We start from the raw sequence: 129,504 nt of genomic DNA, 5'->3' as shown, positions 1-129,504 counted from the left end.
GCAGGCAACAGGTGGAATAAAGTTTCTAACAAACCAGGATTCCAAGAAACCTCCACTGAGCACTTAACCTCATATTTTAAGGCAAGAGTCCCACAGTGACTGCAAATAAACTCTGAGGACTTCATATCAATTTCCCAGGGCTTTTCCAGCATATGCAGGGAACTGTGGCCAGCATGTCTCACACGTTCAGTCCCCAGCATCTCCAGATGGTCTGTGCTCTGAAACTCTGTTCACAGGCACTGTAATGGCCATAGGAGAGAGTGGAAATTTTGGCTATTTGCATTTAACACCTTGTCTCCACAAAGTAAGACACCCAAAAAGGGGAGGAAAAAAGGCCACACAAACCCTTCTAAGAGAGCATTCATATACACTTGCCTGCCATCGGTCATAGGTACAAGACACAGTGTTTCACTGCTGCCATGGTACTTGTAACTGGCATCACTGTCTTACCTTGTGATGTCTAAAAGCTGCGTATTCCTAAGCACAGGTAATTTCTTGAGTAGTTCTCCTTAATTCAGAGAGTTCATTGCTTTTTATTCAAGACTTTTCCTGGAACTAACTATTGATAATTTTACAGTTTAATTTCAGCTGGACTTAGAAACTACAAAGGCATGCTCAGAAATTGCAGACAACAGACTTGGAAGACAGACAAGTCTAAGGCAGAGCACTTCTCTGCCTCAAAACAAAATGAGATCAGCTGCAGACAAATAATGAGATGTTGAATCAATTAACAAGAACAAAAGATGTTTTTGAAGTCAGACAACATCAGATAATAAAAATCAAGGGGGTATTTTACTATAAAAATCTTTACTGGGCTTTTAGAATCCTCCTTCTCCTCGTCTATGGCCTAAGCAAAATACCTGGCACTTGGGATTTCTGCCCAGAGCTGGCTCCACTCAAATTCTGAAATGTGGATAACCAGGAACTGTTGGGCAAGTTTGCTCCCTAGAAAACATCTGCTTTCTGGAGTAAAGGAATGTCACTAATATAGCTGTGCCTTGCAGGCAAACATACCCTCTTTATGCAAGGGCTGAGCAGTTACTGTTTCAGAAGGAATTGCCTAAGGAGATTCCATGATTGCGGCTGCAACTTTTACTTCTGGGCAAACTTGGGGTTCATTCCACGTGTGCCATAACCATAGGGTGCGTTTGCACACGGGTAGACCATGCAAAACCTGTTTCTTACACAGGCCAGAAATGACTTGAGAATCCAGGTTAACTCTAAGCAAAACTGTAGCACCTCATTAAGGGTCCTTCTCTTCACCGTGGCCAGCTGGTTTCAGCTGCACTTACAGGTCCTGGGTCACGTTCTCCAGGGCTGCACTTGCCTTGCACCAAATGCTTTGAAAGCTTCTGCCACAAAGTGCACATTTCCCCAAGTGTGAAGGTTGGGAACTGTAACGTTGAATTTCAACATCAAAATTTCCCAGTGATCCTTTCTTATACCTGACCCACGTTGGAACTGCAGCTTGGAGACAAGCACAGGCTCACACAGAATGTGCTGGAGTTCAAGAGGTGGCTGAAGCCCCTCTGGCAGTGCTGACTAACCCACCACATGTACCATCCCCACACAGCAACTTGGCAAATTCCTTTTTAGCACTCCAAAAGCGAGGACAGATGTAGTTCCAACAGCAAGAAGCAAACTCCTGCCTTGAGACAGGTATTGTCCTTGTCTGCTCAAAACCTTCACTTCCTTCTCTGCATTGCCATTCAGTAAGGAAAAGGGAAATGAATGCTCAGCTGCAGAAGTGTCAAAAGCAGCACCCAGAGGCACACAAAAGGGGTGGATGACTGCAAGCAGTGATTTAGAATTGCCAGACTTGGCCACAGAACTAAGAACTAGAACCAGCAGGACTGAGACTACAGGGAAAGCAGGGAAATAAATTTTTGGGAAGTTTATATATACAGCCAGAAGCCAAGAAAGAGAAAACCATTCAAAGGTGGGGGGGGAAAGGAGCTCTCAGCCTAGGAACCAGTGGGAACAGGGAAATAATTGTGCTGAACCACCTCTGTGTTCAGCTACAACTCCTCGAGCACCTGCAGATACACAGGAGCTGCACACACAGCAGCTTAGAAATATTTCTGCATCGAGGATAATGTACACCCAGTGTACTTTTGTGTCCCACTCCCAAGCAGTAAGGAGTAAAATAACCCCTTCTGTCTTCAATTAATTCCTTATTTTTCTAGAATATTAAAGTCACGGCAAAGTACAAGAAGATGTGTCATGGGATTTTCACTTGCCAAAACCCAATAATAGATGAGTAAGTCTTGGAATTCAAAAGCAAACCTTTTTATTTGTGGATCCCACCTATGGTAATGAGCTAGAGCCTGCTCTTGGCAGTGCACTGAGTTGGGAGTTCACCTGAATGCTACCCTCCCTACAACTAGTAAGTAATGCTTGCAGCAGCTCAGGAAACTGCATAGGGGATCATACAATTTATAGCATAAGCTATTCCAACTGGATGCATACGCTGGCCTTTGATCCAAATTTTCTGTGCTGTCAAAAGAAGGTATAATCAAAGAACCTGCTAAGGGATCTGATTTTGCCTGAGTCTTTGGGCTTAGAATGTCAATTCGCCAATGGTGTGACAGTTTTGCTTAATTTCAGAATGATTAGGATCGCTGGAAAAAAACTGAAGTACACAAAACAAACTAAAAAGCAAAGGCATTCCTAAGTCTTGATCATCATAAAAGTCTGGCACCATTTTTTTTTAGATAAATGTGGGATTATGTTTCGCGGTTCTGAATAGAATACGCTGGAAACTTAATTTTGACATACAGTTTGTCTTTGCAAGCTAAAATAATATAGCCACTAAAAAGTCATCTTTGTTAATAAACGATAGACCGAAGAAGAGAATAGCAGTTCAAACAATGGTTTTGTGAAAGGCTGAAATACCTGAAGGCTCACCTTGGAGGAGATAAGTATCTATGGAATACCCAGGGTACTATAGATGCTTTAGGATCAAAATACACCCGCAGAGATCACTTGTGGAACACACAGGCTGTCTTGCTTGGATGGTCTGCCAAGAGCTTGCCCTCCCTGCAGAGATGCATAACCAGTGAATTTACTGGATCTATGATATTCAGATCTCAAAACACATTAGCTCTCTAACTTAAATAATTTAATTCCCTGTGCTTGCTTAATGCCGTCAGATAGTCCAGGCTCTTACACACAGAGCTTTTTTTTTTTTTTTTTTTTTTTTTTTTCCAGAGAATGAACTGTATTCTGGGCTGCACCAGAAGCAATGTGGGCAGCAGGTCGAGGGAGTAGATTTTCCCCCTCTACTCCACTTTTATGAAATCTCACCTGGAGTGCTGCATCCATCCCTGGTACCCCCAGCATAAGAAGGACATGGACCTGTAGTTCAGAGTCCAGAGAAGGCCACAAAGCTGATCAAAGGGCTTGAGAGTCTCTGCTGTGAAGACAGACCAAGAGAGTTTGGATTGTTCAGCCTGGAGAAGAGAGGGCTCCAGAGAGACCTTAGAGCCCTCCCAGTACACAGTGGTGCTACTCAAGAGAGCTGGAGAGGGACTTCTCACAAGTGATAGCAAGCAGTGATAGCATGAGGGGAATGGCTTTAAACTGAATGAGATCAGGTTTAGATTAGATATTAGGAAGAAATTATTTACTGTGAGGGTGGCGAGACACTGAACAGGACAAGGATCAAAACTAAACAAAAACAAAACTTCTGAACTGCAAGAGGGTAGATATAGATTGGATATAAGGAATAAAATCTTTATGATGAGGGACAAGTTTAAATGTTTCTCGGGATGATGAGAAAGCAGTAGCTTCAGAAGCTTTGTTTTGGGGAAAAAAAACATCAGCAGTATTAACTCCGCACCAGCAGAGGGAAACACAGCCTCAAGAAAACTAATTCGCCCTCCTGGGAGATTCTTCTCACCCATCACATCCACTGAAATTGACTGACTTAGCCAGGGATAAATTAGACCCGTTGCGATGCAGTAGGATATGCCATCTTGTTTCCTGTATTTACTATGTACACCAACAGAAATAAGTAAAAGAGATCTCTGCTTTAAGATGCATCTGTTAATGTGATTCAAACATCTTGGGCTTGATTTTTTCCAATGTTTGTGTTTCCTACTCTCCGTTAAGTTAACGGGTCCAATGCGCAATTGGCAAAATAAGATCCAAGTCCAGCACAGTTAGAAGTGACTTACAGATGTTGGAATTCACCTCTTTCACCTTGGAAGATGTCATTGGTAGGTGTCTGTGACAAAACCACGTCTGGAAACAGACACGATTGGCAGCTCTTCCGACACGCCAGTGAGAAAAACCAACCCTGCTGGCCCACACCCTCTCCATGCAAAAGACAAGTGCAGAGATGGGGTAGGTTTTATCAGAAGTTCAGTGACAGTGGAGCATTGCTGCCCTGAGGAGGTATATCCAAAACTCTGGGAGGGTTTCCAAAACCAATGGGGAAGATAGGAATTGTAGGAAAAGCTTCCAAAAGTAGGATTGCATATGAGCATGAATTTCACCTCTCTGAGAGCATTTCACCATTCTGGGCTCACAACAGTTGCTTCCAAATCCTTCCAAACTAGCTGGCTTCTCATCCTCACTGTTCCAGCTCCTAAGGGTTACATCTGTTAAAGGACACTTCCAAAAATATGCAATTACAAGATGCTGAACTCCTCCAGGGAACCAAAGCAACACATTATGACCTGCTTGCCAACTCTACACAAACAAAACAATGCACCACAGTGTTCTGCTCCAAAGGACACTGAATGCAGTGACAGTAAACACCAATCATGTGGGCTAAAGGAAAGAGATGGAAATTTAATCAAAAGTTGATGGCTATGACTATTAATTTTGCAAGACTTGGATGCCCTAAAACCATGTTTGTAAATGGGTCTGCACAGTGTCCTCAATGCTAAATTCCTGCGGTTGCATCCTTGCTTTTGCTGCTGGCATCTTCAGCTGCACATAGCTGACTGGGGGCTCCCTTTGTGACAAAGAAAACTGCACCTCACCCTGGGCAGGTGGGTGCCTGCTGCCCTTCCTGTCAGTGCACAGGTGCTCAAGAACAAACATTTCCACCTGCAAATATGGTGTGACTCTGGCAGTAATTCCCTAGAGCAAGGTGCAAAACAGGATGCATGCAAAGAACAGTGGCCAGCCAACAGAAAGAATCTTGGTGGTTTTTTATCTCTTTCCATCCAATGGGCTCTACAGCACAATGGACAGCTGTCACTGCACCACTGATGAGTTACAGCTCGTAGCTACTGATGCTCTTTAGCTACTCCTTAGCTCATAGCTACTGATGCTCTTTTCCTGTGTGCTGTCACCTTTGTCATCTGCTTTGGTGATTTGCCTGCCAGAGTAGGCTCATCTTTGGTACAGTAGTAACACATGCTCAATGCCAGCTTCATCTCAGTGAGTAACTAAACTTCTAAGGAAACACAGCTAACTCAGATGGTGTAAAAACCACGAGGGGCTCCAGACAAGTGATCCAAAACAGCCTTGCACAAAGGGTCATTAATCAAAGCCCACGATACCGAGCAGAAAAATGTAAATTCTGTGTCCCAACCCCATCCCTTCAGGTAAGGTAACAGATACAAATATCTTAAAAACCATGGCCAGTCTCAAGACCATAATTTGGTTGCAGAAGAGAAACTTGCAACAGTTAAAAACTGTCGACCTTGGAAATTAAAGCAAAAAAAGCCCCCTACCAAATCACAATGCAAAAGGATATTTCAGTAGAGGAACGGGAGGAACAGGAATAGAGTTTAGATAGGAAAGCATCATTAGGAACTCCTCTTACCCTTTTGCTTCTACACCAAACAGTGACCTGCATCTAACCAAGGCTGTACTCTCTTAACATCTCCCACCCAAAGTGACTCCATGTGACAACTGATGGTATCAGAACCAGCAGCGTTACAACAGAAAGTTACACACACACACCCCTAACTAAATCTGGAAATTTAGATACTGAAAACACTTCCTTTCCTTCCCTCTACTGGGCCTCCTCTCCTATTTCAGGGGTTGCTTGTTCCAGAGTGAAGTCTCATAACTGGGCTGCAATTCTTCATTTCCATTCACTGCTCACCAATTCAGCTGTTTTCAAAACACGAGCTGTTACTAAGACTGGGCTAAGAGGAGAGATCCCCAATCCAAGCCACAGATGTATTCAGGCTGCAGAGAGTACTTTGAATGATTTTGAGTATTCCTTCCCTCAGAGCCTTACCTTGCATACAGGACCACAGAAAGCTGCAGAGAAGAGTCTTACAGGGAAAATGAGGCAGATATTCTTCCCTGTAGTACAGCTCTGTCCACAAGCATGGAAAGGAACTGCGGAGAAAACTGTGGAGATTTTTTTTTTATTTTTTCAAATGCCCAATTTCTCCACCCTGCCTTATGCCCACAGAAATGTGACTTCTGGTCCACTAGTGACATCACAGCTGTAAGGGATACTGTCCCTTCCTTCCCTGCTTCCTGTTTCATACTGTTAGAGACGATTGTTGGTAGTCCTAAGCTGCTGAACATGGATGGTTATCAGGAATGCTAGAGAGCAGCATCCCAATCTTTTCCCCATGGAAGAACATCACTATATCCCTATCTTTTTCTCCTGAATCTTGGGGGCTGTATGGAAGAAGCAGCAGGTTCTTCCCTGAAGACAGCTCTGGCAGCTGCTATATGTGCTCTCTAGGAAGGAAAACGAGGAGAACTAGAAGGAAGACTTTTGCCTTCATTAGAAATCTTCAGAAGTGTCATTATAAAAAATACAAATAATTTTTTTAATTAAAATGCTGGGAAAAATATGGAAGTGTACTCCATCTCTGACAGAAACTCTACTTAATGCATTTAACATGATTTTGGAGCCCAGTCCTACTTACCCAACTCCCTTCCACCAACTGGGATAGCAGATCCAGAGCAGATCAGGGCAAACATTCAGGAGCCAAGGAGCCTGCCTGCATCTCAACACCAGGTACACGCAAAGCACAGAAGAGCACAGCAGCAGTGACCCAGTGATCACTGATCTCTCTGACTGGCCCGTGTCTAGGCTGAAGTGCCCAAGCCAGGAAGCAGTGTAGGGGTGAGCTTATCAGCCTGTGCTTATCAGCCTGGCCTGTGCACCACCAGCTAAACTAAGGGGCTCAGTGCAGGGGAAAGAAGCACAGTGGCAGCTCTCTCCCACATTTCACTTTTGAGACTCCTGAGGTGACCTGTGCGTTGTAATGCACGCTCTCCTTTCTCAACATAACCATCACAGCAGGGCAGCCTCCAAAGCACTGCGTCTGGAAAAATACTGAAGTGATGACAACATGGGATGAGAGAGTCACAGAGATGATGATGCGATGTCTGATTTCAAACCTAGATTTTGCAGACCACCTAGAGGTAAATGCACAGTGATAAACCAAGTTGTCTAGACAGGGAAAGAATGGATTGGAGAAGCAACCAAGGTGATAAGGCAAAATAAAAAGAAAAATTACCCAGAAAAATAAAATAATACCGTGGTCAAGACATAGCTATCTGTTTACATCATGCACAACTGGGAATGCAGGCCAGACAAGTTACAGAGGTTTTCCAGATCTAATGCTAAACAAAATTACCACCTCTCTCCAAGTCTGGCCTCAATACAAATATACCCCACCCCAAGATCTCATCACACTAAGCAAAGCAGAGTTTTACAAGTACTCCATTTCTGTAGCTGGCATAACAGCACAATTCCAATTAATGGGAAAGGCAGACGTGCAAAAGGAACTGTTTATACCCAGATCATCACAGCACAGATCAGTATTATCACTACAGAACTATTATTACTCTGTTTTCACTATACCGTAAAAGTAATGTCAAAATACTGTACCATGAATATCCCATTACTATTTAATTGTTGATACCCAGTATTTAAATTCAAAGGAACGTAAGAAAAGACAAAGGAAAGCCAAACTTTACATGACACCAACAGATTCTTGACCACAGCTCTTCAATTTGAGCTTTTAAGTGAGGATTATGAAGAGATGGATGGCAGGACCAATCCTTCTCAACAAAGATAGATAGATGAGAGCAAAAGCCAGGAACAGTCTCCTTAGTATTGCAGTTTGCTCACTCTCACTCACTACTAAGACATTACACAGTGATAAACTTCTTTTAATTTTATATTACTTCCAACACATTTAGGGCTGTGAAATACCAAAAAGAAATGTGTAGTAACAGAACTTCTCACTCTGAAAAAATGAAAGCACGCTTTTAGAGTAATACAAAGAATGGTTATCTGTGATAGACACTGAGTTAGAAATATTCTTAGGCTACCATATATGTGCGTGTGTGCTTGGGACAAGGACAAGAGCATGTGGGGTCAGTTAAGAGCAGAAAAAAGACCAGGGGAAAAAAAAAAAAAAGGGGAAAAAAAAAACAACTATGAAGGCAGGAGGAGCAAACTTGAGGCAGCAGAACAGAGAACACTGAACACCTACAAAAAAAATCAGAGAACTGAAATACAGACAGGGTCTGGAAGCAGCTTAGCAAGATGGGCTATATAAAAGTAAGAAGGAATATTGAAAGTTCTCAGCTGTTCTACTTTTTAAACATGAAATATTAAGGCAGAAAAGCACTTAAGGAAGCATCAGCATATGCATCAGCACACGAACAGGGACTGAACCACAAGAGTTGAAATGGCCACTACTGGGGCAGGGGGGCAGCCATTCCACCTGCTCACAGAGGTGCCAAAGGAACAGTGTGACACAGATTTGCAAAAAAGCCAATCATAAACTGCAGCTACTGGAGCAAAGGCATAGCTGCAGACAGGCTACCAGCCACATTCCTAGGTTACATTCACATGTAAATTATTAGAACAAGCACACAGAAAACAGGAATTCAAATTTACATGAAATGAATATCCATGAAACGAACAGGAAGACTGTCAAGGATAAGAGGTGTTTATTGATAATCTATCAACTCAGCATCTTGCTTCCCTTTTTCGCTTCACTTCTGTAAATGTTGTACAAATTTCAAGTAGACATATTATGGAAATGCCATCAGCATGTGTCTAACTCTTTACAGTGCTTCACTAACAAAAAACCGAGAGCCATGTGCAAGATCTATAACCCCTGGTTTTAAAGATCAGCTGTCTTCAGAAACAATAGATAGTATGAACATACATGCCCATGTCTGTAACAAGTCCTGCCACTATGGCTTCAAAAATCCAAAGGCACATTATCTCTGGTAGGTTAACGAAGCTGCTTCTCTTTTTCTCTAGCCATCACCAAAGTGACCATGAAGTATAGCATGATCTGTATGGTGACTTCACTTTTAAAACTCAGGAGACTTGTTTCCCCAGAGACTTAGGTGAACTCATAACATGACTGATAAGGCCAAAGGCCTGATGCCAAAGTTTCTAAGGTATTTGGGAAGATTATTCATGTCAATATAAAGCATTTAGAACTCTTAGGAATTAAATTCCTGGAGGGAAAAATAAAAGGTTAGCAAAATGAAGAATATCCAATAGGTTATATTCTGCTCGCTTAGCTGCAGCTTTGATACAATATCAACAGATTTCTGCAGTTAACCAGCCCTTCAAGAAAGGAGAGATGGTGCAAAACGTACCAAAAAGAATTTCACACTCTCATGAATTACAATTCAACTCTTTTATTGAATTCTTCAAGTTAGGACAGGGATCATGACTGTTAACGCCACATGCGGACATCATTCCATTGCACATCCCTGCTGAGCCATCCTTTCTTCCCTTCATTGTGAAGGAGGCATTATCAAAAGGCTAAGTGTTCCCACGAGAAGAAAGACCTCCTGCTGCTGTAGAAAAAACCTAAAGAAATAAATCATTGAAGAAGTTAGTCTTTGCTCCAAAATATGAACATCACAAATGCAAGCAGATATCATTAAAAAAATCTCCATATCCAGCACCTATCTGGCTTCCCTGATAGCTGCATCACAGACATACCAAGGACTAAGCCACGGGTACCAAACTCCTCTTCTGACCTTGGAAAAGGCCCTTCCAGGTCAAGGAGTGAGATGCAGTGAAGGTGGTCTTCTGAAGGTAAAATCTAGCTCCTGTTACCTTTCCAGTGGGTAGAGTTCCATCTCTGCACCCGGTGATCCAGCATCTTTCACACGCATTAGATTCCTGTGGAAATATTTCATGTGGAGGAAAAACTGTGTAAAAGTTTAGCAAAGTCAAACTGGATACTTTTCCTGCCTAGTTCTCCCACTGATAAAGCTTCAGTATTTGCCAGCCAGCAAAGAACCATTTCCATTTGGGCACAGACAAGCATTCCTACATCACATTACAACTGCACTACTCCTCCCATACAATGCTGTAAAGGTTGGTGGGCAGGGTAACCGCAACATTTGTGTTGCTTCTGTCACCTTGTGTTTGTTAGATGCATGGGAAAACATATGCACAAGCACATCAAATTTCCTCCTAAAACTCACAAAATTAAAGTCTCAGGCTTAATGCACAATACCACTGAACAGAAAGAATCCAGACAATAAAGACTACCAGGCAGTGCTTTGCACAGTAATAGCAAGGAGGCGAAACTGCACACACCCTCTTGGACAAGCCACACTTCTTGTAAATTAAATATTTAGAGATATGAAGTATGTACAGCTACACAGTCAGTGCGACATTCCCATTCCTCATCATGGTATAACTGAAACATTCATCTGGACTCCTGGCCTGCCACTACATTGGTATGACAGAACCAAAAGGGTAACTGTGCATACAGCAACTCCTTAGTCTTCTTTGTCTGCTTCAGAGCACCCTCCCGTTCAGTACATGTAACACCATGGACAGTTTTCACTTCTCCAGTTCCTCTCTCCCCAGAACGTAACTATCTTACGACACAGATAAATTAAGCATCAAGAAAGCTCAGCAACGTCACTGCTTCCAGGAAATCTGCATAGAAGAAATGCATGACTGGCCAAAGAGGTAGCAACAACTGGGTTACTCACTTATGTAATATGGATCTTCCCTCCCTCTCTAATGGCAAATGCTAATGTGTACAAGAGGGATTATCCTAATAAATTCTGGAAATTAGCACGTACGCCTAGACATTTATAAATGCCATAAATTTATTACTATTTATTTCTGTATATTACAACAATGAATGAGGTTCACATTGGACATTAGGAGGAAGTTGTTCACAGAAGGGTTGTCAAGCACTGGAACCAGGGAGGTGGTGGAGTCATCATCCCTGGAGGTGTTTAAGAAAAGACTGGATGTGGCACTCAGTGCCACTGTCTACCTGACAGGATGGTGTTTGTTCAGAGGCTGGGACCTGATGGTCTCAGAGGTCTGTTCCAACCTAACTGATACTGTGATTCTGTGAAACTAGTTTCCTGCTATTAGAACACTTTACTGGAAAAAAAATTCCAGTGACCTCTAATAAAACATTTATTTTTCATTCCTGTATTAAAAACCTCAATTATATTGTAAGTTGTCTAAGACAAAAATGTTTCTCTTAGCCATTCTGCTTCCTGTAGAAATGGGTAACAGTATTATATATTTAACTGCCCAAATACACTTCCCTCCTTCCAAACAAGCAAAAATTATCTATTGCCCTAAGAAAGAATACTGTGCATAGCTGCATACAGCAACCTGCCTCCAAATAAAAAGGCAGACACACAGAAATTCACATAAATCTTTCATAAGCCCTTCATGCATGGACTTGGCAGAGCTTAATGCACTGACATATTGCTATGCAGACTCTGTATATTCTAGTAACACCTGTACTGTTCTAAAGGGAACAAAGGAGGGATGCAGAAATACCTTGAAAATGCCTTGCATGGGTGCAATGTGAATGTTAACTTTTTTATCAGCCTAATCCATCACCTACTGTTCAGTCAGCATGAGGAACCTATCCATTCCCTCCTTTCACAAATATCATCCCTTGCCCGCCTGTGGAAGTCTACGACAAGAATGGAAAATAATCTCAAAGCTGCAGAAAACAAGATGCTTTTGTATGTCACACCTAAAAAAAAACCCCACCAAAATCAAAACTCTTCTGTACTGACAGCCACATGGAGAACCACAGAGGATCTGAAAGTGCTCTAAATGCCTTACTGTTTATAACAGGAAATAAAATAAATGAATAAAAAAATAAATAAATTTCTTTCCTGACCGGTTGACTAAGTCACCTTGGTCTCTGCTCATTAAAAAAGCTCACATACATTTATATGCCTCCATCTCCTACTGTGCTGAGAAGCAGCAGTTACAAGCTGGGGCAAACAAGCCCATGTCCAGGGCCAGAGGAACACCCCTCTTCCCAAATGTTAGTGTCACAAACTCAGTGCAGTAACACCTTTAATCCACATGACCACCCATTCAAGCAGGCAGGTGCTACAGTTAGTTTGTGCATCAATGGAACTTTCAGCTCTTCTCCCCAAGATCCAGTTCCCAAAGGCCAGTATACCTAGCTTATATTATACACGGAAAGTCGGTGAGATTCTTCCTAAGAGCAACAGCTGGGAATGCTCAAGATCAGCAAAAGCTGTTTTCCTGCCTCATTTCTATCTCTGATGATAGACTGACGCAGGCTCCAGACTCCTTTGCCTCTAACATCAGGAATTATTTCTCTTCATCACATCTCCAGCCTGACTGGATTTAAAACCTTTTCTCTATGAGCTTCGTCTCACATACAGACTTTGTTCATTATTGTATTTAACAAGATTCTAATCAATTCTCTATCCAAAATATCTTCCACTTTGCACATGCAAAGTTTCATTCGTTTCACTCCGTAAAAATTCAGTTCTGGGATTTCCAGCCTGTGGTGCACAGAATACTTTCAAAGGCTGTATGATAACTAAGAAGCTAATGAGAAAAGCACACCAGTTGTCCATGGTCCTAAGTGGTAACTGATGTGCACTGGAGACTATTCACTTGCCTGGATATCAAAATTCAGATCCAGCTTAGTTCCATATGTAAGTTTTGTTCCTGATTTTAGTGTGACTACCCCAGGTAACAAGAAAAAAACATAATTTGGAACTTATCAACTAATAACTTAGCTGTAAACAAAGTAGAAACATTTATGAAAATACAAAAGCTACTGCTGTATTCTGCATACTAGTATATATTCTGACACAATTCCTTTTTCCCAATCCACTCGGGCATGTCTCCCCGTATTTTCAACTGATCCGGATTCAAACTTCTCCTGTGTCAGGCAGTTTGTCAGAGCTTCTAGTGCTGCTCTCTCCTCTTATTTTCTTTTCAGAAGGAGCAGTCATCCTACTAGAGCCAGAATTTTAATCCCTAGTAGCAGAATTACTTAGTGTGGAGGTTTTGTTACGGTGGAACATCCTGAACTGCAACAATAACTATTTATGGGGTCTACATCAGTGGTCTCCAAAGTGGAGCCCACGTTCCCCAGGGAGCTTTGCAAGACAATCTGTAAGACTGAAGGGTGAAAATAGGGGTTTTTCCACCATTAATAAATACAGCTAAGGAAATTAAAAAATACTGTTCATTTAATTTTTATCTGATCCTTTTTTAACTTCTTGGGTTTATGGAAGTTTTACAATGTATGTAGTAATACCCATATGTAACTTGTAAAAATTATTCACTGGGGTGCATGCTCAAAATGTTTTTCCTGATAGGAATGTGAAAAGAAGTTTTAGAACCATTCAGAAATTAAGAGGTGGCTGAAACTACCAGCTCTTAACCACTAACTCAGAAACATTACATAATTTGTATTACCCACTTCAAAAAACAGTTTTAACTGCTGGTGAGTCAAACCTTTTTTTGCTACCTTGAGATTTAGGAAATCTCCATAAATAACAGTTCTTCATTATAATGGCATTTCTAAGGCATATATATAGATATATATATAAAAATACATATACATATAGATAGACAGATATATAGATATAAATGTTGCTCTTAAGTAGCAAAAAAAGCAGTTGGGCTCAACCTATAAAGTTGATCACTGGCTGACAGTAAGGATGTTTTTTACCTTCATAAAATAAAACTCCATATGATTTAAGAATCTTCCTCATGTATTCCATGGTTTTTAAACTAGGTTTCAATAAACATTTCACCAATGACACAAATATGATCAGTCTTCTTTGGAGCAGAGAATGACTGGGCTAGATAAATTCCTTCCAGCCTTATTTTCCAGTACTCTAAATATTTGTCAATTTTGGCAAAATTTAATATTTTAAGACAAGTACTGTGCCTTATAAAGGCAGAGGAGAAACTGGAATGTTGAATCAAAGATGAAAACTAGGACATCAGGTAACCAAACACCAACTGAGAGAGATCAATGTGCCTCTTGTATTACAGTCTTTCAGCGGTCAGAATTCTGTAAATCAGACTCACCATTCAAAGGGACAGCTCAGGGACTCTGCCTCTCTTCTCCATTCCCCTTACTCCAGTTAGTATTTTGCAAGTCATTTCTCCCAGTACTGGAGGTTTCTCAGGTCCCAGTCATGAGTGTCTTCTGCTGCTGCTGCTGCCACCTACCAGTTTTATTATTCTGTTGCAGCAGAAGGGCATATAGAAGAAGTTCTTGTTCAGCATGCACATAATCATCATCCCTTGTCTAAGAATTCATGGCCTATTCAAGTTCTCCATTTCCCCATACACTAGGCAAAGCACTGGGCACAACCAAGATCAATAACAAGGCTTTGAAAGCCATTCCATAAAGAGGAAGGAGCATGATCTGTAAAACCACCTTTCAAGCTACATTAAATATTAAAACTTTAACTATTGCAGAATGCAGTAAATTTTGGTCAACTCTCCCCACCAAAGATCAATTGCAGGCTCTGCAAAGAACTAGTACTGTATTTCTTTCAAGAAAATCTTCACATAACATGTATCTAAAATCAGGTTAGAGATGTAAAACTGTAATCCAACATGAATTAATTAATAAATCTGAGGAAAAGAAATTCTTATTTTTAGACATTATTACAAACCCCAAAAAGACACCCAACCACATGCCTGAAAGTGTTACACCCGTGTCCTATAGCAGCTGATGCACAAAAATATACACAAATAAAGGAATAGGCCTGCCCAATGCTGAGACGCAAGAAGTGGGTGTGTCTGAAAGGAAAAAGCATTGGAAACATAAGTTTAACAGGTTTGTAAAATTACCTTTCAAGTAAAATTAAAGACACAAATTATACACTCAATTATACCAGTCAAATCGGATATCACTCCACTGACTTCTACAGAGTGATTCCAGGTTTATCTCAGTGTAATTGAGAGCAAAATTTGGCTCTAAAATTATTCCCTCCCACCTTAATTTGAAGCTGCAATTTATTATATTGCTGGTAAGTTTGCTTTCTTTCAGGAAAATATAAACTGAGACTATGAAAAATAGACTATTTTATGATGGTATAGAGGAGTAATTAATGTACACAGAAAAATAATCCGAAACAAGTGCTAATTCTTTACAGATGTCATGGGAAATATAATACCGCATGAGGAAAACTTGGAAGCCTGTTTGTAGGCTAATATTCTTCAACTTGGAATGGTATTCCAATTGCCTGGTATTTTACCTATGAGTAAAATACAAGAGCCTCCCCCTTAAATTAAGTAAAATAATATTTAGTACCCAGTACTTTTAGACTGTTTGAGACTAAGGGAGAGTTACCAGAGAAGGACAAAACATACAATTGCTTTGATATAGCAGAAAGGGCAAGATAAAACATGTCACCCCATCCTCCACAAACAGAAATCATCAGCTCAACAGTCTTTTTCTGCAGCACACATATTCATCCATCTGTCCTCTTTACAGGATCCCGCTCTATTGAATTTTAATAGAATTAACATTCTTATCATTCCTATCAACTACTTACTTCTGCAGTTATATTTTATGTTCACTTAGCAAATGGAAAGCAACGTATCCTTCAAAAATCTAAGCTAAAATAGCGCACTTGAAGACAAGCTATCTAGAACTGATAAAGAGGAAGCAGAATTAACATATTACAAAACTAAACTTCATACAGTTTCATCAGGAATTCATTTTTGTCTCACCTGAGTAAAGCAAAGCACAATGACAGTTTTCTTAAAAGTCAACAAGTATAAGGAGGGGAAATAAGGAAGTAAAGCAGGTTTTTCTCTAAATCCGGTTAAAGAAATCATTCAACATGTATCACCCAAATGAACTGATGGGAAGAAAGGAAGGCAGACAAGTTAGCAAACTTATGAAGGTTAGAGTAAGAGCAGAAAAGTGTCAATTTACCTGACAACAGGTCGGTTTTGGATGTCACCAAACTGCTGCGTTTACCATTATACCCGCTTGCATTACTGGGGGGAAAAGTTTAGGAAGGAACATTCGCAAGGATTTTTCATAAGTTCTCACTCTTGCCATCGGAAAGGGGAGAAGGGGTTTTCTCTGGATTGTTTGACTTTTTTGGCTCCTGAAAAGTTTTGCAAAGAACAGTAACAAAGTGTGAACTGTTAGAACACATTTCTGTAAAAAAAGGGAGAATAAGTCACCCAAAAGTGTGCAACAACAAATCCCACCCGAAATCTGCGTAGCTAATTTGTGTCATTGTTTTAAACAAATAAACAAAACAAAAGCTTTTCAACTCAAATTAGAAACATGAGAGGCTTGGAGACTTCCAACAGCAGATCCACCATCAGAATGCTCCAAAAGTCACCCTCAAAGGTTAAGAAAGATTTAAAGAAATAAAACAAAGGAAAAGGCAGCAAACACCTAGTTATAAATCCTGCAGTGTTCAGTTTAAAACAATTCCTAGAACAGTGAAAAAATTAAAAATTAAAAAAGACAGTAGCAACAGAAGTTACCTGTCCGAGCACCTACTATTCCATAGAGAGAACAGGAGTGGGTCGTGTGTCTCACACCAGCCATAAAGCCCATAAACCTTCTCAAAAAGAGTGAGCCATGAGAAAGATACTGTACAATCTGTTTGCAAAGTCTCTCTAAGCCCTTATGGTCCCTTTATGCATTTAACTGACAGATTTTTGCAGTGGGGGAACTTAGCAAGCGTCACTGGTTTCATTTGTTGGATTTTGTAGTCCAGTGTAACATCTGAAGATGTATCTCCTTTGCGTCTGACATACCCAGATGTTCCAGAGGTTATTTCCTGAGTAAATATCACACGGCAAATATAGCACAGGAAGTGGGAGAAAAGGCTTCAAGATTGGCCATCAGCTCAGAACAAAAAATGTAACAGTCAATGTAAACATCAAGCATTGACACTGTTTTACAGATAAGGTGTTGTAACATTACAAGAAAGATTTTATAAAACACGTTAAAGCAATTAATACAAGGATTAAAATACAATCCATACATTGACAGCAAGACATCAATTACAAACGCAGTAAGCTGAACAGAAGAAAATCTGCAGTGTTACAAAGAACAAAATTTCATCAGATGTAGTTTAAGAAACTTATTCTTGCAAACAAGAGTTTCTAACTGGCTCTTTCAAACATTAAAATATACAAAAATAGTTGTATCGCCACTAATGCAACCCACCACTATGTTGACCATTTTTTCAGCACATGCTTCCAAACCCACACATAGAGGTAGTGTTAGTGCAACTGCATGGAAGTTTAGCATGTGATTTTCAGTACGTGGAACTGAAGAAAGTAAAGTGTATGAAGCTGACATCTGTGGAGTTCCCCTTCAATGTCTGGTTACCATGGGCTACCTTTGCTGGTGTTCCTTGCATCCCCAGGCCATTCCTTGCATATCACTGTTTGAGGACCAATGGGTAAGTAGGGAGTAAATACATGAGACAAGTGTGCCCATCTGTACAAATGAACCCTCAAGCAAGGTTTTCACGCAGCATCGACATCCAGTGTCCAAACACATGTATATGATATTTCAAATCCTGTCTCCCTCTGTGACCACTATGCACAGACTTATCTCCAAACCAGTAATGGAAGCACCAACCAGAGGAGCAACTTATCAGAAGGAAGTTGAACTGCAAATCTCTCAACCCACCTGCTCTTTTAAAAAAAAATCTTATGTTTACTTCACGCATTTTACAACTGTGAGGTGTAACCTAGACATTCTGAAAGGATGCTAGAAATGCAAGGTTGCTGTGAGCTACAAGATACTATGGGAACTCAAAAAAACAATCCAGAATATTCACTTAACAGCTCTTTCCTCTAAAAGATGTTTCCTGTGATAGAAACACAAAGGCCCCAGTATACCAACTAGCACATGTTTACTCCCTGCTGTTATTCCAAATGTGTATGTCAGAGCTAGAAAGGGAAGGATTGATCCTATCAGCCTCTCAAGGAGTGCAGTCACCTACCAGTAAAAAGGAAGAGACAAAAAAAGAAAAAACAAAAATAAACAAAAAAAGAGAGCCACCCTCCACCCCAAATTCCCCTTGGATAAACAAGCAAGGGAAGTAGAGCTGTTGGAAGAGACAGTTTACTGCTCAGTGACTAGAGAATTAGGTTACTTTCATGTTCTGGTGTTCTGCAGCTCTTCACTGAAGTTGAAAACCTTTATATTCTTCAGGTATAACCTGTGCACTTGAAGGCTCAGTAAAAAGGATTTGAAAATACCTTTACTGCTGAAGATTCTTTTTTTTTTTTTTGCTGGACCAGCTGGTCCACCCTCCTGCTTAACACCAACAGTCAACCTTTCACTTGATTTTAATAATAATATTTAATTCTACAAAAAAAAAAAAAAAAAAAGCCATTTTATTACATTCCTTTTAAAATAAAAAAACCAAACTGTACAAAGAAGCATGATCAAACCTCCATAAAGTAGGTTAATACTGTTCTGTTTATTGCCTCTTGAAGACTCTCTGCATAGTGTCCGTGAGTTGTGTTTAAGGTCCAAGTGAAGGTAAAACAGCAGAGCAGCAGAGAGGTGAGGAAGGGCCACAGAGGTGGGCAGTGCAGAACCTCAGAGGGTACATGGGACATGCTCCATTAAAGTATCCAGAAAACAGCAGCATTGCACACACACAACCCCCCTCCAAACAAACCTATTTTCACAAGAAGATTTTTCAATTGTAAACGTTCTACTTTTTGTTTTTAAAAAAGAGGCTTATCTTTATATATATATTTATATATATATATATATAGTTCCAGGGCTTTATGAACCCCAAGAATAAGAGGGGAATGAAAAGGGAGAAGGAGAAGGAAAAGGAGGAGGAAGACAGGGACTGAAAAATGGACTCGGTATCTGTTTTGGTTATCTGTTTTCCAAACCAGCTCAAGGCTAATGAGAAAATGCACAGCCAGAAGGATTAAGGAAAATCAGGAAGTCTGGAAAAAAATTAGGAGCTAAACAGCCAACACCCTTAAAAAGTAAAGCAAAACAATTATGCACACACAAACACACACGAGCGTGTGCACTCACACCACACACATATAAGGATCCAGGATCAATCCCTTAATTGTTTGTGGACCTAGGTTGGAATTTTTTTTTTCTTTTTTTAAACTCTGGCTGAGCTATCTTTTTTTTAAATTATTTTTTTTTTTTTTTCCTTTTTTTTTTTTTTTTTTTCCTTTTTCAAATCTGCCACATGTTTTCCAAAGCTAAGAACTGAATATTTCTCCCCAGTTATATTCTTTGGATTTATGCCAACATCTTTTTTTACGTTCAGTGGGGAAAAAGTAAGCCTGGTAAGTATTGTATGAACTGCAGCTTTATTCTAAAGTTCCTCTGGATGACTAATCACTTTTAACCAGCTCTTCCCTCCTCCACACCTTACCACATTCCTCCCTCCAAAAAAAAAAAAAAAAAAAAAAAAAGGCAAAAAATAAAAACAAACAGACAACCCCCCCACCAATGTACAGGCTATAATTCAGTGTTTTCTTAACAAACAGTCTGCGGTGTTTTCACTTTGGCCACTTTTAAAGATGCAGGCATAGAGAAGGGAGTGTTGGACTAGCATGTATTAAAGAAAAAGGAACATTAACATTGCAGATCTCTCTCAGAAAGACTAAAACACTAACAAATACAAGTCGATGCACGTTTGCTTTAAACTAGTGTAATTCTTTTTCACATTAGATTAAACATCATTTTGTATACCAAACATTACAGCGCTGTTTATCTCCTCCAACCAAGCAAAAAATAGTTAAAAACGTGCCACTTCTGCCCACAAATATGGTATGACCAATTGCCCTATATACCCTCCAACACAGGAGCTGAAATGAGAAAAACAGAAATATCCTCCCTTAAAAACTTCATAAAGAAATTTAGACACAAAGCTGCCACTTAATACCAAGATGGTACAATTTACAGATTTTTACAGAAAGTTCAGATTAAGTCAACTGACACTTCACTCAGCCTCATCATTTGAAAGGCTGTATCCTGCAAGGTCAGAAAGTGATGACTTTAAAAGGATCCTGAACTTACAGTTCCCATCTATAAGAGCAGGAACAGTATGTGTCCAGGAATTTTGAAATACTAGGTATTTAACACCTTCAACTCACATAAAGAATTTGAGGCACTCAGCAATTTACAGGATCAAGCCTTACAGAGGTAGAAGAGACTTAACTGGTGCAGTTAAGTCTTCACAGAAGTTTCTAGAGAGCTGCCAGACAACTTTCTGAAAATCTTCAAGTGTGAATCATGCTCCCGTGCTTGCCTGTGAAGACACATGAACTGTAATACATCTGGGGACCAAAGCAGCATCCAAATAAAATTGCCGCTTGGTTACGAACTGAGCATCTTCACTGTAAAACTGATGAAGAATTAAGCCAATTTAACGTTCCGCAAATGAGTAAGGACAGCAATCACAGCACGCGTGCCTTTTACTTTTGCTCTCGACTGACACACCCACCCCCCCTTTCCTCATTCCTCTGAGCGTCTCTGATAAACAGCATTGCAAGTTGGTTTAAAAAAAAAAAATTTACAAGAGAGAGTTCTGTTGGTCACCTATTTACACGTGGCATCACTCCACAAGGAGCTTGATCTCATTGGCTAATAGCTGGTTCATGTTGAAGAGAGCCCCCGGGAGCTTGGTGAGCAACTCTCTCTCCGTGGTCTCAGGGTCGCTGTCGACAGAGCTGGAGCTAGCACTCATGTTGTCGACAGCGGCCCCAGCTGGAGGGCCCAGCTCTGGCTCGCTAGTCTCGCTGGCCGTGGACACCACGGAGAGCAAGGACATGCGCCGCGTCAAGCGGCCGGGGGCCAGCAGGGAAGCGGCATAGTCCGCTATGATACCAGCTACGTCTAAATTACAAGCCTTGTCAAAGGCAATGAAACCTACATTTGCATTGGCCTCGCAGACGTAGAATGAGCCGTCGTCCTTCATCAGCAGGTCAATGCCGCACACATCCATCCCCAGGATGTTTGACACTTGGACTGCCAACTGCTTGCCTTGTTCGCTCAGCGAGCACATCATTCCTACGCCACCTGCAAAAAGTGAAAAGAACTTGCTGGCTGCACTCAGGTCACAGGTGACTTCTCAACCGGGTGGTGCTTTTCGGTTGGGAAGCTCCTAAGTGAGCCTGCAAGCACTCTGCTGATGACTCAGAAAGTGACCTCCTTTCCATGATGACTACTAATGAACATGATGCCATACCAGGATTCCGAAAGATTCTGACCTGCCTTTGGCAGGTCAAGATTATGACTTGTTTAAAAACAGCTAAGCAATGACTTTTTAGTCAAGAAAAACTACACATTTTTTATGACCTCGGGATATCAAAAAAAGAACTAACAAACCAGTCTTGTTCCTTCTAAGGTAGAGGCTTTCCTTATATGTTTGTAAGTGATCACAAGAAATATTTTAGCAGAATTAAACCTAGAGCTCTTGGTAAGACTACAGCTCTAACTGTAGATAAAATTGAGGGGAACGAGGATTAACATTAACAGATTATCATCTGTTCACATCCCGCTCAACTTGCTATTGCAGGTTACTGTCCCTAAAGCAAGAATTAGGGAACATTTGTGTCTGAACCTCAGCTGGTCAGGTGCACAGTCCACCACCTAAGTATTAACTGGCTCAAGTTTCATCCATCACAATACTTAAGATATAAAAATAACCCAAGCAATAGTAAACAACAAAAAAAACGCATTTAGCAGAAAAATCTTTCAGGCTATATTTCTTCTGCATGAAGTAGTAACTAAAATGTCTTGTGCATTTTGACTAACCAAAACTGTACTACTCATGAACACATTTTATCCCATCCATGCTCAGGCTCAGTACAGTTTCAGCCAGGCACCCTCAAGCGTCCCTCCTCCTTTCACTCTCAGAAACCCCCACAGCTATGCAGAATCTCAGTTCTGAATATGCTACAATCCTACAAGCAGTAATCTCCTCTTTCTCCCAGATATGGTCCTCCCTGGGGGAGCTCCCCCCTCTTTGGGGGAAGAGATAGCAGGGAGGAACCTGACTGACCTAAGGCAGCACAGAAGATTCACAGTGCAATCCAACTGTTTATTGCCTTCAACAGTTTCCTCACTTAGCATTTTCTTCTACTCTTTTGCCAACTGACTGACTCCTCCACCTTCCCTAAGTGCTGCTTTTTGTCTCCCTTCATATTCTGCTCCTCTCAACAGGATGAAACAAATGATAACATGGGATTAGCATCAAACTGCCATTACCACATCAGTTGCTCCATTTGTGTTCTAGAACCTTCCCCTGCTTGTCAGCATCCCATCTACCAAACACTTTGAGCAAAGATCGTCTCTCCTTCTGTGTTTGCTCAACATGCTTCTTACTTAATCCTTATTCTCGTGTTTCCCCCTTAAACCTCCAGCAGTAAGCACAATTAACACAAAATAACACCCGCAGCTTATTTCAGTCAGCTTTGTGATTTTTCAACTGGGTTGAAATATTCTGATCAAAACGATGAGCAATGCTTTTCCTACCAAGTGAGCAGTTACTCTGCATCCTCCCATCTGTCGAGCAGCGGAGCATGGTGCCCACCACACGGCCTCCCACTACGATGACGCGCACATCCTTGCCATGGGACTCCTTAACATATTTTTGAAATAAGTAAGGGGCATCGTGACGGATCAAATGGCTTAGGTCTGCCAAATGGTGCTTGTCTCGTGCCAGGAACACAGCTTTACCTGTTTGGAGGAAAGAACATCGGGATGTTGAAAGCAGCTACCCATCTGAGCTGCATCAATGATTCAGCACATGAAAGTAAAACCTCTGACCAGCACACTGCCCATTCTCAGAGGCCCCATCTATAGCTTATATCCATTTACAAATTCTTCCATGGACAACAGTGCTCCACTGATCCAGTGCTTTTAAGTGTTCAAGTACTGACAGAGTTGAGGAGACGAGAGTTTAAAAAAAGAAAGAAACAGGAAAAAGAGAAAAGCTTTAGATAAAGGAGGTGGTCTTGGAGTTTCAACTTCTTTTGGTACAAGTCCTTAGTGAGAGAAAAAATAAGGAAGAAATACTTCAAGAGCAGTTGACATGTAATTAATAACAACTCTGTTCATTCAAGAGGACAGGGCCCACAGTCTACGGCTTTGACACACAGGAACCAACGACATGAAGCTGTTAAACACTGGGCACCTAAGAACTCTGAAGTCTCTAGCGTGCCACTGCACTGCACCCACTTCTCTGTGAGGAAGTTCCTAAGAGCTGCTCTTCCCAGTACTTAAAAGGGCTCACAACTCCAGAATGGGGTTTCCAGTGGAACAACTACATTCAGAGGAAAATATTCCACTCCACAATATCCAAGATAATTTAGCAGAAGATTCCACAAGACATAAAATGAATGGACTATCCTACAACTGAAAAAATCCCCTCCTGACAAATCACTGGTTTTTCTGCAAGCAAACATCTCTAGGATTTGAATCTTTTAACCTAAGTAATGTCATTCTCTTTCATTTTTAAAACACACCAAAGACTTCTTTGTTCTATTCCAGTTGTATTCATACTGGTTAAAGTCATCCCTGAAACAGATTCTACTACTTTCTATCCAATTTCCAGTCTCACAAGACTGCATCCCTTTCTATCTTTATCTACATTTCCCAACTTCTTTTCCCCTTTCTTAAGGGCTCTATGTCATATGAGATTTATGTTTTGCAATAAGGCTGTACACTTTCACTTCTAGAAGAACTGCCATTCAATTCTGTTATGGTGTTAACGGAGTACAAATATAAATTGATAAACTGCCCTCCTTAAGTAAGGGGACAGAAATGCAGCAGTAGGAGAACTATAATAAATAATGCGTAAAGAATTCCACCAAGTGTTCCTATGCCCAACTAGAGCAGCCTCTGTTTAGATAGGATTTAAGGTCTCCATAACACAGAACACCACTTGAGGAACATGGAATTTCTCATTACAGAGACATGAGAATGTAAGCTCAAAATTCACAAGTAAAAAACTTCCACGTCCTTTGTCCCACTCCAAACTTCATCTCTTCTATAGGCAATTAATAAACCTACTGTATTCCTGAAATGGAATAGGAAGAATCATGCCCTGGAGAGGAACTCCTTAGTTCTTGCGAATTATGCAGCATCATGACATCTTGGTAAAACCAGGATTGGCCCACTTGCTGCAGCAGCAAACTGTGCAGAAAACTGGCCTAGAAGAATAGAACTTTTATTCATCAGCCAGTACCCATGACCATGTTAGCCTATTTATTTAATAATTTGCAAATGGCTGCTCTTCAAATAATTTGAAAAAGTATCCCCAACTCTCTTAATGTGAAAAGATATGTACTTTGCAAAAATTTGCATTAAAATGCCTGGAATTTAAAGTGCTCTGAAGCAAAACTTGTAAACAGATTAACAGGAATCCTGGCTAAAAAAGGGAGAATAAAATCAAAAGCTGAAACTCTAAAATTACTTAGCAGATCTTCACAAGAGGCAGGGTTAAGTCAAATCCACTGTCTCAGATATTCCACAGCTGTCAAATTCACCTTGCTGCAACATCACACCCCACCTTGTCTTTAGAGCTCCACCCACACTTTAAAAGCACACTAACAGGTATTGCTGCCAACAGCAGAAGGCCTGATCTTCCTCAGCCCCCGTGTTTTGCTCTCTTCCATTACATCAACACAAGCATTTGTGCAAATAAGGGCTAAGTCACATAAGGAATTCATCTGAGTAAAAACAACCTATCTAGATCCACTCAACATCAGTTCCTGAATCCATTTACTACATGGCTAGAGAAGCACTCATGCCAGCAGAAGAGAAGCATCAGAGCAGCAGAGAGTGAGAGCAAACTGACAGACAGAAAGAAAGAAGGAACAGTGTCCTCTAGTTATGATTTTGTTTGAAGAAACTCCTGGTTTTGTGCTTTAACTTCATTTTTAGTCTCTTTATAGATCTAGTATTTATTAAATTTGCTTTAAAGTATATTAAAAACAAAGCAACTTCCTGAGCAAATAACCTCTGAAATTGATTTAAATATGGTTTCCTTTAGTAACCACTATCTGTATCAAGTTGATGTTTGTTTTATATTCAACACTTAAAACAAAAGACTAATAACAGAGCAATTTAATCTGAAACTGTGGTAATACCATCGACACTGTCAGAAGGATTTTTCTGAAAAACAAGAGATCCAGTTTTACAAACAATAAATAAGATTTTATTTAAATCAGAATCCTAATTATAGACAAAGTTGAGTAGGAAAAAAGTCACTGAATGAACTCAGATTTCATTTCCTAGGCCTGTTTAAAAACATCCCTAAAATCCATGTAGGCTCCTTTCAACTTCACAAAGGCCACACCTCCCATTATCCCAGTTCAAAGCTTTCCTTATGGAAGTCACCAATGCACCATAATTTTGAATGCTTTCCCCCTGCCTTTGCGAGACTGGGTTCTACTAAAACTGTTTCCCAGTGCAGCAGTCTATTCAACATAGATCATTCAAGGGTGCATTGGAAAGAAGTCCAACACCTAACAGATCTTCTTAAATATCATTTCCTTGATGAGACAAAATCTTGGAATGCTGCTCAGAATACTCCTTGCCCTCACCCCTGACCTTACACCCACCTCGATGACCCCGTGTGTTCTTCACCACCATAGGGAACTCCAGCACTTCCGCCTCATCAATCATTTTGGAAAAATTCTCATGACCACCTGGCAAAAAGAAAACCGACAACATTATGTGCCACCAGTCTGCTGTGGCCAAATTTGGGATGCAATTGCCATACATTTCTCCCACCCTTACAGCTTAGATAATGCAGAAAAAAATAACAGTTAGGAGGACCTTGGTCATGGAGCATGATCAGACTTTGAAGGCATTTGTGGCATGTGGGATACTAAGACCTACTTCCTTTGGAATTGAAGACACAAGTCTCTTGATCACTATCCCAAAAGGCTCAATCTGATCTTCCAAATCCCAATTCTACCATCTTGTTCCAGTTTATCCCTTTTACTTTATCAACTCACATCTTTTCAGAAGTCTAACAGGAAAATAGCAGACACATAACAGTAGTAACAGCTCCATCCAAACTACTAACCAGGAGAGCAAAAGAACACCATGACAGGGCATAATCCACAGTGCAGCAACAATTCAGACCTTGTCAGTCCACCTCCCCCCTTCTGAAGGCTTAAGTCTCCTGTATCTCCTTCTCCCTATATCCTGAAGTAGTAGTTCAACCTTTGAATCTCATTGCATCTGCAAGGACTTTAGAGAGTAGCTTTTAATGGCCATTCACACAATTATGGTTGATACTTCCAGGTTACTTGAGTTCAATTTAAAGAAGGCTGACCACAGCACAAGAAATACAGAAAAGTCAGCAGACAAAGGGACAAACCCCCTCTAACAAATTGTGCAGTAAAGTGCAGAAGTCAAGCCAAGACACAAAGTCACAAAGCCAGCAGCAGCCACCACGAGCCTGCCACAGAGTTTAATGCATGTCATGGAGTAACATGTCATGCAGCACACCCTGCTTTACTTGGCAAAGTCAGCTCCCACTGAGAACTTGATATTTGCGGTTTAAAAAAGCAAAAAGAAAAAAAGAAAAGAAAGTCATGTTTCTGTCAGATTCCAGAGGCAGGCACTAACAGAAGTGGGAGGGTGTTATGATCAAACAGGTATGTTCTGCAATTATTAAGCATCATTCATGGTGTCCCCTTCCCCCCCTCAAAAATTAAAAACTCATTCCTTTCTCAACAAGTTAGAGCAACCACATTTATCAAAACAGGGGAAGTTTCCTCTCAAATGTGTTTTCATGGTAATTGATAGGAATAGTAATTTGTAGTAACTGATAGAAAGCCATGGTTTTGTCATTTTTTTTTCTCATTTTGTCAAGTTCCCACTACAAAAGCCCATTGACGCAATCACACAAAGAGGAGGAAAGCACTGGTATTCCCAGAAGGGACAGAAGGTTGAAAGGCATCTGCAGTTCTTTAATAGATTGTAATTAAAAGCAGAAATAGCATCAGGGTAGCTCAGACAAATGGTTCCCCCAATCTAGCACTCTGTCAGGAACCAGAGATACCAGAGATTCCAGAGGCAATAATAAAAAATTATTAACTGTTTGGTGGGAAATAAAGCTCCAACTATTGTTAAAAGGTGAACACAAGGGCTCATGCTCTTTGCTACTTTTGTCCTTTCACAAAAACTAACGTATTTGCAGACACTTTTATTCATTTTAATCCACTTTCAAGTTGTACCAATGTCTTGTTTTCTGTAGTACTTATGACATTTAGTACCCCAAGTTCTTGTCTGTTGTTTTGGACAATTGGAAAAGAACAGAAAGTATTACAGCACTAACAGCCAAAGTCAGTTGCTTGGAAAGCTGGGGTACAGATCAAGTACTCTTTTCAAAGTATCAAAAGCTAATCAACAAAGAAAAAACCAGAATATGGGTGTCTCAACTTTTACCTCCTTTTTGGTTACTCAACACTTAGCTGTGGACCTGGCTTCATGCTACTTAAATTTCTACGGCTTTCCAAAACTTACATGATTTGCACTGCAAAAGTTAAGTTGTCTAAGCAACTATGCTACCCTTTTGATCCAACAGCCTTACCATATGAAAAAGTGTCTGGAAGAGGCACACCATGGCCAGCAAGTTCTTGAAATGTCCAGAACTTGTTGACACAGTTGAGGATGGCTTGAGGACGATTCATCAACCGACAGCCCATCTTCTCTAGGTGGCGAAGGACTGTGATGTCGCTGTCACTCTGGACCCAAGGTGTTGGCACTCGCACAACCACCACTTGTGGATAAGCAGTAATGAGCTCCCCTTTCACCCGAAGACCTACAGGAGGAAGAGAGAAAAACATCCCAGTCTTAAGTCATAAGGTCTCCAGGAGAAGGTAAACAAGCACAGAAATGCTGCACTATCTGTGATCACAGAGATACCAGACTCCAACAGTGTTAAAACAGCAGAACTCTCCCAAGCACGCGTCTTGTCAGCTGTGTTGTTTCATTCACGTCACTCTCAACTCACTTAAAACCAGGACCAAGCAAAAACCAGTCTGAATTAGGGCACAGTCCTGGGCTCCTTCCCAGGGTGAAGGACATTTGTTTATAGGTTGACACTCCATCCTTTCTATGGGTGTAAGCCACACACTACACTTACATCAGCTGTATCAACAGCTCAGGAGGTTCCTGCCTCCCATAGCTGGTTCTTGCCTACAAGATGCAGTTGAAACCTTCCCCAAGCCCAGGTGAATTGATCCCTCTGTTTGTGGCACCACATTACACAAAATATTGCCGAAGTAACAGAGACTAGATACAAGCCTTAAAAATACACAAAAATCCTGCAGTATTTTTAACAGATCAAATCTGATTTATATTAAATGAAGTACTCAAAAATAACTTTATCATCTAACAGGGAAGCACCCTGTGACAAAGGGAGGAACGAGAAGGAAAGCCAGCTTTGCCACCAAGATCAATGTATTACTTAATCATGACCTATAGTTTTACAGGCTAATTCTCTGAAAAAGAAACACTGAAAGACAGGCTGCAGGAATAGGAATACAACAGGATTGGACAGGAAGGCATCAAACTCAATGGAGACAGTCTGGCATCCGAGGACGGGAAAAGACAAACAAGGTTTGATATTCACATTATTTGTCTTATGTTCAGAGCAAAACTTTATGACTTTAGCAAAAAATACTCAGCTCACACAGCTGTTAAGGTTAAAAAGAAAAACCAAACAAACAAAAAAAGTGAGCTGAGAGATCATAGTGCATGCGCATCTGCATCTTGTGCCTACCAAAGGCCACCTGTAACTAATGTGATCTAACCAAATTTTATTACCCAATTACTGTATTCCAAAGACGCTATGTTACAAACACAGACTTGTATCTACCCTACATGAATGCACCAATTGCCAGACTATGTATTTCAAGGTGCATTAGGATTAATTGGGAGGAATTGGGAGGGAAAGGGGGGGGGAGGTTCCCCCTCTCTGGACTTCCCTTTTTTCTTTTCTTCTCTCAGCCATGATGTATCTTAGAGCTTGCATTAAATATAACGAAGCAACCACCTAACTCCCAAAATGGAAGTTGAAATGTGCTGCCCAGTCCTCAGGAGAACACAGAGCCACACTCTGGAAAGGCCAAAACAGAGCCACATCCAATACCAATCCCTTTTTCCAATCCCCACAGCCATAATTGCACAGAGATGAGCAAACATAAGCAGACGGGTGCTCTGGCTGCTCACCTCATTAGCACCAAGCACTGCCGCATTGCAGCTGACATGACTCGCGTGTTTAAGCAAGCAGGCTTCAGACACACACCCCCCCCCCCCCCCCATTTTAGAGAGGCATCTCAAGCAAGATTAAAAACAAGACATTGCTACAAACCTAAGCAGACTGTCAACATCACAAAAGGGACTACCACCTCCTTTAGCCAGAAAAGGAGTACAGATTCAGCAAGCAAAATATTTTTTTACTTATTAGTCAGATTCTGCCTTACACATGTATTTTTCCATTTAGGTGCATGCCTAATTACACCCACTTTTTGCCAATGTAATTGCATGCACGTCTTGATCCACATGCAAGCTGTGCAACAATCATTCTAAAAAGGATTGCATTTTCTACACAGCCCCAGAATTGCCACCGTTATCTGTGTTGTGAACCAAAACACCAGTTTTCCAATTCATAATCTCTCAGTCTATTTTGTTGTTTTGCTTAAAAGTCACGCCACACGCTGAAGTTTTGCACCATGGAGTCTGAAAAAGAAAAACAGCAGTTTGAGGAGATGTGTTTGTCTCACCTGGAATTCTCCTGAAGACCTGTCTTAGGCCTGACTGTCAGACTGGTGTACATTTAGCCAGGCCACTATCCCCCCTGAAGAGACTTTGGAAGTACAATGATGTTATCAACAGAACAGTCTGAGCTTTTGTTTCAGATTCAGTCATATTCTCTGGTCTGGATACTGCTCTCCCCAGAACAAAATTTCTCTCCCCTTACAGAAAGCAGTTTACAAACAAAAAGAGCAGCTACTCAATGAAATGTATAATTAGAATCACTACTACTGACATGCACCATAAAAATTAGCTGCAGTCTCCCAGCAACACAGTGCTGCAAACAGAAGCAGCTTTATTACAGTAAAAAAGAGAGGCAGATTCTGCCATTTTGAAAAAAGCATGCACTCAGCATTCCATCTAAGACCCATCAGTTAACAATCAGGTTGATGGCCATTATTGCCAAGTAGGCTGATACAATAATATTTATTCACTATGATGTGCTGAAAGCCGTAACACAGATGATATTAATGCATACGGGTAATTTTTTTCCAAAGAACCGATGCAAAAATGCAAAGAGGAATAAGGGAAAAAAAGACTACAGAGATGTTATTCAGTGGTTAGGAGGTAATTTTTTTTTTTTTTTTTTTTTTTTAGATCATAGACTGTCCTAAGTTGAAAGGGACCCACAAGGCTCGTCACGTCCAACTCCTAGCACTGCACAGAACACTCCCAATAACAACACCATGTACCCAAGACCATTGTCCAAACCCTTATGAATTCTGTCAGGCTTGGTGCTGTCACCACCTCCCTGGGAAGCCTGCTCCAGTGCCCAACCACCCTCTGGGTGAAGAACCTTTTCCTGATGTCCAGCCTAAACCTGCCCTGACGCAGCTTCAGGCCACTCCCTCGAGTCCTGTCACTGATCACCACAGAGAAGAGATCAGTCCCTGCACCTTTGCTTCCCCTTACAAGGAAGCTACAGACCACTCAAGGTCTTCCCTCAGCCTCCTCCTCTCCAGGCTGAAAAAATCAAGTGACCTTTTTCACAGTGCGGCACACAAAACCGCACACAGCTGAGATGAACCCTCTTTTCTTTGCACTTATAGAGCCATCCTGATCCCAAAAGAGTAATAGCAGGTTGCACTCACTGCTGCCTGTGGACAGTGAACTGACCTCACAAACACACAGAAGGCAGACGCTAAGATCATACCGAAATGCCTTGAAAAATTAACATATCAATCCATTTGCTGACATTTTTAGTGGATGCCCATTACATTGCAGACACAGCAAAGAGACAGCTATACGGTCCTTTGAAGTACCAATACTATAAGCAAGGAGAGATTTCAAGCTTATGAATTATCAATACTATGAATTTCCTCATCATATAACAAGCATTTTACCAGTGCCCAAGGAACAATTTTTTAGGTCATCATAAAATATTTGGGTATTCTTTGGTTCTGTGATGTAAAGACTCCTAAGTTTGAGTATCACACAATAAAAACAGATGTAAACCCTGCTCTTGGAGAAGACCTATTCTTTCACTCAGTTCCAGCTGTCTTTGTTCTTCCACTGCAAGGCAAATTCTCCAAAATGGAACATTGTACATCTATAATATTATACACCAATCATTACAGTATTCAGACAAAGTACAAAAGGAATTTTTGCAATGTGAACTGCAATAAAAAAACTTCACCAGATACACCATATCCCTCGAAGTCAGAGCCTCAAGTTTCTCTCAAAAACACCTCAAAGTAGCACATGATAGAACTGAGTGGGTAAATGCATGATTATTCATCAGTTAGCCCAACCAGTCCTCCTGCTTTTCACTCCCAAAGAACAACAGGCAAGCTTAAAATGCAAAGCAGCTGGTCTCTGCTAAAACAGGTTATTTTGACCCAAAAGGTAGAAGCCATCACATGAACCTGTGAAAACCACAGAAAACAGAGCATTAAACTGTACTAAAGACAGAAGAAAGAGGCAGAGATGACCAGTGGTGTTACCTGTGAGATCAGAAGCTCTGTAACTACACCCTTATAAAGCTTCTGAGACACTAACCTTCAGCAGGGCAGAGCCTATTTGCATAGTAAGATACTCAGGATGACAGCTGTCTCTCAGAAACCTGATTTAGTACAATTTTAGGGTGGACAAAGGTACTTTGGAAAAAAAAAAAAAAAACCACAGTGATGGTATTATGGATGGCTAAGAAGGATCAGGATTTCAAGCAACTGTGTGTGGCTTCTGGACATTTTGATTCACATCCAAGGAGTTATTTTAAACTGCTTACATTTTTGAAACTCACTATATGCCATTTGCAACCTACACAAACTCCTTCCAATCTCTACAAGAATCATTCACCAGCAGATTAGTAACTACTGCAAAGCAATATCTCATGTCCAGTTTGCATGTTACAAACAACTGTACTTTTAGCTGAAACAATGCAAATGTTTTCACAGAAAGAATGTCGTTTCAGAAGGTAAGTCTAAAAACTCAAAGACTGCAAGGACATCAAAAATAATTTATATATCTTGATTTAGCAAGCATCAGGCACTTTTAACAAAAGATTAAACCTTAGTAATATTAAATAAATTTATAAAAGACCAAGCTTTTCACTGTGCCTGGAGACAGCTGGTACACTGCCATGCTACCCATGGAAGCTCATGACCTATCAAATCAATTTCTGACCAAACAGATCAAAAGAGCAGGAATGATGCACAAAAGGTGGGTTTGCCAAAGCTCCCTATGCAGTGCTGCCGTAAATTCAGCAACATAAAACGTTCTAGTCATCACCTTCTTCCAAACTGACTTCCAAATGTATACATTTCAAGGAATTTGTCTGAAAATTGTGTGGCTATGAGAAGTGCACAAACGTGACAACAAAGTTAATTATTCCATGTACAACATGGTTAACTATGCAAAGAATCCTCACTGTGTGGCCTCAGCTGCCATTTTAACTTCAGCGACTACCTCTGTCTTTAGCTAAACCCCCAATTAACACCAGCTCTCTGAAATACATAAGTAAAACGAAGCAGGGAAAAAAGGGTTTCAGTATTCAGACAGATCCAGTCTGTGGAGTACTTTTTCTAACAGGCTCACCAGCATGTAAGTGGAATAATGGTTGGTCATCGTGCATGTAGCATTACAAAAAATAAAATCTGAATCAAATTTCACTAGCACAAAACTTACACCAGCTCCCACCACATTCCCAACAGGAGCTAGCAGGGTCTGGGAACTTCCAGATATATTACCCAGATTTTTCCTCAGAGATCTGGATGGTACCCTGAAAGTCTCCAGCTCTCAGAACTCTGTTATACAAATTTATTCATCCACCCATCCGTGGAGTTGCTAACGTTTCCCAAATGAACAGTCACTCAGCAAGCAGGCTATAATGAATTCAACTCAGTCAGCTGGGAGAAACAGGCAAGCCTTCTATCACACAAACCTCTCCCCCTATTTTGATAATATTACATCCTGCTACCTGCTCTTCACAATTCATCAGTTGTTCTCACAGACATCACTGAATGTTTCTACAAGCCTGGACTCACTCCTGTTCTCAAATCAGTGCATTCCTATTTCTGGTTCATTTGTCCTCCCAATATCTGTCACCCACAAGACACTGCATAATATTTGCATTAAATCATTATAAAGTGTTTAATAATGACTTACAGTTTACTTGCAGGGAATTAAATGTGTTTTACCCTAATTGCCATGTCCGAGTGAGCTTAAAGCTCAGAAGGGAGATATCCCAAACTTAAATAGCAGATTACTGCAACAACAAGTTATACATTCCCTCACTAAATTCAACCACAACTAAATCTCTAAAATTTTCAAAACTCAGCATACTTCAAACATACATTCTTCCAAGACTGCATTACAGAATTTAGGAATATTTAACAGAAGTAAAATCATAAATTAAATACTACCCTATACCTCAAAAGCTTGCTGCTATATTGATTTATGTATTTATCTTATAACTCAACTATAAACAGCATAAAATTCCCAGAAAATGGGTGATAAACATGAATCTTTTTCCAACTTCTTTCAAACCTTGTTTGAAAAACATAACTTCATTGGAATATATAACTATTTTGGAGCAATTGGCAATTCCTGGGGGTTTGGCCAAAGACAGAAGGCAGTCACTGAAGTTAAATTCTTCTGAGAAGTGGCGGCTTGTGGCAGCTGTATGCTAGATAAAGTATCACACTTTAAATGCAATTTTATTTGAACCAGAACTTAACCTCTGAAAGGCAGCTAAACACTGAAATTTTAGAGAACCACCGATTTATTAACACCGAACTGAATTTCCCCTTTGAAGCTGCACAGGAATTTTCTCTGTATCACTTATCACCTGACAGCCACAGTTTATTAGTCTGAACATTAAGTTGTCACAACTCCTCCAAAATTTCTCTGCCACGTAAAAGCCTCTTTGGTATCTAGTATTACCAAACTATTTTTTACTCTAGTGTCCACAGAAACAATCTCTACAATAGTTCTGTGATGGGTGTTTTAAGTTTATATTCTCTCCCTTCCTATCTTGCTCACTAGTTTTCTCAAACCAAATTAACAAGTGCTAACATTCAGCCCTATATGTTTAATAAGACCCCGTTCTCCACAAAAAACTTAACCAGAAAGATTTTCCCACAAAGACACACTTTTATAGCTCAGCAGTGCCAAGGAAATCACACAGAGCAGAGACAAAACTTACCTCTCCAGAACAGTACTCTGCCACTATTCTGAAAAAACAAAAGTATTTTGGAAACCAGGAGCTGTATATTTAGCAAGGCCCTATGACGAGACCTTTACCTAAACCCACTGCTCAGCAGAGACCACACCTCAAAAGCAGACATCTGTTCATAATCCAGACATGGTATTTTAGTTTCTGTGTGATTTAGGTAAGGCCTCTTGTATCTCATTAGGATTCTGTACAATAGTTTCACAAGGTGATCTCAGAACATTCCTGGGTCAAATAAGCATGACTGACAGTGTTTTAGAAGTCTAAAGCATCCTCAGCTGAGAGAACACCCACTTGAGGTAGGTATCTGTCCTGTATCATCTATCCGGAGCTTACCAACACTGAGAGCCTTAGAAATAACAAATTCTGGGAGGGAATCCCCTCCCCAGCTCAAACACAGAAAGTCATAAACACTAAACAATCCCATCCTATTTCAGTGTTCCAGAACAAGAACAGAAGCATAAAATCATTAAGGCTGTAAAAAACCTCTAAAATCAAAGCCAACCATTAACCTAAAATTGTTAACTATATGTAAACTAACCTTACTGTAAACTGACTCCACTCTTAACACTCAGTCAGTCTTTCCCATGTTTTACATGTGCTCTTTCTGCTCATTCTGAATAGCAGGTGAAGAAAAAAAGTTAAGGATACACCTGAATAAAAAGGTGACTGCAAAGGTCTTTATGAAAGCAGAAAGAAATCCCTAGGAAGATTTCAAGCAACCAACCCATAATGGGTTCTCCTCCCATCTGAGAGGAACCTAATTTTTTTCCTGTAATATCAAAGCCTACTAAATACTTTTAAAATGCCTAACATAATGCACCTCATCTCTCTGCCACCAAACAATACCTACTTACACCACGAGATGCCATTTGTTTACTTAAGCAAAGCAGAGTAGCATCCAACAGAAGTTTTCAATTTGTAATGAAGACACAGATCCTTCCTATCTGTCGCCCATTACAGAAAAGATATCTAGAAGAATGTCTACACTGTCAGAAGCTTTTAATATATTGGATCCAACTCCCTCTCCTTTCCAGTTTTTCCTAAATATATTTAGCTGAGACTGAATTCTGGGGACTGGAAAGATCCCCTCAGTTTATTGTTTTGTCACTGCAGTCTGAGGTCTTCCTAGTCGGAATTGTATTAAATTTATGAACTGGAAGCACTTATTTTGGAAACAAATGCATCTTTCTTAAAAGAAGGAATTTAGCTGTGCTATTTTGTGAAAAAAAACCCTGCATTAAAACTGACTTTAAAGCTTGCAAAGATAATATCAACTCCTGTCAAATGGGAGAGTCTGTGGTTTTTTGGAGATTTTTGACTGTGTCAGAGAAAAACTTGTACTTGGACATGTAGTATAAAACAGCTTCAAGTGTCATCGTGAGTAGAGTATTTTCCTACATGAACACCTTCAGTCCCCAAAAAAGTTGTTCTAGACCAAAAGCTATAACCCAAAATTTCTTAGTTTTTACAGACATTAACATAAAACCATACAAAAATCAAAGGTAGAGAAGGAAGAAAAATTCCATTTTTCTCAGACCTCTGTAAGCAAGCTCACTGAGCTTGTCTTCTCCTTCTGGCTTTAGAGGGTTAAAACTACACTGCAGTAGCTGTACACATGCTTCATGCCCATACTGTAATGAAAATACAGATGTAACATCACAGTATTATTTTGCACCTGATCTGGATGCAGAAGCTTCCATCTAGTCACAAAAATGCGTTAACTAATTAAGATACTTACTTAGTATGCTCCCTAATTAATACATTCCATACAATCTGTAACTTTCTTCTTGAAAGAAAACGTTCCTCGTTATTACACAGTCCTTCCAACCAGTCCAGTCTAATAAAAAAAAAAAATTATGTGGGGGTAGTACTGTACCCACAGACACCACTAAAGCAAGTAGAAGGGATATTCCCTACTGCCAGTTTGTTTTGACCTTTGAAGGCAACACATTTAAGATATCAGCCAATTTACCACTAATCTCTAGATTGTAAGGGCAATTCTGTGCTTACCAAACCCTATAAGCTGGTATCTTTAGAAACAATTAGTCTACACTACAAGTTCCAAAGCTCTCTTGTCTTTTCTGAAATAATCACCCACCCAATTTACAAAGAGGCTACAGTTCTCAGCACAAACAAGTCAATGGCAGAGAAGAGAAACAACTACACCATATATGATGTCTCCTTAGCTCACTTATCTCTTCCACAGATTACCTTTAAATACTTGCAGATTATATTTTTCCTCATTCTGTTCTACAGCGACACCATCATGGAATGTCATTACTGAATGCCACCCTTAATCTGCTCTTAGTAACCGAGTTGCAGTTTACATTCATTCCAAGACTCTGCCTCTAACAACTTAAAAATACTAAAACCTCTGAAAGGAAAAGGTTTAACAGCATGCTATGAACCTTGGGAGACCTAAGCAAGAAAGCGGAAGAAATGAGCACCTCTTTAGAAATTCCTGTGCAGGAGAAAGCACTCACATAAGGATGTGGTTCTAAGACAATTTTGACATAAATCCTGCTGCTGCCAACAGTTTTACTCTGCAGCTCCACACCCACTCCCTGTCATTCATACATAGACCCACTGTTGAGCTGGTAAGCTTCCTACATCAGCAGGAAACTCTTCTGTTCTTTTGTGGAATTCAATTTCTGCAGGTGTTGCAACCTGAACAAGCTCACTGCAGGACCTGATGAATCCAAGGTGTCAACTGAAACAGAAATCTGGATCACAGCAAGGACAGCAAGGATCTGAACAGTTTAAATTGTCAAGATAGCCCTGTTTTGAGACTATTATTCTCTATAGTGAGGTGGGTATTCTTCACTGTGCATTGACAACTCGATGGTCACAATGCTAGCCCAGCCTCCAACACTGTAAAAACAAACCAATCAGACTGATTTCTGTTTCTCCAACTCCTGTCCTCCTGACCTCTGCAGGTAATACATTCTCCAGTGGCTTCCATTCTCTCAGGTTAAGAAAAATTTGCAGCAAAACTGCTACAAAGGCCCAGCTGCCAGAGTTGTTCGAGCAGGTCTAACAATTACAAGCAGTAAGACATGCATTTCATATGTACAGTACCCTTCCTGCCTGCAACCACTGAACTTAGTCAACTAAAAGCATCCACAAAGGGCATGCACTTTCAGAATCCTGCCTCACCTTTAAGTCCCAAGCATGTAAGGAGGAGAGCACAAAGAATCATTTCAATCTTAGGCCAGAATGATCCTGGGAAGATTGACAGAAAAACAAAAGGAAGCAGGATATGAACACGCACCTTCTCAAAAATTTCCAGTCAATACTAAGTTCTTTATACCTGCACTTACACCATGACTTCAACCCATAGTCTCCCCTCAGCTGGCAGCTGGACAGTTTGCATGCCTGAGGTACTGTAGTGAATGGATAAAGGCTCCTTTAGAAGGACAGGCTGTGAATAAGAGAAGGGTTTGTGCCCTACACAAAGGAGCAGATCACATGCATGCAGCTCTGCTTTGGAGTGCACCGAGCTAGACAAGAGCCCAGCAACTGATACAGCATGCTAACACATTGTGACCATATATTCAGACCACCCACTCTGTGAGGGGGGGTCTAACTTTTGGACAGACTGCCCTGGGAGGCTGCAGAAGCTTCATCCTTGGAGATATTCAATACCTGACTTCGTACACCCCAAGCAACCTGATCTAACTTCAGAGCTGGCTCTAGCTTTTAAGTTGGCCACTGTGACTAGAAGGTTGGTCCAGGTGGCTTTTAAAGGGCCCTTCCAAACTGAATTATCCCTATGATTCTCTGGCGCCTTCACCTGCAGTATGCCTGGGCTCTTAAGTTACTTATTGTTACGCCCGGCTGTAACAGTAGGATGCTTGCTCCACAATACCCTGTTTCACATCTCAAACTACATCTGTGGGTTCACTGGGTAACATCCTGTCTTTCTTTCACGTTATCAAGACCATCTGACAAGTTCTTAGAGTCATTAAAAAAGTGAAGATCAAGTTCTTCATGCTCGAAGTGGAAAGTGCTTTTATAGGCTTGACAGCTGCAGGGGAGAGACAGGACCCAAGGCCTGATTCTCTGACCACAAGGAAACTTGGAAAGAGATCAAAGAAGAAATTTAATATAAGGTAAAGGCAAATCCTGTCTGGAAAGCAAAGTAACTAAGTGGGGAAAGAAGTTTTAAGTTTTTATCATTAAGCTCTTAAGAAACAACTGAAAATGGGCCTCGCACACCATCAATTCATTTTCCTGGTGGAAGTAGTCATCCAATAAGATAGGCCTTCACAGAAAGATGCAGGTGCAGAAAACTGTCAGGGACACAAAGGGTAGTCCTCTTTAGGTCCTGAGTTGAGTTCAATTCTAGTTGTGCGGAACAAAAGCTACTTCAAACCTTAAAAGGATTTTTAAGATACACTTACCAAAACTCTGTCTCACTGGGAATTGTTGGGGAGGATGAAACTAAAAAGCCTTGTAAATATGACTGCTTAGATTTTGAGAATATGAAAACAATAAGTGAAATAGAATTGAAAGCAAGTTGCGATGTCTGAGATGTCCTAGTTACTGAATGTCTGGAAAACAATGGTATGGCCAGCTGAAGGTAATCCTCCCTTGATTTAACAATGCCCTTCTCTTTACCAAAAGTCCAAGGGTCAGAGCAGACCCTGCTAGCTTAGCAAGAAGGGTCTGAAGAGCAACTCTTAAAGTTTAAAGTGTAACACATAGGGTAATGTAATGATTCTTATAGGCTGTATGTAAATACTATAGGATTTGTATCTTGTACTAGATTGATTAGTGTAAATTAGAATATTCAGTATGGAAAAGGACTTAATGTATTGTAACGGGAACTTCGTTCTCTTCTCTGCTCTTCTCTTCCTCTCTGCTCTCTACTACGCTATTCTCTTCACTACACTTAGCTCCTCATCTTCACTCTCTGGCTTCGCCCCCTTAGTTCTCTCCTAGCTCTCTTTCTATCTCTCACGGGCCTGCTCTGAGCAGCGGCTGGCAGCTCCCAGCAGGGCCCCTTCACTCACGACCTATGCAATAAACCACATGCTCTAAGACCGGCCTTGACTCCAGAGATCCCTCGTCACCACCTGTCCCATCCGGCCACACTCCAAGGAGACTCCTACAGGAATAAGCAGAGATGGACTGCACTCCAGACAAAGGTGAGTCCAACCTTTACTCTGAGTCTACAGGGTATTCCTGAATGTTCTCTGCATCAGGGGAACAAGAACACATAGTAACACTAGCAGAAGAACTTGGAATGGTCTCTTCTCTTACGAACAACCCTCATTGAAGAAAAAGACATGACATAAGAAAGCAAGCTGCCACTCAACACCGAGAGGCAAGATTTGCATGGCTCTGCTTTCTAGAGCAGTGTTGTTGGTGCAGGGAATCCTGAAGCTCACAAAAAATAATTTCATGATCATAACAAGCAGCTGCCTCTGCCATGGCAGGCTCAGCCAGGCTCACTAGTGCTCCCTTCCTACTTACTAAGAAAAAACTCAACTCAAAGCAGGGCATCCTGCCTGACCACAGAACTAAGAATGCCGTTCACCCTGTAAGCCTGTTCTTCATCCAGGAACAGAAGGCCCAAGACTTCATGTTGATATCCAAAAGTAATATATTACTTTTTTTATATATATGAAGATATCCTTAACCATGAAAAACAGCCTGCAAGGTACCTCATAAAATATGAAATATAAACACTGAAAGCAGTGCTGTCAAAAGAACACAAACTGAATTCCATGGATGGATTAAGCCAATTTCCAAAGTAGCTGAGTACAATAACAATGGGACATGCCAATTTACATATTCATGAAACAAGTATGAGGCAGAAGAAGGTACAAGAGCAACCTCCCCACACTTAGGTAAAATTCCTCAGTCTCACTGACAGCATACATATTATCTTCAGTGTAAATTTATCCATGGACTACTATTCGAAGACAAGAGCATTAGGTCACCTGTAACCCAATTAATTAGTTATCGTTCCAGCACTCCTAGTCTCCCCTACATCTACACTTTTCAAAATCTGGATAGTAAACAGAGTTGATGCATTCAGCAGAGTCCCTATGTGCACGTACTTTATCTACAAAGAATGTAGGCATTCAATATTACATTCAAAAGCTACATTAAGAGAAAACTATTGCAGCCACAAAGTCAAGCACATAAAGGTTAGAAAAAGCCACAACTAAGGACATCCGTAGCACTGATCTACTACCCCACACACTTACTGCCTTCAATTACACAAATAAACATTCTTTTTCCCCACAGCAGATACCTAATGTGCACAGAAGATACAGCACCCATTTAACAAGCAGCAACTGAGCACTGTATTTTCTTTCACATCATTTAGTGTGCAATCTATGGATTAATATACTGAAATCCTTGCTTAAAACACATCACTATTCTTGAGTTTTATGTATTGTGCTTATCACAGTAATATCCAAGTCCTTCACAATCCTAACTAATTTTGTTACCACCACAGGAAATCAGTGAACATTCTACTAATCTCACATATGGGGGAGGGAAACCCAGAGATAAGTGTTGATGAAGTTCTAGATGCCACATTTGGGAGACCATGATTTCTCAGTTGCTCATGCTGTTCTGAATGACTTCATTTGTGGATCGAAGTATTCAGCTCTTTCACAAAGCTGATCCTAGCATCCAAAGTCTGGGCACTCAGAAAATACAAAAACATGCAATTAAAGGCAATTTCTGAGCAGTTCAATTTAAATTACCAGACTAACATTTTTCTTCCAGCAATGTTCTGCTTCAATTGTCACAAATTTTTGTAATCACAAAAAAGGCATCCTACAAATTGTCCTCTCCACCATACTGCAAGCTACATTTCCAGAGCAGAACACCATGTTCTTTAAGTAGGCTGATGAAAAAATAGCAAGTATTTAAGTAATTTAAAATGCAGAGGCTGAAAACAAATACACAACAAAGAAGACAAAATTCCAAATCTAATTTTGCCAATTTCTAAGTTTTGGTCATTTGCTGCTGCTACGCATAATAGAATTTTATCTTAATACTTGCAGATAATCAAAAGCAAACTTCATCCCTTGGAGCCTAAGTAACACCTGACATGGTGAAATAGCACGTGAGGGTGAGACCAGCTTGCTTTGCCCCAAATTTTCACTCCCCACTCACGCCCCCATAGCACTGATCCCCCTAGACATTCCAGTTAATTTCCAAGCCACGTATTTCTCCTACGGTCATGTAGTTCCTCTGCCTGCAATTTAACTCCTCCCTTGTCTGCCCTGCCTTCAAACCTGTTTCCCATTGGAGTCTCCTTGTTCAGTTTTTAAGTCTCAACACAAAACCCGTGCCCCCACGGTCTTATCTAGCAAGAGTTTTTCCGCAATCACTTCCTGTTACCCTTTCTTGTTCCAGCACGTTTGCCAAGTACGCTGCCTTCACACCACATTTTTCTTCACTGGCACCTCAGTCCCCAGTCCCAAACCAATTTCAATCATCTTGTCCCCACTTTATTTGAATGGACCATTCTGGTCTTTGTGTCAGAAAGAAGAGGTATAACCACTATGAAAAAAGATCTCTATTTAAAACTGTGTGCTTAGACCAAACTATCTAAGCACTGGCTCCCATCTCACAGCAGACAGAAGGCCACAACAACAGAGGTACTTTCTTTTGCATAATACACAGCTATGTTTCAAATGTTTAGGTGTGAAGCTTAAACAAGTCCCTAAGACGCTTAACAGATTACTTTCTGAAATGGTAATAATCTGGGACAAATTTGTGTCTACTTTCACTAGCAAAAGCCACTTCAGTCAAATTGAGTTCCTGTTCCTTGTCCTTCCAAAACCATCCTTACAGATTTGGGGAAAAATATTCTTTTTTCCTTGAAGTGCTCTCCTTCCACTGCGTGACTTGGCAAAAAATTCACAAGACTCCCTCAAAGAGACATTTAAGACTTAAGAGTCAGATGTATATTAATAAGGAAGGACAAATTCTAAGTGATAAAAATCTGATGTAAAGGTTTAGCCCACTGTAATGTTAAGATGGGTGATGTGAGACCCACCTGCAACGTCAAAAAAAAAAAAACCCTCATTCAATGTTTTATCAGATATAAACACATCACTTTAAACAGAATCAGTACTAAAACTCAAAATTTCTTTGCACGAACTAAGCAAAGTAGTAGTTTTGCACCAGTGTCACCTGTCTGGCCAACAGATGAAACCATGTTTTTATTTTGTTTCATACATAAGACAGAAAGCAAAACAATATACTCTTCTTCCTAGGAAGCAAGGAAAAAGGCATTATAAATTAGGACATGTCATCCATTTACCATGTGAGTAAATGTCTCAAATTATACTTTTAAATAAATCCTGACTTTACCAGGAAGCAAGCATAAAGTCAGGACATCAGCAATTTCAGCAGTTAGGTCAACCATTCAAACGTCAAAGCAAGTAACTTTTATTGGGGGTGGGGAAACCCAAAGAATCTATTCATTAATTCAAGACCTTCACAGTACTATCTGGAGCATAACAAGAAACTCGAAAGGAGCAGCTTGACTTTTCACACTAGGTGCACAAAGGGATTCTGGCACTTTTCACAGTAAGCCAAACTGGTGGTGAAGATACCCTTTTACTACCTGAATATGGAACGCAAATACTGACACAGTCATCAGACCACAGAGACTTCCTGGTCTCTCTCTGTAGTATATCACTGTGTGTTACATAAAGCATACATCTAGATGAAAATATTCCATCTCTAAGGTCAGGGCATGAACCTGGGAAGAATTATACTTGTACTTACTATTTCAAGCAAAGACAGATGCTAAACAAGTCTAACATTGATGCAAATGCCCCAAACTACAGATTCTATGTACTCATAGCTCTTTTCCCACATGATGGATCAGTAAACTCCCGGAAAGGCTCAGCAGAGATGAACAAATGAGATGTGCCTATGAAGCTCTGGGAAAATATGGGAAGTGACTGACCACAGCTGTGGCTAAGAAAGCTGACCTTTTCATATGATGACTAGAAGGGTGGAGCACCCCTTCCACAAGGAAAGGCTAAGAGAACTGGCAATGTTCACCCTGGAGAAGACTTTCAGGTAACCTAATTGCAGCCTTCCTCTCCTGAAAAGAGACTACAAGAAAGATGGTGAGTATTTACAAGAACATGTAGAGACAGAACAAGGGGGAATGGCTTTAAACTGAAAGAGGGTAGGTTTACTTTAGATAATAGTTCGAGGAAATTCTTGACTATGAGGTGCTGAAGCAGTGGCACAAGTTGCCCGGAGAATTTGTGGCTGCCCCATCCCTGGAAGTGTTTAAGGCCAGGCTGGACAGGGCTTTGAGCAGTCTGGTCTAGCAGAAGGTGTCCCTGCCCATAGCAGGAAGGCTGAAACGAGATGATCTTAAGGTCCTTTCCAATTCAAACCATTCTATGACAACAGAGACTGAAAGGTGGCTTTTAAGATAAAGGTTTGTAACAGTTAGGAGATTGTTTGACTCTCAATTGAGTGAATCAATTGCATGTGTAAATGTTTGTCCAGGAGAGCAGCAAGAGCCTGAATGTCTTCCCAAGGTAACTAGACCAGCATGGGAGAGTGTATCCAGGGCTCAGCCCAACCTAGAGGATAAAAACAGAAAAATTAGCCAAAAGAGTTTTGAAGAGAGCAAAAGGCTTGAGTTGACTTAGACGCCTTTATGCCTTCCCAGGGACTGGGAATGGCCAGTGTTGTGATGGTGAGCCTATCAAAGGGATCTGTAATGAGAATCACCTTTGCATTGTGCTCCAACAGCTCTGTCTATGCTCTACTTCTCCATTGCTTGTCAAACAATTCATAGCTGTATATTTTGAACAGCTAAAGAGAACACTTAAGCAGACTTTTACAAAAGACTTCTTCTTCTGTCCTTGAAAAAACTTAAATTAAAAGGAAATCATCCCCCTCAAAGCTCCCCAGCATTGTACCAACACAACAAGACAACTGACACAACACCTAGAGGATACTTTTGAATCAACTTCTTAGAACTCAAGGGAAATATTTATTGATCTTCTGACTGCTGCGTTTCCCTACTAGATCTAATTATTCTTCAGACAGAAACTGCCAAGAAACAGGATTTGATAGCATATCATTTCATGAGTGTTACATTACAACTATTATGGTGAATAAAATCTTTTACCCTAACAACTATGTCAGCGCAGTCCAACCTCCTTCTCAGCTACAAAATCAAGAGCATTGGCATACCTGGTCTTTTTACTTCACACCCTGACAAAACAGATCAAATTGCTAGTGTGTCTCTTCCAATACCTGTTCTTCCATGCTTTACTCACAGATGTGTCAAGATGAGTAACAAGCACAGCAAGACAGTTCCCAGTTCAATACCTGCCCCGTATTGAAGTACAGGGCAAGAAAACCTTCCTGTATAGTAAGACAGGTCTCCTACAAGTTAACACAATTAATTAGTGAAATTCAAGCAGGGTTTCTCTGACAACATAAGCAGAATACCTCTGCTGTCAGATATCCTGCTCAAGTTGTCAGAGCACATGTAACACATTCTGCTTCAACTTGCTTAACTTTTGACAAATAAAAAGGCATTTTATCACACTTTTAATTCTAAAATGGACTAGACCTTTAGAGAGATGGAAATCATGTAAGCTCTACTATTCAAAGAACAATCATTATAAAGGACAACATCACAGATTTTTGTGACACTGTAAACGTTAATTATTTACAATATAAGGAAATTAAAAGTAATTGATCATTTCATTAGTGAAATTGTTTTCATTTTTGTTCTGCTCTTCATTCCACTCGTTCCATGTAGTAAAGGGCAGATATAAAAGGAAACTGTAATTCTTAAAACCGGTATTTCACCACAATTTACACGTAAGAGTCTATAAAAATAAGAAAATAAAGTGACTTGTCTATGCACACTGGTACTCCTAGAAGTCTGTATCAACCTAAACACAGGTCTGCACACTGGAAGACCATCTCAATACTGGTCAAAGTTCAGTAGTACCAGTCTCTCTTATATTCACGGTCACTGAGAATCACCTGCTCATCATTCACAAATGGACAACAACCAGACTTGAGAAAAGGTGGACAAAGCCAAAGCTACTGTCATTATTTAAAGAACAGGTGATAAAGTACTTCTCTGATCACAAATCTGGGAAAGCAAGCATAGCCATCAGTTCCATGAGATTAAGTTTTTCACATCAATACTTGTGCTATCTTCTAATCTCTCCCACTCCAACACACAGTTTGCCCTTCTGATTTAAGTGCTGAAGAACTGCTTGTGCAGCCACGCTGTTCCCTGACTCGGAAGACTGATGAAGTCTAAAAAAAAACACCTGCCACCAAGAACAGACTGGTTTAAAACTTTATCAGTATGCAGACCAGGTTCACAATACAACTGCTCAGACAAATGTGCCAGCAAAACTTGCTTAGGTGACACAGCACTGGAAGAGGGATTGCTGGAAAAGTGACACACAAATCCCCAGCCAGTTAAAGCCTGTCTTGTGAAATGTTAGGCTAATTTTCATTTCTTGACTAGGATGTATGGTAGCACTTCTTTCATCTTGCTTTTGTCCCTTTTTACGTTGTTTATCATCCAGATGGCCGCTCCTGAGAATTCTTACAACAATAAAAATCTGGCAATGCTTTTTGGCATTTTCAGATATGATGACATGCACGTATGTTCAAGATGATGTGCCCTACAAGTCTGATTTTCCTGGCTGGCTGCTCTAGAACGCATGCAAATGAAAAACTTCAGACCTTCACACAGCCCTCTGAAATTAACATAATTTCCATGCAGAAACATTCCTATCCCTCCACCTTGCCAAGGTGGCTTTGGAGTGAGCCCGTATCTACCACTGGTGACATACTGAAGAAACAGAACAATTTTGAAAAGATCAAATTCACTGTTAGCCTTTGTTATTTTAGAATCAGTTTAAGATGACAATCATTCACATAAGAATAGAAATCCCTGACAGGAAAGAAGAAAACTGCAAGAACACCCAGGATGGGTGCAGAGTACAAATCCTTTCTTTCTATATGCATTGTAAGAAAGTTGTCTTTGGTGTCAGAGTTTTGTAAAAAAACCAAACCAATTCTTCTTAACATATGTGGCAGCTGTTGAAAGGCACTGTTATTAAAATATGATAATAAAGCAAATGTTAAGTTTTTTCTACTAGAGATGTGTTTGTCTTGGGTATCTAATACCAGAGTGTCACATACTAGATGACACCCACCTCTAAACACAGCTACCATTCCAAAATCTCTATATAGTCCACAGCTACCTAACAGTAATGCTTATGGCTTTAACATCAATCAGATTGGAAGCGATCAATTTTCACAGTGAAAGAACATCAGAAACAGTTTCAAGTGATTCTGAGCCCAGCACTTTCCACAGCACAGAATCCACTTCATGTCTAACCACCTTCCAGGCCTTTGCACACAATGCAGTTCCTTCTCTCGCTCTCACTTGAGTCACAAACCAATTTCTCAACTCTGCAGAGGAAGTAATGGCTGTTCTGGCTGCAGTTAATAGCAGGAAGCAGGCCAACTCTGCAGTGCTCAAAAAGGCACCTTGCCAAGGTTGCTTGCCTCTGTTCCATCACTCCCAAAGCCACTGCTGCATGCTGCAGGAAAAGCTCTTACATTAAGGTGCACTGCTGGACGAACACGTGCCAGGGGACTACTGAAATAGCCAGAAGGAAGAGGAGGTGACTGTGTTCCTCCTATGTTGTTTGATAGTAGACCATCTTCAGGTGACTTAACAAAAATTTTAGAGTTCTGATATTTTGATATTGAAACCCTTTAATGTATGCAAAAGCCCTCCCTTACCATGGATCTAGCTGATTCAAAGTGTTTTTATTACCACTACATGAAAACAGGAATTTGTTATGCACCCTTACCTTTTTTCCCCCAGTTTTCTATACTTGACAGAAATCTTTCAGCTACGCCAATTCTTCCATAATTATTTCAAATTATGTCTAATCCAGTGTGAGAAAAAAAAAATCAAAGATCACAACTACTCATTACCAGTTCAAACTAAATAAGAAATGAAGGTCATCATACAAAATAAAATCACATCTTGCAAGATTAAAGACTTAAACAAGACACTACCTTCTATTGCAAAGTTCAGGCCCACACTGGAAACCCAGATGCCTAAATGAGCACACCAACCTTTACCAAATTAAAAGAATCTATCTTCTAAGTACTTCCTCTGCAGAAAAAAAATGAAGGTAAGAGATCTGTTTCCAGACGCTTCCCATCTGACTTAAGAAAGGCCAGGTGACTGTGCACAATGTATTCCTGTTTCAGAATACATTACTATTATGCCCTTTTTATTCCTCACCTAAGCTGGCCATTTGGTTTCACATTCCCAAAGGAAATGCCAAGAAAGTCTTAGGAATAGTTAATACTTTGTTCTATACTTCAGTCACTCCAGCACCTTCAACAGTTCAAAGTTCATGAAAGCAACTTTCTTTAACACTATTTTCCTTCAAAGAACAGTATCAGAAAACATGGAGATTCTAAAAATCTACAATAAAGGTATTGATAAATTCCTGACTCAGTGAATTCCATTTTCTACTGTTCTGGTAGCGAAAAGAAATTTAATGATAATATGATTATATATCATTTTAATGAGGGAAGGAACCAAATTTCCCTAACACTTTCCTCACCAAAGAATAGTTCTTGAACTGTGTTGCTCTACAGGTAAGGTGTGCAGACTGTGGGGAAAGGTACTACTCAATCCTAAACACAGGGAAGTAGAAACAATATTCAGAATGAGGGACAATCCATGGGTACGTTTTGTCTCCTGTCCAAAAAGCCCCCTCTATAGGGTGGAATTTTCCTACCGGCTTCCTCCACCTCTACCTCAACCCACACCACACACTCCTGTTCACAAGCCTTAATTTGTTTAGCTGCAAATTCCTCAAGCCTGTTACATCACTGCATTAGCAAACTTAACACATTTTAAAACTATTTAAAAGTACACATTTTGATGGGACTCACTGCTAAGAGTTCAGATAAATGTCCACAGAATGTCCTGCAGAGTTTTGTTACATTACTTGTTATGTATTTCAAATGAATATAGAAATTGCCAAGCTAGATTAGAAAACTAGACATTTCAGTTTGTAATCCTTACAGCAGTAAATACCAGATGCCATGCACAAACAAAATAATCCTAAAGCTGACACTATCAGACATCCCAACCACAAGAAAATTCCAGTTTTTAAGTATTTCTGGAGCTATAACTACATCAACATAAATACAAGCCATTCCCTGAAAGAACAACCCTATTCTTCCTCGCCTGTGTACCAGAGCTAGGAATTGTATGAGCACAAAAAGGGTTGGTGCAGCAATCTATTCCAACAGAAAACTGTTAATTATTTGGTGGAGTTAGTCTTCCATTGGGTTGGCCAACTCCACTCACACAAATGCCAGATCCTGCAAAGCAGCAGATAATTTGTTTAAACCCATTTTTTAATTAGCTGAGGTACAACATGAAAGCAAGCCAAGAGAGACACGAAGTCCTTTACAAGGCAAGCAGCAACAGCAATGCTGGAAAGGGACAGGAGGAACACGGCTGCTGCATTTGGCAGTGGATTGTCCTAGACTGGTTCCGTTTCAAGAATTTAGCTCTTAAGAAACTTAGGCTACAGCAACAGGCACAAGTTTAAAATGAAACAGCCCAGTATCGCCCTCCACTTTTTTCCACTCATGCATTCTTGTCCATTCCTGTGCAACAATGTTGTGGATGTCTGAATCAGTAACCATCTCAGCAGGTTCAGCCCACCACAGAAGCAGAATAAATCAATTTCTACAGCACTACTTTTCCACTTATTTTTTTCTCAGCTTTCACCTTTGAAGTCTACAGAGTACTACGGCCACTGTGGAAATGAAAAATAAGTGCATGGCTTGGGTAAGCAGACACCTAGTCAAGTAAGGCATAAACCGTAGTTAATTTCAAGAAATACTTGTTGAACTTACTTCCAAAGCCGTTTAAGCATAAAGCAGTTTAAGAATTTCCTTTTAGATTAAAAAGGAAAAACATCTTGTAACTTGCATTTACAATCACTTCTGGACTCATGCTGTGTTGAGGTATCTAATCTGGATCTTGAGCTGCATGCAGATTCCTCATGTGGCCGGTGATGATGGGGCTGTGTGGGATGCTTGGGATGTTGGATCACCCTGAGTTTCAGCTGCGAAAGAAAAGGAACCAGCAGGGATTGCTGGGCCTACACTGTTGGTTTGCCTTGGGGATCCAGACACACACCCCATCCAGCAGTACAGCAGAGACCAGCCCCAAGGAGTGGCTGCTGCTGAGTCCACTGAGCGAAACAACCCCACCTCCTCCCCCTTTCCCTTCGGCCATGGCAAATCTTATCACTTCTGACAGACACAGATTCTGTAAATCTCAGCATCACAAAAGCTTTACACATCTGTCTTTGGCCTGGGCATCAGTGACACATGCATCAGTGTGCTCTACTGTTAAGGTATAAGCCATGTGGTTTGTGGAAGGGACAATTTTCACATATAAGTATCCCACAGTTCTGCTCAATGTTCCTAAATTTAGAAGTGTCTTTTCTACTCTACCCCTGTGAAGTAAATAATTTTAAGCTTTTTAATAACTTATGCTGAATTTTCGGTCTCTGAAGTCTCCAGCCATGTTCCCGACAGTCAGCAAGTCCCCAAGAACGATTACTGGTTCTATCGTCTACAGAAATACCACATTTTTGAGTTTTTAAATAGCACCCTGTAATATCCAACTTGACTGTCTAACATGCTTCTAACAATTTACTTAAGAAGCTGTACTGGTTTTGAAGGACAAAAAAAGCTCTAATCAAAGCATGAATATGTTGGAAAAAACCCAACTATTACTTCCTTCAATATCATGTATTACCTTCAGAGTTTGAGTCTTGAATTGCCAAGCTTTCAAGACAAGTAACGACAGAAAACGAAGCAAAAGCCATCAGTATCCACTGAGGATACATTCCCTTCCTAAACTCCTCTATGACACAGAAAATTTTACTCAACGTGGATCCCTCACACAACAGTAGATAACAAAAAGGGTACAGAATGCACTATGTCTTGGATTTTGTTACAGGATGCCTTTTCGGTAGGCCAACTGAGGTTTTTAAAAGGGAAAACAAAACACAAAGCTTTTGTTTGTGTCCTCCAGCAGAAATCTTTATCAAAGCATGTGCAAAAGCTCTAAACAAGCACAACTAGAAAATTAAGAGGGAAGATTCTCCATTGCTCCCCAAGAGAAAGAATTGTTTGACACAAGACAATTCCCACCCCTCAGGGAAAAAAAAAAAAAAATAAATAAAACAAACAAGCCCACAACTAGACAGACCAGACTACTTACAACAAAATGTCTATCCACAATCTTTCAGCATTTTTATCTCACTCCTTTTCAAATGATCAGTTATTTACGTCAAAATAAATGAACACTTTGTATGAGAATAATTTCCCTTTTCTGCATTTTTTTCTAGTAATTTTCTTCATTTTTCTTGCACTCATACTACACATTCTTCAATATTAGTTTTCTAACTCGCATTTCTTTTATCTTTTTCCCTGCAATAGACTCAGTCCTAGGAGACATTAGACAGAAGAAAGCAGAAAGTTCCACAATTTACACTTGCACTATTTAATTCCCAAAAAATAAGACAGAAAAGAAGAAATCACCAAGAAATAAAAACAGTACTGAACTGCTGAAGGACTAATTATGCATCTCAGAGACTGCAGCTACCGCCCAGGATGGCTGCGTTCCCATTACACTCTGTCCAAAGGAAAGTACGCTCAGAGCTCAGACTTTCTGACAAGAAGTTATTACCTTGATTTGGATACATCCTACTGAATTTCAATTTGTGATAAAAATCATAAGACTCCTCAGATTAAAAGACAAAATAGGTAAATAGAAGTTTAGAAATACCAGAATAAAAAATACTGGGTTTACCATGCATGTGTTTTATACTTGACTGATTCATGCCAAAACAAGGTATAAATTCTGAATGAAGTTCTTCCTCAGAGTTAGTTTTATGATTCCCTTCCTATATAACATTTCCCAAAGAGGAACAAGGTATATATGGCAGCCTCTTCTTCACGGCTGAGGGTACTTTTGTATTTTCTTCCCACACAGAATTATTCTAATACAACTTTCAGAAATGTAATTCTTCCCTGAGTCTCCAACAACACATTTTTTGTGACTGATAAATGGGGAAGAGGAATGAAAGACTTAAAGGTAAAAAAAAAAAAAACCACTGCAGTCTCCTTGCTTTAGGAAATTCCAATTAAAAAATGTTGAAACAAAAATAAATTGTAAGTGTTATACACCTTGACATTGGTGGTATTAGTATCTTCCTATCACATAAGTTTACTAACTACAGACTCCTTTTACTTAACATTTCTAATGCAACTTAACATTTTACTTTTCCTTTTTAATCACCAAAGGGAAAAAAAAAACAGTAGGAAAACAGAACATTCAGTTTTAAACACCGTAAATTGTAGTAATAGCTCATTCCATTTGATGCACAAACTTTATCAGCACTGTTCTTTCTTGGAATTCACATAACTCCACATCCGTAGAGCAGCGTGCTTTACGTCACATTATAACCTCTAGTTCCATGACACTCTGTACTGTTCATTGAAAATTCCTTTCAGATTATTTCCAGTGTTTTCTATTTTGGAGCCAGAACACAAACAGAAGAAAAGGTCCCTCTGAAATGCTTAAATGTGACCCACACAGTTCAAGTACTGAAGAGAAAATTAAGCTCCATGATTCCTTAATAATTCAGGGGGGTCTTGTAGTCCTTATCCTGGACTCACCAAAATGAAACAACCCTCCTCTCTTTCCTGAAGAGAGAAGGCAAAAGTGGTTCTAATGCAAATTAGCAAACTGAAAATTATATTTAACATAATAAATTCTAAAAAAACCCCGATATTATGTATATCTGCATGATTTAGATGATGAATGGTAGGTCCGGCATACATAGAATTCCTTATTAACAGTACAGATGCTCCATTTTACAATCTTTTTTCAACTACACCTTTAGCCCACCCCCAGCCTTAGCTCATTCTTACCAAGATTTCCATCCTCAATGGTCAGCACCACTTCATCCATCACCAAGGCCCGGAAATCCAGCTCCTCTTCACAGCACTTGGCCTTCAGTGCTCTCAGGATCTCCTGCTGAGGGTAATCTTCTCTGATGCGACGGTCTGTTAAGAACCACAGCCTGGGAGCAACTGAACTGCACATCTTGGACTTGTCTTGCAACCTTCAAGGTCTCCTTCCAATGGAACTGCTAGACAGGGGACAAGGTGAGACTCTGTTAGAGTGCACATGCTCTTTTGTTCACCATCCCTGCTGTACTAAGTCCTGCTTCCCCTGCACGAGCCAGTCTGTTTCAAAAGACTGCAACTTCCAACTTACAAGCAGCAAAATAATGTCTACACCTACTCTGCAACCAAAAGTACCAACAACAGAAACAAATCCATTGGCATTCCATGGCATGTTAAAGGCTAGAAATTAAGTCTTGGTCCTCATCCCAGCTTTCTCCTCGAGAAGTACCCAAAGATGTAACTAGTGGTACTGGCAGTAGCATTCCTCTTTCATGACAGTACTAAAAAACACGCAAAGAACAGAAAACAATTTGAATGGCCATGTCTGAAGGCCAGAATTTCAACTTCATAATTAGGATAATTCCTTCAACTGAAATAACTCTGCCCTTCTCCTAGGTATTGCTAAAATACCAGTGACAGACTTGATTTGTCTCTTTCCACCACATATGGAAGAGTAGAGCGTGACAAACTCTTTATGTTAAAAAAGCAGACCAAAAGAACAGAAATGCATTACCACAGAATCTTCCAGGTAACTATCTGGGACTGTTTTGCTCCCACAAATTTCACATCCACTGTGAGGTATACTTAGAAACAGAAGTATTATTCAGAAAAGTAATAATGGAAAAACCAACGGAACAAGGAGCACCAACAAAACGTCAGGAATACAGAACACATATTAACACATGTAAAATAAAGCATTATCAAGGCCAGAACTCCAGTGGTAGCCCTTTCTTGCTTCAAATCAATTTTTTAAAATCACCGTTATACATAAACAGAACTAATGAATTCAGGACCAAGAACAGAAAACATAGTTCAAATTGAAGAATTTCAATAGGGTTAGGATTGAAAATAGCAAGGTACTACTCCTTTTGCTTTGAATACAGAGGACTTGGGCTATTTTTGACTGAATATATTTTTACTGGAATATTTTAAAAGCTGTAAACCAGTTATAGGTACATTAATGGACTACTCCTTTATGTTCAAGAAAGACAAGCATGTAGTAGGGAACAGGAATTCTGGAGAAAACCAGAACAGTTTTCTGTATCGCCTTTGAACTTTTCTGTTAAAATAAAGGTGAAAAAAATAATCACTTTCACCAATATAACTGACACGAGTTCATGAACTCTGAGACAGAAACGGGAGTTTCTATCACCTTTATTATAGGAGTTTTATAGGAGTTTCTAGCACCTTTAGTATATAATTGCTATCACTTGATATTACAAAGAATTTTAGTTTCTGCAGCAGGTCTTTGGACAAAAGGATTGTTTAGTTACAACCATAAGAACCAGATAGGTTTTTCTAGCATTAAAAAACTGTAATTTTTTTCCCACTAGAATAGCTTTTTCTTAATAAGAAAATAAAATTTTAAGTGGACATTTTTATTCCTGGTACTAAGATCCATGGTAACAACACGCAAAGTCCGTGCCTTTTTTTCCATTTATTTGGTAAATGAGCTGCTACAAAAAAACCAAGGACTACAGTTCTTCATACTAACAGACTGGAAAAAGACTAGGGAAAGACAATTACTGATCCAGACCAGTCCTTGAACACAGTCAAGATGTTCAGGGTAAAGCAGGAAAAAGAGTGTTTGCTTCCAGCAGAAAAATGGGTGTGGGAGGTTATAAGGAGTATCTTTTGATCTCTCAAAGAACCTCTTTGTTCTTCAAAGCAGCTCGAAGCGAAAAGAGCGAGATGAGGCCGGGGCCGGCAATGGCTGACATCTATCAGACCCTGCCCCACTTGCGTGCCCCTCAACAATGTATGTCTGGACGCGGTAGTTTACAGGGAACTTCCTGGAACGACATCCCGGGCTGGGCAGCGGGACAGACGGTGTTCTGCAGGAATGCCCCGCCGCCGGCCCAGCCCGGGGGCCCCGGGCACTGCCCCTCGGCGCTGCCATTTGCGGCGGCGCTGGCCGGGCCGAGCAGCGCCACCTGCCGCCCCTGCCGGGCAGCGCCGCTCTGCCCCCGGCCCGGACGGGCGCGTCCCGCACAACGGCGGGAGAACGCCGACCGCATGGAAAAACACACCGCACACACGCTTCCTCGGCGTTAAAAAGAAAAAAAAAAAGAAAAAAAAGAAAAAAAAAAAAAAAAAACACCAAAAAAACATAAATCAGAAACCATCACGTATTTTCTGCCCGCTTCGGGTTTTAGTTTAGGTTTTTGTGGTTTGAGGCTTTTTCCCCCTCGGTACTGGTTCTAACGCTGATACAAGCACCAAGTATTTTCTCCCCATTTTTGCTTTCTTTGCCAGTCTGCTTCAATTTTTCTCAAACCTCTTCTCTACCTGGCCGCACCTCCACCCCCTTAAATACACCACCACCTCTCCCTGAATGTCATTTCACCACTTAATTTCTTAAAAATCAGCAAAGGGTTGAAGAAGAAAGAAACGTATGGCCTTCTTTTCCTCCATCTACATTCGAAAGAAGTTACAACATTGTCAAGAAGGGCCTTCTATATATATCAATGAGGATATTAAACCAGCAGGTGTATAAAAATGCCTTGGGTATGGCTATTCATCTCTCTCCTAATACTACATCTCATCTGCTCAAAATCTTATTGGTTTTATAAATGTATATATGAAAGCTCCCATCTTATCATAAGAAAAGCAAGTAACAATCTCAAGTCTGCATGTAAAGACTGAGAAGCTCACTTCAGAACAAGCTACAAGCAGCAGCAGAGACAGAAACTAGCAATCCTGACTCTTGGATCCTTCACCTCCAACCCAATACTCTATTTTTTTTCTACCCAAAAGAATTTCTTTTTCACACTAACATTCTGCTCCTAAAACCAGAACACATTCATCAGTTTCAGCCCCACCTTATAATCTATTTTGATTGTGTAAGAAATCCCACATAATAAAACTTGCAATTTACCCTATTAACCCGAACATCTTAAAAATCCCTCCCACATTCTCAAGAAAATGATTTGTAGGAGGAAAGCTGGCCTTGCAGTCAGATGCACAAAAGCATTAAGCTCTGAAGTTGGATATTACTGCCAGAATTCTTCCCTGAAAACCAACTCCACCCATTTCAATCTAAAAGACACATCCTCAGACAATGCTGGGTGTGCAGAGAATACTTCCTAATCCATGAGAGCATCTATTGCAAAGCAACTATGGTATACATAAGGGGAAGAGCAGATGTTTAAATAACTTCAAGATGGCCACTTCAAGCGCACTTTTCACTCAAAGCTACTACAGTCAAAGCATGTACAATCTTGCAATAACTACTTCACATATCTATGAAATTAGAAGGCAAAAAATAATCATAAACTTAAGTGCATGTAACAGACTGGGAAAGATAAAAAGGGTGGTATCAAAGTAAAAGGCCCGTGATCAAAATCAAACTGCGTGTCACACCGGCCAAGCAGACACTGCCACAACTGCTTCAGGAATACACGGCGTGGAAGAGATTCCTTGCAATTTATGGAGGGAATGAACGCTCACCTCAGCTTTCAGCTGTGGCACCCTTACACTGCTTCAGCCAGGTCTTACTCCAGCAATCACACAGCGGCTTCCTTCCCTCCCCAGCACATGCAAACCTATTTCCTCTCACATTCCTTCAATCTGCAGTACACCTTTAACAGCTGTTCTAACAAAAGCACTCACTGTGCTCCTTTTCGACTTTACATCATATATGAATATGTTTTATTGAAATAACAGGGAATTCAGCCAATCAGATCAGCTGTCTAGAGAGATCTGGAAATCTCCTCTGAAGACCACTCTTTTTGCCTTGAAGGGGGTGTTCTCTTCACAGAGAAGATTAGAGACCTCCCTCTTCCTCCAGGAATGGGAGATTGGTCTCCATGGCTCATTTACTCATTCTCCTGTCTTTAACACCCAAAAGTAGGAGGAAAATAGACTAGTTTCTTTTTCTTTTTCACCATGATGTATTGCCCTTAAGATGAAACAAGAAACCCATTTTTAGGAGATCCTAATTAATTTATGTATTATTGATAAATGTATAAAATAAAAAGTATCTAGTATACAAAAAAAGTTCAGTATTCTTTTCTTTCAGGATGCAACTACTGAATGCTTTTGTAAATTAAAAAGTCTAGGGTTGTGTCTTCCCTGTGTGAATGATGAATGGAATCCCAGATGTCTATAGCATCAAGGATCAACGTGACCTAGCTATTTTACCTGCTGAACCTCTGATCTGACGTTGCAGCACATTCCCACTGCCTACAGTGGGATCTGAGAAACACGTTAGTGGAATAGTTATTACCAGCATCCCCTCCCAGAACCGCCCTTTTTTAGAGCTTGGCTCACATGTTACAGCACTGTGCAGATTAACAAACTCCACAGATTTCAGTGGTTATCAGAGAGGTATAACCTAACTTAGTTTTAGCTTACCTCTAGGTATGTTTAATCCCTACAGTTGAGAGAGTGATAATAAAAATCTCAAGGAAGTGAGAAAGAATGAGCAAGAGACTGACAGTCACAACCACCATGGGCAATGAAGAACTAGGGAAAACATTGCTCCAAGCACTCACCTCCCTACGAGTAACACTAACATCATTAATGCTTATTTATAATACTCATTTTCAGAACAGTGCTATTCAAGCTGGAAATGGTATTTTGATTTCCTTTTCATCATATATTAGCTAAGGCTTGAAATTGAGTACACATTTCCAATCATCTCTACCATTAGAGCAGTTTCTAGAATGGCTGGAAGGATGCACTTCAAGACAGTAAAGTCCTAAGAATGGCTGGCAGATGCTTACAAGTTATCTCCTTCAGGAAACACCTCAAGGCAGATCTGAATTATAAAGTCAACCTTACATAGCAGACCAGTTAAACAGCTAACGAACAGTTGTCCAGCACATGACCCAGCATGTAATCCATCATACACTGTCACGCAAGTCTCTGTCTCATCTTAATGAGAAGAGAGCAGCATTTGAAACATCCCAGAAATAGGACTTCCTATGTCATAGGGAGAGCAGGTCTGCGAACAGTCCACAGCTGTTTCGAGCATAAAGCACAAGTGATTTTTTTTTTCCACACAGAGATACCAGAATGATGATCATCTAAAGAAAATGTTACGGAATTATGTATGGACGATGAATATATCACATGGTGATAGAGAAAAGAACTGACATCTTTATAAAATAAATCCAAGATAAGTCAACTGATTCCTGACAATGCTGCTTCATGGTGATGCTTAAGGCCAACATCAAGAAAAATTCCTCTTTTACGTACCAGAAACTAGTTTTCCTAAGACTGTCACATAACTGTTTGAGAATCTTTGGAAAGAACACATTTTTAAAAGCTGAAGAATCTGAAAAATTAAAATATTTATTTAAATGCATTTTATATAATATATTGAAAAGCTGCAGCACAATGTGTCCACTGCTGCTGCATTATCATCCACCCTCTACACATGCATCGGAGAATTCAAAGTCTCTGCAGGCAGGTGAACCCCAAGCACACCTCTTTGAAAGCACATCACAGTATTCACCTCCTCTTCCCTCTGAGATTTGTAGACCGCAACGGCCAAAGGACATGGGAATATATTAATTGTTCCCATTCATTCCCACCCCTGCAGACGGGCAACTACACTCCCCATGATGGCTTTCATCTCCTTGTCTCCACCTTTGCACTGAGCGATGTTCAAGATGCTAGCAGCAATCCTCCCAGGCACAGCTGCCTCTGAAAGGCAGACATCCACACTCCTCGTCATTCCTCCTCTGTGTTCATGCTTGCAAGTAGAAGGCAGGATTCCTCATTCACACGCCCCACTTCCCGATCACCACCGAATAATCCATTCTCTTTCCTCCCCACAACATGAGCCCCATCCTGGCCAGCATCAGCCACCCTTGTACTTCGCTCTTGGTATTTTTCCCAACAACAGGCTCTCAGCTTTTTCACGCCCCTCCACTGTCCCCGTGTGCGCACGCACGCCCGTGTGCAAATAAAACACACCATTTCCTCCCACATCAGCTGCTTTTCCACCTGTGCCAGGTTCCCCCCGCGGTGTGGTACAATACCCCTTCTCCTCCCCGATCCGTGTGTACACAGCCAGTTTTCCCTCCTCCCTTCCCCCACCCCACAGTCTCTGTGCATGCCTCTCCCAGCGCCTGGCGTGGGGGAAGGGAAAACATGCACTGCGTGAATGAATGGGCTGAAGAGACTTACCCGAAATTTGGTGAGGAAGGAGTGGAAGAGACGAAAAGGACACTAAAGATGGGTGTCTCCTTCAGCGTGCCAAGTGCTGCTTCAGTTCTGGCTCCCTTAAGGAGGTCACGTGCCTTGCTAGGTACCCCTTTTCCCGGATCCTATACTAACCAAAAAGGGTGGCACGGGAGCCTTCTGGATGCCTCGCTGCACTACACCCCAAAGGAGGGAAGGGTACTACTGAAGCTCCCACAGCAAGCAAGCAGTGAAAACGTTCTCCTGGTCCTGTCAGACACTGCCTAGCAGATGCCTCTGGGACCAGGGTAGATTTCTGAGGGAGGGAGGGAAGGGGGAGCAAACGAATGTTTGAAATAATTTCCAAATTGTTCTCCCCTAAGGAGCAGGGAAGGATGGGAAGGAGTAAAAAGAGTACTGGTGAAGAGCTGTAGCTTTCTACGTAAAAGAAACTCAATCCTTGTGTCTCTACTTCCTCTGAACTAAACCCCTAAATGACTGAAGTCACCAACACCTAGGGAGGAAAAAGAAAAAAAAAAAGAAACATTCCTATTAGACATAAACATACAAAGGCATGAAATAAACTAAATCCCAATGGAAGAAAAGGTGCTATTCAAAACAGTAAGCAAAGTCAAAAGAAAATGATGACATAAACGTGATTAGGGGAAATGTTCAAGTTTAAGTATTTTACACAAATATACTATCACAGAAACTGATTTTAAAGAGAAAAAAACCCACATGTCTAAGCAGTTTGTTCTTTTACTTAAGAATGTGCATTCAATGGATAAATCCATACCTACACGGGAACATATGAGGAAATTAAGTTTCTAAACCTACAAAAAATATTGCTATTTATTTGTGAGCCTTAAAACCTTTAAGCCTGTCCCCCAGAATAACCTTTAGGATTCAGGTAAGACTGGTGAAAAGTACATTTCAGTTCAGAAGCGTGTATTCCTATGTATTACGAGCATGTATTCCTGTGCATTAGAACACACTCTGCCACAGAAAATAAACAGCGGTTTATAAACGGTGACCCAAGGGGGGAAAAAAAAAAAAAAAAAACAAAAAAACCCACCAAAATAACATGTCTAGAGGATGCTTGCTTAACTGATGGAATCAATCCAAGATTAACAGTGGCACGCTCGGAAAAACGGAGCCCCTGTTAAAAGATCCCAGGCACTAAAGTCACCGATGTGCCACCAGCTCTCTTTTAAACACCGGAAAACAAAAGGGGAGAGGAAACCTACTTGGGAAGATCTCGCTGCCAGACCCGACGCCAGCCACACACCCCCCCGGCTCCATCACGTGAAGATGAGCCCCCACAGCCACGGCCGATCCCCGCGGACCCGCGGCGAGGACGCGGCGGCCGAGCCAGCCCGCGGGGCGGCGGCCCCCGCCCCGCGCTCGCAGCGCCACCGACCCGCCCGCGGAACGCGGGTCCCGGGCCGGGGGCACGGCCGTGCCCGCCCCTCCCGCCCCTCTCCCCTCGCACCACGAGCGGCCGCCGCCGCCGCTCCCCCTCCGCCACCCACCTGGGCGCCCCGGCGGGCGCGGCGGGGAGGCGCGGGCAGCTCGCCCCGCTCCGCGCGCGGGGGATGCAGCACAATCACCATGGGCGCAGCGCGGCGGGGCGGGACGGCCGTGAGGGGACGGTCCCGACCACCCCCCGCCCGCCCCCTCCCCGGGCACGGCGGACCCCACCCCCGCGGGCTCGCGCCCGCTCAGCCCGACATCTCACCCGCCCCGGGCACCGCCGAGCCTGAGGGGACCCGCGGGGCGCCCACCCCCACCCCCTCCGGCACCGGGCCTGGGAAGAGAGGGCGCGGGGCGACGAAGGCTCCGGGGAGACGCGCCCCTTCCTCCCGCCGCGCGGTCCTAGAGGGAAACGAGCGACGCGACGCGACGCTCGTCCCCCCCCCCTCACCGCCACCCCGCCTTCCCCCCCCCGCTCGGTGTCCCTCCTCCCCGCGGCTGAGGCGAGGAGGCCGCGGCTGTTCCCTGCACCGAGCCCCCCGCCCGCCGCCGCCGCCTCCCGCGCTCGCTCCCGCCGCCTCACAGCGAAGCGGCGGCGGTGCCGTAACGGCCGGGCCGGGCTGGGCGGGCGCGGGGCGGGCGCGGGGCAGCGCGAGGGTGGCGGCGCTGGGGTGCCTCGGACCGGACCGGATCGGACCGGGCCGAACCGGATCGGACCGAACCGAACTGCTGCTCGTGGGCTGCAGCACCACCCGCGGGCTGAGGCCGCTCCTGTCTAACGGCTGAAGGCTTCCACAGAATGGGTCAGGTTGGAAGGGACCACAGGGGTCACTTGCTACAGCCTTCCAACTCCAGCCGGCCATCCCAGCGCACGTGGCACAGGATTGAGACCAGACAGCTCTCAAGTATCTCCAGTGGGAGAGACTTCACAGCCTTTCTGAGCAATCTGTTCCAGTGCTCGGTCACCTTCACAGCAAAGTTCTTCCTCATATTCAGGTGGAACTTCCAGAGCATCGGTTTCTGCCCATTGCCTCATGTCCTAATGTCAAGCAGGGCCTGACTCCATTCTCTTGGCATCGCCCCTTTAACTGCTTATAGACTTTGCTATGGTCCCCCCCTCTTCTCGAGGCTGAACAGGCCCCACTCTTCTCAGCCTTTCCTTGCAAGAGATCTGCTCTAGTCCCCCAGTCATCTTTATTCCCCTTCCGGACCTGCTCCAGGAGCTTTTTGTTTCTCCTTCCTGAGGAACCCAGACTGGACACTGCATTCCAGATGCAGCCTCCCTAAGGCCAAGTAGAGGGGTGGGATCACATCCCACGACCTGCTGACAAAGCTCTTCCTCATGCCCTTCCTCACACCCACTCCTGCCTTCTCCCCTACCCCAGACTGGGCTTCAGTCCAGCCCCTACTGCCATGGCAGACCCCAGCCCGGGTCCTGCTATGCCCATCTGGCTTCTCCTGCAGGCCCACCTTCCACCCCTGACTTCTCACTCCAGGGTCCAGACACTAGGCCACCGCTGGTGACCAGCCCCAGTGCAGCCCAGGCAGCTGTGCTGTCTGGCAGTGCTTGTCACCGCTGCTGCTGTTGGCATGTGGTGTGCAAAGCCAGAACCCTCGTACTTCATGTGACAGGTGAAGGTGTGACAGAGCCACAGAATCAATTTGGTTGGAAGAGATCGCTGAGATCACCAAGTCCAACCTATGACCGAACACCACCATGGCAATAGATCGAGGCACTGGGCCGCACATCCAGTTTTTCCTTAAACACCTCCAGGAACAGTGATTCCACCCCTTCCCTGGGCAGATCTTTCCAATATCTAATCACACTTTCAGTGAAGAAATTCTTTCTAATGTCCAGCCTAAACCTCTGCTGGCAAAGCTAAGCACATGTCCTCTTCTCGCCTTATGTCCCACATGCCACGCATCATACAGCATCATGTGCCTGGCATACCCAGTGTGCAGCCAGGGCTGCACCATCCCTCGCTGCTGTCGCTTCTCTAAAATAATAACTGCTGGCAGCAAACAAATATGACACATCCCCTTTATCAACTGACACGCCTTGTTGATCAGTTTCTGTGGCACACCTACTCAGTTTCCCTGGTACCACACCCTTTTCATTCACTATATTGTATCAGCTGTATATTTCACATTTTCCTGTGTGAATTTCTCCTTCACCCAACTTTCAGAATGCCTAGACACAACACACACACTGCACACAACATGTGTGTTCCTCAGTAATCTGTGTTGTGCTCCCAGCTTTGCAAATATGGGATACAGCCACTGGTCATTCCCAAACACCCATCCTACCACAAATGTTCCCATTCAACCTGCTTTCTTGCACCCCTTCAGCATGTGGCAGTGCTGTCCTACCCATCTTAATTCTCTCACCTGAAGCACAGAGAGTTTGTTCATTTTGTTCTGCAAACATCTAGGTCCTACTCACCAAATCTCACATGTGATTCAGACAGCTCTTCTGAAACTATTTGCTTAATGAGTGTGAGGCGAGGCTACCTCACGATGACATCAGACACCAAAATCCTTATTTATCAGACATCATCCAATGCACTCCTGTCTGCTTGGGTTGCTTGCCAAGACTTCTGGCTTCTCACAGCTGCAAGGCAGAGACCACTTCCAAATTCCTTCCCCTCCTTCTTTGACTCTGTACAACACTATAAGGAAAAATATACTATCACTCACTTAAAAGCCAACTTGAAAGTACAACTTGAGAGCAGGAGGCAATCATAGGCAAGTACCAGCAGGGTAAACTAGCAAGAGATAGAGATAGAGATAGAGATAGAGATAGAGATAGAGATAGAGATAGAGATAGAGATAGAGATAGAGATAGAGATAGAGATAGAGATAGAGATAGAGATAGAGATAGAGATAGATAGAGATGATAGAGATAGAGATAAACACCAAAGTGCTAGGCAACATTTTTGTTGTTTTGACAGTAGCAAAATATGACTTTGTTTGAGAGAATTACTACACTCTGAAGCCTTCTAGAACAGAGTTCCCATGCTCATGAAGTTTGCACTTTCAAAAGTTGTAGTGTCAGGCTGTGAGGTGCACGGGGTTTGTTTACACAGAGAATTTGCTAACAAAGAGCTACTGTGGTATCACTGCTCTGCTGAGGATTGTGCAACAACTTCACATTGCCCAGCATGGACATGTATTTCAGAGTAAAAACTCTTCTGGATTCATGCATTTATGCTGTTTTAAGACAGCATAAAGCCAAGAGGATAGAAAAATATCTTTATTATGACTTATATAACTACAGTGACACAGAAATAGCAGATTTTTTTTTTTATATATTTCAATAAGCAGCCAAGTGGTAAGGCAGGTGCCTCTGCTACTCAGACATGGTTAGCAGTTTGTGGAAAGAGGAGAATTGCACAGCTGGGGAATTCAGGAATGTAGATTTTTTGGCCATAGAAATGCATGTTTGGTTATAAGACATCTGAGAGGAAGTCATTCTACAAGTACAGGAAAAACACTCGTCATGGTAACAGTAAGATATTTGATCTCAAACCATTTGGAATACTTCAGCTGGGTCTTATGATTATCAGTAACAATTTATTCCGCCAACTACCACTTAACCTTCGTAGCTCTTTCTCATGCAAAATGTAGCGCTGTATCCTTTTTATTACCGTTTGTTGAGCTTCTGGAGTTGTAGTATGTTGAACTTTGTCACAGGTTGGATACCCCATATCTCTAGAACAATTTCCCATAATCGAGAAACTTAAGTGAGTTTGGAAAGTGTCATGAGAGTCTTTTGCCCTTTCTTGGAAAGGTAGAACAGAAGAAAGGGTCAATTTATTATTTATGATGTGCCCACCTAGGATGTGCCTACTGCTGCAGAAGTTTTTGAGTTCTTTATTTTAAGAGTTGTCACTGCAACTGAGTTGAATGTAGATGTTACAGTTCCCCAGAATTAGGCAAGACTTCTTTTTTTTTTTTTTTTTTTCCCAGTGAAGGCAGGGTCTATCCTGTTACCCATAAATCTACTCTCAGGATAAAATTCTTACTATTTTATAGTGCAAGAACAATATTGGACAGTGCCCTCTGTGTCAGTGGTCCAGAATACAAAGCTTCGCCCTTTAGGGAAGAATTATAATCGTAGTATCAACAAGGAATGGATGCCTCTGAACACTAACGAGTCCTGGCACCTTTCTTTTGAGATTTTTCCCATGCACTCTGTAATGCATAATGTAAGGACTGGTCCAAAGCCTTAATGTATGCAAAATCTGATTTCATGGTTGATTCCATGAAACATCTTTTGTCACTGAGTTCACTACAACTGCAAACCAGCTGTTTAGTCCTGAGGCCAAAGCCTGCAGGATATTATCCCATTATTCACATTTTAAAGTTTCATATACTGTCTCTGGTTTGGTGTATGACCTTGAGATGGAACAATGATGGAAAGCCCAGCCTGAAAATGTTGCTAAGCCTAATTATTTATACTCATTTCCCTGTGTGCTGACTGTGTGCTCCCCTGTGTCTTCAGTTGCTACTCATTTGGTCAGCTAAGTCTCATAGAGATGTTTCTGCTTCCTGCTTGGATGACTGAATATTAAAAAAAAAAAAAATATGTAAAAGGCAAGGTAAATGCCTGTGTTCACACATGAATGCTTGGGTTCACATATGAACACAGATGGTCCAATGAAGGGAAACAACTTCTGGCCTGTGTTTCAACAGGAAAATGGCCGTTTCATTCTTGTTCCATACCACGTAAAATGAGGACTATGTCAAATGGTGCAAAATCATCCCTAATTTCGTAGAACCCCAGCTTCTCGTTGCTTCTGCTGTTTCACTAATTCCTGTTCTGAATTAACTACTGTAAGAGAGCAGAATATGGAGAAACTACTGCTAGCACAAAGGACTCCCAACGAAGGGGGTCTGCAGAAAATGCCAGGTTTCACTGATGCAATCCCACGCCATGCCCTCCGGAATGTGACATCCCAGCTTGCAGATGGTGTTGTCGCCCATGTGCCGGGCTCCATGCGCTTCCTCACACCGAACTCACACATTTCTCTGGATAAACGCAGTCCCTTGCCCTACACACACGGGCTTCCCATGCCAGGGGCGGCCCTGCTCCCCACGTACCCAGCGCCGAGCTGCTCCTGTGCCCCCGCGTTCGGGTGGGGACTGGCCGCCGCCGCTGCCGGCACGGAGCCCCCGAGCGGCAGCAGAGGGGTCGGGGCGGGGAGGCTGCGGGTCCGACGCGGGAGGGTCTAGCCCCAGGCTCGGCTCCGCTGCCCACCCGCGCCCGGGAGCGCGTCCGCATCCTCCTTGCCCGTGTGCGGGCGCGGCGCCGCGGGCAGCGGCGGCGATGGCGGCGGCGGTGCCGAGCAGTCCAGCCCTGCCCGTGGCAGCCGGCTGGGACCGGCGGCGACGTCGAGGTCTCTGCCGCCGGGCTGGCTGCCAGCGCCGCCGTCCCGCCGGCGGCAGCGCCAGCGCGGGCCGGGCTCGGGAGTGCCCCGAGGCGGGGGAGCGGCGTGGGGGCAGCGCGGGTGGTGCTGCCCGGGTAGCGCCGCTCAGGGATCTCTGAATCCCTGCTGGGATGGAGAGCGGTGCTGGGCTGGAGGGGCGGCCGGCGCCGAACGCACTGGCAACGGGGAGGGCGCGACTGCCCGTTTCCTATGCCAGGCAGCGGGAAGGGAGCCAGCAGGCTACTGCGGGGAAAATAATTATTTTGATGTAAATACTGGGACAAAATAACAGTGCCGTGTGCATATGGTGGAATAGAAGGAATGGAAACCCCCTTCCTCTCAGCATTTGAGGCGAAGCTTAGGCTCAGGGTACAATCCTGACAGAAGAAAAGGGCTGGCAGGGGCATTGAGAGACCTTTCCTGACAGACAGCAACTGTTTGGGGACATAAGAGAGGAGTGCACGCATCTCATTGAATAGGTAACTTTGGAGAAGGTCAGAGGCTCCTGTTATCCCTATTCTGGGCACAGTTTGAGGACTGAGAGACACAAAGAAGCCCAGGCAGGCAGAGTTGCAGACAGAGACAAAGGGATGGATGAATAGCAGCTGGTAAGTTTGAAAGACTAGTATATAACCAGCAGATCCCAGTTTCACAAGACAGGAGTGCATTTCTCCCAACTAAGTTGCAGTTCTGCTGCAGGGAAACCGAGAACAGTACTGAGGAGCTGGACAGAAGGATGAATGTGCTTTCAGTGGAAACACTCGTTTGAAAGGAAAACACTTTGTATCTCTCTTCTTCCAGTCCCTGTTGTCTGCCTGGCCCAGCTGTTTTTCTCAGTCTGCATTTTCACTTTACCATCTTGAGAAAGTTCCTGCCTCCCTGCCTTTATTTCCTGCTCCTTTACCTCTTTTTGACTCCTGTTTTGCCCTTTTCTGTCTCCTTCTCCATTGTCTTTTGACGAATGCTGTTGCAATGATGACTTTGGATTTCAGTGCCTGTTGGGAAGGGTCTGATGCAACCACAGGGTAGCTATACCTCGCAGGCACTTTGCAGCATTAAGTCTGACAAACGTCTGCCCTCCGAGCTAAGGAGCTTCGGGCAGCAGGTTATATGTCCTCGAGTTTATCCCAGTCGTGTTAGTGTTTTCCTCTTGCGTCCGGCAGTTCTGTCACCGGAGCTGATGAGAGCTGGCAATCTGGGTTTTTTTCCTCTCATTCGTGGGGAGCTAATTCATTGTTCTCCATCTAACTGATGCCCCCTTTCGCAGCTAGCAAGGATGCTTACACACCCAGCTCCGCTTGCCTGCCTTGAGCCGATGGAGCTGATTAGGGGGCGGGCGCCTGCATCTCCAATTCTGGTCTCCCCTCGCAGGGTCCGGCGCCATGATGGGAGCAGCGCTCAGGAGGCTCCCTGCGGTGCCAGGGGACCCTTCCCCTTCCTTTCTCCTGCGCCAGGTGCTAAGGGAGGAGGGGGACAGAGGTGCCTCGCAGGGAGGCCAAAACTAGGTCAGTGTAGCTGGAATCCGCAGCTGGTGCACTGCGATGGGGGGCGGAGAGCCAGCTGTAGCCAGAGGGGGATGAGTGGATGGCGAGAGGAGGATGAGTGGATGGCGGGAGGGGGGGAGGGTCTCTCCGCGAAGTTGTAGGGGCGGGACAGCGTCCTGAGGGCTGCTCGCATGGCTGCCAGCGCTCCCTCCCCGTTCCACATCCTCCCCAGCCCCGGTTCCCGCCGCCGGGCGCCCGCCGAGCGCTTCCCAGCGCTGCGCCTGCCAGTGGGCAGGGGGAGAGGGAGAGGAAGGTAATGCTGGAAACGGAGAGATGGAGGAAAAATCTGGGCAATGAATGAGGAACAGATGGACAAATGTATCTTTTAAAAAAGAGAGAGAAGCGTGGAAGGCAACGAACAATGACAACTGATGTTTCAACAGCGCTTGCAGTTGGTTCGGTGCGGAGGAGGTCATCTGCATTCCTCACAGTGCCCAGGCAAAAGGACGCATCCCCCTTGCCAAAATCCACAGGGCAATGAAGCCCGCTGCAGCCAGACGCTGCAAGCTCCATCAGCAGTAGCTTCGGCCGCACAGATGTACCTCGCTACTGCCCAGGGGTCATCCTGTTACCACCCCTCGGAGTGCAATGAAAGCCCATTTCAGTACGGTTTGCAGCATGCTTTGTTTGACCTTTTGAGTGTTTCTACATCAACACTGCCTCCTCTGTTACAGCTCCAAAGAAATCCAGATTGCCAGAGTTGTGTCCTTTTGTCGTTGCTGTACAGCCAAAGCCCTATTTTATCTAGCTCCGACTTTCTCTTCTCCTCCCCTTTCCTTATGTCGTTTCCATTTTCCCCGCCCGTCTCCCCTGCTGCCCAGTGCCAGCCTTGCCCCCGCTGCCTGGTGCCTCCATCATCCCTGGGCTCACCCGTCTGATCGGAGCCGTGCTGCCTGCAGAAACGAACGCTCTCCCAGCCATGCCCTCCCCATCCTCGCTTTCCAATTCCCCCTTCCTCTCTCCTCATCAGCCCCGTTACATCCTTCCTAGCCCGACGCTGGCAGCGTGTCTCCTCCCTCCTTCCCTGCCTTTCGCCTTCCCTCCCTTCCTCATCCCTCCCCCTCCTCTCCCTGCAGTACTTCCCAGCCCTCGCTGCAGTGCAATCCATCACTCCCAGCAAGGTCCTCACGCCAGGAGAGGGGGAAGCCTGGCTCCCTGTGAGCCTGGGGAGGGGTGGGCAGGGAGTGCAACTATCTCCTCCTTCGCTAGGAAGTGAGAAAAGCTCGCAGAATACAGACCCTTCTGGAACTGAGACCTCCCATCTGCTTCCAGCTATTTTATTTATTCATTTACTTATTTAGTCTCTTTGTTTTCAAAGAAAAATATGTTTCTGCCAACATTCCAGTGAGGGCGACTGAAAGGAAACCAAGGAGACAGAGTCAGAAAAGCTTGTTCAGATAGAGTAACTGGGAGACAGCACTGCGAGGTGGACGAAAAAGAAAAAGAAAAAGAAAAAGAAAAGAAAAGAAAAGAAAAGAAAAGAAAAGAAAAGAAAAGAAAAGAAAAGAAAAGAAAAGAAAAGAGAAAAAAGAAAAAAGAAAAGCATATACAGAACCAGAGGAGGAAAAATGCAGAAACGGGGGGGGGGGGGCGCGAGGGAATTAGATGCAGGAAAAAGCAAACATAGAAAAACAAACAAACAAACAAACATACAAAAAACCACCCAAGAATGAAATTGGAGAGAAACCTGAGATGGCAGGCATGGCAAGAGAACTCAAGGAGTATACAATAAATAGCCAGAGGAACCTTGCTAAAGAGGTTAGATCGGTATGATGAAATTACATTTATATTTTAACAAACACAGTAGGCTTTGGTTTGAATGCAAATATTCTACACAGCTGCCTGCAAATAAAATCCCAGTGTTTTTTGGGTTTTGGGTTTTTTTTTTATTCTAGTAAAAAGAACACAATGGGTAAATAGCTGAAGGGTTTTTTTCATAAAAGATACATATCAGGGCAGCTGCATTGATGGACAGAGGCAAGGAATTATTAGAATAGCACCAAATTAGATATTTTTCAGCTCCAGTGTTGCCCTTTTACAGGCATCTTGTGAAAGGTGCTGTTGATGTTGATACAGAATGGTCTACATTTGTTTTAGCCCATCTCTTTAAGGCTGAGGTAAGCTAAAGCAGTGCAGGCCCTTTACATGTACACATTTCACATTAAGACAGCTTTTCATTAACATTGCTTGCCTTGGTTTCAGTCTGCCATTGAGTTAGAATAGTGACTACACCTGGGGAAGGTCACAGAAAAGTCAGCAGTACCTGCAGGAGACACCATGATTTATATCAATGCGGTTGCAGTAATGCCCAAAATCTTTGTTCAGATTCCTGTAATGTCAACTGTAGACTAAAACATAAATGAATATTTAAATCAGACTTTAGAGTCCCTGTGAAGGTATAGGAAATGGAGGGATGCAAACCTGGAAGTGGTGCTTCCTTATTTCCCCACAACACAGATCTTCATCAATCTGTCTGCTAACATATAACATCATTTGCATTTCTTCTGCTCAGTACAACTTGCTCTTCTTTCTTAAATTCTTTCAGAAGCAGGGTGGGTGCTGTCAATGCTGACAGAGAGAAGAACTTCAACAGTTTGAATATTTTGGACGTGGCCAGTTTAAAAAAAAGGCTTTGACAGCAAATCTTTCATAAACATTTCAGAATTTAAAGCAGATAGCTTTTAAAGTTACCACCTTTACCCCCTTCACCAACGATGTTTAAAAGCTCACAGGATATCCTATTTTAAAATATAATTAATATAATTTTGCTGGCTTTGGACTGCTAGTGTAGACCAAACCACTAAAATCTGTTCCACCCTGGAGGACTACTAAAAGACAATAAAATGGCATAAGAGGCTGGATTTTAAGTAAGACAGATACTGAATTGTTTGGAAAGCTCAGCTGCGACTTGATCTGTGCTGGAGCGGCTCTGTGAACCTCTCCATGTCGGTGTAAGACACAGCTCTACTTCCCAGCAGTGACTTCTTCAGCCGGCTCTGGTTACTGCTCCAGGGCACGATTGCTGTGCTGCAACAGGAGGATTAATCCTGCTGGCTTTGCTCCAGGGTCTGTGATGTCCAGATGAGATGGGAGAAGGGGACTCCATCGCGTCCTTGCTGGTGTTTTACTTGTGTCTGCAGCCTCAGCTGTATATAAAATTGCTACTGTTGAATTAAATATGGTTTGTCTATGTGCTCCAGAGTCTTTATGGACACACATAACTGAGCCTGCAGGAGGGATTTATATGTTAAAGTGTTATGCATCCCCTGAGAGAACAGTTTTGGGGAACGTTCCCTGAGAAAAGCCATATTTGAGCTCAGCTCCTTGGAGAAAGGAGAACCTGAAGTAACAGGTGAAACAGCCAGGAAGAATCAGCCCTGAGACAGTACAAGGGATCAGAAAGGAAGGGTGTTTGTGATAGTAAGAGCTACAAAAAGAGCAGAGAAGGAAATCCCAAAGCACACCCAGTGAAGAAAGAAGGCCCTGACAACTCACCATAACCACCTTGGCCATGAGGAGCCTGAAGCACATGGCCAAATCACCAACCAAAGAGCAAAGAGCTCACTGATTTCCTCTTCTTGTGCTCAGTTCTTCACAGTGCTGAACTGATTTGAAGGAGCTGAGCCAGTGTTAATTAGAGATTCGTGGACTACCTTAGTGTATTTTGTGACTACAAGACTGCCTGCCCTCTAAGCACTGCCTTGTTGATTTGGAAATAAAGGGGTGAAGAATTCCTTGTTTTTGTAGATGGGACAACAGAAAACGTGACTATGAGTAAAAAAGAAATAAACTGCGTGTCTAGGCTCCTGTACTTGGCACTGTTCCCTCTGTTACGATGTGATGAAGATGCGAAGCTCCCAAAATTGGGGATAGATGGATCTGGCCTTTAACTCGTGTCCCTTCCCACTGATGACCTCAGCAACACCAGTGGGGCAACTGCAGGATGGTGTCAGGCCTCAGGTGTTAAAGGAGCCCATCAGCAGTGGGGTCCAGGAAAATTCCTTTCATCCCCAATTCACGTGACTACTCGAGCTGCATTATTGACATGATGCATTCACAGATCTCACAGCAGTTCATTAATTTCTTATCACTCACATGTAACCTAATGCCCTGTTACCATGAAGATACGTGAAGGCCAGGGAAACAAAGAGGAGAGGTAAAACTCTGCAAGACCTCTGCAAATAGCATGCCCCAGGATCACTTAACTGTCTGTTTAGATGCAGTAGTCTACAGGGTGAAATGCACCAGGAGATTTTCATTTCCAGCAAGGCTGATTTTGTATCTCATCCAATATATGCTACCACCCCTACAGCATCCCAGATAACATAATAGGATCAGGACCAACTGGAAAGGAGGATAAGTTTTTGCTGAATCACTGTCACTGCATCTGATCTTCGGTAAGCACCTACAGGCACTGGGGCCAGCACTTGAGGGAATATATGTATGGAAGTGTTTTCTTTATGAGTCACCCACACCATTTACTGTGGCACAGTTCTTCACACCATACTGCGGCACTGACACCTGAACTTTTAGAAGGAAGAGTGCTTTACCTTGAGTCATCAGCAGCAGATCTCCCCCAGGATACCCTGTGATGGAGGACAGCAGCGTGCAAAGCAGAAAAAAGCAACCTGAGTGAGACGGGAATGTGCAGGAGCACGTGAAACATTCATCTCTTCCAGCTGAGAAGGGCCTCCAGCAACCTTTGTCAATGTCATGAATCAAGGAGGAGGGGGGACGAAATCAAGATTATTTTCTATCACAAAAACCAGGTTAAACAGTTGCTAATCCAGTAGGCCGAAAAACGGGAGAGCTAAGAGGAGATGCCTCATACCAGACGAAGGTCTGCAGGGGCAGAGCCACATCTCTTAGAGAATGTGCTCGGACTGCAAGAGAAGAAAGGGGCGTTCGCATGGCGGCGTGCTGCGGCTCCCTCCGGTGTCCACCGCGAGCAAGAGCAGCAGGACACCTCCAGCTATTTCTCTGCGGCTCGTCTGGTATGCAAAATACTAATCAGCTTCCCAGCCAGAGGTTCCACCGCCACCAGCATCGCCCCCGTCCGCTCCAAGCTCCCCAAATGGAGGGGTTCTGCTAGCACAAGGGATCTACCCGCAGCAAGCAGCTGAGGGAGAATGTCTTCCGGTTTAAAACAAAAATTTAAAGCTCAAAAGCAATCAGCAGAAACCTCACCCAGTACTGGCTGGACCGTGTGCTCTGTGGGAGATGGTGGTACATCAACACATTGGTAGACGAAAACATTTGGCATCAGTGAAAATTTCCAAATAAATGTGTTCAAAACTCACAAGGACTTCAGGATGTTTTAGTTAGCCTGTTAAGCAGTAACAGCTCAAATGACAACACAGAGGCACAGAGGAAAACAAAAGCCAAACCAAGGTGTGTGGAAAATTGTCCAAACATACTGCTATGTGGACTTCCAGAAAAAGCCAAGAATCTGAGAGGATTCTCAGATATAACTTCCATCACATCCTTTTGGTTTAATGACCTCTTGAGCATTTCCAGTGGACTCAGTTTTACTTGGTCCCTGAAAGTGGGAATGGTGGTGTCTTGCTCCGTTGACACAGAGGAATGGTGTTTGGGTTCGGAGGGCTGCCCTGCTGAGCAGGGAAATGCTTAGCTTTCCCCACCCCTCCACCTCTGCACCTCTTCTGGTATGGTGCACCACTGGTGCATCCTCCAGGAGTCTTGGGAGGACCACAAACAAGAAGGAGCAATCGTTTTCCTCTTGAGCACTGCCGCTACCGATGTTCAGCCACTCTCAGGTAAGAGGCGGTGGCTCCAGTTATGTCGTGTGTGGGCAGCACGTGTCTCGTGTGGCAGGGAGGACATACTGAGCATTTCCTTCAGTAACTGTGTATACGGCATTATAGGATTTTATTTTCAGTTTTCAGTTAGTTGAGAACAAATGAGGGTTACCAAGCTACCAGGATGAGCCTTAGGGGACGCAGCTTTCCCTTAAAAGTTTTTCGTTCCTGTATGAGGTAGGGAGCTGGTTTTAATTTCCTAGCTTTCTCCTTGGCTCCAGGACTGAGACTGTGCCTTGAAGCTCATCCAGTGCCTCCTCAAATCCAGCGGAGTTGTTACAAAAGCAGTAAAGGGAAAAGGAGTCAGAGAAAGCAACAGGAGAGAGTCGGATCCAGGGGCTGTTGGAGGAAGAATTAGGGGAGAGTGGCTATTCCGGTGGGACTTGTGGGGCTTGCACCTTCATTGATCATCAAATGCACCGTGCTTGGAGGCACAGGGGAGTGAGGAGGTCGGGTCTCATTCGTCATATTCCTTCTCAGTTTGTGTCTCTCTCAATTTTCTTGCTCTCTCTCTCTCTCGCTCTCTCTCTCTTTTTTTTTTTGTTTTTTTTTTTTTTTGTTGTTTTTTTTTTTTTTTCCTTTCCGTTTTCCCTGCCTTTCTCAGGCCAGAACGGCAGCGGCGCTGCAGGACGGGCCCCGTGGCCGGTACCTGTTCCCGTTCCTCGCGCTCCCTGCTCGCCCCGAGCCTGGTCCCGCGGGAAGCGCAGTCCCTCCATCCCGCCGGGAAGCGACAGCGGGCCAGCGGGGTGATGTCACGGCTGTCGCTGCCCGTCGATGTCCTCCTGCCAGCCCGTGTGCCCGCCGGCCCCGGCCCCGGCCCCGCTCCATCCCGCGGGGCGGAGAGCCGCGGGCAGCGTCCGGGCGCGTCCTGCGGGAGAACGGGAGGCGGGCTCCGCAGGGGCCCTGTGCCACAGGCAGCCAGGGGAGCGGGGACGAGCACCCGAGCGCTGGGGTGGGGACAGGCAGCAGCTGAGTCGGGAAACGTGGCCAGAGGTAGCGGCCTGGGGAGAAGCCGGGCTGCATAGAAGGGCAGGACGAAACGGGACACCAGTGTGCGAGGCAGACCCAAGAATCCGTCCCTGGTGCCGGGCCATCCTGGGGGAATGGGAGGAGCCCCTTCGGAGGACAATAAACTCTGGAATGAGGGTGTGGGCTGCTGCTCCTCGCTCCCACCCCCCCTCATTCCACATGCATGATGATACCGCATCCCTCCATCTCGCTGGCTTTTTTTTTTTTTTTTTTTTCCTCCTCTTTTCCCAGAAATTGTATTTTGAAGACAACCAAAAAGAGAACGTGTTCTGGGTGTGGCTGCATGCGATTTACCCAATAGCCAAAGTGGGGGGGACGCCGAAGGGGAAAAACAGAGCGTCTGCTGCTGAAGGGAGTGGAAGCTGAGGGCTGCAGTAAGTGATGGGGACCCTGTCTTTTCTTTCAGTGCTCCTAGAAATAACTGAGAAGTAGAAGAGAATGGAGGGAGAGAACGTGGGGGAAACTTTTCGTTGCATGCTGAGGGTGTTTGTGGAGCGGGTCTTAGCCATCCAAATGGGAAAAGAGATGGGGGCTGGAGAAGGGAGATGGAAAGAGGAACAAAGCAGGTGGTGTTACAAGTTCAGTCCAGAATGTTTCAGAAATACCTGGAAAACTAGCCACATGAGGAGGGAGACAGGAGGGAGGCTGGGAAGACCAAATTGAGAGGAAAATGGGTACAACAAGCAAAGTTTCTGAGATATAGGGGAGCGTATACCAGCTCCTGCCCTAGCTTTCCTCTGTTCTCTCCTCCATTCCACAGGGATGAAGACTTCTGGAACCTGTGTCCTATTTTGTGTCTTAACACTCTTCTTGTCCTCAGCTGGTGAGTCCTTATGCCCAGGGGAAGGATTTCTCCCCCATCTGTGCCCCACAGAGTTTCCTACGCAGAATAACGCACAATGACCTAAGGACAGGGATGTGCAGAGGGGTAGTGAAGGGGGAAGGACCAAACAGGACAGGCAAGGTGGATACAGGATTGTAAGGAAAAAATTAGCAACTGGAAAGAGTTTCCCATCTGTGACGCTCTCTAGTAAGTACTGAGTCACAAGAGACAGAGGTCCACAGCTTCTACTGCAGGTATGTTATAGTAAGCAAAATATCCAGATCAAGCTGCAGAAGAGGGTTAGGTGTGCTCTGTGCTTACCACTGCACTACCTGTGTATTCATGATCTGCAGGGCATTGCCCAGTGCTCTGCAAAATTTGTTCTGTCATAGTTGTGACACATTTGCTATCACTAGCAGTTCTTGCTGGAATGAACTCATTCCAAGCCACTGTACTGCTGGAAGGTTTTGCAGTATTTCTACAGCTGTTTTGAGAAACCTCACCTCTGTAGTTCAGAACATTTTCTGCTTTTGGTGATGGTGGTTGCTCTTATTCTGTTTTGTGTCTCCATTACTTTGTTTGCTTGGAGATACTTTGGCGAAACTTCAGACCAAATTTGTTGAGGCTTTTTTATTGTTGTTTTTTTAAAAGCACAACAACAAACAAGAATGAAACAAGAGGGCAGGATCAGACATTATAGTCAGAAGGCTCAGGACAGATAGTGAAAGATTAATTTCAGTGAATGGACAAAGCTTTGTCCAGGAAAGACTGTATGTAGGAGAGAGATGACTACCTATCACATTTAAACCAGGTTATTCCAATACCCTCCTTGATGCTCCCCTCATGCCGAACTCTGATTCTGCTCCAAATAGCACTTTTTCCTTTAAAGGTTCACAATAAACAATGTCATGTGGACTGTGAAGCAGGCAGGTGAGGCACCCAAGAGATGAGCTTATAGGTGGACTACAATTTGAAAGATGGGGAAAAAATGACAGTGGTTTTTATTATGCATGAAGGAAGCCTGAAAGGAATATTTCTTACATTTGAGTATTTGGGTTTAGCACTTCTCTTTGGGTTTGTTTTAACTTGGAAAGTAACAGGAATCACCAGCTGGTCTCTCATTGTTTCTTTTGATTTTGAGTAAATTACAGATTTGGTGAGTTAGGGTTGCTGTTCTGGACCTCAAAGATTAATTTACTACAGCTTTGTTAAGAAAGTCCAGTTGTTTATAAGGCTTATTTATTGGGTACCATAGTAAATATAAATTGAAGGTGGGATAAGAAAATCACCCTTTTTGTGTCCTCACCTCCTGTGCAGAGATTTCACTTCACTTACGTTCTTTTGTTTTAGAATTGGATTGGTTTTCTATTCAACCCCATGGGGAAAACAAAATTCATAATAACTGGCTTTTCAATGTTAGAAAAGAGGGAGGAGCCTCCCTGTCTTTTCTACACGTCTCAAATCCAGCACTGCTGGCTTCTGCAATGGTTTCAGGATTTGTCCTTCCTTTTCCATCAGGAACAAACGAGAAAGTGCTCAGCACCATTTTCTTCTCTACTCGTTATGATTAAGAGGTTAGCCAGAACAGGGGAAGTTTTGGGCTGTCTTATATTGTGTACTTTAGTTATTATACATGTCTGGCTCTCCCTGGGTTAATCACCAACAGCTGAGCCCTTGCTGGCAGCTGGGTGGGGAGGAGAATATCAGGGTCCAGCAACTCCTGTAATGCTGTAGAGCGGGATTATGTAGGGGTCCCCAGAGACCCTCTGCGGCCTGCCAGTAACTGCCCTTGGAATGTGGAAGAACTATGACAAAAACTCCAGACCTGATAGTTTTTACCCACACAGCGCTCCCACTAAGAGCAGAAAGCTGCAGGCTGAGGTCACAGGACGTAGCGGGACGCACGGATTTTTGGGCTGGTCGTGCACGCATGCCTGCAGTGCCCCAGCTCACTGGCTTTTTCCTGCCAACTCCTTCCTTCATCCCACCCCAGTTATGCAGACATTTCCCTCGTCTGTGGCTAGCAGGAAATATTTTCCTATTCCTGGCTGCTGTAAGGAAGCTGCTCTGTCACCCTTTATATTTGAACAAACAGTCTAGCCCAGCTTCAGTTTCTTCCATGTAGCATGCACAGCCAAGCCTTCAATCACTCCCCTTCTCCAGTTCACCCAGAGGCTGAGAGGGGAAAGATTATCTGCTCTGTGCTCCATACCAAGGCTGGATGATTTGCCTAAGGAGCTACAAAACCTGCAGTCTGCTTTTTACTGTACCAATGACTCAATCTCTGTGCCCCCAAGTGAATAATTTCCATGACTCAGTTTCCTCTTTTATAGAGCACACATAGGGATTTTGCTCAGCCTTCAGAGCAGGGAGGCCACATGTTGTTTTTGGGGGTTTTTTGTTGTTTTGTTGTCTTTTGGTTTTGGGGTTTTTTTGTCAAAATGCATCAAAAGTGTTTCAGAATGGCAAAGTCTAGATCTGGAGGTATTTACTAACTTGTCCCTGTGCCTAGCCATTGACCCTGGTGGAAGCAGCAGGGATAGGATCAGGACCCACGGTATCCACGAGCCTTTAAACAGCGAATGCAGCCAGCAGTGGAGGCTGAGTCGAGAGCATTTCTCCCTTCAGCAGAGGGCAGTGGTGTCTCCTGGATAGAGAAATATTAAAATTTCCCAGAGCCCGCAGACTATAAAAATCTGTCTTTCTTCACGCCCCTCTCTTCTTCCCTTGCAGACTGGTTTCCATGGATGGTCAATGGGCAAGAACTGGAAAGTGTAACTGGTAAGTATTACAGGCATGTTAATGTGCTGAAGATTGCTCATGTGACCCAGTTGTCCTGTGGAGTTACAGCCTGTTTATTAGAAAATACTGTTCTTCGTTTCCTTGCCTCTGACATTGTGAGCTTACCTTTCAGTGAAGATTAAACAAGCTCTCCAAGGCAATCTGCTAAGTGTTACATGCTCTTTACAAATAATTCTCTAGCGCAGGGGTCCTGAACACTTAGCTGAAGGGTACAAAGTTATGTTCACAGTCGAGGGCTGTAGGAGATCCACAAAAGCTGTGATTCTTCAACCATGAGATGCTGGGGGAACTCTACTGCTGCTCAGAAAAATGCTGGGGAAAATGGTGCACAAGTGGCACGGTGCTTTAGTAGTGAGGCCATTGGGAAAGGATGTTGACTGATCTTCTTACTGGCTGTGTTGTTGGGGGTGAATCGCTTCATCCCTCTGGACCTTAATCCATTTTTGCCACATGATAAGGTAAAATAAATGTACATTACATCATGCTTCAGCAGCCAAAAGGACCACAAGGGCTTGCCTTTTCTTCAAACTTGAAACCCCTGGATAAGCCTGCAGACATCTCCCAGCTGTGATCCTGTGATGTGTAATATCTGTAGTTTCCCAGAAAACTATTCAGAAGCCAGCCCAAAACATGTCCTCCAAGCATCCTTTCCTTCATGCTCTGCCTCTCTACCACAGCTTTGCCATCAGTTGCTTTTCAGACAAACTCATCACTGGTGAATTTCTTCAGTGGAGGCTAGGTTTTGGACTTGCCTCCCTCCTTCTCTGCCATAGGCACCTCAGCTGTCTGCCTTAGTGCTGCAAGAGCCCTCAGCACCTTCATCTCAGAAGTCTTTCTTTCCCATCAAGATGCCAACAGTGGCCATATCTGAGAAGTCAAAATATGCATCCAAAATTCACTGAGGGTTGATACAACACGTGCACTAAGAAATCCAGTTCCCAGGCCAGTCACCAGAAAGGGGAGTGGATATGGAGAGGCTGGGGGTAGCGCGTTTGATTATGTATTTGCTGGGTTGGATCCCACTCTCTCATGAGCCTATGATGGCAGGAGCGGTAATTCAAGCTGGCTCTGTAAGGGACCATAAAAATAAGCTTTTTCAAGGACATTCTCTTTTCCAGGTGGAGTTACCCCTGATGGCAGCTCTGGTAAGCTCCAATCTCTTGGCATCTTCCTGCTTCTTTTTCCCTTTTCACCGCTCCTGCCTACACAGAAGCAGAAATTACCCATTATGCCCAGAAACTCCTCGTCCCACTTGTGATGTGCAGCAGCGTTCTTCCAGCACTTTTGGATGTCTGGGAGTCCTTTCTGTGCTCCATGGAGGGAGATGAATTTAGGGTGACTTTATGGTCTGTTCTCCAAGGAAATGCCCATCTCACTTAATGTACCAGGGCTCCCTGAAGATGTTTCCACTGCAGAAGGCCATGAAATTCAAAGCTCACACATGCTTGGCTTCCAGAGAAGGTGGCAGGAACAAAGAGACTAAATGATGAGGGTGAGAACTTGGACAGGCTCGAACTGGGACCCAGGTTGTGTGCGTGTGTCTGCTGACAGGTAGCAGATGTGCTTCAGGTCTCAGGAGAGACAGAGGTGTCAAAAGAACTCCTGAAAGTAGTAAAGCAAACCCTGAGCATTGTTGGAGCAGGGAAGTGGAAATTCTGTTCTTTCAGTACTGTCTGCCCCACTGTGCCTGCAGCTGTGTCACTGGGGGGCAGCAAAATGTCTGCAAAGGGATGGGTAAGACAGAGGACTTGGAAGATAAGTGCTTGGAGCGCGCAGTGTGTGTCCTTAGAGAGTGGAAGTGGCCTCAGGAGGACACAGAGCTGATGGGAGTGTAGGCAACTGCAACAAGGGGAATGGAGGAAAACCTTTTCCAGCCCCACTCTGAGTTGAAATCTGTCACTACTGGCCTTGGGGGTGGTTTCCCTCTCTGCTGGAGCAGTCTCTCAAACACATCCCTCTGAGGTGGTGAAGACCTGACAGGGCAGGCAGAGGGAGAACACTTGTGGCTGATGCTATGGATCAGAGAGAGGCAGCTGTGCATGGCTGTTTCTGGGGAGTGTGGGAGTTACTCTGACTGTATGGAAACTCAGCTGAGAGTGGTGTCTTGTTCTCTAGAATATCAGCTCCACAGCTTGTACTCTGCCCTGCTCATCAACTAGCTGCAGCATTTGTTGTGGATCAGACTGCCAGGAGACAACACTGGAAGAGGAGAATGGAAGCACAATATTATATCTATAAGATCTGTGATCTCCATGGTTGGGATGGGAGGTGAAAGTAACTGTGTTCAGTGTATGAAGCCTAACAGTCCATAGGAGGGTAGATAGGATTTAGTGTCCAGACCAAACTGATGGTGACCGACTTACATCTTAAGGTTAAAAGACTAAAAGTGGAGCCTTTATACAAACTTGTGCTTCAAAATGTTTACTGTGAGGGATCAAGCAAAACTCTTCACAAAGGACATGCCATTTTGTCCCATCTTTGCTCTGCAACATCCTATCAGCTCTAGCACACCCAGCATATTTGCAGGGAAAGCCTGCAGTTACCCTGACAAATCAGCACCACGATCAGCATTGGCTATGAACCAGATGTGAGATGGCTGCTAGTCAGGACTGGTAAGCCATCAGCAGAACAGTGGCAGGAGGAAAGAGACTGGAAGCTCAAATTAAGATCTTTCAGTGCATCTCTTTTTCCAGGTGCAGCTGTCACACCACCTGCAGTTCTTCCTCCTGGTGAGTTTGTTCTCAGGTTGCAGCCACATGTTGTGGACCCTCCTTCCCTCTCTTCATGCATACCTGGAATCCTGCCTTCTCTGCCTGCCCCTAAGCCCCACATCCAAAAGATTCATTCTCTTTAACACACGTGTTTTGTCTATGCTTCTGGCTAACACTATGGCACCTGAGCAGAAGTTCTTCCGTAATTGCTCGTAAGAACTTGCCTGTGGCAGTCAGTTCTCTGAATTCCTTTCCAGTTTCTTACTGGGTAAATTATAAAATGTACTGGTTTGCTGTGGTACAGATGGGTTACTTTATCAGAGGGAATAACAAACCAACCTCTTTTTGACCCCTTGTCATAAAGAACCAGGGCTGTTGGGATGCTGTTTCTTAAAGGTGTGTTCCTTATGAAGGGCAGTCACAAACTCCTTCGCCTCTTGATTCCGTAAAGGGTAATTACAGCAGCTAAAGAAATTTGCCTGACCTTTTGAGTCAGAATGTCCTTAGAGTGTAATTTTGAGCAGTAGTGGTAATGCTTTATGGGAAAGCTTAGGCAAATTTTTAGTGTTGTCAATTGCATAGCTGGCACTAGACTCACAATGGATTTCTACCTTATGGTTTCATTTCAGTAACAATGAAATATTTTTCCACATTAGAAGTTACAATGGAAGGCTCTTGAAAGAATTTTCCAGATACTTGTTTTGATTCAGCTGATTTCTAGGAAGGAATCACGGTAACTAACTTTGCTACCTTCTGTCTTCCAGTTCAGTCTGACAGCGAAACGTCAACGGCTTCATCAGGTGTGTTTTAAGTTTGCTGCCTGCACCCCCTCCCAGACCCACCTTGTTAGCTCTCCAGAGAGGTTCTGTCTGGGCACAGAACTTTGTCTCCTGGAAAATTGCTTTAGATTGTTCCTTGACTTAGAAGTACTGGAGAATGATGGTAGTGGAAGCTGAAGCCTTCTCCTTGATGGCATTCAGGGAAGGGAGGAGCTGGCAGATCAGCTGATCAGATACAATGGGTCAATATTGTGTCAGTGGCCAAGACCTAGCATTTCAAAATGATGTGCAAGAAAATCCATTGTAGTTGATTGTCCAGAAAAGAAAGGAACTAGATTTGTGTCCTGAAATGTGATATTTGCACATCTATTCGAAACACTTCTTAAATATGCAACTAAAATTTACATTGTGTTTATATGTGTTTGTCCCCTTTGCAACATATGCCTCCTGTATTCTGGGTGTCCAGTGGGCTTGGTTTGCATTTCACTCAACTTTCCCTTCAGAAATGTCTGCACTATTTTCCTTTTCTCTAAACCAACCTCATCTCTCACAAGAGAGTGGTAAGAGGCTGGGGTCCTTCCCTAGAAGCCTGCAGGATTGTACCTGGTGCTTAAGTTATATCTGTGCCTGAATGAGTGCACCTGGCCATGATGCTGGATTGCACCTCTGTGTCTGTGTGTGTGTTCTCAGACTGTCGTGAGGAGAAGTTCCCTTGCACGCGCCTGTACTCTGTTCACAAGCCAGTGAAGCAGTGTATCAGCTACCTCTGTGTTACCAGGTAAGGAACCAGCAGTCCCTAAGAAAACCGCTAAAAGCTGTTGAGAAATGGCATGTCTGGTTCAGCAACTGTTCCCTTTGAAGACTAGAGTTTTTCCTCTGGGAGCCTATGGGTGAGATGAATCCTATCCTCAGGGTGTCCTTTTAGGGTAATTATTTAGAACAGGGCAATGACTGCAGTCCGTGCAGCATGAAGGAGCTGTAATGTGCCCTATATTGTAATCCGTATTTAAGGTACTTGGTCATTTATAGGCACATGAAAATTGCCAGAGGTATGGAGCACCTCTCCTACCAAGACAGGCTGAGAGAGCTGGGATTATTCAGCTTGGAGGAGAAAAGGCTTCAAGGAGAACTAATTCCAGCCTCCAGTACCTAAATGGGGCTTATAAAACAGAGGAAGAGCAACATTTTACATGGGCCAATAGAGATAAAACAATAGGAAATTATTTTAAACTGAAAGAAGAGAGATTTTGATTTGATGTCAGGAAGAAATTCTTTACTCAGAAGGTGGTGAGGCATTGGCACAGGTTCCCAGGGAAGTTGTCAGTGCCCCATCTTTGGGAGTGTTCAAGGCGAGGTTCGACGTGGGGCCTTGAGCAACCCAATCCAGTGGGTGACATTCCTGCCCATGGAAGTGAGTTTGGAACTAGGTGATCTTCAAGGTCTCTTCCAACCCAAGCCTTTCTATGATTCTAAGATTTCATGAACTTTTTACAAAGATTACTTTGCTATTGAGCAGCCTTATTCTAGGCTAAGAAGTCATAAAAATTTAGTATTTGCCTGCTCATTAGTGAATATACATGTTTATTCCCTGTATCCCTTTTTTGTTTCTTTGTGTCCCCGTGCCTTCTGCTGCTGATCCTGGTGATCCCGCAGCGTGCGTCGCATGTACATAATAAACAAGGAGGTGTGCACTCGCATTGTCTGCAAGGAGAATGAGGTCATGCAAGGTGAGTGGTATCACAGGCTAGCCTAGAAGGATAGCTGCAACCATCTGATAGGGTCTCCAAGCTAACTAGTTGGCTTATACCTCAATCCACGTGCAGTAGCTTCCCTGGACTTTGAAAGGGTTCTAATGCAATGCAGTCTTGGACCCAATACACATGCTGTGATAAAAAGAACTGGGAAGTAGATATTGCGCTACTAAGAAATATGATAGCTCTCTATTCCTTGACCTTGATCATGGTCTAGTAGTCCCAGACACACCCTTACTCAAAGTTGTACTCCTTTGAGGTTAAAGAGTAAATCTCAGTATTTCTGTTCATGAACAGAAGCAGGATCCAGTCTAGATTTTTTAATGCAATCTTTGTCGCAGCAAAATACAAATGGTTTTAATACGTTACGTGCATGCATAAAGCCAGAGGTCTTAAGGTCTTGCTTTGCTTGCCTCATGTATATGAGGATTCAGCAGTTTCAACAGTTTCAGTAGATGCAGTGGAGGATGTGCCTCTAACTATCCTGCTGGTGAAGAATTTGAAGGAAGCTTTGATTATCTGTCAACCTGATTCTGCTTGTCTTCAGATGAGATCTGTCGCCAGCTGGCTGGCCTTCCTCCTCGACGACTCCGCCGATCCGGGCAGCCCCTGCCTCTCCCGTGCAGGCAGCTCCTGGAGCAGCAGCGCAGGCCCGATGCTCTGTGAGCTCCCAACAGCAGGAGAGGAAAAGAGACAGAAGAGAAGTCATCATCCACTACCTACAGTCCAAGACAAGTGCTTCTTGTTTGTGATTCCCCCATCATTTCCCTGCTCCTATGCCTTCTTCTACATCCTCTCCTTCAGGTGCTGCAGTGCACAGAGTTCCCTCTCTGCTAGTCTCCCATGGGAGCTGTTGTCATCTTTATAATCTGTTGCTGAGCATATGGGATTCTCCCCTCTTTTCTCTCACACTTTGCCTGGCAGGCTGTGAGCTGCACATTTCCCAGAGGTCCTTATAAATCTGCTGCACCTTCTCTTGCTTTGCCCCTGGAGAGAGACAGAAATGGGGACAGGATGAAGTCCCCAGTGGTTCAGATGCCCTAAGCTGCATCTCATCTCACCTTCATGCCCTAGGACTCCTGCCTAGATTTCTTGCCTGGCATCAGCGTGACCTCAGTTTTGGTTGGTCAGCCTGAGCCTCTCCAATTCTCCCAAGCCACCGAGTTTGTTGTGTGATAGCACATTCTCCTCCTTGTGTCTGCTGGCCTCAGAGAAGTGGCAGAACTGGGAGATGAGCTCTCCTGAACACAAGGCAGACCTCATTATCCCTGGGTGGCAACAGATCATTTATAACTACCTCTGGGAAGTTTTTGTCTCAAGCCCATTGCCTCCCTCACACACATCTGCCACCAAAAGGAAAAATTCTGGGTTTAGTATGGCATTATATTTTTCTCAAGAAGATTATGTTGGATGAGAGTAGTGCCTCTTCTACTCCCCTTCTCCTCTCCCCTGTTCTTTTTCCTCCCTTCCCACTGAAGACATCTCTTGATGCCCATTCCAGGCAAGCTCCAGGGAGCAGTAATTACAGCTGCCTCCACTCCTAAGCCCAAGGAAGCCCATGAAGAACCTGTGTGACCTGACATTACTGACACCTTGCAATGAATTATCTTGTCTTGGTGTCTTGTCTTGGTCTGGCTACCTCCACGTTCTCCAGTTGCTGTGCCTGCTTTCAAACTCCAGCTGAGTTCCTACCTCCTGACCTGGAAGGTCCTGCACAAAGCAGGAGGGAGTTGCAAATTGGAATCAGATGTGGGATTGCTGTTTATCTGGGACCTGGGATTTCCTTGCAGAATCTCTGACTGTGCTGACCTGCACAGAGCCAGGTGCTGATGAGGAAGGTAAACATATCTGCAGGTATAAGCACTTATACAGGCCAGCCTGGGCAGAAGAATTCACTGTGGCAGCACTGGATGTCTGCTCTGCTCAAGGACTTTGTCTTCTAGATACATGGAGAGCATTTCCAGGTATATGGGCAGTTTTCATGATGAGACTGGGTAGGGTGAGTGGGGAAGAGCAGTCTGAATTGCATTAATCACTCCATGTGACTCTTAGTGGCATGATTCTGCGGGGCACCAGAGGATCAGCAAGACCCTGACTCCAGGATCTCTGGGTTGTTCCCAAGTAACTGAAAGCCAGTTTGCTAGATTTGGCATTCACTCCCCTCACAGGATAAACCCTTCTGCTGAACAGAGACCATTGGGTCTTGCAGGAGCACTGCCCTGTTGCACAGAGCCGGGGTCACACAGTATCGGGGAGATTTTGCTGCCTGGGGGCAGACGTCTCAGAAAAAGGGCAAAACCATTGGTGTTGGACCATCTGGCCAGGACCTGCATTTCTGCTGTTTGCAGCAAGAAGCTGGTCACATCCTCTGTGTAGGGGAAGACACCCTGCACGTCTGTGCAGACAGATTCCATATGCAGTCAAAATTACCCCTAGGTGGGCTAAATCTCTCTATCTTAATCCAGTATACAGGAGAAAGGATTCCAAATCACGCAGTGACTAGAATTTTGTCCTACATATAGGAGCACTGCAGTGCTACTCAGAGAATGATGCTCCTCTTGAGTACTCCAGGCTCATGAGACTAGGAATGAAGGAGGGATTTCTTTGTACCGAGAGGGTGCATATTTCTGTAGAGAGGAGGGTACTGAGAGCTTGATCTCAAAGACATTCAATCCACTGGCAGCCACTGGCTTCCATACTGAGATACCTGTGAAAATTGCCTGTGTGGAGGAAGGTATGGGATGTGGGATCTTGGAAATTGGACTAGGTCAAGTCTGCACTCTGTATTTAGAGGTGAATATACATCGCTATAGATACATAACTGGGTAACATAGCTACTGTACAGCATATAGAAAATTAACTTTCATACAGGTTAGGAAGTGGTTAGAAGCCTTTCTGTTGCTTGCTTTCAGCAGGGATAGGAAGAGGTGCTCCTGTCCAGGAGAACACTATTTTAATGCTAGAGTCTATATAATCCATATTAAAAGAAAATTTATTTCCTGTTATTCTTGGCAACTCTCAAGTGTTTGGGTTTATTTGTCTCTTGCTGTATTTCTTCCAGATTTGTGGGGAGACTTGATTCCAGATCCAATCTATCATTTGGAACCTTTTACTCCCTGCTAACCTAGACCTCTGCTGTCACCCTCCTTTCACTCATGAATCACAGATCTTCCTGGGAACTCTTTTTTTTTTCTAGAGGAAGATAACATTTTCTCTAGCTTTTTTTGTTTGGTTGGTTGGTTGGGTTTTTTGTGGTTTTTTTGTTTGTTTGTTTTACCATGGGCTGTGCTGGATTTTTCTGACAATTGGTAGCTGCTGAACACAGGGGTGTGTCCTCCCAGCCCATGAAATTTGTGCTGAGGACACATATTTTCACTGTGCACATGCCATGACTTTCTGGTGAAGGCTTAACATCTCCAAATAAAATGGCAAGATGACTGAAATAAGAGAAAAGCTGTAATAAATACCACATAAGCAGAGAAGAATTTGTTCACAACGACCATTTAACTCAATAATGGAATAACTGAGAGACTACATTAAAAATCACACATCCAGGTCAAAAGGATTAGGAAAATTTCTTCTTCATTGATTTTCTGACTTTTCCATAGTTTCATCAGGCACTGACTGTACCTTGTATTTTGGTTGTAAAGATGAAGCACTAAGACGTGAGGGAGTCTGAGCAGTATCTTCATGTGCAAGCAGTCAAGTCTGCATGTAGATGGTATTTCTAGAAAAAAAGTGGCTGTGGGCCAAAGTAACCATTAAGCCGCCTCTGAGAGTGCCCCATAGATCTTCAGGACTAAACCACACACCGCAGGTTATTGCACAAAAATTGCCATTTTTTCGTCTATGCCCCTTCCTGGCTGAAGCTGTGGTGTCCTGATCTCGGACTGCTGTAATGGATCCAGCCTCGGCCCCAGTGACTGGAGATGCAGCTCCCACCGACAGAGGCCAGGCCCTGCTGTGTCCCACAAACTCAGCCTTTGCAGTGCTCCTGTACTGGAGCTTTCCCCTGGCTGTGTGAGCCAAACACAACATATGCCATCAGCTCTTTGTAATTCAGCTTATTCTTCCTTTTCCCTTACACTAGAGTCGGCCCACACTTCACTAGCTCTTGTCCCGTATGCAGATTTATCTCCCCTCCCACTCCAGCCTGAATTGCCGTGATATCTGGACATCTCTTTCTCTTGCAAGCCGAGGAAGTGGTTTTAAATACATCTCCAGCTAGGTGTGCTGCTCATGCAGTTGAGCTAGCCACAAAGAAACTGGCAGAGCCCTGTATTTAGAAGCATGATTCTGCATTTGTGGCTGATTTCATGACCTCTTCTGACCTGGAGCAGGAGTTAGATGCCCTGTGGTCACTTCCCACCCAATGGGTGTTCCTCCTCCTTCTGCTGGCACAGCTCCCCAGTATGGATCTGTGACCAGCTTGAAGGCTGCTGTTTACAGCCAGTGCTCCGATGTCTGCTCCCCAGTTTGAAGCAGTGCCTCGCTGCAGGGCACGTGGAGCTAACAATAGTGGGAAGGCTGTCGGAAGCAGCTGGCATGCCACCTAGAAGCTCCTGAAACTTGTCACCTGAATCTTGTCCACAAGAACACGCTACGAGAACAGAGAGCATGGACATCGGGCATCTCAGTTGGAAGGATCCCTCCAACATGTACTGCTGGCTGCTGTGTGGGCTTGTCCTTCACAGAGGGGACTGGTCCTTGCCACCCACCCCAAAAAAGCACCTCTACCAGGCAAAGAATAGCTGGGTTGAAACCAAAATGGATTTTATCTTTAACTAAAAAAAAAAAAAAAAAAAAAAAAAAATTTATGCTGTTTTTTTTCCAGAGGTATTGAAGTACACGATCCTGTAGTCTTGACCCCTGACACCACATGGTGACATTATTTGACAGTGTACATTTATCCAGTTGTGAACAGCTCCCTGACTGGGGCACAGGAAATCTGAACTCTAGTTCTGAATCTCTTCACTCCCTGCTCTCAGATCCTTAGCACATTGCTTTCTTCTCTCTGTTCCCTGCCATCTTAAGCCCTCGTAATGCAGCAAGTTGAAATAAACTCCCACAAAATGGAGAGCTGGATTTTAGTCCATTAAAAGAAGTTACTTAAAATTTATGGGAAATACCATAAAAGTATTTGATTGTCTACTTTTGCTATCAGTGTAAATTATTTTTACAAATAAAAACATGTTCAGTAATACTAAATATATCAGATAAAATGCAAACAGCATGTGCTTGTTGCTAGTATGCTGAAGTGTACTTACAAAGTGAATTGTGAAAAACATTCAATTCACTTGATGAATAAATTATCTATCAGAATGTAGTCTGGGGCATTTTACTAAGATTGTAATTTCTGTAGAAAGAGAGCCGGTCACAAATTAGCAAAAATTGTAATAGAGAATCATATGTAATTCAATGTGTCTAACTAATAAGTCATGTCACATCCCCCCTGCTTAAATACAAGAATGAATGTGGGTTAAGCCGTGCATTTTTAAAAATAAATGTAGATATTGAGATAGTATATGTTTCCAGTTAAGATCACAGATAAACTCATACTGAAAGTTAGCATGCAGAGCTAACTTCAGAGCTACTCAGATTGCTCAGAGCCTCGTCCAAGGGAATTGTGAAAAATTCAGATGGGGATGGAGAATCCACAACTTGTTCTAATATTGCACCACACTTGAGATGGAGAATAGTTTCCTAATGTCAGATCAGAAATTCCTTTATTACATCTTTCATCTGCTGCCTCTATTATTTTTGCTGTGCATCTTTGAGCAAACTCTGTCTCCCCTCCAATATTACTGCAGACCACTGAACAAAATGACAAGAAGAAACTTTTAATTAATACAAAGCAGAAGATTAATTGCCAAACAAGGCATTACAATTATTGAAATTGATTCTCTTCCTTTGGGGAAGTTTTGTTAAAAAAATGCAAAACATGACAAAAAAAATCAGCGGTTCAATTAAAGGATTTGCAGTCTGTAGCAGGCCACTTTTTCTGTGCTCACGCAGCATCTACTTCTTGTGCACCACCTTCTCACCCTGCGGTCACTTTCAATTTCTCTGCCTAGGGTTTGGTTGCTTTGGGTTTCACTGTTCTGCCCTTAGCTGGATCTTTGCCTCTTTTGGTCTGTCAGCTTTCATATTCTGTAGCTATTTTTTGGCCATGCTGGCTGCCAGCATCTTGGCTTTCCTTGGGACTTTCTTCCCAGCCAGAGCTAATCCAGGCTCCATGGCAGTGCCAGTCAAGGGCCAGCTGGGTCTTGGCCTTCGCTGCCTTCTTGGCACCTTCAAAAGCATTTCTTTTCTGCCTGCTGCAGCATGAGTGTAGCTGCTCCTGAGACTCTCCGTGCTGTGGTGACCAGTGATTTTCTCATCAGCTCTGCTTGAGCCCAGCACTGTCATCACACACCGTCTCTTTTGGCTCCACTGTCCGTCAGCTGCTCTCTTGGTAGTCCCTCATGGGTCCAGCTTAGGAAAGGTGGCTGAACTCTTCCATTCTGCAAACCTCTTCACCATTTCTGTTCCCTGAGAGTCCCCAGGGGCACTGCTTCACGGTAGATTTTTGCCTCTCCAGTCTAAAAGTTTTTCTGGCCTTGTTCCCAGTTTTTCAAATTGGAACGGGACCAAGCTAGCCACCCTTACGTAAATGTGCCTGTGCCTTACCTGTACCTGCACAAAAGTGATAGAAGAGAGGAGAGGACCTGGTGTCTCCATGTTGAGCACAGACTGGGCAAAAGCAAATGACCTGGCAGTGTATGTGAGTGCAAGATCAAGAGACCCTCATGAGGACTTCCAGCCAAGGAAACCTCGTACAACTGTGAGGTTCTCGGCACACGACTGACAGCCAGGCAACATCCAACATGAGATTCTTTTACTGAATTCCCAAGACTTCTGTCTCTGTCTCTCCAACAAAATACTTCTCCAAAGACAACGGGGAAGTTAAAATCAGGATTTACCACCCAGGCCCCAGGTGCAAGGTCTTTTTGCACTGACTAGCAAGAGCTGCAGCACTGCACAAACACCAGCTAATCACAAGCAACACTGGTTTGCAAAACCATAACCACAGCTAGAAGGTGAGCCTCATTGTGAAAAACTGCAGTGCAAAACCAAGTTTCTCCCTGTGGCTAGCAGATGATTGCAGAGATATGGAGCCAGTGACTTCCACTGAGGAGGGGGAAGATGTGATCTGAAGCAGGGTGCGGGGCTCCCAGACCATGGGGCTGAGCTGTAGGAGAATGGAGTAGCGCCTGCAACAGAGGCTGCAGCCCCCTGAGCACACAGAGGGTGTTCTCCAGGTCAGCACAGAGTCAGGAGCCAAGGGACATGGGCAGGGCGTGCTGGAGGCTGAGGCTGCAAGCACTGCAATGGGAAGCAGCAGGGTGCAAGCAGCTCTGGTAGGTACTTTACCCCCAGCTCTCGACATGGGGAGGGCAGGTTCTGCTCTCATCACAGAGTCTGCTTTTCGGTAAATGAGATAAGCTCCCAACCATGTCACGGCCTCAAGGCAGAGAACACACTAGAGGACATTTAGCATAAGTATGTGGAGTTTGATCACATTTCTTATCTGTGTTCATGATGGGGAAGCCATTCACTAGGTCTCAAACTCCTCAACCCAATCTAGCCCCTTTCCTGCCTTCCTGCTGGTGATCCCAGCTGGTGTCAGTCTCTGGTAGCAAGGGCTGGAATTGCTGTGGCCTAGAGACATGGTGGAGGGTACAAATACAGGCAGGGAGAGAAAATAATTGTGGGGTCAGAGGGCCAGAATGAAGGATTATTAGTTCCTGTAAAGAGCCCTGGGCTGGGCTGGCAGAGAGCTTCAGGGCAGGAATGAGAAGCACTCAAAGTGCTGCGGTTAAAAAATGTATACTCAATTCAATAGTTTCGCCCTAATTTGCCTCATCCCCCAGCACCAAAACAAAGCTCAACAGTGAAACAAAAATAAACTGCAGGTCAAGTCTCCAGGTAATGATTTTGCAGTGCAAGCCTGGAAAGCTGAATTACTAGTAAAACACACAACAACGTATAACCTTAGTGCACACCCAGCAACCCAACTCAATTCTGCATCAGTGCCATCATCGACAATCCTGCAGCATGCAGCCGTGTAAGCTTTGCAAATCCACTCTCCCACACATCCTGAACTCCTGCCTCTTTTACTTCCCTCTTCCCTCGCATAACCTGGAATCCCTGTTCTTGTCTAATTTAGATGCAGCCTCCGTGACACTCACCCCACAGTGCTTTAGCTTTGCATTTGCAAACCCCATGACCACACCATCCCTCTCTGGTGAAGTCCACCCCAGGCAGACCTCAACACACATCCTCACAGCATTTATATATCTCTGTGGTGCTGCATATTCCGCAAAAATCACTGCTTTGTAGTGCAACGGCTGAAACCTTCTCCCCAGGCATGGCATCCACAGCTGCATCACAGGATGAGCAGACAGCTCTAGGGAAAAGGCTCTCTGCCCCATGTCCTAACAGCAAGCTGCTCTATATCTGCTGTGGAGGTTTTTTTTTGCACCCAAGACTGGAGTAATGGGAGTGGTGTGCCTGGCAGAGGTGTCTGAGCACGTGCACTCCTTCAGTGTTGGGTGTGTCATTCTAAATAGGGTGGCGAATCTTAGTGGAGTGGACACAGTGCAATGCGTGTGTGTGCAATAAATAAGCATTTTGATCCATAGCCTCACGCTGAGTATGGGCTCGTATTAAGTGAGCATGTTCTGTGTGCTTATAATAAATGAGCATAACAGCTTATTTATCTGCCAGTGCCTGGCTGCAAGGAGCTCTGCCATTCCCCTGCTCAGGGTCCCTGTGCAAGTCAGTGGCTCTGGTGCATCAGCACTTGTGGAGCAGAGGAAGTTTTTCTGTTTGAGGTTTTCTCTTGAGGCCAGGGGAAGCAGGTGTCTGTGTTTCTTTTGATCAGTGTAAAACCAACCAACTGGTGATAGAGGCGCCACTTTCAAAAGGAGATTTCTGAGCAAAGGGTGAATGGAAAAAATAAATATATATTTATAATGGCATGCACCAACACATGACTTCCTGTTGACTAAACAAGCAACCTCTCTTCTGCTTTGGGGCTAGGTAATTTAAATTATTCACTGTATTTTTGCTGTCTAATTTCTTGGTAATTTGCTCTGAACCTTTCATAAAAGTAATGGCGGCATTCCTCCTCTCATCCCACCTTACACCTGACCACTGCTCTGCAGCCAGCAGTTATTTCTCCGTTCTCACTCCAAGACAGAAAATAAAGCCCTAAGCACAAGAAACTTGAAGGGATGCTAGAACACCCTTCCACGACCCCAAAAAGATGGAGCAGTGCCTCTTGCTAGATAACACTCCAAACACAGCAGCACGGGGACCCTCTCCAGCCTTCCCTACCAGCCTTTAACTGACCCAGGCTTTGATCAGAAAGTGATGGAAACACCTTCAGTGTTTTTCTCTCGCATCTTCAGGTCCCTCTCCAAATAGGTTTTCATTGAGCAGAAAGGACAGAAAGCTGAAGTGGTCAGCATATCTCCTTGTGCATTAGCATATGCTTGACACAGGTAACAGATTTGGCAATCTACAGAATCAGGGAGAAAGCTGGACAAGCAACCAGATCAGGGATCAGTGACCTTTCCACCGTTTTCCAAACAAACTTTTCTTTTTTTTTAGCCAGAGCAGGGATGACATCTGCTAATGAGCAAAATCTTGCTGTGGCAAGAGACTGCAGCTCCTGTTTTAGGAAGAACTGCATAGGAACTGAAGTTCCCTCTTGAAATGTCCCCTAGACTTGCTACAAGACACTAAAACACATCCACACCAGCATGTTTCTGCTCTGGAGATTAGAGATAGAGGCAGAGAATCTCTACCACTGACTTTGAGCACTTGCACCTCACATGTGAGGGAAGTTACCAGTGTAAATGAAGGGCATTAGAAAGCCTACAGCAGTGTTCAGACTTGAGAGCCTTCCCATTAATTATAGTTCATTCATTTGTTCATACGTTCTTTTTTATTTCTCTGGAGAGCAAAGAAACTCTCAGCATTTAAGGGAAAGAACATGTCTTAAACATGGAAGGACAAATTCCACTTGCAGGCAGGACCAGAGAAAGGATCTATTTATACATTTTATGAGACTTGACATATAAAACCTTTGAGAAAATAATTTTGCACCAATTAAATTTATGGGGAAGACCAGGCTGGCCATGGAGATATTTCCTGACTCCTTTCAAAGCAGAACATTTTATATAAAATTTTCTGCAATCTTCTGGCTATGAAAATTGAGAACCAGCGCACAAATAAATGTGAATTTACTTTGATTTATTGACTGAAACACAAACAGTCATGTCTCTAAGAAGCAGATTTCCCAGAGGACTTTGCTTTTTTTTTGTTTTTGCTTTTCTCTTTTTTTGATGTCCTGCGTAACAAATGTCCTCTTTGAATTATTAAAAGAAAATCTAGTATTAAAGTGTGATGTGTTGGTCTGACTTAGGAGATTTGTCACAAGGTGCTACTAGAGCAAAGGCTGAAAGGAGACAGTTGTTTCATTAGCCAGAGTGTTCTCTTAGACTCTGTTAAGTAGGACAGGGATTCTCAAGGATTTCAGTCTCTTCTAGCTTTGGTCAAACACTAGGAGTCAGATCCTCAAGGAGGATAATTGCCGCAGCTCTTGAGACCAACGCAGCTGCCAAAATGTGTGCTCATCGAGCATGTGTCCTACCCAGGCATTTCCCACAGGGGTAGGACAGCACAAGCCTGGGCCTTGAAGGAGTGCTTCTCCTTTTCCTGAAGTATGCCATGCTCTCTGCTCTCAAAAACAAGTCCTCCCCAAGTGCTGGGGCTGGAGAGTCTGCCCTGTTCTGGCAGCTCATCTCTCCTTTGCATGTTTTTGCATATACTGGTTTCACAAAGCCTTAGCATTCTGAAAACCAGTAAAATTAATAAGGAAAGTTAATCAAGCAGAGAAAAAACGAAGAACTACCCTAGCATGAGGTAAACAAAAGCCCTGCTTCTCAGCCATGCGCCACTTGAGGCAGAAATGAAGCAGAATGTCCCCTGGCTGCCTCCTCGGTGCCCTGCCCAGCCCAAGGCACTGCCCCATCCCTTAGATGTCCCTCAGCCCTGCAGAGGGGATGGGTGCCAGGGCAGGAGCAGAGCCTGGGCAGCCCAGAGCAGTGCTGGCAGAGCAAAGTGTGTGCAAGCTGAGTGCCAGCCTGGCAGTGACAGCGCAGACCTCAGCCAGGGGGTCCTGCCTGTCACCCTGCCACCGGCAGGGCTCGGTGCTGGTGCCAGTACCCCCTGGAACAGCAGCATCAGGCCCAGAGTCGCTCCCCACTGGTGCTTTGTGCACAGCTTTGCAGTGCAGGTCTGCCACCGCTCTGGCGTGTTGACAGGGCTCAGACACCCGTGGCGATGTTCAGGTGCCAGCTGCTCCCCACTGAACCCCCGGGACCTGGGTCCCTGTCACTCTCGTCTTCAGCTTCAGCGTCGCTCCATGCAACTTCCAGGCCTTCCAGGGGGTCACAGAGGAGGGGGGAAAGTCTGCCCACAATTTGGTGCTCCCTGAGCTCCTTCCAGCAGGGTGGCTCCAGGTTGCTGCACGGAGCTGCCTCAGTGGCGGAGCAGGGCAGGGGCACCACCGTCCCTGCACAGCTGCGTGATGCGAAGCCCGGAGGGATGGTGTGGTTTTGCCCGTATTCACACTAGTGGTACACAAGCTCTCACGCCCCCCTCTAACCACTAGACAATGTTTCCTGCCTTGTTGTGCTATTGATATTATTTCAGAATAATTTTGCAGGCAGGGGGGGCCAGAAGGCAGTGCAAAGGGGGGTGGTGACCAATGGGTGCTCAGCATCTTTCAGAACTGATGCCCCTTTGCATCTCAATACTTTTCTCTTCAGCTTCTGCAGCTCTTGAGACCCTTCTAACTCCTCCCTCAACCACACCCCGATGGCAGCCAGCAGGGAGTAGATAGGGGTGAATGGGGAGGGGACACACAGGCCAGGCCACATTTCTGTACATCAGGTCAAAGGGCTGCACTGGCAGAGTCTGCGAGATAACCTCCCTGTACTCCCATCACCTGAGAGAGACCCTGGGAGTCATGGACAGGTAAAATGGGTGCCTCCAGTTTCTTACTCATATGAGAGTCTTTCTGTCAGAATTAACTTGCTTTCCCTCTGGTGTTGACCATCCCTTTCCCCTTCCCCATCTGACTCACTAATCTAACTCCCTGCCAGTCCTGCTCTTGCAACTTGCATCTCTGTGTCTCTGTTGTTCTTTCTCTTTGACTGTCTGCTACCTGTACTGTTTTCCCTTTCTGTCATTTCTTCCTTGAGGTTATTCTCTCTTCCTTTCGTTGTTTTTCTTTTCTAGAAACAAAGGATGGTAACAGAAGGATGAACAGTCAGATGCTATCTGCTGCTTAAGCGCCTCAATCCTCTACTTGCACTGCCAATTACTCTGTGAGCTTATTAGGACTAATCACTCTCCACAACTGCATACTGTGCACACACTCAGAGGGCTTCACTCTGATTTCACGAATCTTTATTTGAAGAGAAGATCTCTGTTCAGGCTGCTTCTTCAGTGCCCAGGTATAATCACAGCTCCTGTGTCCTTGCTGCTTTCCCTCGAGCTATGCTATAGCCATGGAAGTTGCATGTGCATCCAGCAGTTTACACCTAACCTGACGTCTGCTCAGTTGCTCCGCACAACACCTGTTCATTCATTACTCTGTTTGCACTAGCCATATTCTGAAATCCTCCCTGGGGGAAAAAAACAAAACCAGCCTGGGACGGTGAACTCCAGAGGAAAGGGAGAAAAAGAACTGATGTTAATGAACATTTCTAATTGAACAAATGTCTTCTGTGATTCAAATTGTCTTCAATTTGTTCTGAAACTGAAAAATAATCTAAATAATCGTAATTTTATTTTTCTGTGGTTTGGGGTTATTTCTTGTTCTTCACTCTTATTTGCATCCACATGATACTCTGCAGGGCAAAAACACTGAATAGAGAAAAATGGAATGGGATGAAAAAAAGGAACAATTAGAAGAATCAGAAGCATTTTGAAAGTAAATGGTTTTGCCCAAAATTTAAAAAAAAAAAAAAAAAATAGAAAGGGGAAAGTTTGTTTTCCCTGATGTTTTTGATGTGATGAAAATGCATTTTTCTGTATGGGTTTTAATGAAACATCAACATACTTGTAGTTGGTTTTCACCTGGCTTCTTCATGTTTCCTCAGTAAGCAATTGCCTTGTACACAGTGCCTCTGCTCTGTTTTCTGCAGTTGTGGCACACCCCAGGTAAGTGCTTTGCAAGCCTCTGGCCTATCACACCTGTGCAATTTTCTGGAGTATCCTTTCTGGACAACCTAAGGATCTGTCAGCACAGAACAGATCCCCTCTCCAGCATCTCTGTTACGGGGCACAGTCTTTTCCATTTCCCTGCAATAACACATCTAAGACTTAGAAACCTGCAGTGAACCACCGGCTGATAATTTTAGGAGGAGACCAATGTGTGTGTGTGTGTGTGTGTGTGTGTGTGTGTGTTAGGAATATACACAGGTGTCCCTTCGTAAGTGTTTGTACAAAGGCAGGGAAATTGGGTGACTCTAAGGTGGTAGGAAGTGAGTCAGCTCTAATTGTGAGAGAGATGATGAAGAACATCCAGTGGGTATGGGAAACACGCACACAGCATGAACAGCCAGAGTAAAGGGTGACGAAATGCAGTGGGATCAGCTCGTGCTCTCCTCCTGACACAACCTGCAAGCCCAGCAGAGCAGGACTGCAACAGTGCTTACGGGACAGACCTCCAGGAATGGCCTCAGACTGGTGCTGGGCTTAATGAAATACTTCATGAGGATGCTTTACCCTCTTGAGTGTGTGCAGTCTTCTCTATGGACTTTCTTCTGACAGAAGACATGTCCTCATGTGATGTGCTCCTGCAGAAGCCTGTCTGCATAAAGCATGGCATAACAGTGTGTGTGTGTGCTTCCTCTTTCTGTGTGAGCAGGACAGGTATTTTTGCACTGCAGGCTGAGGGAGACAGGGCAGGAAAGAGTTGTTTGCCTGTCTGTGGCACAATCAGGGGAGCAAGGGTGCCTGAAGAAGAATGTGTCTGATGCAGGTGAGGAGCAGCAGGGAGTGTCACACAACCTCAAAGCGGCCACTAGGTAACAAAAGGCAAGCGGGTGTGCATGACTGTATGAATGGGTACCTGTGATGCGGTGGCCGTGTGTCAGGGTGCACAAGGGACAGAAGCTCCTGGAGGAGCAGAGAGGATGCCTGTTAGCTGGTCATTAAGTGCTCTGCAGTGCTCAAGCGTTATGGAGACATTGGCAAACAGATGGAGGGTGCATATATGTGCCTAGACTCTCAGATTTAAATTGCTAAAAAACCCAAATTCCCCTTTTCTTCACTTCACTAGCAATCCTCCTGAAAATCCAGCTCAGTATCTCTTGAACTTACCCCATCTTTGTGCTGAACGTCAGCCTAACAGTGGGAAAAGATGACAAAGGACGTGATTATTTTTAACCTATTCACTTCTGTTTTGCATTGCTGCGGGGGAGGTGAGTATCTCACCTCAATGAACCCAGCTGCCTGTGTCCCTCCACTTGGCAGCAAGGCTGTTAGATATGGCTAACTTTACACCCTCCCTGTATCACTACTTTACACCCTCCCTGTGCTCCTGCTGCCTCTCCCCAGCAGGATCCCTGGGCATGGGAGCAGGCCCGTGCCAGTCCTGATGCCGGTCTGCTGTGGAAATGGCACTTGGGTCTAGAGAGGTGTCTGCATGCCTACCCTTTATATATTCCATCAGCTAGTGGATGGCATTTCCCCCTAGTGCTTTCAGCTCTGCTCTTCTTTCAGGCAGTGATCGGAAGACATTCAGTCCAGTCTTCTCTGGAGAGATTCTAATTTGATCCGTCCCTTGCCCCAGTGGATTTTCAGAGTTTCATATAGCAAAAATAACATCTCTTGATGACTGAACTCCGCACCCTCTCATCTTCACAGGTCTTCTTCTTCCTCATTGGTGTCCATGTTCCGTATATTTTCAGATATTTTCACACTCTGCCCGGCCATAGTTGCTGTTTGACTAATCACTATCAATTCACATACCATTTCCACTCACAAGGTCACCTGCTTCATCCCCAGAGTCACGTCTGCATCCTTTCCCTAGAACATTTCATGCAAATCACCGACACCCTTCTCGCACCGAGAGGCTTGGATGCGACGAGGATATTTTTGGTGCCGAGCCCTCAACAGAGACATGGTAAACTGCTGTCTGCAGGGTGGGGCTAATGTAAATTCTCTCTTGTCTTCTCCTGCAGCATTCTCATGCAAAGGAGGCTCTTCCTCTACAACTTCAGGAACCTGCGCAAGGCCAAGGGCCGGCGTGAAACCTACCTCTGCTACGTCGTCAAGCGCCGGGACAGCGCTACCTCGTGCTCCCTGGACTTCGGATACCTGCGCAACCAGGTACGGGAACGCCTTGCCATCCTGTTCTGAGGTGCCCGCGGCTCCGGTTTCTGGGGCAGCAGGGAGCAGAGGGCTGTGACGGCAGCGCGGGCACACCTGGGCGCTGTGCTGGCACGCACCGTTTGAGGGATGCGGCCGTGCTTCGCGCTACCCCCGAGCGCGTGACCGGCAAGACGCGCGCTCCTCCCTCCCGTCCCGTCTGTACGCCCCTCCGCATCGGTGCCCTCCCGCGCTCGTCTGGCCTTTGAGCACTCCCCCGCCTTCTCCCCGTGTGTGCTGAGCCAAGAACACGTCCCACCCACGCCACCCCCGCCTCCGGCCCCCCGTACGCCCTGCTCCCTCCCCGCCGCCTCACGCCTTGCCGTCTCTCCCGTTTCCCGAAGATGGGCTGTCACGTGGAGGTGCTCTTCCTGCGCTACATCGCGGCCTGGGACCTGGACCCGGGACGCTGCTACCGAATCACCTGGTTCACCTCCTGGAGCCCCTGCTACGACTGCGCCCAGCACATCGCCAACTTCCTGCGCTCCTACCCCAACCTGACCCTCCGCATCTTCATGGCCCGCCTCTACTTCTGCGAGGACCGCAAGGCAGAGCCCGAGGGGCTGAGGCGCCTGCACAAGGCGGGGGCGCAAATTGCTATCATGACCTTCAAAGGTGAGTTGTGCAGGCAGGCAAGGGAAGATGGAGAACTAAGGGCCGTCAGGGAGAGCCAGGAGAGGGGGAGAAGGTAGAGCGAGGAGCCAGAGATTACGCAGAGCGTGATGATTTAGTGATCCTAGGAGAGGTCAGTGTCCTGTTGAGCATCCTGTAACTCCACTGTACCTTGCACAGATTTCTTCTACTGCTGGAACACATTTGTGGAGAACAGGGAACAGACGTTCAAAGGCTGGGAGGGACTGCATGAAAACTCTGTCCATCTTGCCAGGAAACTCCGACGAATCCTCCTGGTAAGGACCAATTCTCCTTTCAGTGCCTCTTCCCTCAGATTACTCCTCTCTTCCTCACTACAGTTCCTCTCTGCTCTTGCTGCTCATCCCTGCCATCTGCCATTTCATTCACTCATGTGTCTTCATCTTCCACATCCCTCATGCCTCTTCCCCCAACTTCCTTCACCTCTCCTCATTCGCTTCCCCTTCTTCCACATCTCATCCCATCTCCTGCCATTCCTTCCTCATATTCATGGGTTTCTGCTCGCTTGACAACTGACCTACCATTTATATTTTGTTCTGCAGCCGCTGTATGAAGTAGATGATTTACGAGATGCTTTTAAAATTCTGGGACTTTGAAGTGAAAGTCATCAGCAATCAGAAGATTCCGTAAACACTTATTTGATTTGCAACCGTCTCCCTTACAACAGACCTTTCTCCTCTCCCCTCCTTACATGGCTCCTCCTTCCAGCCCTGTGTCTAGAGATAAGACTATCCTTACCTTTTGTTTCCAAGGAGAATTAGGCTGATCTTGTGAAGACACCTTCCCCAGGCTCACACCTTATCCATTGCTAACTGGGAATAGCCAGGACTGCAGTGACAGAGTGATTTGCCTCCCTCAGTCCCTGCAGAGCTAATCCAGGTGATCCACTAAATGGAGCTCTGGGTTAAGCCTTGCCCAGGTGGGAACAGACAGCCTGCAAAGCTGTTTGTGTGACTGTGCTCTCACTGGCACTGCACCGACCTGCACATTTCATGAATGATTCAGGGAGCGCATTTTTTGGCTCTTAGAGCTGCACTACACTCAGCTGCTCTGTGTCCTCCCCTGTGAAGTGGTTTATTTGTCTTTCTGGATGTTGGTAAGAAGTAGAAAACCGTCACAACTGAAGTGGTGCAGCCTATGTATTCACAGCAAAGTTGGCCAGCTACTGGAAAGCTCAGCTGAGAGTGTTGAAGTGAGTCCTTGAGAGCCCAGGCAGCTCAGCTTGAAAACCTCCCCAGCAGGTCTGTCTAAGTGGATTGTGTGCAGAGCACCACTGTGTGGAGCGCTCTTCATCCTCTGAGCGTTTCCCCCTAGACCAGACATGCAATATGCTCCCTCCACAGCCAACTGCCTCTGCTGGAGGCGCCTTTACACTCCCACAGTCTTCTGTTTTTCCAAGCCTTTTACTGCCCATAATATGGCCAGCAATGTCTACTAAGTGACTGTACTGAGAGCTGGCCAGAAAAAAAATCCTGGCATATGCAAATCTCTTCAGCCAGTAAATAGATATCTTCTGTAGGGGCAAAAATCAAACCATCCTCCTGCCTGGCAATCACTCTGTTTCCACTAGGGGACCCCTTTAGCTCCTGCTCTGAGGGACACAGTCTTGATGAGCTGAAGATACAGGTTCATAGTACATGCCTGCTCACCACCACCTTCCCACCACCTAAATTACAGCTGGATTGCCCTCTCCAATCTAACCTCCTGAGGCTTTGACGAGGCTAAGCGTGTCCCACGCTCTGGGTGTGCTCTGCCATTTCCTTCATGATGGCTGCAAGTTCTCTGCTCCATCCTGTTCCTCTTTCTGCCTAAGGCTGGAGGCTCCTCAGAACACCTCCTCTGGTGCTAGGCCAGCTGCAGGAGGACAGCAGAGAGCCCTACTCCTACAGGACCTCCTCCTGCTAGGAGAGGTCACAACCAGGTGCATCGCGAGCTTCCTACAACTTCATGCTCCCGACGCACCCTCAGCTTGAGGAATTTCGACCAGGAATAGCAATGAGAATCCTTTGCAAAGCATTAATTTGCAAGCATGGTGTTGTATATTTGTTTCATATGGTGCACATTATTTATACAAATAAAGGTCATACAAACAAACACCTGGTTTTGTCATTTTTTTGGTATCATGTGGGTGAAGGAGGTAAACTGGACACAGAGGATGGATGTGTCATCTCTTCTGGTTTCTGGAGGCACAACCTGGAAATATTAAACTGTCCTCATAATTTTACTTGTAGCTTTGAAGTCACTGACAGTGTCACCCAGCATATCAAGGCAGATAAACTGTTCGGGTACTTTGGAAACACTGCCAAAAATCTCAGAAGTTATTTGAGATGCTTCTTTCATTGATGGCCAGCCTATTGTGCCCATTCATGACTCATAAGTGACCACACTGGACACAGAAGGGCTTACCCAATATGCTTCACAAAACAAGAAGAGAAGCAAAGATATATAAAGAATCTTTGTCTTTCAACTTTTGGTATTGGCCTGAACAACAGCATTGTCCTTCTCAGTGAAAATGTTGGGAAATAAAATTAGCATTTTCTTAAAAAGGAATTGAGATACTGGCTTTTGCTTAAATTCTGACTGAGGCTTCAACAGGAGTTAGAGATACTTGTTGAAACATGACAACAGGTGACATTGTACAGGAGAAGAAAAAAATGCAATGAGTAAATGCAAAGAATCATGAACTACATTAAGAATACATCCTATGTTTAGATTCTTCTGAACAGAAATCAGATTAAGTTCAGAGTGGACTCCAGAATCAATCCATGTGATTTAGCTGTTGGAATTTAGCTCTTTCATGCACGAGATTGTTTTAACTGCATATTTTCTGTTCACAAATACCAATTCATAGTTTGTTACAAGATATTCTTTAATTTGGCTTTCTAAATTAATTCAACCTCAAACTCTTTAGGTTTCTCTGCCAAGACTAACTCCCTGGGGGGACTATTAGGCAGCAACATTACTTTTTTAACCTAAGATGTTTTTCTTGCTTTGTAGACTGTGCATATAGTGAACATTTCACTACTGATATATTTTTTGAGGACCACTTACCTTTAGAGCCTTATGGAGATTGTGGGTGTGCTATTCTGGGTGTTGTTCCCCTTTATATGCCCCTGGGCAAAAGCGGAGCTCTCAAGGGGACCGTGGCACATATACCCTCCTGTCCCAGCTGCCTGAGCTGCGAGAAATGGGGGCTTGTGATTTCTGGGAGGGCATCTCCTCCCCAGACTGCAGGGAGCAGCCAGAGCAGGGGCCTTGGTGCTGGCTGAAAACCCCAGTCTCACTTGATGAACGCTCCATGGTTTGCAGCCATGAACAAGGCACAGGCACATCCAGGTAGCTGTAGAGGATCTGTCCTTGATAGCAGAGGAAGCAGGACAAACGGCGTGGGATGGAGACTGGTGTGGACAGCTGGGCATGGCTGCCACCTCCTGGTGCACGAGGATGTCTGGCACCCCGCTGAGGATGTTGCCTTGAAGGGATGTCGATCCAGGCTGCAAACAGCTCCCAAAGCCTGTCTCTCAACAGCCCCCAGAACGTGTCCACAGAAGAGCAGGACACTGACATCATTCCCACAGCTGCACACAGCATTACTCCAGGTCAGTACACGGTGTCCTTGGACTTTGCAATAATAAGAAACAGATTACCATTAAAAAATGCAAAGACACACTCCAGACCTTGCAAACACAAGCATGTCTTCTCCCTCCTTGCCTTCTGTGTGCTGGTACTTGGAAATCAGGATAGAAAGGGGTTTCAGGTTCATGGAATCTGGTCCCTTGCTACTTGTCCCTTCAGGGGGTTTTCAGCCTAGATGTATTTGTGTCCAGCATTGTCTTCGAGTTCATTTATCTACTCTCCCTGGTGCTGACCCTTTAGCATTCCTATGAGCAGAAATGTCATTATTTCATCACATATGGATTAAATATTCACAGTGATGGAAGTCAGATTTGGTTCACAGAAGAAACATGAAGGGATTTGGCAGAGAAGACACCCCTCGTTCAGACAACGTGAGCAATGATGAGCAGAGTCTCTGCCAGGGAAGAAGAAAGTGGCTTGCTGCAAAATCAGAGGTCATAGCGGATCAGGAGGCACCAAAGGGTGGCAACTATTCTGAAGGCTGCCTTTACCCTTTAAACCTCTCATACACTTCTGCCTTAGGCAGGTTTCCCCTCAGGCTTCCAAACCTACATCAGATATGGCTAAAACTCCATTGCTGTTGCTGCTGTTGCACCCAAGTTCCAGCGCAGGGAGGGTTATCAAGTTTGAGCGGGCCAACAGGAACAAGAGAGGCTGCTGCTTGGTGTAAAGTACTTTATTACATGGCTAGAACAGTCTCACAAAGGTCAGAGCGCTACAGTCCATGCCATTATGCAAAAAGCCTTCTAGCACAGAGTCCCCATGTCCCAAGCAGCAGCAGCAGCAATCCTGTTGCAATGCATTCCATTCATAAATCATCCGATCAGCTACAAACACGATGCTATTACTGTCTTTTCGCACCTACTCTGGTCTAACACAGCTGTGGAACAATGGTCCTCATTTCTTACACAAGGCCTACGCCTTTAGCCCATCTATTCTGTCTAGCAATGTTAGAAATGTAATGTATTATGTCTAGGACTTAGTTAAATTTGTAAAAGATAATGCTCCTGAACTGTAAACTGGACTTTAGGGCTTTTCTATTAACTAATACTGTCTCTTTATTTGCTTAAGGAACTTAAGGCATATTTTTACTTACCTAAAATGAAAACTTACATTCCCACTTCATGTCTGTGTGACTTTATGTATCTCAGTTTCTCCGAGGATTTCAAACCAACACAAGCATTCTTTTCTGCCTCTGAGCCTGTGTGCACGGGGTCCTGGGAGATTTCTATCTGGTTTCCAACAGAGGGTGTTGAAGTCTCCTCACTATAACCTGGTCATTAATTCACACTTAAGAGCTGTCCCACTCTACAGGCTGGCACAATGTTTTTACCAGTCCAGAGGGCCAGCAGAAGATGGGAGCAGAACAGCTGCCTTCTGTGGTTACCTTTAAAAGCTACCAGTGTGGTAGACCCACCTCTAGGCTCTCACATACCAGTAGGGGCTCAGGAGGGATACAGCAGATTGCAAACTCACTCTGGCAGATAAAACTAGTGTGAAAAACTTCACTGGGCTGACTTGGAACTCGCAAGCTTCCAAACAGACCAGAGAAAGTTTGTCCTTCTGCCTTCAGTGGGAAAGGGCTGAGCCCTGGACATGAATGCTTATGGACCTTGCTGTACTAAACTGCATGTTGATCAAGTGATTTGATTGCTCCCTAAGGAAACAAAGAGTAAACACTATAATGTCCAGAAAGAGGGCATGTGACATCCAGTATGAGGCCCTGAACAGGGGGAAGAAAACTTTAGCTGTGCTATACATTGCTTGGAGTTATTTTATTTGACTAATGTAGGAGACACTCCCCAGCCAGCTGTGCTCAGACTTAGATACACTCTCATACTGTGGGGACTGGAGCTGCTTCCTCAGCCTGCAGCTTTTCTGGCTGTCTCAATGATTTGCTAAACATCTGGAGATTTTGGCGTGGCCAAAGGATGCTATGAGCATTAATGAACTGGAAGAGATAGGCACAGTTCCCAGCAGCCCCTGCCTTGTTCTTCAAGTTATCCTTTGTGCATGTTGTGGATCCCAGCATCAGCACACTCCCCAGCGGGATCACACAGTGGCTTGAAGAGGTTGGGAATCATGACACATGGAGCTCCCCACGTGATTCATTCAGATGATCTACATTATTTGCTGTTCAGAACTGCAGCAAGACCCAACACACCTGTATCTTCTTTTTGCCCTCTGCCAGTAGAGAGAGCACAGAGCTTTCAATATCTCCTACTTCACCGCTCCTCTCCATGTTTCCAGCTGGAAAAGCAGAGACTTTTTACTTTGTTTCCCCAGTTCGCAATGAACAGCTACGTCTCCAGAGTGCAGAATTACACAGGATAGTTGTGTACCAAGGAGCTGGATGAGAAAACCAAAGTTTCCACAGTATTGACATCTTCCCTTTTATTACACTGCTTTTACAGTCATAAATAAAGATTACACTCATAAATAAAATCTTAAAATGAAGGTTTATTACAGTATTGTATAAATAGCATGATACATCTTCTGAAACAAACACACATAGCCATAAAAGTGATCAGCATAAGAAATTCTGAAAGCAAGAATGCATGGCTGATTACTTATTTGGAACAGATCAGAGCATGAAAAATGTTACTTGCTGGCCTCCCAAGAGGGCACTTGCAGAATCTGACTGCAGAATCTGCAGACGTGGAAGGCCTGATCATGGGGCATGGTCTCCATCCCCACTGGATTCTCAGGAAATTCTGTAAAGACCAGAGTGTCATGGATGCCTGGCTGCACCATCTGAGCTTCCTGATGGCTTCTCATGTGCTCCTTCTGTTCTGTTTAATGCTTAGCCGTGCCCAGCCAGTCATAAGAGTTTTCTCTGGTGGCAGCAAGAAACGGACCGAGGCTGCAGAAGAAAAGACTGCCGGGGACTGGCTTTTCTGGTCTTGCATTGATGCACAAACTGAGCTTGAAAGCATGGCAGTGATGCTCGCTGGCATTCAGTTTGCTGGAAGTGAAGGAAGCCCCTAGGAGGTAGGAAAAAAAAAAATAAATTAAAAATTAGATACCAAATGCATGATAGAGAATTTGAAAATAAAGCATCTACTCCAGGAGATCACCCTGATCCTCCTTCAGTGTGTTAGATAATCTCCCTCGGGATACATTTCTCCAGACAGCAGGGTAGCACCTCATAATTTACTGTGCCATGTATGCCACTCCTAGAAATACACACCATTTAGAGACAGAAGCATTTAAAAGGTGGCAACTTGCATAGCTGAATGCAGGGGAAGTGGAGTTGGATCCTATGGAAAGGCAGAGTTTTGGGGGCATTAGAACGGCCCCCCTCCCCAGAGGTTTCTAGTACCACACCATGTTTGCAGCGTGGCTAACTCAAAGGCCGGATCTGGCAGCTGAGAGGAAACTTCTCAGTGTCTCCAGGGATGGAGGTGACTGCCTCTCCAGGTTCCAGTATAGCACCATCGCCAGGGGACACTTTTTCCTTCTATCCTGTTGTAATTTCCCTCATTTCAGCTTGGGTGTGTTACCTTGTTTTCTCTCTGTGCATCACTGAGGAGAGTTTGGCTGTGTCTTTATTGCCTTTATGCAGTGGAAAGCTGCAGTTAGATCCCACTTGGCCACCTTCTCTAAAGGTCTAGGAAAGCCTGCTCGCTCAGCCACTCCTCGCAGGGCAAGTGCCCCAGAGCCCTGCCCTTTGCAGTGGTACTCCACCAAATCCCCTCTGGTTCCTCGGCATCTTTCTTCTGCCAGGGAGGCCAGGGCTTGATGCAACAGCATGTACTTCTCTGGAGTACGTGCCTGGAACTCACTCACCTCGTTACACCTCTGAGTAATTAGCAAAATGGGGCAGGGCGTTCAAAAGGGCTGAGCACACGGACATTCCCATTCCTTCCATGGAGGGTTGGTAGTTAATAATTAATAGTAATTAATAGTAATTAATAGTAGTTAATAGTCAGAACTGCAGATGACGGGCCCTATTCACCTTCATTTGAGGGGTGGCTTGCGTTTAGCTGAGACAGCAGAGCAGCTGAGCAAGTGCCTGACTTCGAGCAGGATTCCTGCTTTCTGCAGGAGGACTCTGCAGAAATCATCAAGGCTGCCTGGTTGGGACAGGCAATTTGTTAGCTGGCTCTTTAAAACTGAGACCTGAAGGGCAGATTCCCCTTGTCCTGCTGCACAGGGGACCGTGCTGAGTCGGCAGCTGTTTGTCAGCACTCGGGAGCATTTAGCAGACAGCTCTGCTCAGCTCCCCGCAGGCATCGCACCATGCACTTGATCGTGCGTAAGCTGCTAAATTATTTAATCATCTCAGGCATTAGGAGACTCAGAAAGGCTGAAAGCAAAGGGGAAAATGTCTCCTAAAGCATTACATTGCATAAAGTACTTTGGTAGATCAGCTGATTGACTGGATATTGCTACTGACTGTGTATCCTGTCACCTGAATGTCTTACTCAGACAAGAAATGGAAAGGTCAGGTCTTGAGGTACTGAAAGTCTTGTGTAATGTTTGGGGTGGACGGAACTGAAATAAAATGTAATGTGTACCTTTTCTTCAGCCAGAAATAAAACAAGGCATTCATAGCATCCTACAAACAGGTTAGTTTTGTGCCTGTAAGTTCCTGCCTGTATCATTTTTTGTCTGAGACTCCAAGTTCCTGCCAGCAGTTTTGTGCATCTCTTCCTCCACCTCCTGCCATCCATTCTGTGCAGAGGGACCAGTTCAAGCAAGAACTGGCTTGCCCCACAAAGGGTGGCTGAAACCCCCAGTTATCTCCAGCCCTGGTCTTCTCTCCTGTTCAGTAGACCACTTCCTCTTTCTGAGTAGGATATCAGGCCAAACAAGTAACTTCTGCAGTTGTATGGCTCTCAAGAGAAAGCAGATCTTGGTCTGCTTTCTTATATTATCTTATACCAATACTTTTATCTGTCAACTCTGATCCTGAAGACAAATCCACCCATCCAGACTCCTGAACTTGTGCAGAACTTAATTAAAATCCATGGCCCGGTCCTGAGGGGCAAAGAGAGAATATTTGAATCATGGTTACAGAGCTGAAGGAGCTTTTGAGGTCAAATAGCTCCGGTAAACTTCAAGCTAATGGACTGGCGGTTGATTCACACAAAGGGTTGAAATAATGCACCCTTTCCTTGGTTAAAATCTGAGAGTACTTCTAAATCCCTTCTCTGCTCCTGGCCACAAAGGCACAATGTAGCAGCATAGTCCTTTGGTAACCTCCTGCCTGCTTCGCTCTCCGCTTACGCAGCATCAAGCTCTTGCTTATTTTTCCTACTATCATTTCTGCTAACACCATTGCTGGAATCATCCAAACCTCCTTTTCCTTGGAATTTTTGCATTTTTTCTCGTTCTTGGTGTTTTCTTCAGGTGTCTACTCACCAGAAAGATATGGAAGAGTTCTCTGCGATTCAGAAAGGAGTATACAGCAACGTTCTGGGGCCAGTAATAGTCTTCTCCAGGTTGGCACGCAACAAAATTTCTCCAGCAGTAACTGTAATCTAAGAAGAGAGATACCCAGTCAACCCTTGATGAAAGGATGCCCTGTTCTTTCTTCATTAACATGTCAGCGAGTCATTTGTTTCTCAGTAAGAATATAGTAAAGGACAAAGATATTCATACAAGGGGTACACAAATAACTACAAAAATAAATTAGTGGAAAGGGGAACCAAAACTCTACAGAGTAGCAGTATGTCTCAAGATGAATTGCCAGAGAGAGAAATCGATCATTGTGGTGGCTTGGGCAACCCTTCTCATAAATAGCACACTCTGGCATAAAGCCAAGAGACGAGGAATCAGCAAGCGGCAGGAGTGAAAAGGGAAGTGGGACATGCAGTCGGAGCTGGTCAGCCTCTCCTTTTGTCAGCCTTGTGCTTGAGAACACAACTTTGGTAAGACAAATTGCTTCAGTCGTGAATCTGTCCGACTTCTCCCCAATCCAGGGAAAACCTGGAGTGAACATTCTAGCATTTAGCAGTTTCACAGTGATCTTAGTGTTGATAGGGTGGCCAGAGCTTCTGTCAGTGCTCTGGTGCTATAATCCCAGAGACAGTACCCCCAGGATATGCAGTGTCCTTTAAGATTATGTTTGACCTGGTGGGTTTTGTAGCTCCACACGCTTGTGGTAAGTATCCACACAGGTGTGTGAGGTTCATCTCTTCAAATCTCACATTCCTTTTGTGAGCTGCTTGTCTGGACTGTTTTTAGAGCCAAACATCACCAGGCAAGCAAGATACACACACAAAAAGGCACACGTGCAAGACGTGTTTTCTGTGATGCATCATCTGAAAGTCTCTTTTAGGTAAGTTTCCTTCTCTTCTCCATCCACAATGGAGACAATTACTTGATGCAGCTGGCAAGTTGACCTGCATGTGTATTCTAGGAGGGACAGGTTCTGTCTTGCCCATGATTTTATACTGCATAAAAAGGAACTGTGGATAGCGAGAGAAACCTTCAACCCCCCATGTCAGATTTGGCAAGAGGAAATGACCATGTTGGTCCTGCTGCTGTACAGGATTGGGGAAGAAAGAAGGCAGAAGAGAGTGACATTTTTGTACTCACTAGTCTTCCCCAAAGCCAATCATCACTTCTGTTACAACCTAAGAGTGCACATAATCCCAGAACTTTCAATCCACACTTAGACAAAGAGAAGCTGGGTTACCTTCAAGATTCATGATATATATAGTGACTCCATTCATCATCAGGTTGCGGAGACCTTGTCGGTTGCGGATATCGTGGTGCCTGAACAGCTTGGCTGCATATATTTCCAAGGTCACATTAGGCTGTGACTTAAGGAACTCCAGAATCCTCCTGGAGCACTTTCCACAGGGACTAGTTGAAAGGAACCAGGTGATGGAGCAAGGAGTTTGTGGCCTGTGATGGAAATGATTTTCCAAGAAGTTGACTTCGGCATGCTGCTTAGGATTGTTCGAGCACCAGTTCCTCCAGATGGAACCTCTTCTCCACCTGACTTCATACAGCAGGTATACCACCCGTCCAATTTGGTTAGGAGAATAATTTCTTTGGAAGTCTTCTGGCTGTAACTTCCACCTGAAGAAGAGTACCAGCAGTACTGTGATCCCAGCACTTCAATGATGTTTGGTCCCACTGTGCACTGCCTACTCTCAATATCAGCCAGGACTCCCACTCCCAGCTTTTCCCATCAGAAATGAGCAGCTTGAAGAATGTAGCAAATTAACGATCTAAATCTGTAATTTGATAAAAACTTCAGAACACTCGCAGCACCTCCTTGAGAGCTGTTGGGTGGGTAAGGAACCCTGTCACCACTCAGATATCAGCACCTGTCAAAGCAGTAAGGCAACTGGAAAGGAAGATGGAGGAAAGGGATAGTAAGAATAAAACAAGGCACAAGGCTGTCTTTGGAAATTGCCATGTAGCTCGGACAGCAGTGACAGAGCTACGTCTCTTACCCTTGGTTGTTCTCTCTGGAGGAAGGACCTGTGTAGAAAACATTTGTGAGACACTGAAGCCAGCAGGTCAGAAGAGAAAATTTTCTCTACACTTTCTGTCTAGACCCCTTTCAGTCTATACACTCCCTGCCAAATCTCTTTTCTCTAAAAGGGCTCAATAAGTAATCACTGCACAGCAGGACAGGCATTCTGGGATGCAGGAGGTGTGGACTCCTAGGTGGAACTTGAACTTGATGGTTGTTTAAACTATGCTGTACATGAACCCTTGCTCGGTTTAGCACATTACGGTTGATTGTGTAAACACTCAAGTTTAAATTTCACCAACACTGCATCTTTTTTTCCCTGACTAATCAAAGAGCAGAATCAAATGTCTTATCCCTTTTGATCTTCCAAACCACTTGTACGAGACAGGCAAAGCTTGAGCCATTTTCTCATTGGTATTCATAATCTTGGCATTCTAGCTAAAAACATTTCCACAACCAACTTCCCACCTTTACTTAATCAGTAACTTTCTAAAAGTAAAATAAAATAAAATAAAATAAAATAAAATAAAATAAAATAAAATAAAATAAAATAAAATAAAATAAAATAAAATAAAATAAAGTAAAGTAAAATAAAGTAAAATAAAATAAAATTCAGTGCCAAGGAAAAAAATACTGGTAGAGAAAGGAGGGTAAAAAACACATATAGGGCAGGAACACAGACCTGCCTGATTATACACATTTCATCTTCCAGGGTGGCAAGCAACTTTGACCCCATGACTTATTCATCCCTTCTCAGCTGAGGGTCGAGAGGAAAACAGTTGCAGGTGATAAAGGCTACTTATTTATTTTGTAAAAATCCACCAATAGAAAACTTAAGGATCTAGGAACCATCACTTTATTTGATAAAATAATTTGTGAAATTTTTTAATTTTTAAGCGCTTATAAAATAAAAATAATTCATTTTATTTTTAGTTTTTATGTCTTATACATAATATAATAAAGATTTATTTTTAAATTTACTTAGAATTAAGATTCTAAAGGCATTTTTCTGCAGCTTAGCTCTTGAAGATGAAACATTATCAATTATACAAAGTAAAATTACATTTTAACAGGAAGAAAGTAGTTTTCCACATCAACAGAGACATGATCAACTCCTTGCACAGCCTTATTGCCTTGATTATTCAAGAAGAATATTCTAGCTATTTATCACAATAAAAATAGAATAGATGAATACATAAGCTAACTAAATTGTTCCATTCTTAAATGACTTCGAGATCTCTTTTCACAGAAAAAGTTTTTTTGGATTTTTAATTCTTCCTTCCGTACCAAGGTTAACAAAACCATATTACTATTTTGAAGCTGGACCCAAGACTCGAGATACGGTAATGTATTCAAAGACATGAAACACCAAGCCACACCTGTCTCCTGTGTAGCCTCATGCTAACAAGACGTTTGCTTCTACACTCCAGTCCTTTGGATACAACCACAGTAAATACATACACTTGCATGGAGAAATAAGCCTGCCTTTCACATTGATGTACTTACCTCTGGCACTGGCAGCAGCCATGGGTATTTCTGGATTTGTGTGTCGCTTCTTGGGAGACTGGTGTGCCTTTAATAGTCCTCCATTAGTTTCAGTTTCTATTCCTGAACCAGAATACTCATGTTAGTTTCTAGTGAGAAGCTTTCCTGTGACTGATACACCCCAAACCGGCTTGCAGAGTGTGAAAAACGCCGATCACTTGTTTTAAAATTTTGAAAGTTTAATAGTAAATAAGATGGTTATAAAAATAGAATTAGAGGAAAAAAATTGAACAATTAAGGTTAGGACAATACGAGACAATAAAAACAAAGCTACAGATGTCTGGGTGTCTCCCTGAGCAAAAAAGCTCCGGAGAAGGACCCCTGTTAACAAAGGATTATCTCTTAAAAGCAATAGCCTGTTGAATATTTATACATTTCATACATGATACATAAACTCCATTCAAACAAAGAATTGTCTCTGGTTAGTATCACTTTTTTCCTTTAGTCTCTATGGCATCCACAAGGCTGAGTGAGGCAGGAGAAGTTGGTCTCTTCTGATAACGAAGTAGTAAATTCTTTTTTCTCTGAAAGATTTATGTTTTTGTGTGGTTGGTACATAAAAACTACATTTTAACTACAAAACTACATTTACCATACTATCAAAATATTAATACAACATTAACAATCAATACAACATAATACATATAGTAAATATCTTGTGTAGAGCCATATAATATGCACTTTTCACACAGAGGAAAGGAATTATGAAAGAATTCTTCACACATCTTAGGCAGAATCAGACTCTGCCCCTTTCATTTTTTTTCTGGTTTTGCGACACAATTATTTTAGGACTGATGCACAATGCAGAGATTGCCTTCCTTCGTGCCAAGCCAGATCTGGAATTTTAAAGCTAAGAGATTGATTTATTTGTATTCTCTGCAGCAACATCTCAGTATTCTATTGTCAAATATATTCAGTTTCCTGCCAGGGCAGAAAAAAACCCAGAGGTGTACTTGAATGGTGGAGTTCAGAGGGAGTAGGAATTCAGGCACTGGCACGACTCTGTCAAGGAGGAGACTGGTTGTGGCAGGTCACCAGCCAGTGCCAACGCAGAGTCTGCCCTCGGGGCCTCTTCTGCTGCAAAGTCACTCCTCACTTCTCAGCAAAGAATTGTTTCCCTGTGGTTGCATTATTTCCTGCCATAGAAGAATGAAGGAGAGCAACTCAAACACTCAGAGATTGTTGAAAAAAAAAAACCTGTTTGACTAATGTGGTTTTGAGTTCATGGGCATGAGTCTCAGTGAGACCAGGAATGCTTTGGTGCTGTAGTACTCCCTTCACTGCCCTGTCCTTACAATACATATTTACAAATAAGCAGGTGTGAATTAGGCTTAGAGTTGATTAGTCTGATCTGCAAGGAATGGCTAGATTAGCAGCATGTAGTTCCTGACAGAAATCCAGGAGAAAAAAAAATGTCCAAGCTAGGAATCAGCAAGGCAATGTTTTCAGGTGTGTCCAGGAAGCTGAATGTGCTGTATGAGATGGTGGAATGCCAAAAGGAAAAAAAAAAAAAAAATTAGAAATACTGCTCTGTTAGCCTAATGTGAGAAGACTAGTCCCTTCCAAATTCAGGAGTTTCTTTAACCCTAATAAAATCAGGAAGACAAGGTTACCACACAAGTGAAATTTCATACTTCTGGAAGAACTTGCACATTCTGTTTATGGGGACCACACTTCAGTGAGTCAAGAGTGAGATTATGACCTCCAGAAGGATCATATAACGAGGTGGGAAACATGCTCTTGGTTTTTATGAGCAACCAGCAGTAATCCAGTATCCCTTTAAATTGATAAATACCTGTAGCAAGGGTTATCTGTATAGGTGGAGTCTTGTATTACTCAAACAGCTGTGGCAAAAATTTTTATTCTACTTCTCATGCAGTCAATTATGTCCCCTTACAGAAGCTGCTTTAAGGTAATGTGAGAGATAAATGTGGAGGTGGTTCATGATGCTGAGCTATTGGTAACATCTGAATATATCTCAACCACTCCAGCAAAAAGATTTTTTTTTTTTTTTTTTTTAATAACCACCACCCTCATATGCATGCCTCATGAACCTGGATGTGTTTTGGAGGAGCATACACAGCAAAGGGTACACAGAATGCTGGACAGACACTTACTCATGCCTCTCAAACACCAGGTTCCTTAGACCTTCATGAGAATATTCCCTTTGGTGGTAGTAGAGCCATATATATGTGACCAGATTCACCAGGGAAAATAATGTAGAAGCTTCACAGTTTCTTCAGAACGTTTTACAAAAGTCCTCCAGGATGCACACTAAGTGACAGAGAAGAGGGCAAGAGCGTCTGGGAGCCAGGTCCCTTCAGATGTCTCCCAGGAAAGACATTGCAGCAAAACAGGTCTGCAGCGTGACTATTACAGAGGTGCTGTCTGCTGATGTATCATTCCCTTTTCTCAAACATCTTTTACCTTATGTGACACTGGAAACCCAAGATGCGCATCTGGTAACAAATTTGGATTGAGACAGAGTCCTAGAAATGGAAATATATGGAAGCAGGTTAGAGAAGAAAGAGGAGCACAGGAGGAAAGTTAAATCAGCTATCAAAGAAGACAAAAAGGGGCAAGGTTTGAATCAGCTAAGATCCCAATTTGCAAATCTCTGAGTATTTTACAGGTACTGAGCTTTTTATTCTCTGGCTGAATGATCTGTTGGAAAGAGGTGAGAATCACCACGTGGAAGTCTGATAGCAAAGAGAAAGGTTAAATTTAAATGTGACAAAAGCCTGGGGCTTATGCCAGAGAGGCTTAAATCTCAACCTCCACTTACAGGCTGCCTGCTGGTCTTAATTTGGAATGGTAAATCCTGCGTTAGTTTAAGTGTTCTGCTGCTGACACATTTGACAGTAAATGGAAAATCCACTGTAGGTTTACTTAGATTTAATGGAGTTTTCAGTAGGTATCTGTATTTTTCATGGAAAGAAAAACCTCGCAGAGCCTTTTGAGACTTATTCTGTGACCTCCACATTTTAAAAAGGCTAAAATGTGCTTATGTATGAGCCTGTAGGTATGAATTCACACTCATTAAGATATTTACGGATATTTACGTATACGTGTATGCACAATAATGCAATAATGCATACAAAAACAAGCTTGTTGATACACAAATACATTTCCTTGGCAGCGTATTACTTTGCAACTCTGATAAACACAGCCACCCATGGCTCTTTTATCTCTCCCAGCACTTTTGCTTTCATTTCCTCTGCAGGCTGTACAGCGTCACCATACTTTACTGAGACTCTTGTTCAGCCTCCGTGTGTCGAAACCGATACGTAAGAAATAAAGATAACTGGTGGCACCCTGCCACTGCTGGGTGAACTTTATGAGGCTGACTCTGAACAGTAAAGTGGAATGGCAACCAGCCACAAGGATGTGCAGGAAGAGTTCTGACCAATCCGACCAACTGAAAAATCATTGGCTAGTGGGAAGGACTTACCTCCGTGCTTTGGTAACAAAACCTCCTGATATCCTTGTAATATAACTCTTTCACATTAACTGGTGAGGTTGTAGAAATCAAAGAATTTCCCAGCTCATTAAAGATATTTCATGAGGAGTCGGTGTGAAAAGAAAAATCTGCAAGTGAACATATCTTTATTTTGGAATGTTTTGCTACTCTAAGCAGACCTTGTACAGTCTTCTTACATAACTCGAGTCACAGAAGTCCTGTATATTTATCTTTCTCCTTTTGCTTCATTTCTACATCTTCGTTTCAATGCACACGCTTTGTCAAAGCACTAAGCAGAACAGTAAGTACCTCAAACCCTGTGGGGATTAATGTCTATGCTCTGCTTGAAAGCCTGAGTCAGTCATCACACAGCAGCAGTTTTAAATATGAGGGGGACCACAAAACCAGGTGACTTCACTTGAGAGAAAGGATACCAAGGAGAGTGTTCAGAGCAGCTCTAGGAACTCTCAGCTCTGAGATTTTCTTTTCCAAGCACTCAGAGATTGCTCAATGACAAAAATATATGGTTAAACTCTCCCCAAAATTCACCTTGAAGATGTAGCTGTCATGGGAAGCAAAACCTCCCTCAAAAGCAGAAAACATCTACCAGGACCAGGCATTACAACCATTGGGCACCATCAAGGATGGAGTTCATTTTCTTCATTGCAATCCATACTAAACATATTAGCTCCTGGGCCATCTGTGGGCAGTGTGTCAGTAAAAGCCAAAAGTGAGAGCTGTCAAGATGACCAGTATTTTGGGAGGGGGTGGGGGGGGTGGGGGGGGGTGTTTGTTTGTTTGTTTGTTTTGTTTTGTTTTGTTTTGTTTTTTAAGTCCTCAGGGCCTCAAGAGGTACAGACGATAATAATTGTCTTTATTTTTTATTGTGAAAACAATTTGGATCTCTTCCCTGCTCATGACCTTGGAATGTCACAAGCTTGCTTTGGCCAAAAGCTGGTTACGATGCGAATGGGCAGAGTGTGGCAAGACAAGGCCGACAGGACAGTGTAAACAAGAACTAAGGAAAATCAGCCTTGGCACAGACAGGGCATCAACAACCACCCCCAAAGATGCTGGAAGGTTTTTACTGTGATAGCCTTTGTTTGGAAGCCTGTGGCAACAACTAGTTACATTGGAGACTGAAGAGGAAACACTTGGTCCACTTTATAAATTTCATTCAGTAGTTTCACATTGTCTGTGTTTCTCTTTCCCACCCTCCCATAACAACTTGTGTGATCAGTTTGCCTCTTTAAAAACACCTTAAAAGCACAAGGGGTTTCCATCTAGTGGCCCAGCTCCAGGATGGACTTGCAAATAAAAATACTTACTTCTTTTAGCTATCTGAGTGGAGATGCTGAAATGCAATGACCGTGGGTGCTGTAATTATCATTCCATAGTCACACCTCTTGGTGGATGGAGGATTTCCTTTTGTTGAATGGATCATCTGTGGATTTTTGAAGCTGCATTTTAAAATCAAGTGCTGCTGTCAGTTACGTGTTAGAGCTCCCACTGAAAGGGTGGAAAATCCTCTAGGTTAGGACTGTTTTTTTAATGCAGACTAGTGTTTCAGTGATTAATGATGAGACATCATTACAGCAAGAATCGACACTTACTGTGATTAGTTGATCAGTTTAAAACAGAGACAAGTGCTTATTTGATGCCTAACTATAAGCTTCTGGAATTTTCTGGTCCAGTAAGCTGCAGACACAGATGGCAGGACAGGGTGAAACAAGGTCCATATATGGACTCTAAAGCTGAGATGCAGGGTTCCCAAGTGCAGCCGTTGTGGGTATTGAGGTAATGGGACAGGATCATGACAAACCACAGCTGGCGGCCAGGATTGTCTGCTCTCTCTAAAAAGCAACCCCTGTCACTGCTAAATACAGTGTCTGGACTGTGCTTTCCGCCCTGATGGGGTATTTTCTGTGGGTTTAAGTCCACCTCTGTTCCTCTTATATCATGAGGTAGGAAACAAGGCTATCTGAGAGGACAGCAAGTCTCCAGAGATGTTCCTTTTGGCATTCTGACCTTCTCCTGCCAGATGATGGGCCCTAGGACCCCAGGAGCCCTGTGCTGGAAGACCAGGACTGAGGGGATGACAAACCCAGAGACAACCTCGAACTGGTTCAAGAGCGGCTGCTCCAGACGGATGAGCATAAATCTATGGGGGGCCTGACGGGATTTGTCCCAAGGTACTGGAGGAGCTGACCAGTATCATCTCAGGACCTTGCATTATTTTTCAATGGTCTTAGGAGTCTGGAAAGGTTCTAGGTCAAGTGGAAGATGACAGTGTTTTTCCAGTGTTTCAAGAATGGTAAGAAGGAAGACGCTGGTAATTACGGGCCTGCCGATCTCACTTCAGCGCCTGGTAAAGTTATGGAGAAGGTTTTTCTGAGAGACAGTTATCAGGTCCTGAGGGGGACGTCCTGGACCACCTACTCTGAGGCAGCCAACATTTGGGATAGCCTTGGGCTAAATTAAGGCACAAAACCACCAAGCAATCAATTCGGAAGTTTTATTTATATAGGCTCCAGCAATTAAAACCATATGATAGGTTCAACAGCCTGTAGCAGCAACAATTTAAACTTTTCTGAACAACGTGTGGTAACAACGATCTTTGAGCAGCCTATGGCAGCAATGACCTAAACTTTAAAGCAGAGGAAGAAAGGAAGAAGGAAAGACAGAAAAACAGAGGTAGAGCAAAGAAGACTTGGCCTTGTCCAGTTTGTAATACAGAAACAGAAACAGTCTTCTATTACAGAAAGGTAAATACATCTTTCACCAAAGAAAGGAGACATGTATCATATTGCTAATAGGGCTTCACTAGAGAACAGATACAAATATAACCTTTGGTTGGAAACTTCATCTAGAGGTCAACTTTGGCTCAAGGCCTGTTTTTCAGGCCTCAGTCAGGGCCTGCTGTTCAGGCCTCAGTACCTCACCCCCAGGATAAAACGTGCAGCACACGGCTAGGTAAGTCCATAGGGCCCTGGGTGAGCAGTAGGGTGATGGCTCAAAAAGTCACAGTCAATGGGTTTACATCAGGCTGGTGACCGGTCACCACTGGGGCTCACTTTTACAGCCAGTGATCTTCAATGTCCTTATAAATCATCTACATGGAGGAACCAAATGTAGGAACCAAAACTAAGCAATCTTGCCAATGATCCTAAACTAGGAGGATCTGTGGATTCCTTTGAAGGTAAAGAGGCCCTGCAGAGAGATCTGGATACGGAAGAGCTGAGCAGTCACCAACTGTATGAAATATTACAAGAGCAAGTGCTGGATTCTCCACTTGGGATCGGGTAATCCTGCAATTTATCTGTTCCTGAAACCCGTGTCCAGTGATAGGACTGGTGTAAATGGAATGACGCTGCATTAGGGGATGTTCAGCGTGGACGTTAGGAACAGGTTCTTCACTGACAAGGTGGTCGGTCACAGGAACAGGCTCCCCAGGGTCACACCATCAGGCCTGTCACAGGTAAGGAGCTCACTCCTCTTAAATTTTTAAGAGTTTTAACAAATGATAATAAAGGGATAATCACTTCTTCAGTCTGCAGTCTTTTTTATCATTGCAGTTGAATTACTTACTCAAATGATTTAGCAAATTTATTTTGAGCTTGTTGACCATAATCTTGCTTTAGATTTTTGCAGTGTTTGCATAATTTAATAACCACAGACATTGGCAGTCTAGGGTGGTCTTTTGATGGTCTTCTGATGCCACTTAAAGCTTGGTGTTTTTCCTTTTATGATCTTCTGCTCTCCGCTTATGCTATCTTGGATATAAACTTTGCAATAATAATCATATCTTAAAAATACACCTTTCAGAAGCCCACTTATATCTTGTAAAAGTCTTGTTTCCCCTTTTATGTTCCCCACAAGCCATTACAAATGTTACCATACTTAAAAGCAAATTGAGACTTACACTAATAATCTAAAAACTATTACAATTTTATAATTAAAACAAATAAATTTTAGCAAAAGCCAAGTACTGCATAACCTGTTTATAACCTGGATGACGCTTTCAGTCATGTTACTTAGTTTTAGGTGGTCCTGCAAGGTGAAGAGAGTTGGACTTGATGATCCTTTTGGGTCCCTTTCAACTTGAGATATTCTGTGATTCTTTGATTCTATACATGATAATCCTGAAAATAGAAGTATGACATTTAGATCCTCCAGATGCATTTTGAACCTGCTTTGTGATTTGAAAGGGACATAGCAGAAGCAGTCTTAGTTGTAGTAGCCCAAGATGTTACTTTTCCACATATGCCATATAAAATGAATTTCCCAAATAACCAGTGACCCACATAGCCACCGATTTCTTCCAGTCTCGTCCACTAGAAATAGCATTTGTCAGAAAATTCTAACACACTGAAATCAATGCTTCTATTAGTTTTGCTAGATTTTTTTTTTTAATACAGTCCTTCCCAGCAAAGGATGTGGACCTATTCATCCAAGCAACGTCTCTTGTCTTCAAGGACACAAACTTTCAGTACTGTTGTTGAACACACTATTTTCTCTCCTGCCTATCAGGAGGTCTGGCACAAAACAAAAACAAAAGCAAAAACAAAAACAAAGGCTGAATTTTCCCAGGGTACAGACATTCTGTTTTGACCAGCTTTTCTCATCTCACAGAAACCGTACCCTTCCAACCAGTCACAGAAGTTACTGAATGGAATCTAAAAGGGACTTTAACGAAGTATGCAGGGGCTCAGTGAATGGAGGGTGTCAGACCACTGCAGACATTGAGAGCAAGGGGCTGAGCAGCACCATCTGACAAACTGAAACCCATGCTCAGATCCAGGTTAAAAAGGAATCTGGTGGAGGGTTTCTGAGATGAGACTGGAGTTCTGGGTAAAAACCAAGGAATACCCTACCCTGGAACCCAAGGGAGAAAAACTGCACTCATAGCTTTTCCTTCATAACATTGTTGCCTTTTTCAACCTAAAATTAAACCTGAGATAATCTTAGTATAGAAGATAATATAAAAGTGGATTTTTATTTGGAGACCTCCAAGGGCAGTTATGGATAATGTCCACAAAAGCCTCCCCCCCACGCAAGGTGAATATAATTTTGATTTGTTTTAGGAAGTTATCATAATTGATAAAAATCACTAATCAGGAGAACAAGTGGTGAACCAACTCCTCCCCAAGTCAAGCCTCTTCTCTGGAGCCCCCCCTTGGTACTAGCTGTATTTGTTTATAAATATGTGTCTCAAAAGACCTTGTTCTCAACCTTGGTTCCCAGGAAGAACCAAGATAGGTTAGGGGCCTTGTATTCCCTGGGGCTTGGAGCTCTGGAATTTGTTTTGTCTTCCTTCCTAGGGAAAGGGCACAGCAAAGTATTGAGAAAACAAGCTAGAATAAAATAATAGCCTACAGAGCTCCAAATATATGTGCAAAGAATACAAAAAACATATAAAAGAAAAAAAGGCAAAAACCAAGACGGCATCAATATGATGGAAAAATATCCACAGCGCTTCTTTCCCACTGGGACAGGATAGTTCCCATGATTTTAGCACATTACTTTTTTCAAAAGCTGGCTGCAGTACTCTTTAAAGTCCAGCTAGAGCTACATGTGAACAAAGGCTTCTTTCCTGCTCTTTATAACTCAGTTGCCCTAGACTGCAAATCATTTCATGTGATTCCCTCTGTCTCTCAGAGTGTACTGACCGTAAGGATATTTTTGAGTATTGAACGATATCTCCGTATCGCTGATTCAAAGTTCGTGGGGAAGAAATCATAACAGACACCTCTTTGTATAAAGGTCTCCCAACAGTAACTATAGTCTGGAGAAACAAAAGCAAGATAATTAACCTGAGTTTATTCAGATACCAGAGAAGCTCAGGGAACAAGACTTTTTAAGCTCTTCTAGTGCCCGTATCACAGAGACAGCTTGGCCATGGATAGGTCAGCTGATGGATGCTGTCCACTCCGTATTTGGAACCAATGCCATTCATGCTGGGCAATTTTTTTCCCTCCCTTAACTGCAGAGGAGTTCTTCAGCCTTACCCTGGTGACTGCATTTATTCCCTTAGGACAAGGGAGAAGGACCATATCTCCCATTCCCTCAGGAGTGCCATAAGGACGGTATCTCTAAACAAAGCAGAATTCTCATACAGATCTGGTTGCTAAGGGTCCTGCCCCTCTTCTCCTGCACTGCTTAAACATCTTTTTTTTGGATGTGACTCCCATTCACTGCACGGTGACAGCTGTGCCCCCAAAGAAGCTGAGTGGGACACAGGGCACCATAGAAGCAAGCCCGTGCCCGACTCACCCCTGCACAAAGTTCACTGGCTCACCCCTCCCCAGTCCCACAAAGCATGGGAAGCCTTACCTGCAGCTTCCATGACTTGAATGCTTACTCTCTGCAACCCGTTAAGTTCCCTCAGGCTGCTGCGGGTTTCTGCATAGTCTGGGTAGATGAGCCGCGCCACGCGTATGTCTATTTTCACATTGGGATTCCTCTTCAGGAAATCCCGTATTTTACTGCAGCATGTGCAACAGGGGCTCCAGGACAGGTACAAGGTGATGTTACAGAAACCGTAGTTTCTTGGCTCGAAGACTTCCTCCAGGAAGTACTCTTCCGCATGGTGATCGGGGACATTTCTGATCCAGTGTATCCAAACCCTTCTACTCCCCTCCCACTGCAGCTCACATAGGAGGTATGTCTCGCGCGGATATACGCGGGGATCAAAGTGTCTTCTTAACGCCTTCTTAGATATATACATGCTGAAACAGAAGAGCAACCTCAAGGAATCACTGGTACAACTTTGTTTTCAGTAGTACTCCAGTACATTAAAAAAGGGGAGGGTGGAGGAAATCAGAGGAGAACTGAGAGGGGCAAAGCAACACAAGGAAAGCAACACAAGGAAAACGGAGAGGCATGCACCAGGCAGGGTAAAGGAACTGAAGGAACCAAACCTTGAACCGCTAATCCTCCCCTCATCTACAGCTGCATGGGGAACTTTCACTGCCTCCCCCCTCCCTATGCCTGTCCTCTTCCCCATCAGTAGGAGTGTTTCTAAAAGCTCTCCATATTTTTTGCGTGTCAGACATTTTTACAACTCTCCTATGTAGCCCTTTTCAACATAGGGAGCTGTTGTGAATTTTGTAAAAACTAATACAAAAAAAAAAAAAAAAAAAAAAAAAAAAAAAAAAAAAAAGAAAGAAAGAAAATAAATGCACTGATACACGATGAGGCTGAATATTTTTTTCCTTACTGGATTCTCTTGCTGTTAGTACTTTCGTAAGGATCAGCACAGTCAGCACCATCCAACATGAGAGAAGAAGAAAGAAGTGCTCTATGCAAAAAGATGCAACTCCTAGGATGGATATTTTCTGAGTTCAGACAGGACCTCTAAATATTGTCAGTTAAGGACCTATACAAAGACTGCCAGTAGTCTTGAATTTATCTTTTATACCAAGTAATTAACCATAACACATAAATAATGAAGTCTTCAGAGGCACTTTGTGGCCTTTGTACAATTGCCTTATATAGAGATTTGTATGAGAATGCACTTCAGATATATGTTTCTCCACATTAGAATAATTCAGAGTAAACCTGAATTTAGACAACTGATCAGATTCTGAAGAGAGAAGCAATAAACCTGTAAATTCTTTTATAGATTAGTACTCATTAGTAACAAAACCCAACAAACAAAAACCCAAACAAAACCAACAAACAAAGAGCACAACGAAACACAAACAAACAAAAAAAGTCACAAACCCCCAGTCTAGGGAACTTCTTTGTGAACTAGGAACAAATGAAAATCTTGCAGAAAAAGTAACTGTCACATATTCTCTATCTGCAGGACTTATCACCTATGTAAAAAAGCATCTCATTTATCTGAGTCAGTCAAAAGGCTTTGTCTTCTTACCCTGTCTTCTTCCTAATCCCAGCCTCCTACACATTAAAATACATATGCACACAAACCAGTTTATAAACCACAGGGTGTGTCTCTCTCTATCTTCTCAATGTAAACTCTATTTATATAACCAAAGAAACCACACATGCAGATTTCTTTATCAGACTTTCTATTGAATTTATATAAATGCAATAACAAATGTAAATGTCACCAAATGCTTAATTCTGGTACAGGAATAAGTATTTTATTATATGTAATTCCTTTAATAGGTTGTTAAAAAAGAAAAAACAACAACACTAAGAGAGACAAAACTGAAGTACAGACTGAATTTTTATGCTTTCTCATTTGAGGTGTTAAAAGAGATGCACTTTTTCTATTTATATTATTTGGAAGTTAATGTCTATTACCTTAAATTTCCATGAAACTCACATTTTAGGGAATAGATATATAATAATTATATCATATGTTCACAATGAATATAGAAAATATGTGACTGGTTGAAGTTCATCAAAGAAAATTCATTAAACTCCCAGTATTTAAGCCAAGTCAGTTCATCTAATTTTTACAGAAGGTAACTTTAAGTTTTTGGAAAGCAATGTCACAACAGATAACAGAGATCTGATTCATTCAAAGGTATCTGTAGATGTTCCCATCTGATTGTAACACACAAGTTAAAACTTCCAAGTCTGACTTAAACAGGTCTTAAGCACCCTCTTGCCTATGTTTTGACCATAAAACATTGCACTTTGGACAAGCTATTGCAATGGATGTGCTGTGTATATTTTCAGAGACATAAAGCTATTTCTTTAGAACAATCTTGAAATAAACTAATCTTCAAGATATAGACTTAGAGATGTGTTAATCCAAGTGAAATTTACGGTGTAATCAACTTAATGAAATATCACCAAAGGTCTGCATTCTTATTAATATTTGCTACAGCTACAACTTGCTATTTTTAAATAGTAGATTAACGAAAATTTAAACATTACCAGAAGGACAAATGAGAAATTTTAAAAGCGTGAAAAAACATTCACACACTAGAATAAAAACAGAAAGGCAGGGCTCATTTTTCTCCCCAAGTCAGGTAAGAGAATACTTAAAGTAAATTGTGAGTTTACAGACACATTGCCTAAATCCATGCAATCATCTCAACTCTGTTTTAGAATTTTCATAGTTATCACCGACTGTCCTTCCTGCTCAGTATTGTTACAGATGGTACACGTATACACATAGAGCCTAACAACAACAAAAAAAATCACATAACAGCTATTGATACAAATATGAGACAAAAATCATGGTTAGCAAATCATTAAAGATATAAAGAAGAAAACATTATTGTTTTTCTTTCTAAATTTGGTTCATCAATCTCCTAGAGGTGAACTTGTAATCCTTTCAGAATCTGAGAGCTGCAAGAAATCCACTGTAAAGTGTGACTAATAATTTGAAAGGTGGATTGTACCCTAAAATGTTTAGAGGAATTGGGGCAGAAAATGGCAGAGTAACTGTCTCCTAGGCTTTAATTTCTTTTTTATTAATATGCAGCTGCGACGTGAATGTGCATTAAACCTTGAAGATGTATTGACCGATTACAAAGTATTTTTTAAAATGTGTTATTTATATATTTCCTATTGTACGGTCCCATCATCCGTAACTTGAACAGGAATGCAACGAGATTATTTTAAAATGTACTCATTTCACAAAAACAGCTCCTAATACGAATACCTCTCTTATTAAAACTGTGTAATAAACCGCACCATTATAGATTTTTAATAATTTTCCTTCCTTCCTCTAACACTTTTTTATTAGAAACTATTTAAAACTCTGCTCATCGCGAGATAATAACAGCAATAATGATAGCGTCTAAAAATACGTGAGCATAAATTTGTCAAAACTTCTCTAATCCGCATTTTTGCCCCTTGCTACCGCTTTGCACACCCGAGGCACTTCTTTACTAAACTTTGCGCTAAAACTTCCCCCTCCCCACTCGGCTGAACAGAAGATGGTCCGAGCCGCTTTATTTTGGGTGAAAAAAGCCGTCTCAGGACCTCGAAACTGCCGAGCGAGGAAGAAGCATTTTAGCTCCTCTCGCAGCGAGCCAGCTCCCGCCCCAGCCCTGCCCCAACACCCCCCATCTTCCCCGTGCTTCTGTCCGCGCCTGTGGCTCCCCAGGGCTCTCAGGCTCCCGGGAGAGCCGCGAAACCGGTGGGAACATCCCCGAGAGGCTCAGGCCCACTGCAGTGACACTGGGGACAAAGGTCCCGCTCGGTAGGCTGCCAGCAGTGCTGCCCCGGCCCTTCCCCGGGCAAGGCAGAGAGCCCGCACAGACAGAACGCGCTCCCCCGGGGCTGCAAAGCGAGGGGTGCCCTCGGGCTGAAGCAGCACCGACCACGCAGAGCTCAAGCAGGAGTGCTTTTTTTTCGGTCAGCTATTCCTTTTACCCTCTCAGACCTCTCCCGCGCATGGCTTCTCCTTTCCCGGTGGACTCTCCAGGTGCTGTCCTCCTCCCCGTCCCTGCGCGGGGCTCGGAACGCAAAGCGCGCCCGCAGGCTCTGTTGGGACAAGGTGATGAAAGAGGAAACGGGAACGCTTTTGCCTGACCACAAGTGGTGCCTCTTAGTGACGTGTCTGAACATGCCTGCCCCCAGCCGTGCTCCCTCCTTTCCTCACACCTTATCTGAGCTGCAGGGGGGGTCCGACACACTTTTCCAGTTAAAGAAACGAAAAAACGTAATAATTGAACCGCCTCTTTGAAGCCTCCTTCTAAGTTTCAAAGGGACGATGATGGTCCCTTGACAGAAAAACGTGATTTCTTCTTCTGTGTAGGACACTCCTTCGAGGGTCATGGCTGTTCTTTGCGGCATACAGACCTTCCCTGAAGCGCCCGAAGCTCAGCTCTGTGGAAAGCATGGTGGCGCTGCCTTGTGTATTGCCAGATCTTTCCATGCTGTCACAACTTTGTCAAAGATGAATACCATTCATGAGAGACTTCACTGACAAAGTGTCAGCGAAGCTTCCTCACCGTCCCTACCAAAGCCAGCAGGGTTTCCCCTCTGGTCTTGAACAATGCTGCCTGAGTACAGGGTGTCCAGCATCTGAAGGGGTCTTATATTTACTCGCTGTCTATACTCTTCTTACTATTCTATTTTATTAAAACAGCTGATCTTTAACTCATGTCTTCTCAGGCCTTTCTTACTGAGAACCAGTATGAAACCATCTCTCTTGCATATAAGTGATGCTGGCCAGGCCACAAAGATGCACACATGTAGGAACTGGATTTTGACTTGATCCCTGTGGGCCCCCCACAATATTCAGAGTATTCTATGATGCTGATGAGTATATGGATAAGAGTGCAAAGGGGCAAAATCCATTTTTTTTTGAGATTTTTTTTTAAAAAAACACCCTCCCATTGCCTTTCTTGAAAATCTGGACAGAACTTCAGCACAACTTGTGGATGAAATTTTACCAGCAATCAAGACTGAAAGTAGGTGCCTCGGTGCTCGTGTAAGAATATTAAATTTCTTGGGACTATTTGGATACAGGGTATCAAAGAAAATGGCATAAATAGACCAAGAAGAAGTAATATATTTTAGGTTTGAAAGCTAACAGGAAAAAAGAAGTTTGGGAAGCAGCTGAAAAGAAGCATTTGCTAGACTCCAGAGCCAAGGAATACAAGCCTTCTTAGGTACAGCCAGATGCTGACGCTTATGGATTGCCACTTACGGGGTACTGGCAAAACCTTGCACGGTCCTCCACCAAAACTACTTGGTATAGACTCCTGAGAGTCAAAGGGCCTTTGAAGCCCTAAAAGAACCTGAATGCCAACACCTGCCTTGGGACTCTCACACTTAAACCAAAGCATTTGAGTTATTTGTGCAGGAGAAGGATGCACCCAGCACCAGGGGCACTGGTGCAGCTTTTGGGTCCTGAAAGTATCCCGTACAAGCAATTTGACAATGGAAGTAAAGGTGGATACCTGAGAGAGGTGGTAGCTGCAGAGAAGCACAAAAGCTGCCATGTAGCCCCCATGGGCACAGCTGGTTTGGAACAGAAAGGAGGAGACTGGATATTGCCAGCAGGATGCTGCCATACGGCGTTGCTGCATTGGAGCAGGACAATGTTGAGCTTAAGGTAAGCGCTGCTTTAAACGCAGCCTCTTCTTCAAAAGAAGCCCAGAGACCTTTGTATCATGACTGCCTAGTGAAAGGAATGAGGGGGATGTGTTTTTACAAATAAACTGTGGGCCTGATTGTAGATAAAGCCAGATACTGATAGGTGAAAGAAGCAGTGGGAAGAACCATAAACTGCAGAGGAATTCCACTAGTTGACACAGACTGTTGCTTACTCAAGGTCATGTTAAATTACTAGACTGAGAGAAGAAGAGCAGAGATACAGAGAAAAAGAAGGCATGGGGGGTGCACATTAGAAGGGGATCTGTACCAGGCAATTTGGGAAGTCTGCACCTCTCAAGTACCTCAGCCAAAGGGGAAAGAGAGAGGGAAATGAGACTGGGAAATTGGGATAGAAGGAGGCTGCACCCTCCAGCAGTTTGAGAGACCTCATGGAAAATATTCCATGGCCTCCACTATTATTTGAATGGTAGCGTGCTGTTAGAGGAACTTCCTGTGGAAATATTTAGGAAAGATAGTGGCTCCCAAGTCCCACACAGTTCCTGCTGTTCACCTAACCACTATGCTAGAAAAACACCGTGCAGCTCAGCAACAGTGCCAGCCCCCTTTCGGAAACATTGCCAAGGCAAACCTGGCAAGACTCATAATCCTAGGAAGACACCAAGGAGTAGCTACAGTTAATCCAGCACTCAGCAGTGTTCTGCTTGCGGATTAACTGTGGGTGCAGAGAGCTCAGCTGGCTCCCTGCAGAGTCTGGCTGGGTTCCTCAGCTGTGGCACAGCGCTGCCGATTCAGGTCTGGAAGCATTACACCTGCTTTCATGGGACACCAAGCCTAATCTAAGAAAGACTAGATGTGCCTAGAGAGTGCTGCAGAGGGTCTGCAGGTGTGTTCCTCAGACGAGGAGCCCAGGGGAGCAACGGGACCCAAGTGACTCCTCACAGACCATGAAGGAACCATCTGTGCCTCAAGGTGGGCGATGCCACACTCTATATACCACCAGCAGTCCAGGAGAGCAGGTTACCTCAGACTCAACACTGCCTGGATGCACAGAGCCAGCCAGGACTAGAGCAGTTACAGAGATATTTGTCCCTCCAGGAACTGGCCTTGGGGTTTTTTTTTCCGTTACCTGGGGTATCCCCAAATGGCATGAGTTGACAGTGTGAGGCTTTTAGCTTCCATTTCCCTTTTTATGGAATACCTGAACAAAATTGCTGTTTCTTCTGAGGGACAAGGAGCTCCAGTGATTACAGCACTGATGCTGAAGCTACTGCCAGAGGCTGCCACCAGCTTGTCTAACCCTCTTGGCCTGAGTGCTGGCTGCCTCAGAAAGCGCCTGTCTCCGGTTGGGAAGGACAAAGAGAGCTCTGTGGGCTGTTGGCTAAGCAGTGTATGCCACCCTAACCCAATGGGAAACCTTGTGTGGCTTGGAAGAGGAAGTAAAGGCATGCACAGCCAGGGTCTTCGTTTTGACGTCTGTTTGTAAATGCATTGTAAGTACCTGTGGCAACAACGCGACCTTCTGAAAGCTGGAAAGGATCATAAATACTGCCAGATAAGGTCTGCCAGGAATGCACTTCTATCATAAAAAGCAGAACACAAATGGAAGTTCATGGTGGAAATTCATCAGTTTCAAGGTTGTGATAAACTCACCTAACTTGCAATGAAAAACTTATACTAATAAAGAATGGGCCTCTTTGCAGCTTGCAGATTGAGGTGTCTCACACATCTGCAATAAGATGGTGACACTCAGCATGAACGGGCTCAGCAGAGATTTGATGGGAAAGCTTCCTGCAGGATAATGTGCAAAATGAATTTTTTCACCTGATCCATTCCAGTGACTCTGCTCGGACAGCAACAGACAGCACCTGAGACGAAGACATGGGATAAGTACTTTCCTAAATTGGAAAAGCTCTGTTCCCTACAATGTGCCTGTCAACAGCCTTCTCCAAAGATCTGCGCAGTAAGATGGGCTGA

At 43.5% G+C, this 129,504-nt stretch overlaps 4 protein-coding genes across 9 annotated transcripts; 2 read left to right on the top strand and 2 right to left on the bottom strand.

Annotated features, from left to right (window-relative positions):
* Positions 1–9,586: 9,586 nt before the first annotated feature.
* Positions 9,587–61,016, bottom strand: RIMKLB (ribosomal modification protein rimK like family member B). 6 transcript variants are annotated; one of them, XM_040055134.2, is made up of 9 exons: positions 60,890–61,016; positions 59,158–59,665; positions 52,762–52,982; positions 27,805–28,035; positions 25,820–25,906; positions 22,728–22,931; positions 14,288–21,269; positions 9,917–10,099; positions 9,587–9,781 (listed from the first exon to the last, which is right to left on the bottom strand). In XM_040055134.2, exons 3-7 carry the CDS (start codon positions 52,934–52,936, stop codon positions 20,806–20,808), a joined length of 1,161 nt encoding a protein of 386 aa, XP_039911068.1. In that variant the 5' UTR covers positions 52,937–52,982; positions 59,158–59,665; positions 60,890–61,016; the 3' UTR covers positions 9,587–9,781; positions 9,917–10,099; positions 14,288–20,805. The 6 variants fall into 6 exon arrangements, with proteins under 6 accessions (XP_039911068.1, XP_039911067.1, XP_039911069.1 ...); XM_040055133.2 differs by lacking the exon at positions 60,890–61,016 and adding an exon at positions 60,684–60,769; XM_040055135.2 differs by lacking the exon at positions 60,890–61,016 and adding an exon at positions 60,399–60,483.
* A 12,781-nt stretch (positions 61,017–73,797) lies between these two features.
* MFAP5 (microfibril associated protein 5) lies at positions 73,798–88,073 on the top strand. Its single transcript, XM_040057022.2, has 10 exons — positions 73,798–73,865; positions 74,677–74,819; positions 75,206–75,268; positions 78,002–78,049; positions 79,189–79,215; positions 80,764–80,799; positions 81,546–81,581; positions 82,251–82,338; positions 83,214–83,287; positions 83,859–88,073. The coding sequence occupies exons 3-10, from the start codon at positions 75,208–75,210 to the stop codon at positions 83,975–83,977; spliced, it is 489 nt and encodes a 162-aa protein (XP_039912956.1). The 5' UTR covers positions 73,798–73,865; positions 74,677–74,819; positions 75,206–75,207; the 3' UTR covers positions 83,978–88,073.
* Positions 88,074–98,602: 10,529 nt separating this feature from the next.
* AICDA (activation induced cytidine deaminase) lies at positions 98,603–100,053 on the top strand (the record flags this gene model as incomplete). The annotated part of the gene is made up of 4 exons (XM_040055214.2): positions 98,603–98,767; positions 99,151–99,421; positions 99,599–99,714; positions 100,000–100,053. Coding segments are annotated over 4 exons (606 nt in total), but the record flags the coding sequence as incomplete, so codon positions are not given.
* A 5,915-nt stretch (positions 100,054–105,968) lies between these two features.
* Positions 105,969–126,040, bottom strand: LOC120748602 (DNA dC->dU-editing enzyme APOBEC-3F-like). Its single transcript, XM_058419189.1, has 7 exons — positions 125,849–126,040; positions 121,870–122,264; positions 121,206–121,321; positions 110,509–110,561; positions 109,740–110,128; positions 108,461–108,579; positions 105,969–106,077 (listed from the first exon to the last, which is right to left on the bottom strand). The coding sequence occupies exons 1-7, from the start codon at positions 126,031–126,033 to the stop codon at positions 106,051–106,053; spliced, it is 1,284 nt and encodes a 427-aa protein (XP_058275172.1). The 5' UTR covers positions 126,034–126,040; the 3' UTR covers positions 105,969–106,050.
* Positions 126,041–129,504: the final 3,464 nt, after the last annotated feature.

The sequence above is a fragment of the Hirundo rustica genome, chromosome 2 (genome assembly GCF_015227805.2).
Source record: "Hirundo rustica isolate bHirRus1 chromosome 2, bHirRus1.pri.v3, whole genome shotgun sequence".
Classification (NCBI taxonomy): Eukaryota; Metazoa; Chordata; class Aves; order Passeriformes; family Hirundinidae; genus Hirundo; species Hirundo rustica.
The sequence above is the reverse complement of the archived record's forward strand: the minus strand, read 5'-3'. Positions and strand labels throughout refer to the sequence as shown.

Excerpts from the sequence above, each read along its gene's own strand:
- MFAP5 (XM_040057022.2), top strand. The coding sequence starts at position 75,208 with ATGAAGACTTCTGGAACCTGTGTCCTATTTTGTGTCTTAACACTCTTC. Across the intron at positions 79,216-80,763 it reads TACCCCTGATGGCAGCTCTG|GTGCAGCTGTCACACCACCT; the intron begins GTAAGCTCCAAT and ends CTCTTTTTCCAG. Across the intron at positions 82,339-83,213 it reads AGCTACCTCTGTGTTACCAG|CGTGCGTCGCATGTACATAA; the intron begins GTAAGGAACCAG and ends GTGATCCCGCAG.
- RIMKLB (XM_040055134.2), bottom strand. The coding sequence starts at position 52,936 with ATGTGCAGTTCAGTTGCTCCCAGGCTGTGGTTCTTAACAGACCGTCGC. Across the intron at positions 28,036-52,761 it reads CATTGAGGATGGAAATCTTG|GTCTTCGGGTGAAAGGGGAG; the intron begins GTAAGAATGAGC and ends TTCCTCCTGTAG. Across the intron at positions 25,907-27,804 it reads TCCAGACACTTTTTCATATG|GTGGTCATGAGAATTTTTCC; the intron begins GTAAGGCTGTTG and ends TCTTTTTGCCAG.
- LOC120748602 (XM_058419189.1), bottom strand. The coding sequence starts at position 126,033 with ATGTTCAGACACGTCACTAAGAGGCACCACTTGTGGTCAGGCAAAAGC. Across the intron at positions 110,562-121,205 it reads TACTCAAAAATATCCTTACG|TGTCTCACAAATGTTTTCTA; the intron begins GTCAGTACACTC and ends TGCTGGCTTCAG. Across the intron at positions 106,078-108,460 it reads AACTCTTCCATATCTTTCTG|GGGCTTCCTTCACTTCCAGC; the intron begins GTGAGTAGACAC and ends CCTACCTCCTAG.